This window comes from Canis aureus, chromosome 14, assembly GCF_053574225.1.
Source record: "Canis aureus isolate CA01 chromosome 14, VMU_Caureus_v.1.0, whole genome shotgun sequence".
Classification (NCBI taxonomy): domain Eukaryota; kingdom Metazoa; phylum Chordata; class Mammalia; order Carnivora; family Canidae; genus Canis; species Canis aureus.
This window is the reverse complement of record NC_135624.1, coordinates 36,047,504-36,191,682: the sequence shown is the minus strand read 5'-3', so window position 1 is coordinate 36,191,682 and position 144,179 is coordinate 36,047,504. Positions and strand designations below refer to the sequence as shown.

Sequence of the window (144,179 nt, the reverse complement as noted above, 5' to 3'; positions counted from 1 at the left end):
ATATCTGAACCTGAACTTTCAGGTCTTTATTTAGATATATCTGTCAAGATAGGAGTAAAAAAATACATATTTCATTGCCAACTTGTTACTTTGATTTATTACTCTTAGATACTTAGATATACAGTTAATGGGCTTCTATTTGTGTTTTAGGCACCGTACAAATGCTGTGAGCACTCCAAGATGATAACATCCATTTAACTTCTGTGAAAGTAAGGTTCTTTCTCTTTCTTTCCCTCCCTTCCTTCCTGTATCCTTCCTTCCTTCCATTTCTAAATCCATGTTCTTAATCTCCAGGAAATTTTTATTATGTTTATGGCTAAACAACAGCAAAATAAATTTTAAAATATTATGCAGTAGTCAACAGATAAGATACAAAATAAATTCTAAGATAGACCTGCCAATGAGAGACTCCCCCATAAATATTTGGCTCCAGAAAATGTCTATAAAACAGCCTGGGAAAAAAAACAAAAACAATGCCAAGACCACAGGTGGTAAGTGTCGCTATTAAGAAAAAGTAACTCTCCTTGCATGGTGATTTTCACTTTAAACCCAAAATACAAATCCCACAGCAACAAAAGACATGGAATAAAATGAATTAAATCAATATATACACAAATATTGCTGTGGAGGCTTGATTAGAAAGCTTTTTCAAGGTTCCTTCTCAAATAAATATGATTGACAGGGAAACGTTCACAATAGTAATGAGCATAAGGAAGTAACAAGACCCCCAATTTTCAAGGTCAGGGATCTATTAATGCTGGAATGGTGCTAAGGGAATAGAAAATATAATAGCTTCAATTTACTTATCCCAACACCACGTTTTATCGCGTCTCATCTTTTCTCTTTCAGCCAAATGAATTTCTCCAATAAAAGCGTTCTAAGAAATTCACACAGGCATGAAGCTAGACATGAAAGCGTTTTCCATTTTCTTAGAATTGCTGTCTTGCTCCTGATTAAGGCAGGGGAGATACACTTTGAAGTAAATGAGGTGACATTTTGGGGGGTGGTCCAGGAAGTAGCACAGAGGAAGGCCAGTGAATGGATGGACTGGATCACTGTCCATTGACCAAGAGTTTAGCAAGCTCTGCTGGAAGAATGTCAGTGGGATAATGTTGCATTGAAGCAATCTGGTTTCCTTGTCTTCGAGTACAAAGATAGCTCAGTGCAATTTCCAAATTTTGAAATTGTATATATTTGGGTCCTAATAAAACTTCACTGCATTTTTTCCCTTAGTGCAGTGCAGATTCTTCTCCAATAGATCTTCCTAAAACCCTGTTATGATCTCTTTCCTGCTTAGTATTTTCTGCTTACTTACTTTTAGATATCAAGAAATACGGTTATCTCAGCCGAATCTTGTCTTCAAACTGAATGGAGAATATTTTTGTAACGGTTTTTCTTTTGCCTTTTGACAGTGCTTTTGACACTTTTTCCTCATTTTGCTTTTAGCATTTTTTAGACCAGTGGACTTAAATTTATCACTTTTAATAACTTTTATATTTTAACTTAGTATAAAAGTCTTCCTTACTCCAGTTGTATAAGGGAGTTCACCATGTTTTATTCTAGTGGTTGCATGACCTTATAGTTATTTCGTATTTAGATCCATTTGAAGTTTTACTGGACATATCACATGAAGTTTCGTCAAAATCTGTTCAGTTGTCCAAATTAAATCATTAAGAATTCTATCCCTTTCACTTCAATTTGAGAAATCAAATTTATCAGATACTGAAACTTTATATTTATTTAGAGGTGTCGTAGACTTCTTGTCTCCTTCCATTTAAAGGAAGAGCTTCTGGTGTTTCGGTAGGAACCATTAGATCTGTGTTCAGTCCCTGAAAAAAAGAATTTCTGTAAAAAGTTTTCAGTACTTGAAGTTTATAGGGCCCCAAAGAATTTCATCTTCTCTGGCTCCAGAGGTTTTTAGGGAAGGCTTGTAAGGGAATGTGTGGAACTACCACAATCTCCTGCAGGATGCCTTGAGAAATGCAGGAAACTTTCTCGTCCAGGCATGGAGAGTATGGGGCTGAGCACCCCACAGTCCAAGGACTCTACTTAGCATGCAGGAGCTGGCTTGCAGCTTCCTGCAGAGTTTTTGTCCTAAGAACTGCTTTAAAGTGATGACTGCAAGAAAGAGAACATGGGGTTAATCTCTTCTCTGTCCTCTCTTAGGTGAGTTGTCCAAGGCAAATGTTATCACTCCCACTGAAATTGAATTTATTCCTTTGTGAAAAGAGGACAATTCACACCTTTTATCTAACACTCTTACCATGAAGATAAAAAGCATTCAGTGGGACAGTGCTTTGAAACCCCGCAGCTCTGTACAGATCCAAGGCTTCAAATATACAGCTCAGGCCAACAGAACAAGAATTCCATTATTCCTCATTTATGTTTCTCTGTAGTGTCCATCCCATACCACCTCATTTTATTTTTTTCCCAATCTACTTTCTGTGTTGTCATCAGATCAGCCTTCTGTAAATGCAAATATGATCCTACCATTCCTTTACTTAAAATTTTTTATTCTGTCTTCAATGCCTGCATAACAAAATCTAAAGTTCATTTACAAAGCCAACATCCATGTCATTTTCCAGAACCTGATTACCTCCTTATCTATGTCACCACTCTTTGTTGATCATGTGCTGCACTCCTCTCCTCTGTGCTTTTGCAAACCCTGCCTCCTCTCTTTATACTCTCTCATCCTACTTGGAAGTGCTAATGGTGCTTCCCAAGAACTAGTACCCCTTCCTTTCCTTGACTCCCTACCAAACTATAATCCCTTGCCTTTGTTTCTACATATGCCACAGGAGGAAGTTTGAGTCAATTAGAAGCAAGGGATGCCACTGCCAGGCCCACCCCTCCAAATCACTGGTCAACAGGGAGGACCCAGGGGAGCAGTCACAGGACCCCAAGGCAAAGTCAATAGCTGGAGCTCCTAGGACCCTAGCATGAAACTTGAGCACAAGCTTCCACTTGACCTGTGAGTGCAGTGGGACATGGAACATGAAGTGGGCAAGAAACAAACCTTTATTGTGCTAAGCCTCAAGGACTCTACAGTAGGTATAGAGAAGCTACAATTACTTATCTGAAGACTGTGTCCACCCTCTCCTTTTCAGCAAATGTCTATAAGGCATCATCTATGCAGTGCCTCTTGCAGGAAGCTTTCCATGATACTTCCAGATTTAGAGACCACATGCTCTATCATTCATTATATTCACCGTAGCAGTTGATACCTTTCTTATAGCAGTCTTCTTAGAGGGAGTCTTTACAAATGTTCTGTAGCTCCCCTGAAGACAGAAATTGTCTTTGTATATTTATACCCTCAGCAACATGGTGGAGAAACTAAAAGACCTTCAGTTAATGTTGTATAGATAAATGAATGAGTGAAATGAATTGAACGCATTTATTAAAGTTTACAAACATAAAAGTGGTATTTGATTAGTATATTCATCAAAAGTCGAGAACAATGGTATATTTTTAAATCTATTCCTTAAGTCACAGGGTGTGTTGTTAATCATTTCTTGAGGAACCAGCCTTGCAGCCTTAATATAGATAATTCCAAATTTAAACTCTGCTTTAATCATGTTCTTTTTCCAGTGCTTTAGTCAGATATAACATCTCCTTGCCGTGTAACAGGTTTATAACTCAATTGTATCTAATAAAATGAGGAAAACCACAGGATTCGATTACTTTTGATCACTTATATAAAAGATAAACTGTTCTAAGAATAGCTATTTGGAAATCTCAATATTTTTTGCACTGGTCTTTTGTTTATGTGAGTAAATTTTAATTTCAAAATTGTTGCTGTTTATGACAGCGATGGGGTTTATTAAATGGCCTCAGTTCTTAGAAGCGCACAAAGGATGAGGCTATTTTGATAGATGTCCTGACTGTTGTAGAAAGACACATAGAACCAGATGGACTCTGGGCATTTTGTGGCATTTACTGTTGTATAAATATACTTAACTACAAAAAGGGGGGATCAATGACTCTTTTAAGTTTTCTCATGGCTACCTTTAAAACTACAGAGTTAGATTAAAAAAGAGTGGAGGACAAATCAGGGAAGCTTGCTACAATTAGGTGTTAAGGCTTAAGGAAATAAAATAAATGATTTAAAATTTATTTCGCCCTGCATTTCATAGCCTGAATACCAACTAGCCCATTCTTACTGAAACCTGGGGACAAAAAGGTAGAGGGAAAACAAGCAATTGAACAACATGTGGTCTCCAGTAGAATTCAAACTACCTACGATCCTTTGCACAAGTGTCTCACCATAATTATTTCTCAAGGGAAAACAAAGAGACATTACTGTAAACTTATGCCAAAACCAGAACGTGGGCGATATTTGTTTTGCACCTTTACAAAAGCAGAATTTAAGTTACCTCTTTTATTTCATGGACTCATGTGAGTGCTATCAATTAACATATGGCTTCTTTACAGGTAAAAGTTACCTTATAAGTAGCAATGGACTTGACATTGTACCATCCTCAAAATTGGCTATCCATGTTATTGAGACTTAGTCTCAAATGGAAAATGGTGTCACTGCACTAACATTTAGGAAACATGTCAAGTTGACCTTTCCATTCACTTTTATTTTTTTAAATTTTTTTAAAGATTTTATTTATTTATTCATGAGAGACACAGAGAGAGAGGCAGAGACACAGGCAGAGGGAGAAGCAGGCTCCACACAGGGAGCCCGACGTGGGACTCGATCCCCGGTCTCCAGGATGAGGCCCTGGGCCGAAGGCAGCGCTAAACCGCTGAGCCACCTGGCCTGCCCCTCCATTCACTCATTCACTTTTAGTAGATGATGAGAGTTTATGACATCTTGGGGTTTTCAGATAATTTTATATATATATATATATATATATATATATATATATATATATATATGACTATAATCAGGATTCATTATAGCTATCATCATTATAACTAACTTATTACCTAAATATCATCCATATTTCTCAAAAAGGAAACTGTAACATAATTAAAGAAATTGTCCGATGTCACATGAGGAGTCAAAATCCCAGCTGGATTTCAAAATCATTTTTCTTCAGATATTGTCCTTTTTCTGACAGTTGCATAGTATTTTTTAAACAAAGAGCCAAACACAGAGCACCCAGATGGCTCAGTGGGTCAAGTGTTACTCTTGGTTTGGCTCAGGTCATGATCTAGGGGTCCTGAAATTGAGCCCCACGTTGTCTTCCACATTCAGGGAAGAGTCCACTTGTCCTTTTCTTTCTGCTCCTACCCTGTGCTCACTTGATTTCTCTCTCTCTCTGGAATAAATAGATAAAGTCTTAAAACAACACAAAACAAACAAACAACAAAGAGACAAACAAGAAACAACTTTATTGCAAACTTTTGTTGTTCTAAACTCCTCAGAATATCCAAATTACACTTCCTGCTTTCCTTGGCAAAGTCTACTTATAACTGAGTTGTTCCTAGAGTGTTGAGTATCTCATTCAAGGTCTGTTAAACACTGCAAACTGTAATTCTGATTTTATGGGTAGTTATTATAGGAAATCCCTAGGACTTTTCCTTTTAGAATAAATCAATAATGACCTTATGCTAGTTTGCGGTTTGGTTCTTTCTCTTGCGTGTTCTAAGTATATGAGAAATCCTGTAAATGCATGTCTGAAATGGTCAGTATGGGGTCTACTAGGGAAAATTTAGATGAATGCCTTGGCTCCAGAGATTGGTAGTCACTGGCTCTACTATATTAGCTGAGCTCCCGACAGAGCAAGATGTGTGTTGAGGCCACATCAAGGCCAGAGGCTGGCTGTGAACAAGTAAGGATAAAGGGAAAAAGAGACGGAGGGCTAATCTTCAAATCCCAGGTGCTTGCAACTTTCTGAGAGGCATGCCAGGCAGCACAGGACGTTCATCAGGAGACTGAATTAAGCAGATTCTGCTTTGTCTAGGCTGGGGCACATAGAAGGTAGGAGTCCCCTTGTTGCCTGCATGTGGACAACTGCAAGCAGGCTCAACCTAGCTCCATCTTGACTCCATCCTTGACTCCATCCAAGTGTAAGGGATGTCTGGAAAAGCAAAGAGCAACTTAGGAACATCTTTTTGCATCAGCCTCCTAGAGTTTCTAAAGATAATAATTCCACACCAAAAATTCAAATAGTAAGTTTTTGTTTGTTTGTTTTTGTTTTTGTTTTTGTTTTGAGAAGACCCACTTTCCCAGACTGGATGCTAAAATCTTCAAACTGTGTGGGGTACCTGAGTGGTGCAGTTGGTTAAGTGATGGACTCCTGGTTTTGGCTCAAGTCCTAATTTCAGAGTCCTGGGACTGACTCCTGCGTCAGACGCTGGGCTCAGCACAGAGTCTGCTTGAGATTCTCTCTCCCTCTGCCCCTCTCACTCATGTGCTCTCTCTCTCTCTCTAAAATAAACAAATAAATAAATAAATAAATAAATAAATAAATAAATAAATATTTTTTTAGAAATGAAATCTTTGAACTCTATCCTTCAACCTGCCGGCTGTGTAGACAGGCTTGTCCTAGCCTTATAATTATTAAAACTCTCATCCTTGGGGGACCAAGTGAAAGGCCTCCTAGCCACTGCTCAATCCTCCATGAAGGCCATGTGTGCACCAGGAATATACAAATATATGCAATTTTGTGTGTATGTATGTAGAAAAATGTCTGGGCAGATAATTGAGTGTTTATTTTATTTATTTATTTATTTATTTTTTTAAATGAGTTCCTTTTTTTTTTTTTTTTCTTTTTATTTATGATAGTCACACAGAGAGAGAGAGAGGCAGAGACACAGGCAGAGGGAGAAGCAGGCTCCATGCACTGGGAGCCCGACGTGGGATTCGATCCCGGGTCTCCAGGATCGCGCCCTGGGCCAAAGGCAGGCGCTAAACCGCTGCGCCACCCAGGGATCCCTAATTGAGTGTTTATATTTATGGATGGAATGCCTCCATATGCCATGTATCTGGATGAATTTGTGTGTGAGGAATTCTTTTCCCTGAAATAGCATTTTTACAGCCTTCTGATTTCATCCATCTCTAAAAATAACATGGTCGGCACCTAGGTTGAGTAACAACAAGATAGAGGTAATATCATGCAATAATAGATCCATCAGCTCCCAGATGGTATCACCTGTAATCTTAGAGAACTTCCTTCCATGACTCCTCTTATGGTTTTGGGTTGTAAACCCTTTTGTTCTTATTAAATAAAAGATCCAGTCATTAATAGTATAAATGCCAAGAATTAATTAGACCTTGGTTACCAGAAGGTGGAAAGGGGACTAAGAGAGTTGGAGTGAGTAGGTTAGGACCCATTTAATAGAGGAAGAGCTCTCTATTGCCAAGGCCTTGTTATAAGTTCCCATCTTCTTGAGTCTACATGGATTCAGTGACCATCAAGCTGGCCCTATTCTTGCACTAGCTGAATTCCCTCCAGGTCCTTCCCATTGTGTTTTGAAAGTGACCTTCCATGATGCAAATCTGCTTATTGTGCTACTTTGAAAGTCTCTCAATCACTTTTAGGGAGAAAATTCAGCTCCTTATCTTAACACAAAAGCACTTGGATCCAATTCAGAGCACTTCACTTCAGAAAGGGTTTTGACAAAAGTGCGTCCAGAGGACAGTGATAAGGTTGATAGGGGATCTGGAAATCCTGACAGGATACCTGTCATAAGGAACTTAGGGTCTGTAAATTGGATGAGAGAACATTACAGTAAAAACCTTTGAACACAGGGAGAGGGAATGTGCTAGAACCAGTTAAGTAGAGGATACAGGATACAGGTAGGGAATGTGCTAGAACCAGTTAAGTAGAGGATACAGGATACAGGTGCTTACTCAAACCCAAGAAGAAGCAAGTTCTGTGATTCTGATGGATATGTCATCATCTGCTTTCATTTTAGTTTGCACATCTGTACAGCAAGGTAGTGGCCATCTCTGCCTGGCAGGGCTGTCATGAGGTTCAAGTTGGCACAATTCCTGGGCCAGTAGTTAGCAATTGATAAAAGCTGTTTATATGATTACTACTTCCATTATTTCCAACAAGACCATTTAAAAAATGTAATTAACCACCTTGTAAGGTAGTGAGTTGCCTGTTGTGAAAAAATAAATCCTTTTTGGGTGTCCTGGTATTTTTATAAAAAACCCTCATCTACTGATGCACATGTGATGTAAAGAGAGCATGATTTACTTCCTCTAGAAGAATTTTCCTCCCCCTTACAATGAGGATGAGCTCTGTAGCCAGTTCTCTGGTTTACTGCTGGGGTGGCAGCGGGTTATATAGTTAGGATTCTTATTAGGTATACAGAGTAAGCCCCGAGGTGCCAGAAAGACTGGGATGCTATCTTCCCAGCTTCCGTCTAAGAAACTTGTTTAGGTCTTAAATGACAGAGACCCCCTGGTTTACCTGGTCGTTGGAAAAATAGATTCAAATTCCAAAATGATTGCATAGAGTAAGAGCCCAGGGTTCTTTCCATTTCCTGAATGGGGCAACAGGGTTTTGTTGTTGCTTCTGTCCTTTCTAGAAGACAACTATCTCTCTCCTGTGAAGTAAGGGGGAAATGCATTGTTCTTCACCTCTACCTGAGGAGTATCCAGCCACTATTGTGGAAGACATTTCCACATGGCTTTCATCCCCTTGTCTCAAGTATAAGGTTTGGGAGGAGGGGGCCAATGTGCTTATAATTTATTGTAAAGTGATTAATAAGAAATCTATCTGTAATCCAGAGCACCTTGTATGTACATGCAGGATAAAATTAACAAAGAATATTTTAAAAGCTTGCTTATGTGACCATTGAAGAAAAAGATCAACTGTTACTAATCATGGAGATGTAGAAAAGACTCATTAACTTAACAGAAGTATGGACTTAGCAGAGCCATGTGTGGACTTGTGCTATGTTCATTTTCTACAGACATCATCTTCTGGAGGGAAGGGGAATTTTATTCCCGGTGCAGTGAGGTTATTAGTTAATGTCATAATGTGGCAAAATATATAAGACTGGCAGAGGATTATAAAGAATAATATGTGGCTCTGGCTCTTGGTCTGGACATCGTATTTTTATTAATGTGAGCTGTGATTCTTTATAACATTTTGGAGACCACATCATACCCTCTGGCTATTCTGATTATGTGAAGGTCTCAGTGGAGCAAGCAGAGCAGGAATTTGGGCCAGTGAAAGATTTTGGAAATAATATACTGGTAAAGCTGGCTTTCTGTGTTGTGTACAGTACGTGAAAACTCATTTCCATCTCAAGGACTTTCACATTGCTGGTTTTTCCATTTGGAATATTTTTTTTTCTCTCTGATATTTGTGGTCTTCTTATTACTCAGATCTTATCCTCACATTGTTTACTTTAGGAGGTTTTTCTTTTGGTCCTAACTAAAATATCGCTAGTACTCTAAAATGTCCAGAGACCATTTATCAGGACCCAAATTTATATCTATCTGCATCTATACACCACTATCCATCCATCCATCATCATCATCCATCCATCTGTCATTTGCTGTCTTCCTACTAGATGTCAGGCTGTTTGACATCAGAGATTCTGTCTTGTCTTCGAGTTTATGCCCACAACAAGAACAGTGCCTGGGGAAGTGTGGGGACCTAGTAGCTATTTGAGGATGAATGCACAAGTTTTTTATCTTGTGAACAAGCCCTCAACTTTTTTTAAAAGATTTTATTTATTTATTCATGAGAGACACAGAGAGAGAGACAGACACACAGGCAGAGGGAGAAGCAGGCTCCATGCAGGGAGCCTGATGTGGGACTTGATCCCAGGACTCCAAGATCACACTCCAGGCTAGAGGCAGGCACTAAATCGCTGAGCCACCCAGGGATCCCCAACAAGCCCTCAACTTAAAAGATTTTGCAAACTTCTGTGTGCCATTATGCTGTAATTGCTTAAATAATGATCTCTCTACTTTCCACTGCAAGGGAGATATTTAATGGAGTCATGAAGAATCTACTATACCTTCTGTTTTCTGATTGTGTCCTGGTTGGAAAGTGACACTTCTGTCTAAATAACTTTAAAAGCCACACTCTATAAATCCCAGTGTAAGAGAATACCATTGAAATTAATATTTACTCTTACCTCTACCAGTATTGGACCATTATCTATCCCTCCCTTCCTCCCATTGAAACTGAACATGTAATCTTGTTTCTACCTATGGATGGCCCCTTGTTTGCTCTGTGGCTTTCAGTTCCTCTTATCTCAGTGGCTTAGCTTCTGGAATTATCTCTTCTTTTTTGAATAATTCATCTTTTTCTTCCCCTTGGGTCAGCTTGCAAACATGCAAACATTATATTCTGTCTGTTAGCATGTGATAGCTGTTGTTCTTTCTCTCCTTCTATTTCCTTTGTGCAAAGACTCCCAGAGAAGTCATCCGCTGTCCTATTTGCGCTTACCTTCTGCACACTCCCTCTTTGACCCTTCCCAGGTAGATTTTAAGCCACCCTTATTAGGAATACCATCATATATGTTTTGCAAAACCTAGTCAAAATTTGAACTTCTCATTTTATTTTATTTTTTTTATTTTATTTTTTTAAATTTTTATTTATTTATGATAGTCACAGAGAGAGAGAGAGGCACAGAGACACAGGCAGAGGGAGAAGCAGGCTCCATGCACCGGGAGCCCGATGTGGGATTCGATCCCGGGTCTCCAGGATCGCGCCCTGGGCCAAAGGCAGGCGCCAAACCGCTGCGCCACCCAGGGATCCCTGAACTTCTCATTTTAATTAAATTCTAGGAAGCATTTTATACAAATAATGGCCAGTTCTCCATAAAATTTTGTCTTCTTTTGTCTGGGATGCTCTCAATATCTTCTTATAACTCCCTGGTGATTTCTTCTCAGTCACATTAACTAATTATCTTCCATAACCCAAGCTATAAATATTTTTTAATTTAGGATTTTAAAGCCAGCCAGATTAAAAATATAGCATAATCATCAAAAAAGATAGAGGCAGGAGACAGAGGACTCAAGGCAATGAGTAGAGAAACAAAACAAATTAATTCTCAGAATGATATTGAAAAAGAAAATCCCTTAATTATAACTGCAAAACAGATTTCAAGATCAACTGGTCTAGACAGGTTAGAAGACTCTGGAAATTATGTTTTGAGGGGGGTAGGAATTAAACCTTAAATTATTAGACAGTTTAGACAGATGAGAAGTAGTTCAGAGGGATGTTTTATGAATTTTCAGAAGCTGTAGAAGGATTTAGATGTCAGATAAATCAAGATAAAAAAGTAATTATTATCTTTACAGATAATGCAAAAGTTGTACAAAAATAGGAATTTAGCAATAGTACCCTACCTGACTCAGCAGAGCATATTTTCATAGTCAGAATACTGAAGTCAGGGGTGCCTCTGTGGCACAGTCTGCTAAGTGTCTGATTCTTGGTTTTGGTTCAGGTCATGATCTCAGGATTGTGAGATGGAGCCCTGTATCAGGCTGCCTGCTTAGTGAGAGAGATTCTCTCTCTCTTTCTCTCTCTCTACCCCTTCACATGCATATACTTTCTCTCTGTCTCTCTCACTGAAATAAATAAAATAATTAATTAATTAGTTATTTAATTATTATTATTATTTTTTTAAAGAATACTGAAGTCAGCAAGCATGCATTTAAGGCTGCTGAAATATGTTTATATTGGAGTCCTGGGAGTGGGCAAGAAGTGGTAGAAATGAACCAGGGTTCTAAAGTGGTAGATAATAGACAAATTGAAGCAGGAATAAGAGGCTAGTGTAGGAAAAGTACTAAGGGCAGAGGGGAGTTAGCTGCTGGGAGGAAGAGGGAGAGCAGAGAAGCACCATTTCTTGAATATGTTGTGTTTTCAGCTCTTAGCACTAATGGCATATTTATTATCACATTTAATAGTTTGGCAATAAATAAAAATTAAATGGTAAATTGAATAAATCCAGCTATTATCTCACCCCAATCAAGCCCATAATTTTCCTTCCTTCTGGGTCCCACATTTGTTTTCTCTTTGTTTCAAGTACTGTGAATACCTCCCAGGCAAAGGGTGCCATCAGCCTATGGAGGGGGGCGAGGGCAGGGGCAGGTCAGAGGGGGCAGTGGCAGAAAGATGTTCCTCATTCAGGTGGATTATTCCATCACTTTCATCACCAGAGTTGCATCCCGAGATCCTCAAAGGCCTACAGAGCAGGGATCTCTTGAGGTTCTTCCACTCTGTTCTTAACACATCTGTATGTCTTACAGAGAAGGCTATGGCCAGGGACCCTTATGGCAGCTATGGTCTTGGCATCCTTTTTTGGAGAAAATTGGGAGTGAAGTCAGCCTTAAAGAATAGGCTACTAGAGCCCACAGATCACAGTATTCCCCCTTTCTTGGAAATTTCACATTGCATACAGGAGTAGTAATTGACTACATTTTTAAACTCCAGATACTATCATACTAATCATTTATTAAATGATTCAGTGAGTGAATTAGTGAATAGAGTAACCAAGTAATGCCTGAATGAAATAATTTCCCCACCACAGGAGTGAAACATGATTTGCTACTTCCTTCAGGTGGACTCCAAACTGGTGAGCCAGCACATCCTTCCCTAACCACATCTTGATGCCAGAGGTCTGACTAAGCAGAAAGCAAATAGTCCATCCAGATGCCAAATTATGCCTGAGGAGGATGGAGGCTTTTGCTTAATTTAGTTTCTAAGTGAAGCTGCCATCCAAAATCTCATCACTATGAAGATAATCTAATGGGTCAAACACTGAAGTATCCAATTCATAGACACAGTGAGGTAATCCATACCACCCATCACCCTGTGCATTTCTGAGATGTCTGTCCCTGCAGTCCTTGATGAGAAATTATAGATCCTTGTCTTGGAGGGAGGGAGCTTATGAACCCTTGTTTTTTCAAGTTGCAGTGTCCAGTTGGAAGAGAAATTCAGGAAGAGAGAGTTATATATATCTTTTGTTTTATTTAACTAAGCTGTCATGCAATGGGGAGCAACTGGGAGTGATGGACAAAGTACAGGACATGGAGTCGTAAGGGATGATTTCCAATTCGGTGTTTTTGTTACCTCTGTAAGTTTCTGTTTCCAAATCTATAAAAAGATGAGGATAATCCTTGCCTCAAAGACTGATTGTGAAGGTTATTGAGGCATGCAATCTCTGGATGATCAATTCAGTGACTATTTTTATGTACCAGGCACTGGACCACTTATTGCAGTGACCTGGTGCTCATCAGAGGACCTGGGGAGGTCAGGACCTATCACAAGTCTGAGGTACACCATGGAGTTGCCCATCAGCATTAGTTTGGTGGGAGTGTCGGGGAGGGACAAGAAATGAATCTTTCTAGGCACAGAGATGCCTTTTCCAGGAGTATCCTGTTAGAAGAGAATTATTACTTTATTTCTCTACTTTGTGATTCAGAATCCCCATAGATTGAAGGGAAATGTTTCTGATTTATGGGGAGTCAAGTAGAAAGAGGAGGGAGAGACAGAGACAGGGAGAAAGGGAGCTGAGCTGGGATGATGAGGCCAGGGCTCTAAATTTAATCTATCTTCATTTATAAATCAATCTGGGAAGGAAGTCATAGCGATAACAGAAAAGTAAGGGAACACATGAGATGTTGTGAATGAAAATGTTCAGTCCTGTATTTGCCTTGACTAAATATGGCAAAGAATCTGCTGTCTTCCCAGCACTGACTGAATACGTCTGCTCCTTTGACCTACTGTCTCCCACGCTGCTGGATCTTTAGGCAGAAATGCCCTGGAGCTTGCTTGCACTCTAAAATTTCTCCACTCTGGCCTCTGCCTTTTCATCCTTCCCTGTATGCAGAGGAGTGGCCATCAGGTGGCTTCTCTAATAACATATTTGCATTTCAAATTGACCTTCAAAGCTTTATCCACTAAATGACTATTGGAAGGAATCTCAGCCATTAGTGGAAAAAAGCTGAGGCTGAGGGCTACAGGTTTTATCCAGTTGAGCATTCCCCAAAGGTGAAGTTACACAAATTGGTCAGTAGTTTACTGAGCCAGTGTGTAATTAGAGTTAATTTCATGAACCTTAAAGTTTGCCAAATATTGTGTGTATAATTTTGTGTACTCTTCCCAGGGGTCCTATGAGAAGGGTTGTTGTAGCACAGTGGGCAGTCAGTTTTGTTCAAACTTAGGCACTGCAGTCAGAATACCTGGGCCCCAATTCCAGTTCCCCTATGCTCTGTGTTCCAGCCCCCGAGCCTCTCTCATCTGAGCCTGAGTATCCTCTTGTCAAAAATGGGGTTACCCACATGAACCTCACAGGCTTTACTAAAGAATTAAATGCAGTAATGTACAAAAGCACTCAGCATAGTGCGTGGAATATGGTAAGTGCTCAATGATGAAAACTATTTTGTATTTATTGTTACTCAAGTTTTCATGGAATTGCTCTTAGCCCTGAGCCAGAGGGGTCTCTACTCTGTGCCTATGCTTTAGAGCCCCCTCCCACATTACAATCTTCAAAAGTAATAAATATATTACAAGAACACATGGGTACATTTATCGGGGAGCTGGCACTCAGCAGTAACACCTGCTACATAACCCATAGCCTTAAATATCTGTTCTTGTAACTGTCATGATTCAGGTCCCAAAGAAAAATGGCATCAAATCTCTTGCTTCCAAAGACTGCATCCAGGTGCCCTGGAGGTCTGTGGATGGTGTCAGGGAAATAAAGAGAATGGACATTAGGGAGGATTAAGCAGCAGGAACACTTCAGTAAACTATAGTATCAGATGTAAGAGATTCTTCTGTATGAAATCACCACTTCCCGGAAGTGCCGTGGACCCAGTTCCTTCTCCTATTCCTGCTTTGATGTGGTTCTAGAAAACTCATAAGTTGCTACTCGCAGCAGAGGACAATTTTATAACATTCATTTGCTTGCATGTTATAAAATGAATGCAAAATGAATGTTATAAAATTAGACACAGACATGTGTAGACCCGAGACATAGATTGTGGTATTGATTCTCTTCTTTGCTGGGCATTGAACATTATTAATGGATTAGTTTATTTACTTATTAATTTAATTTATTTTTTTAAGTTTGTATTTATTTATTCATGAGAAACACTCAGAGAGAGGCTAAAACATAGGTAGAGGGTGAAGCAGGCTGCCCATGGAGAGCCTGATTCAGGACTGGATCCCAGGACCCTGGGATCACACCCTGAGCCAAAGGAAGATACTCAACCAATGGGCCACCCAGGCACCCCTATTACTGGATTTTTTTTAAAGCAACAAACAAACATTAACTGACCTGTAAGTACTTTTTTGAAAAACTCAACTTTGATTGTTTCTGTATACAATAGTATGTTTGTTCTTTTTCTCCTTTCCCATTACTTCCCCTAGTCCTAAAGCTATTAGCTGGGGCTAAGCATGAAAAGCATCCCTGGCAGACAGGGTTGGGGAAGTAACCCAAAACAAAGTGTTAGAGTTGGTGCAGTGTGAGAAAGGCATCACACGGGGCATCTTGGAGCTGGGTTTCCAAGTCCAAGTGGGATGAGGAGGACATCCACAAGGCAGGACTTCCCAGTATGGAGTGTTGGAGCTTAATCCAGGAAAGCAGGGCATCTGCATAGCCGAGCTGTTTAATATGGGGTGCTCGAACTCGGTGGGAGTGTGGAGAGTGCTATGGGAGTGTGTGGTCTGGCACAGAGTGTCAGAGAAAGCGGGCTGAGGAGGGCATCTCTGTGAAGGTGGGAGATGCCATGGGATGTAGAGGCCAATTAGGGTGGGAAAGTCTTTCACGTGGGAACTCTGCCCAATTAGTGATATAAGAGCACAAGTCAGGTGAGGAGGGCTTTTGTTTGGGGTTATAACCCCAAAGGGACACCACCATCAACATGACGTGTTGGAAGAGAGCAGGGGCCTGAGATAGTTTCCATTGGCCAAACTGGGACAATTAACCATCAAAATAAGTAACAACAATCCTAGATAATAGATACCCTACTGTATAGAATAGGAAGCCATAGGTCCATACCGTTGGAAATAAGTAAATGAATACAATTGCAGTTTGGTGAAGAAGGGGGTTTGAACATAGTAGTAATGCACGTTCCCACAAAATATTTATTAACTAGGAGAAATGTGTAACTGTGCAGTGCGGAAGCCTGCCAGATGCCATGCTAATCAAGTGATCAGTGTGAAAGCCTTCTGTAACGGAAGTGCCCAAAATCAAAAGCCATCTGATGGGCCACACAGAGCACTACCTGGCTTCACTTCATTGTCTCCAGAAAATGATATGTAAACTGAATCTGTGCACAAGAAAACCGCAAACAGCAAAATATTCTTCTTAATAACTGATTTATAATCTTCAAAAACGTCAGCCATAAAAGTCAAAGAAAGACCGAGCAACTGTTTCAGATGGGAGGAAGCTGGAGACATGACAAGTAAATGGAATCTGTGATTCTTAACTAGAAATGTTTACTCTAAAGGGCATTATTGGGAGGCTTGGCAAACATCAACAGGGTCTGAAGATTAGATGTGGCAATGAGATGTGTAATGGGCCAGTGTTAATTTTCTGATTTTGATCTTTGTGTTGTAGGTATGCAAGAGAATGTCCTCCTTTGTAGAAAATGCATCCTAAGGAGTTTGGAATGAGGAGACATTAGGTTTAAGAAAATGAACATTATGTGTACTGCACTTGCAACTGTCATGTACACTTGATATTGCTTTGAAACTTAAAAACACATTAAAAGTATAACATTTTATTTTTATCTGGTATAATTTGCATTTTGCTTGTAATATTAGTCGATAATCTTGAAGATTTTTAAAACATATTATGAAAAATTACATTTCAAATTCTTCTATTTAACTTAATTTTAATGCAAATATGTTCAAATCTATACTCTTTCAAGGTAATTACACTTTTCTTGATACATAATTAATGAGGAGCACCAGTTTGGATCCTGATAAAAACAGAAAAAAACAAGTGTTCTGAGAAAAAAAAAAAAGATGCTTATAAAAAAATAAAATCCTCAGAGAAATCTCGTTACATGTTTAAGAAATTCAGAACAATGAAAATGAGCAGACTTACTATTAAGTATGAGCCACATTATACCCACCTACAGGATATTACAGATTCTTAATGAAGATTTAATTACTGATTAAAGCCATGAGACTGTAAAAGAGAATTATTCCTATCGTAAGTCTGGCTTTCCTATTATGAGATGCAGAAAATTATGCTCAGATTGGACAAGAAAAATAAAACAACTTGAAATTTTCTATTTTAATGGATGATGGGTCTGGAAAACAGTTGCCACATGCTTCTAACAGTATAGGGACGCTTCTACAAAAACACAATCTGACTCTGATTTAAATGAGTGATAGAAATTTTCCATTTGATGATCATGCCCAAAAGTCTAGTGTTTACTTTTTATAAAAGAAACATTTTTTTTTTCAAATGTAGAAAGGGAGTGGCTTTCATTCAGTAAGTTTAAAGAAAACATATTTTTGTTAGCACTCTTACATGTTTCACATAAATCTTCAAGGTCAACTTTCATTAATCAGACGTAGTAACTGGAAATTCTTAGGTATTTGTATGGAATAAAGTAATGATGTGATTGTTGGAATAGAAAAACAACTGACAAATAAATAGCAAACAATAGTATTCAACCAAGACAAGTAAACACTGATACAGAACATGGAATAATTCAAAGGATCATAGTCTCTCCTGAAGCACAATGAGGCTTTGGATGGCACTGACAGCCCAGAATCCACAGAAAACAGCGTGAATATCTAGGTTCAGTGGAACTGATTTTGAAATCCACTATCAATGGCCACATCTATGAATGGAGGCCAATGAAAGAAGGAAGGAAGGAAGGAGGGAAAGAGGAGGGAAGGAGGAAGGGAGGGAGGGAAGACAGAAGAAAAACAGGCAAGCCATGAAAGACCTGGATTCTTTTTTTGTCCTGTAAAAATATATTCCAAATGTCTCTGGTGCTGGAGAGCTTCCCCTGAACTCTGCATCCTCAGATAAGGGGACTTGCTCAGTTCTCTGCTCCTAAGGGTTACATAAGCCCCCCAAACCATTATCCTGCCTCATCTATGCATTGTTTTTAGGCTTTACAGAACTGTACTCCACAGGGTGGCACTGTTTATTGAATGATTGTATGAAGGAATCCTTAGGCTACCAGATTTCCTCCAAATTCATACAACAAAACTTATTTCTTCCTATTCCTTTAACTTTGCATTCTCTTCTGTCTCCCTCCCTACTCCCCTCACCCCTTTTCTTTCTCTTTTCCTTTCTTTCCCCTCCTTCTCTCTCTATATTTCTCTTTCTCCTCCCTTCCTACCCCAAAGGTATAATAATAAAATGAGGCAATGTGTCAAAATGATTTTACGTAATGGGTTCTGATTGCTTTACCCCAAGGGCTGCCTGCCCATTAGGTGTGATTCATCAACAGAGTATGACTGCCAGAAGAATGTAGCTGCTGCCAAAACACTCTTCAGCTGAGCTGAACCACAAGCAAACAACCAGAAGTCTGCAATGCTCATTTGCATCGTAAAGAGCTATGTTGGGGTGAGTGGAAAAATGCATCTATTAGAGAAAGTTACCAGGAGGCCTCCAGTCATGCAGACACTGGCCCAGTTTTGACACAGCAGGGAAATGGGATTAAATACTCTATGGGGCCCTTGTGATAACTGGGAGCTGGATTCCCCTCTGTCAACTCAGTGTACCCCCCCCCCCAGTGTCCTGGGGAGCCCTTATCATGGAAGGACATTCAATTCATGAGGGCAGGGAGTAGAGATTGATACCAGAACAGGTATCTTCTACAAAGCCAATCATTGGACTATTTTAAGAAGATGCATTTTCTTTTAACTTTTGAAATTTTCTATTCTTTTTTTGGGGAGGGGATTAAGAAGATGAATTTTTAATATAAAGACCAGCTGTGCAATAGTTTTGCATGGGACAAGGAGCCTGAGATGGGTTCTTCATGCAAGAGAAAACAAAAAAAAAGAAGAAGGAACATCTTTTAAAAGTTATCTTCCATGGCAAAAAGTATCATGGGTGTCATTGGAGCCATTTGAAATAATGTTGTGGATTGAATTGTGTCCCACCCTCCAAAAAACATGTGTTGAAATCCTAACCTCGGGCACCTGTGGATGTGACTTTATTTGGAAGTCAAGTCTTTGCTGACAAGTCAAGAAAAGCCATACTCGGTTGCAGGGGTGGAGCTAATACAATGACTGGTGTTCTTATAAGAGGAAACATGGACACACGGAAACTGAGGCAAAGACCAGACTGAAGAACTCACAGCCCAAGAAACAGCAAAGATCACCAGAAACCATCAGAAAAAAATTCCACCTCAGAGCCTCTAGTAGAAACCAGCCTGGTTGCCACCCTCATGTCTGACTTCTGGCCTCCAGAGCTTTGAAAGAATAAAAGTGTGTCAGTTAAGGTCACCAGATTGTGGTTATTTGTTATGGCAGCCTTAGAAAATGAATACAGATGAGTAGCTTTGGACACTCAGCTTAATTCAATAAATGATTTTTGGAGGGTATATAGTTTCACAAAATTATGAATATATTCAAATAAGCTTGAGAACAGCCTTCTTGTTTGTCTGGTACCAACACCTTTGTTTGATACTACATTTGAATCAGAGTTCTGGAGAGATCATATTCACTTAACATCCATGTTTTGCATGTGTTTGCTGGGCACTTATTCTGTGTCAGACCCTTGCTATGAGCAGGGGAGGCAGCAATGAAAATTTCATCATACGGAGAATGTCATACTCAGGGGAAACAAGTGGTGGTGGTGGTGGGGGATGTGGAAATACATAGCAGTGCTTGTATTCCAGGAGGGCCTACCTGAAAAACTCACTTCTGCAACTCAGTGTGACTTTTAGGATCCAGACCAGAGCTCAGTGATGTCCAGCTGGATGCAGATGCTCATGCTCCAGGGAGGATCACTGAGTAATGGGTCCCCTGAGGCACAGATTTCTGCCCATGTGCCATATTCCCAAGGAGAGCAAGCTACTTTGGTTCTAGTCCCTCTGTCTTGCTGTTTGCAAGTGAATGACTGAATCCCTGGCCCAAGTCTCAGCCTGTTGACTGGGGCCATATTGCTCTTGGGTAGATTTCCTGGTTTTATTTCTGCCTGGACAGCACTGGACTATAGCTCTTAGGTGCCTCCCACTGTGGTCCACCCAGTTGATCAAAAGCCATTGCCTTCAAAGCCATTATCCCCATAGTATGGATATGTGTGTGGGGGGGGGGTGGGGGGGGGTGGGGCAGGATGGAGTTGAGACTGCTGCCTTTTGAGGCTTTATGCCCCACTGTGCCCAGGTATAGCCCTATCCATTTACCATCTACCTTGGCTTCTGCCTCTGTCCTACATAGGATGGTGTTTTGATTGCTCAACCATCATGCTTCAAATCACAGCATAAAAAATAATAGGTCTAACCCGGAACTCCTGGTTTCCTTAGTCTCCCAATTTGTTTTTACCCTAGTATTCTCCAACTCAGGAAATGGATCTTTCCATTTGATTACTTAAGTAAGAAATATTCAAGTTATCCTCGATTTCTCCCACTCTCCCCCACATTTGATGCCTTAAAAAATATTGTTAATTTCATCTCAAAAATACATTTCAAATTCATCCTCTCCTCTCCATCTTACTTACCAAAGTCCTAGTATAAGCTATCCTGTTGTTTTTCATGGATTATTGTCATTAGTCATTCTTCACACTCCCTGCTTGACTGTCTCTGATATTTTACGACATGGAAGTCAGAAATGTTTTTTTATTAAAAAAACAAGTCAAATTAGATTCATCTTATATAAAACACTCTGTTGACTCCTTGCTACCATCCATGTGATCTTGGGCCAATTATTCCATGCCACCATGCCTCATTTTGTGTATTTCTGAAAAGAATGCAATGGTAGTATTCCTCCCATTGGATATTTGTGACAAACAACTTAACAAACACAAATGCCTCAGGCACAAAGTAAATGCTCAATAAATTTTATCTTTAAAATTTATTTTTATCAACATTATTGTCAGTACTACTCATTATTTAGAATAAAATTCAAGCCTAGAATTGTGGCCCTCTATAACCTACCTGTTTCTGTCCTGGTATCTTGTGCACTCTGTCACTAAATCCAACCATCGGCAGTCCTTTAATCTTGTTTTTACCCCAGGATCTTTGCATGCACTGCTCCTTCTACCTGCTAGCCTTTTCTCTCAATTTTTCTCATGGCTGACATTTCCATCTCAGAGATCATGGGTCAGATATAGCCACTCTCAGAAACATCTCCAAACCTTCCATTGTACTCTACCTTAGCTCTAGCTGTTTTCTTCATAGAAAAATTAGAATTATAATTATAGCTCTTTACCTGTTTGTTGTTGGTCACGATGCTTCTTATCATCCCCGTAAGGTCAGGGATCATGTTTATCTCATCAATGTTACATCTCTAGCACCTAACTTGACTTCCAAGAGTTACACAATACTTGATACTTATGGAATGTCCTCAATCTACCTTCCCAACAATCCCCACTTCACTTCCCACAGGCAATGCTGTATTCTTTAGCCATGTGATTTTTCTCCCCAGTTCCTTAATTTACCCTCCTTTTTTGCTCCATGCTGTTTCTTCTGCAAAGGATTCCTTTCCATTCATCCATACCTCTACTCCCATCCTCTGACCCCAAGGTCAATCAATCCTCAGTCCTGTTGCCCTCACTATATTTTGTCTCCATTGTGCCATTTATCCCGCATCAATATTTCCCACTTATAAATCTTTCTTTTTCCTGTTAATATCTAAGACAAGCATTAGTCATTGTGTAGAACATATAAAAAGATTGCTTAAGGAAGTTTTGTTAGGATTATATCACCTTTGAATAAAGAGAGAATGAGGGTAACTTTATTCTCAAAATATCAAAAACAACTTTATTCTCAAAATCTCAAAAGCACTTCTAACAGTGTCTGACACCAAAGATATTCAATAAATATTTGGTGAGTGAATAAATGAATGCATAAATATTGAAAATCTTTACTTATGAAATGTATGTCAGTCAGAGTCCTGGCAAGAAACAGATGTCACCCTCAATCAAGTTAATTGAGGAAAGTTTAAGAAAAAGGCCCTTGACAAAGGTGTGGGTCAAGGTTAGAGAAAACCAACACAGGTTAGTTGTGGGAGTGTCACATCAGAATCTCTTACCTCTCTTAAACCCAAAAAGGCCAGGGGAAAGTCACAAGAACCTGTAAGAGAGGCATGCCTGATAGGAGCTTTGCCTAAGGCAGGGACACAACCCGAAGATAGCAAGATACTGGCCAATAGGATCCAACAGTACATTAAAAAAATTATTCACCATGACCAAGTAGGATTTATCCCTGGGACACAAGGCTGGTTCAACACCCGTAAAACAATCAATGTGATTCATCATATCAGCAAGAGAAAAACCAAGAACCATATGATCCTCTCATTGGATGCAGAGAAAGCATTTGACAAAATACAGCATCCATTCCTGATCAAAACTCTTCAGAGTGTAGGGATAGAGGGAACTTTCCTCGACATCTTAAAAGCCATCTATGAAAAGCCCACAGCAAATATCATTCTCAATGGGGAAGCACTGGGAGCCTTTCCCCTAAGATCAGGAACAAGACAGGGATGTCCACTCTCACCACTGCTGTTCAACATAGTACTGGAAGTCCTAGCCTCAGCAATCAGACAACAAAAAGACATTAAAGGCATTCAAATTGGCAAAGAAGAAGTCAAACTCTCCCTCTCCGCCGATAGCTTCTGAAGGAGAGAACGGGTGTCCACCCCTCCCTCTTTGACACTTGGATTTTACTTTGCTGTTTCTGAATGACATAGCAAGAGAGCCCATGACTGTGTTCCTAAAGTCACTCAGGAAACAGGACAGAGGGTGGATCTGGAAGGGCAGATGGGAAATATGGGAGAGAATACAAGGGAGCAAAACAGTAACACCATGAAACATAAAGCACCGTTTTCTGGTCCCTACACGTAATGTCAATACCAGCAAATAGCAACAAAAACTAGTCAGTGCCTGTTACTCTCATTTCAGAGATGAGACAACTGAGACTTTTAAAACTTCAGAAACTGGCTCAACGTTTCAGGCAGAGTTAGTAAGTCTGAGTCTGGACATCACACAGATAATTCTTAGTTCTGCTCATCAATAGATGGTTTCGGTTTGTTTTTTAATTGTTGTTGTTTGTTTTTGAATGTTTATTCAACAAGAGAGGAGAGCTGACCCAATTTGCAGTAGACCCAGTTTTTAGACCCATGTCTCTAACCAATTAGTTGTAAGTCGATCGGGTGAGTCAGTGTCCAGTGTAGCAGGATGGCAGAGCTGAATCAAATATACATAAAAGTACAACTATCAAAATCAGGAAATTTAATAATTTAATATTGACATTGTGCTACTGTCTAACCCAAGATCCAGATTAAAAATTCATCAATTATCCTAATCATGTAATATATAGATTTTCATGTACACATAATTTTTTTCTAAATATTGGAAGGTCGGGGTGTCAGGGGGGCTCAGTGGTTAAGCATCTGTCTGCCTTTGGCTCAGCTCATGATCCTGGGGTCCTGGGATTGAGTTCCATAACAGAGTCTCCTCAGGGAGCCTGCTTCTCCCTCTGCCTATGTCTCTGCCTTTCTCTGTGTGTATTTCTCATGAATAAATAAATAAAATCTTTAAAAAAATAAATATTTGAAGTTAATTTGAAGACTGTTCCTTTATTACTAATTTATTCTCTATTTTTTAGGGGAGTAGGGCAGAGGGAAAGAAAGAGACACAATTTTAAGCAAGCTTCAGGCCCAGCCTGGAGCCCTAGTTGGGGCTCAATCTCACAATCCTGAGATCATCATGACATGAGTGGAAATCAAGAATTGGACACTTAACAGACTAGCCACCCAGATTTCCCTATTCTGTATTTTTAAAGAACAAGAGCCTTCTCTTTTTTGACCAAATTATGGTGATTAAAATCAGATAACTTTTTATTGATGCAATGCTATTATGAAATTTAACTTTTAGCTGTGCTTCCTGGTCCAGGATCCAATCCAGGACCACATGATGCATTTAGGTGTGAATTCCACTTCATCTTCTTTGATTTGGAACTATTCTTACCCTTTACTGTTCCTCTCTTGACCTTGATTTTTTTTTTAGAAGTTAATAGCAATGACTTTGTAGAATGCCCCTCAATTTTAGGTTTTTACTATTTCTGTATGATAGATTTGGTTTACGTAGATTGAGACAATATACAATGGACCAGGAGCTGCATGTCTCCCCCTTCCAGAGGCACATCATATAGGTCTCTCCAGCATCGGTGATGTAGAGTGGGTCCATTAGCTAAGGTGACACTTTCCAGCTTACTCCAATGTCAAGATCCTACTTCCCCTTTGTGATTAATTAGAGTTAAGTGCAGAGATATCTTGAGGTTATTGTGAATGCCTCATTGGTTAGCAACCCCATCTCTTAATTGGATAGTCCAATCACAAGATCAGAGATCATATCAGTTTTAAAAATTATATATTTAATGCTTATGGAAAAAGGAGGAAATAGAGGTAGGGAGGAGGGACGTTGATGGGCAATGCCAGAGTACTTGGAGATAGTCAACTCTGTGATGGCCACAAGGAGGTGTACATCCTGTTTAAGCAGACGCAGTGGGTTATGGCACAAGGTGTTGAAACCATCTGACGTTTGCTTTCCCATATACAGAGACCACTCTGGTGTAGACATAGAGGCACTGGCAGCCTGTTGAGCTTGTCTGATTGGTTCATATTTCAAAGACTGGAAGTCTGTTGTACACTTAGTGTCTGCCTCTGGCATTGTCCTATGTTGTCATATTTCCAGTCAGAAGTAGGCTCCGGTTCTATGCCCCTGGGATGCCAAGATCCCTCTGCTCTGCTGAGAGTTTACGAGTTGCTATAAGGAAATCCTTACATGGATTTCTGAAGCTTGTAGGAAGACTAAAACAACAGAGACAAAAGTTATTTTATTGGTAGGAACAGAGGTCCTTACAGGCTCCCTGCCAGCTATCTTAACTCCTTGTCATAGCACTTTCCAAAACACCAGACCACACCAGTCCCCATGACTGATAAGGCACATTTAGAAATATATAAGACCCTCATCCAAATATCTCAAGCAAAAGAGAATCTTAACAGTATGTAAGCATTCAGTCCATGTGTAAGGGAAGTATTCACCTTAAAAAATTATCCTCCAGTAATTAAGATCTACAATGTCAACATTCCTGTTCTCTATTTATAAATCTGTGAACAACAGTTGTTGGAAAGGAGTCTAATTTCAAGTATTGTCTTTCTGTCATTCAACCCATCCTCTTCACAAACACAGTCAGTAGTATTTAGAAAAATCTTGGAACAGGGCATACTATTTACAAAATAAGCCCTCCCCTGAAGCTTTGGGAGACTTCTATCATACAGATAGGCTCCTCCTGCTGGGGAACAGGACTCCAGTCACAAGAAGATCCCACAGAACAGATTCTGAGCCTTTTCTTGAAGCATTGTGTGCAAGAGATAGTAAGGTGGTAAATGTACTTTAAAATAGTACAAGTAGATATATAAATAATTATAAAGCAAAAGTAAAATTAATTATTAAGATTAAAGTTATTTCCAAACAAAACAAAACAGAAAGGCTTGCCATATGCTGCTTCAGGACACATGAGAACCCCACAGCCCAAGAGACTTTGTGAACACATTATGAATCAGAGAAACACCAGGAAAGCACATTATGGATTATGTAACATACTCTTAAAAATAATGTTGCTAACTCCTCTTCCAATCTTTCTCTCAATTTTGTTTTCTTTCTTCCTTTCTTCCCCCACCCCTCCACACCTCATTTATTTACCAAATATTTACTGAGCATCTGTTTGGTGCCAGGCACTATACTGAGTTTAGTGGATACAGGTTGGGTTCCCTGCTCTCACAGAGCACTTGATCCAGTGGACAGAGAAAGAAGAAATAAACAAATCAGAAAAACACATATACCACATATTTAGAGTCATAAGCTATTTTTTTCAACAGTAGTATACACAAGATGAAAAATTTTAACGACATGAGAAAGGGGCACCTGGATGATTCAGTGGTTGAGTGTCTGCCTTTGGCTCAGGTCGTGATCCCGGGGTCCTGGGATCGAGTCCCGCATCAGACTCCCACAGGGAACCTGCTTCCCCCTCTGCCTGTGTCTCTGCCCTTCTCCCTGTGTCTTTTATAAATAAATAAATAAATAAATAAATAAATAAATAAATAAATAAATAAACAAACCAACCAACCAACCAACCAAGAACAAATCATGAGAAAGAGAATGATTTAAGATGTTTTGGGGCTGGGGTAAAGCCGTTAGGGAGAGTTTCTGAGGACATGACAATAGAGTAAGGATTTGAAGGTAAGAAGTACCTTAATAAAGACCTGGAGAAAGACCAGCCCTGCCAACTGGCAGAAGGAATGACAAACCAGGGATGGATGAGGAGCACATGGAGGAAGGCCAGTGTAGCTGAAGAGAATGAGGCATGGGGAGAGGGTGGAGGATGAGTCAGAGAGGTAGTGGGACACCACGAGAAGCCCGGAAGATCACTCGAGGAACACAGACAGCATTAGAAAAATAAGAGTAGTTTATTTAGTACATGTTTCATCATAATACAATATGTTATGATTTGGCTCAGAGATGTAAAGTGAATTTCTCAAACTCACATAGTACTGGTATTTACTCAACATCAAACTTGTGCTTTACCCCAGAAGGATGCTGCTCCTCAGGAAGCTGAATGACTAGGTCAAAAACACAAAGACTTTAGCAGAAAAAGCATCCTTAAGTTTGGTATTTGGGCTGTGCATCCCTTCTCTTTGTGTCTTTATACATCCTTGAAAAAGGTCATTTATTATCCCAGCTGACCAAGTGAAATTGTTTTTCTCTTTATAAGATTTTAGAAAGATAGCCAGAGGCACTTCAAAAATAAAGGCAAAAAAAAAAAATTTGAAAGGTCATGAAATCTATGAATAACCATTCTTCTGGGGAAAATATTCACTTGTTGCTAAGGATTGGATAACTTATGGCCAATTGGAAGAGTTCAACTCCAGTGGGAAAGCTCATGGACACTCCATGTTGGTGAGGCTGACCAGATTATGGGGAGGCACAGAGCAGAAACAAAGTTCTGGCAGTAGACCTACTGGTGTTGCTCATCTTCTGCACTTTTAAACATCACCGGGATGTATAGTCTTGCTCTTCTCCACAGGCTCTCAGCCTCCACTATGGCACCGATGAAAGGGTTTGCACTTATGGAGAGTTAGAAAATTCTAGAATACTAGCACTTGAAAGTACAACCTCTTTTTATGCAGAGGATGAGACAGATATCTAAAGAGATGAAGAGATTTGCCGAGGGCAACCACATACTCGTGGACTTGGGACCAAGGCATGAGTTTCCAGAACTGAAGACCAGAGCCCTTTAAAGCCAGCTTATTGCAACAAAGGGAACAGTAGTATAAAGTTTCATTGCATATATATATTTTTTAAATTCAGGGTATATAGTACTTGGTAGGAAAGGCTGGTTTAGAAGTAGTACGGAATGTGACACTAACTTTGTAAAATATGATAATATAAGCAGAACCCTTCTCTGCACAGAGAAGAGACAGAAAGACAGAGACCAGGTCACTACCTGTAGTTATTTTTATTCTCTAAGTGTAAAGGAAATTCTGTTTCCTTCTTTGTGCTTTTCTGATTTTCCCTAGATTTCTAAAAATTACATGTAATATTATTTGTGGTAGGAAAACAAAACCAAATAAATGAATAAATAGTTTTTGTTTAAAAAAAAAAAAAACCAACTAACAGAGGACTGATGTAGTCTGTTCATACCAGCTTGTTTTTTCATACAACAAAGTAAAAATGCAAGAACTTCCGTATCATTGCTTATTATTTTCAAAATGGGATGCAACACAGTGCAAGCTATTTTGCCAGGAGCATCTTCTATTATGCACTAACATTTTGAATGAAAGCATTTTTAAATCATTTTTCCCCCAAACAGCTACTTTATATTCTCTATTTTTTTTCAATATTCTGGGAGATAAATGGCTGTAACTTTTTCTGAATTTGTGTCAAATTTTTTAGGTATACAGTTTATGGCCAGCACTACTACTAATTCTCAACAACTGCGGAGTCATTAAATGATGATGGATGTCTAACCAGGTCCTAGAACACAGTAGATGCTCAGAAAATACTCTTGAAAGGGAGGAAGGATGGGAGGGAAGGAAAGAGAGAGGAGGGGTGAAAAAAGTGGTTGGACAGCAGGAGATATTGAGACATTTTGCAAAGGAATCACAGAAGCACCCAACAAACAAACAAATAGCAAAACCTAAAAACCAGAATTGTGCTTTGTGAGATTTGAGTTTGAGTCCTAGCTCTGACACAAACAAACAACACAATGATGGGAAATTCATTTAGTTTTATGAGTCTGTTTTCTCCTTAATAATGTGCAGATGATAATAGAAATAACAAATTTATAGATGCACTATGGTTATTACATGAGATAAACCATGAAAATGCTGATTTTATAAATTATGATATGTTACTGTTATAAAAGTCATTAATCAAAATCCCGTTATTGGTATTATCCCAGCCCAATGCCTAGCATATCATGGACATATACTCAATAGCTGTATGCCTAATAAATGATTGCGTGAACAAAAGCTAGAGAGATGAAATGCTTGGTTGAAATTATAAAAACAGAGACATTCAAATCAAAATCTCCTGGCTAGAGGTTCAATATTACCCTTCTGTGTTTGAAGTCTATGATCTATTTTTATATCTGGATCCTCTTCTATTTGAGTTGTTCTTCCATGCAAATGTTTAGTAGAGTCTGAAATTCAAATTTGAATATACAATTTTGATCTTTAATGCAGTCTTGATTAATCACAGTTCTTATTAATTTCAAATCAGGGAAGATCAAAGGATATTGTTCAATTAGGTTTGTTTTTCTACGCAATGCTAGCGATCTGGTGTTTTGTTAATGCAGATAATAAACCGTTATTAACATGACAGGCTTTCCTATAACCTATTGGCCTTATGCCAAATTTATTATTTCTTAATTTTTTGTATTTGTTGACTAGTTTTTATGGGCTATCACCAGGAAAAATGCTTTAAGAACATTTATCCATATTTCAAATAGTGTTAGGGTCTGAGGAAGAAAAACGGGAAGAAGGATATTTAACAGATTTCCATCCACTGAGAGAATTGACATGCAAGTAAACTTTTAATAAAGTGTTGTAGACGGTGTCACAGAAGTAATTATAGAGCAGGAATAGTAAGGACCATTGTATATTAGGCACCATGCCTGGAGATTTCTAGTGAAGGTTTCTTGCCTTTGATGGAAAGACAGACCAAGAAAAATTTCTGGGGTGATGTTTTCAAAGTTCCGTCTTACAGGATATGCAGGGGGGATGAGGTCAAGTAATGATGGAGAAATCATTCTATTTTCCTTTGGTTTTATTTTATTTCAAGTTATTTAACATATAGTGTATTATTATTTTAAAGTAGAATTTAGTGATGTATCAATTGCATTTAAACCCAGTGCTCATTCCATCAGGTATCCTCCTTAATGCCCATCACCCAGTTACCCCATCCCCCCACCTACTTCCCTTCCAGCGACCCTCATTTTGTTCCCTATAGTCAAGAGTCTCTTATGGTTTGTGATACCAAACTTGAACCCAAGCTCAGAGACAAGGAACTGCCGAAAGTCCAGTGGTTGGTGGTGGCAGGAGATTAAAGCATTAAAGATTAAAGACCAAAGTGGTAGAAGGGGTTAGAGACCAAATCAGGAAAATTCCTGTGTTCCATGAAGAGAAAACTGAATTTCCTTCCCAAGCAGAGAAATTTTGAAGGCATTTAAGCTGAGCATTGGACCATGTGATATGTTTGCAGATATGATGGACATAGCAAAATCTCCAATTTCATAGTTTTTTTCCAATTAGGTGTTATGCGTATATTCCCTCCAATTTCAAGAAGTATGAAAATTTTAGATATCAGCTAAGGTTTGAATTTTTCTAAATGGATCTACTGATAATTAGAAGGCAATACATAATTGTTGTAAGGGAGGATCAATGTAGTCAGATGCAGAGAACAAAAACTGGAATATTGACTGTAAAGCTTCTATAATTCTGGACTTTGGGCTTCCAATGGTCTGGTTTACTGGAATAAACAATAGGCTCATAAAAATCTTTTTCTCCCCTGAATTTTCCCTTTTTCTTTTTTTCTCCTGGTGAAAGGATAAAAAAGTCACTGATGCTAATGCAGCAGCTGAAAATGTTTAAAACACAAGAGATTTAGATGTAGCATCAGGGATCTCCTCCCATCTCACTTACAGTGAGGAAGTGACAGAAAGTAAACAGATGGGGGGGACCAAGTGTATATTAGACTTGTCTTTGCTTTTTGAATAAAACTAAAATATATGGCAATTTCCATATGGAAGTCCCCCTATTGTGGCAAATATAGAATAGGAATGGTGGTGATTCTTATTTATTCTGGCATGTATGATCAAGAAAGACTGGATACAGCCCCGGGCATTTTCCATAGACTCAGAATGGGAGGGGAGAGAACCCACATGGTCCTAATGCTCAGAGATAGGGAGAGAGCATTGCTGAGCTCAAAATTAGTTAAGAGAGCTAACAGATAGGATGGGAAAATGTAAATTATCAGCATGAATATATGTGTCAGAGGAAGCAGGTAAACCATACCTCCAGGGTTCTGATGCAAGTACAGTCACGTCTTGGCAGGTGGAACTCCTCATCATAGACATACTTAAGGGCTTCTCCAAACATTAGAATCAACCACTGGGATCAGAAAGGGGCTATAGGTTGACAAAATTTTTACTTTATTCGATTGAATCTATGTGGAACTTCCAAGATAAAGTTCTCTGCTATAGGTGGAAAGAGGCTCAAGATAAAAATACAGGAAGACAAAGAAACTTCTAGAAAGACAAGGAAAATCTAACGATAGGATGACATTCAATAAATAAAGATTGAAGTATTTCTGAATCTACTTGGACCAGTTATAAAGCCACGTTCTCCAATGAGAATTTATTTGTAATAAAGTTGGTATGTTCATCTTTATCCATCTACTTTTTAATTTTTAGTTTCTCAATTGTTTTTGAACTTCCTCGCAAAACAGGATACTGCTAATTGCTCTTTCCAGCTCCTGTATCTAGTGATGGTAATGGAAAGTTACAAATAATTCAGTGGGAAGCAGGGCTTTAATGTTTTGATGGGTGAATACCCAGCAAATGTAGACCACTACAGAAGAGGTCAGCGTGGTCTGGGTGGAAGAGTGTGTGTAGGAAGAACACAGTACTTATACTTAGTCTTGGAAGATGAAGAGATGAGCCAGTCAACATGGAAAGAGAATTCCAGGGAAAGGTTCATGCTATCAAAGCAGGGAAGCTGAAAAAGCAGTCTCTTTTTCAAAACAGAGACTGTTTGTGAAACTCAGAGCCAATTTCAATGACCAGAGTGTGTAGCATTCAAGGAGAGACACAGCAAGTGAGATCACCAACATTCTTGTTAACCGTGCTCAATGGGTGGATAGATTAATCGCTACCAATTTATTTTTTTAAAGATTTTATTTATTTATTCATGAGAGACGCAGAGAGAGAGAGAGGCAGAGACACAGGTAGAGGGAGAAGCAGGCTCCATGCAGGGAGCCTGATGAGGGACCCGATCCCAGGACTCTGGGATCACGCCCTGAGCCAAAGGCAGCCACTCAACCACTGAGCCACCTGGGCATCGCAATAGCTACCAATAGCAAATGCAGGTGATTTTCATAATAGTTGTAAAGGCTTGGCCAGAGAAATACTCAAAACTGTAGCAACAGAAAATGATCTGTAGAGATGGCTTGTGACTGGTTTTATAGGGATAATCACAGTAAGTACTTTTAAAAAAATTTGTCTTAATACTAGCAAAGAAAGCCGTATAAATCAATAATGAGAACTAATATTAAATGGACTCTCTAAATGATCTAAATGAAGTATTCTTGCCCACAGCCACAACTGCGACAGATTTCTACAAAGACCTGACTCTAAGGTGCTCATGTACCGTCAGAAAACAGCGTAGCTAAATAGACATATTTCAGAGCATATTACAATAGCAAAGGGGAAAGTTACACCGAAGGGACAACTTGGTTGAGAATATACAACGAAAAATTATTTAAAATATCTATTTTCATCCTGAAAATGAGTGTTGTGGGAGTAGCTCTCTAGACAAGGGGCCAGTTAAGAGAGCTAAATCTTCCCACATTTTTTACAATTAATGGCATTACCATGTTTAGGTACCTGCCTCTCATGAAACTTTTCACACATATATTGGAGTCAGAAATGTTTAGTGCTGTATAGTTCATCACATGTATGATTTTTTAAAGAATCTGACACTCTTTATTTTTTGCTGAAACTCAGAACCATATTAATCAAGTTCTGGGTTGTGGCACTCCATTGGTTCAAGCATAGCCCTCTTTGCTGCTGTTCAATCTTCAGGCCTTCCTCCCTTTCTAAAATGATATAAGTTTATACTGTCATTTATTATATGATTATACATAATGTAGACACATATGTGATTTTTATAAATAAGAAAATGAACACCTCTATATCTGCCAATATATGGACCAAGTTCTAGAAGATATCCAATAACTTTGATCTCTCCTTAAGTGCCACCTTCATCTCATACACTACCTCCCCACTGGTGTAGATAAGATTATCAATTCAAATTAATGTTTATTTATTTGGCACTGACATTGAGCAATCCATTTACGATTTATTAATTTCACACATTTACAGAACACCTACTATATGCTGGCAGCCTGGTGGCAAAATCAGGCTTGGTTGTGACTTTTATCCGATTTATAGTCTAGCAACAACAAAACACTAAATGCATAACTACTGGAAAAATATTTGTGATCCCTGTCCTACCATGGTGTACAGTCCAGACACATCTAAAGTCTGATTAAAATGTTGCTTGTTATTTTCAAAACATCATAGTCATCTCTTCTTCTGTAGGTTTGTTTTTGTTTTGTTCTGTTGTGTTGTGTTTTTAATTCAAAGCACAGGATTCATGTTGGCATGGCCTGGCAAACAGTTTTGTTTGGGATCTGGACATGCTTGAATTCTGGTTCCACACTGATGAGTTTTTCAAACTGGGGCAAGTTTATTCACTTCTCCGTCTGTTTTTGTTTTCTTTTGAAAAAAATTCCTGCTTGCTAACTTTGGAAGGATGGATTGTTTTGTGAGCTATACTTAAATAGTTGTGCAAGTCTCTTGGAAAATGTAAAACAGCCACGCATGAGTATCATTTAATATATTTGGCATGCAGTTTTGTAAGACTCTTATCTTCTCTCATGCACTGATCATCTCAGGAAATTGTGACCTTCATTTCCAACAGGCATCCCCACATCTTTCTACCTTTTGTTTGCTGCTGGAATGTCCTTTCTTTTTGCCTCCTCCAGAGATCATATTCATCCTAAGGTTGTTTTCCAGAATCTGAAGCACTCAGATCCAGATTATACACAAGACATAAAAAGGCCTCTTTTTTTCTGTGAAACCTACCTTCCTCTTCCCCAACTCTTTCACTAGTCAAACTGAGGTAATAATTAGCTCAGTTAAATCACCTACAGCCTATTCCAGGGAGGATACATAATGCATAATAGAAGTGCCTCTAACTAAGTGACTTTAAGATATAGCTGCTAGGATGTGGGCATCAGTTCAGTTCAAAAACAAGTCTGAGAGTTCCAGCTGAAATCCAGTCCCATCCAGGTGAGATCAGATCAGATGAAGAAGGGTATGATAGAGATGTACCGTTTGCTCTAAAACCATGAGTTGAACAGTAGGAGCATAAATGATGTTGTGAGTGTCCACTGTAGATGATAAGATTCTATGCATTGCCAATAATCCAAACATATGTGCCTTATTTGTGTCCCTTAAAGAAAGCAGCACACAGTTCCAACAACTAATATTTTAATGTGCTTATGGTCAATTTCCTTACAAACTTCCGAAATTAGTTTTGAAGTGACTAATATTTGATATTTTTAAACTAGAATTAGTGCATAAGTAGAATTTCCTGAAGATTCTAATTTAGTATTCTAACCAAAAAATATGGTTGCCACGCAACACTTTGTCTGCAATATTGCAAAATTCCTACTGTGCATACGTAATCAGAGATAATTGGGATTCTCATAATTTTGTTCTGAAGTATGTCATCTGTACTGTCTTGGGTTGGTTGAGAATTTTGATTGCTGCTATTTTGGTCATCATTAATATATATGATGGATGGATTATACAGTTCAGTTTAATTTTGCTGATCATTTGGTTCTTGTATAATTACTGTGTTTTTAAGACTCTGATTCTTATTTGTTTTTTTTGTTTGTTTGTTTTGTTTTCCCAATGTCTTTATCATCAATGAATTACTTCTCTCTCTCTCTCTCTCTCTCTTTTTGCACATCAGAATTGGGAAAGAGTAGAAAAGATCTTCATGGTCATGGTCATGTAAGAGATTCTATGGCCCCTAATAGGTCCGTAAGATCCCGTAGTGCCAAGATGCTCTGTTCTCAGGGATGCCGACTGCTTCTGAGGTGGGCACGTGAGGTCCCTACACGTGGAGCCACATATGATGTGATTATGAGCCTCTCTATATCTCAGTTTATAAACTGTAAACATCAAATGAGCATAAGACAGATCAGGGCCACCTTGGTCACCACATGGTAGCCAGACTCAAAGATGTTAAAGAAGTCAGAGAGAAAAGAATTCATGAGAACTTTTGGGCACTGTATCTAGTTATGAGCAGAGGAATTTCTACAGATACACTCATCATGGTGTTTATATTTATTTTTGCTTATTTGTTTTATACATTAGTTGAATTTCTGCTACTTGAAAGTAAAAGAGTCTCTATTAAATCTGATCTGTCTGGTTGCACAGTCCTTCTTATCAGGGCAGAAATTCCACTCCGTATCCTCTCTGGCTTCACTGACCATAATGTAATGAAAGAGAAGTAAAGATCGTTGTCAATCACGAATAACCCTACTTTGGATTAGTATACCTCTTCATCCTCCTCATTGCTTTTGAGATGCCTTCTTTTCTTATTCCAAGTATGAAATTCCACTGTTAGTAGAACAGGTGACAGTTCTTAGAGATGCAAGTCTGGAGGGCCCAATGGAGACAGGTGGGTGGAGGGAAATGCAGTGGAGATGGTAAGAGAAGCAGAGCTACAGAGGAAAAAGTGAGACCTTCCAGAGGCCTGCCGCCATACCTGAACGTCACTCCTGAACCTCTGCCCCTCTGAGTAACAAGAGAAAAGTCTCCTTTTTGCCTATATTATTTTTTTTAAGATTTTATTTATTTATTCATGAGAGACAGAGAGAGGGAGGCAGAGACACAGGCAGAAGGAGAAGCAGGCTCCGTGCCGGTACCTGACGTGGGACTTGATCCCAGGTCCCCAGGATCACGCCCTGGGCTAAAGGCGATGCAAAACTGCTGAGTCGCCCAGGCTGCCTCCCTATACTAGTTTGACTTGGTTGTGCATCATTTGTATCTAAAAAATAGCTGAAACTGATATGAGTATTGCTTATGATATGAGGGGAACAGAAATGGCCCCCCAAAACATGCTACTTTGGCATATTGATTATTTTGAATTAAAGTTATTTAAGAAACAGCTGGTGCAAAGACACTCTGACCTCCTCTGGCCCCCTGAAAGTAGGAAATAAATCTCTCTTGTGAAAGGTCCTTTCTCTGTACGGGGGGTAGAAGTCTTCCTTACCACTAGACAGAGGGAGTTTACATAGCTGAGAAGGCAAATAAACTTGGTTACTTCTTCACTAATTTACTACCCTAAGCCTGAACACCTTCGTCTTATTTGTTTCTTTGTCTAACAACACTTGCTGCTTTGTCTAACCATATCTGCCTGCTTTGCTCACTTCTTTGAATCTCATAGTTTTATGGACCCTGATACATATGAAATTAAAATTAAAAATTTTCTCCTATTAGTCTGTCTTACATCAATCTAATTGCTAGGCCAGCCAAAGAACCCAGAAGGAAAGAAGAGAACATATTTCTTACACTGCAGTTCACATGGTAGAGACAACAAAAGCTGTTGGTGTTGACTTCGGGTTGCTCTATTACTCTATCAAACTTCTATCCACTTCTAAGGTTCTCCCCATACATTTGTTTGACTGTAATCCTGCCTCTGGCTGGTTGTAGACCACCCTGGTAGCAGGCTGATGAGTTTAGAGAATGGAGTATCCATTCCCCCACTGGGAGGGACCCGACAATCTGGCATCTTCATTCTAAGAACACATCACTTTGAGAAATAACTTGCTTATGATCATCTCTTAAAACTTTATTTTGGTGGTTTAGAATCATTCCTTTTTACAAGTTATTTATTTATTTACTTGAGAGAGAGTAGAGTGAGAGAGCACGAATGGGGATGAGGGGCAGTGGGAGAAGCAGACTCCCAGCAGGGAGCCCAAGACAGGACTCAATCCCAGGACCCTGGGATCATGACCTGAGCTGAAGGGAGTCACTTAACCAACTGAGCCACCCAGGCACCCTGAATCATTTTTTTTTTTAAAGGAGGCTAAACACAGAATAAACTACTCAAGACATTAAAAAAAAAAATCCATCAGGCTCAGGAAACATGTGTGAAGAATGTGATGATGTTCTGTAGCAATCCTAGCACATTATGGGCTTTCTCAACAAGAAGGCATCTGCTCAGCCATCCTTTCTGACCTCCACACCTGATGCTTTCTGCAGAAATTTCTCCACTGTGTTCCCAGAATGTGTTTTCCTTGCCTTTGTACGGTTGACACAAAATATGTCATTATTTCAGAAAGCAGTACATTCCCTTGTGAGACTTCTCAGATGTGTATATAACCTCCCCTTCTTTAGCCTACACTCACTGGCCCTGACTCTTCTGGGACCACAGAGAACAAGTCTACATGCTTCTCACCTTGAACTTCTCCATGTAGCAGAAGCCACTTTCTATGCTCAACCCCCTACCACCTGCCTACATGCTCCCATGATCTTATTTCATCCAATGTGGACATTTCCTTCATTATTCACTTTATCAATGGATCTCATATAAAGGCGACCAGTGAACACCAAAGTCCCAGGGATTTATAAACATAAACAGCACATGCATCCTCCCAGCATAACAAATCTGGTTCTTTGTCTGCTGATTTACCTGTATTTAAAAAAAATCCTTTGTGATTCTGATGAGCACTTTATTTAGAATGAACCACTGATTTGTATAACATACATTAGAGACACAGATATGCTTATTTTCCTCTGACCTTATTTATTTGGGTTGATGTGCCTGCCTGTTGATTATTGATGCCCAGACAAGGTGATTTCTCTTTCTCCTTATCTGTACTAGTGACTGAATCGCAAAGCTGTTGTGCAGATTGAGCACTTAAGATGGCACCTGGCATATGAGAAGCTTTCAATTAACACACCCTCTTACTCTCTAGCACTGAGTGATCATTGGGGATTCTTTCTGAAAAGAGAGCGTGTGTAAGACAGCTTTACCCTTGTATTTCTACTGATCGTCAAAGGGACCACATCCAAGGGCTCTCTGTTCCTTCTTCGGATGCCACATTTTTAACTATTTGAAGAAAGAAATCAATCCCCTCCTTTCCCCAAGACACTGCTGTTGTTTCAAAAAGGAAGTCAATCTGTGGGAACAAGGAGGGTAGAAGCATACATTTATTGAGCTCCTGCCATGTGTCAGATACTGTACCATTTTTTAAATCTTTCTAGTGTATTTATTTTTTCATTTAGTTCTCACCACAACCAAATGAAGTAACTGCTGCAACAGCTCAGAAAAAAAAAAAAAAAAAAAAAAAAAGACCCAAAGAGAAGTGAATGTGGAGGATATGGCTACAGGTCTGCCTGCCTCTACTGTCTCCGATCTTCCTTTCCCAAAGTGACAGCAATCTACAGGAGAGAAGCATCCTCATGGGCAGTGTCCCATTCATCACAGACACATGCACTGAGCGACAGCATGTGCGAGGCCATTTAAAAACTCATTTCAACCGAGGAGAAGCCTAATGGGTATGGAAGAGGTCAATTCAGGCGAACAGATGAGGCAAGCATTGCCTAGGATATTTTAAGATGATAATTAATCACCCTTAATATTGCAACCATCTAAATACTGCAGGCATTTGCTCTCAATCCTTATCTAATTCTGATTACTTCTCATAAAGAGATCCATTTTGAAAATGACCATTTTCTTAATGTAGTGGAAATACATTTTCAATTTTCTATCTGCGTAAAACATATCCCCAATGACTCTGAGATTTAACTTAATAAGTTGCTGAATGGGGCAACAGTGATGAATGGGTTGAAAAACTAAAACGGTCCCCTTATCATCCCCTTCCTTTTGCTTTAATTACTAGAATTATTCATGAGATACCTGCACACATAAAAAAAAATAAAATGTGCAAATTCACTCCAGGCCAGAAAGAAGTGAAGAAAGGTAAACATGGAATAGGACAGTGGCTTGAAAGCCTCTCCTATGCCCACAGATTCCACTGAGGCCCTAAAAGCAGCTCTGAGAGGCAGGAATGTGTGCTTCTAGTTGTCTGTCCTCAGAGCCTTTATCCACATCCTCTCCTGTCGAAACCCTACTAATCCTTCCATCCTCAGCTCCAACGCCGCCTCCTCCAAGAAGCTTGCTCAGATACTCAGCCTGATGTGGTCTCATAGCCTTCTAGAAGCACACACAGGATGCTTTGGACTGTGGTTGTCTGTGTTGCATTCTCTCCTTACTAGTTCTGCTCATAGGCATTATTGTTGTTCCTCTCCCTATGTTGTCCTTAGGATAATTCACTTTGGTCCCCCTCAGTCTAGGAAGGTAAAATTGCTCTTTCAGGCATAGTAGAATTGATTTATTTGTATCTGTCTTTCAAAGCCAGTCTGCAGATTGTTACACGATCAGTCCTCCTAAAACTCAAACCAAAGAGTCACCACACAAAACCCAGTAAGGTCAACAACAACAACAACCAATAAGCACATGTGATCAGAAATCTTCACTAGATGTCCAGGACAACAGAATCAAATGCCAATACAGGGGTCAGGAAGTAATTATTTGTGGCTCTGTGGGTCTTATGGTGTCAGTTACAAGGACTTGGTTCTGCTGCTGCAACATGACAGGGGCCAGCGGTCACCCATAATCAGTGGGTGTGGCTGGATTCCAACAAAACTTTCTTCACGAAAGCAGGGAGTGGATAGAATTTCACCCACAGACTGTAGTTTTAAAATACCTGCTTTTTGTTTAGTCCACTGAAGTTTAAGCATTTTGGAGCCATGGAGCTTTCTCTCCCAATAAAATCTTAAATGCTCTTCAGCACATCCACGGGATAAATGATGCATCCAATGAAGCATCCTTTTGTCAGTTTCAAGTTACCCATCTCCAAAATGCAGTCTTTCCTGTGCCTTCTCCTTGCAGAGCCAGCACCTTCCTCTTTACATGCAAAGAAGGCCATTTCTGAAAGTCTTTCCTGATTCTCTTCAATCCATTTAAGGGTGTTTTTTTCTTTCTCCTCTAGTGTCTCATTCTGACTTCTCCCAATTCTCAGCAAGCAGTTATGTGTACATTTCTCTCTATTCTGTTGCCTACCACCCAGTTTTAGCCTCCAGACGAGATGTCCATGACTACCTTTGGTAGACTATAGTATTTCTTAAATTCAAATTTAATTTCATTATTCCTCCTGTAAGCATAGCTGAAGAATCCCTGCCGCCCTTTCACAAAAACATGTGTATATATTACTTGGAGGGAAGAGAGAGTGTCCAACATATAGGGGCTAACTTTGGTCACTGGGCAGCCTCAGGAAAGTTCTTGAAGTTCTCATTTCTTTATGATGTTCCACCATATAAACAAGCACACCTAGTACACTGCAGGCACAGAGTAATATGTGCTCTATGAACCATTAAATGCTGCTTTTATTATAAGACTGCCAGGCATATGAAATGGAACCACTTACATAAAGCACTAGGCCTACAGGAAAGCAAATAATACATTAAAAAAAAACTAGTAGTTGTTATTAATCATGTGATCTTCCCACCTGCAATACGTCTTGCTGTCCTCTAACTATCAGATCACTTTGTGTCTTGGTGCTTATCACTTCATATTTGGCATTACAATTTTTGAATGAATAACTTCATGATCCCTCAAAGCTTGAAGGCACGTGAAAGTAGAATCTCTATGTTGACATCACCCAGCACAACCCCGGGCACAGATGGAGAGGTCAATAAATGTGTTTTGTAGGAATAGATCAGCCAGTGAACCTGTGATCACTTAAATCCATCAGGCAAGAGACTGTTAGGACTCCTTACTCGAGTGACTGGGGAGGGGAGCTTTTCAGGGCCTGAATGGAGCCTCTGAGCACAAGTGTGTGATGTCATATGTGTGGTTACTCCGGGGTGTGCACGCTATGGGGATGGAAACTCTGCAACTGGACAATTAGGTGAAGTTAGGCACCTGCAAATGCAAGCAGTTCAAAGGTGATTTCACATGTACCATCACACCTGGACTTAGGGGTGTGAAGAATACTCTTAGATTGTTGAATTAAGTAATCCTTGAAATATTAACTAGCACACAGGAGACCTTGAGTATTAGATAGATCCCTGGAATAGGAATTCCAACAACTGGACCCCGGTCAAATACTAACCAAAGGTGTATCAAATTAATTGGATGATGTTGGATTAACTAAATATCAATTCAGCTATATTACTCACTGGCTGTTTGACTATATAAAATTTGGTTACCACTCCAGCCTTAAGATTTATAACATGGGTCAAATATTACCTATTTTGTCCATTTGTTGAAACTGAAGAAAAAGGAAAGAACACCAAACTCTAAAATCGCCTCAGTGTCTCACTAACACATCGATAATCTTGCTATTTCTCTCCCAACATTGCTTCTTTACCTGTTGGCACTCAGCTTAGCCCTCCTAAATTTAGAGGTCTGCAGATAGCTGTCATGGAGGGTTGATGATCCTGTACGATGGTCTACAATCATGTGGTGTATTAAAGACAAGTGTCATTATGAGAAATTTTCAGAAAAGAGCAAGGCCCCAGTTTAGCGGGCCAGAGATGGAAGATCATACGGGCTGGTGTGATATAGCCCCAGGTACCACAGCCCAGTAAGGAAGCAGAGGCCCAGAGAAATGACAAGCAACGTCATCTCAGTGCTGGGTGTGATGCCAGGTATGTAAGTTTTTTTTTTTTTTTTTTTTTTTTTTTTTTTGTGTGTGTGTGTGTGTGTGTTTTAATGAATAGGAGAAAAATGGAAGAAATGAATAATTGAATCCCCCAAGAAATGAATAATTGAATCCCCCACACAAAGAGGAAATGCAAGAGCACAAGAATGAGTGTGGGCCTGCATTTTGCTGTAGACAGAATGTCAGTTTGGGAGTGAGGAGACTTGATAGGAATGTCCTTCTGCTACCATCAATCTGATCAAACTTGGCTGAGGAGAACCTCAGTGAATGTAACTAGAGAAATACACCAGGAAATATCTGCTACAGAGTTCGACCACAGTGAACCAAAACAAATTTTGACTAGATGCTGTGTAAAGCACAGTTTGTAAATTGTTAACTTCCTCAAATAGTAGGTTTTATTTGTAAATAACAGAGGAGAGAGTCCATTTCTACAACAGCATTCTCTAGATTCTTTTCTTCTTTTGACTATAACATTGAGTGTATCAGGAAGGAGACTTTGGATGAGGCTGAGTTGTGACAGCTGTCCTCAATGGCGAGAGTGTCCGGAGAGCTGGCCACTCTTGAGGGTTGGCACTGGGTTTATTTAACTATCATCTCAATGCTGGGCATGATGCCAGCACATACCAGGTGCTTTTTCTTCTTTTTTTAATGAATAAGGGAGAAAATGAATAATTAAATTCTCCTGCACGTAAAAGAAAATACAGGAGCAGAGGCATGAGTTTGGTCCTACACAAAGAAGTGCTCACTCTCTCTTACACCCTCAGACCTTCACATGTGCTGCGCTCAGATGGTCTGTGGTAGGAAGGGGCTTCAGACCACCTCAACCAGGCTGTCGGCATCCAAGGAAGACTTGGTTCCACATCCCAGATCAATGGGCCCTTCTCTGCTTTCCTCTCACAGAAAATGTCATGAGCCAAGCTCAGTCATTCAAAGCCCTCTGCTCTATTCACTCCTCACCTGCTCCATCTCTAGGCATTAGCCTTGAGCATCAGCTCTGAGAGCCACATCGAAGAGAGATTAATCTAATGAGACTGACAGGGAAAGAGAAGAGAATATGCAGATCTTGGAATAAAATACAGTGAGAAGCCTGTTCCTAGAAGGAGTAATGTATCTGAACACTTGATAGGTAGGTGCCTTTCTCTTCTGACAGAAGCAACCAATAGCCTTGCCAAAGAGGAAACCTCCCTCCGATGGTCTTGATACCAGGCTGGAACATGAGATGAGAAAGGGAGGATGGTTATCTGCCTTTTCCTGCCTTCATTTGTGAGCCCCTCTTCATTCCCCTTGATTCCCATGCCCTGTCTCTTCACTCTCCTGTGTGCACCTAGCCCTAGCCCGACAGCCTAGACCTGCAACTGGCTCCTTTCTCTTCCTTCTACATCTCTTCTTCCTGGGCAATTGCATCCCTGAGATCCTCATATCTGTCACTGAGCCCAAATGACTCCTCCTCCTGAACTCCAGACATCTCCATGAAAGATAGGGGTGAAAGGAGAGGGTACCAAGTCCAGGAACTTAACAGTAACATACCCAAAAAGAGAAACCAGTGGAGCTTTAGCTGAAGATTGCTAACATTAAGTTGAAACCAGAGGGATGGGCAATAAGGTAAAGAGATGATATGCAGTGCAGGAAAGCAGAAGTGGTTTGGAATGTAGACCACAGATGTCAAGAGTGCACAGGGCCTTCCTCTTTCAAAAAATTCCCCTTCATGTCATGCATGCAAATTCTTCTGTTAATGAGCCTCTCAGTGCTTACTGCTTGGTAGATAGTGAGCTTCAGGAATCCGGGGACATTGTTAAGTAGTCATTTCTCATCTAAGTGGTCAGTACAATGCTAAACACATACAACGATTGATACACAGAATGTTTAAAACAAACATGCATTATCAAGCAATCACAAAGACAGTCATACAGCTTGGAAAATATCCCAGCTCTATTTTTTAGGTGCTCTGGTAGCACTTTGTATGAAAAAATCTTTTTGTCAAAAACACAGCAGTATTTTAGAGGAGGATCCGGTTAGCCTAGTTATTGTCAGCAACAAAACCTTCAGAATCTAGGGTTGACCCAGAACCTTTTGCCAAACCATGCCTCTGATGCCAAACCTAAAGGTGCTGATCAGAGAAGTGCTTCTAGATGCATATAACCTTTCTGTGGCATGTAGGGAATTGCTCTAGAATTTTTCAGCCAGTTCCTATATTTTGAATGTTATTAATGATACCAAGAGTCTATTTCTAGAATGTCTTATGTTATTTATAAAGTCTATAATTTCACCAATGACTACTTACATCTCCTTTTATTATGCTAATTGGCAAAACATCTGGTGTTGACCAGAGTTAAAGATAACTGAAACCCCTAGCTGTCATCTATGGAGTGTATATTTTTTATTAAGACAAGTAATAGCTTCTACAGTTTAAACTATCACCTACTAATATCATAACACCCATGCCAAATGATTCTAAAGATGACTGATATATCAATACCTCTTATCCTATCCTTTCTTGGGGCTTTTGGAACTCTTTCTTTGGGCACTTTATTTTTCTGTGCAGCTGACTAAAGATATATACATATGGTAGTCATCATTTTCATCTGTAAAGATTTTAAAATATAGTTGTTCTGGATTTCCTCCCTAAGATGAGAAATAACAATGTAGACATTTAGAAGTATAGTACTGAGTTTTCTTTCCTAGGGCAGTGATGGGGGGAAAAAGATGCTAAAGGTTCTAGACCCAATCCCAATGTGTAGGGGAGGTAGGGGTGGGGCTCCTACAATTCAACTCCATCCTGACTGTCTATCTGGAGACAGCATCAGATCCCATGGTTAAGGGTCTGTCCTAAAGGACTGCTTCCTAGCCTCTTCAGGTATCATCAAAAGTCTAGGTTGTCACCTGTGTTTCTGACCAACTGGCTTTAGATTGGGGATTCCAGTAACCCTTTCTTGGATTTGATTAATTTGCTGGACTGCCTTATAGACAAACATTTTACTTACTAGATATTTGTTATAAAAGGATGTAATTGAGGAACAGACAGACCAAAGAGAGGCACAAGGCCAGGCATGGGGGAAAAAAAACCTCTGTCCTGACAGATAGGTATAAAAGTGATTGGTGCTTTGGAGTGGAAGAGAAGGATTCAGTTTAGTGGAAAAACTAGAACTTTTAGGTGACACTTGTCAGTGGGCACAGTGATGTGGACAAGAAGGCAGAGGGAGAAGAAATGCATCAAGGTAGTTAAGGAAGTCAGAAGGGGGTGTTTGTAACCTCACCTCCATTTGTATTAAGATGCATTCTGATGGAAACGTCAATTTTTAAAAAAATATTTACTTATGTATTTTAGAGAGAGAGAGAGTGAGAGAAAGAGAGAGACAGTGCTAGTGGGGGGAGGGGCAGAGGGAGAGAGAGAGAGAGAGAGAATCTTAAGCAGGCTCCACTCACAGCATGGAGCCTGACGTGGGGCTGGATCTCATGACCCTGAGATCATGACCTGAGCCAAAATCAAGTCAGATGCTTAACCACCTGAGTCACCCAGATACCCCAGAAATATCAATTTTTAAGAAAATAAAAGTGGAGCTGCCCTGCTTACAATAGCAGTGGAGGTCCCAAGCTGTGCTTGTTTGACCCCTACCCCATAATTCCTTCCTTCTGCCCTAGGGATGGCTGAGGAGCCTCCAAGGCATCCCACAGCTCTTGAGAATCTCATTGTAAAGCCTTCACTTTAGAGTTAGTTGTATCAACAAGACGGTGCAGTTCCTTGAAAGCAAGAGAAGCCCATGTCACTGCCCAGAAGTCCTCCAGCCCAATGACTGCCTTTCTAACAAGGACAGAGAGCAGCAATATTGATCACAGTCAGCTGTGCTAACGATGTTTGAGCACCTACTGTATGCTCCAAACTGGCTAGACCTTGACACGTATTGTTCCATTTAATCCTTTCCACAGGCTTATAATAAAGACTTTGTTAGCATTTCCAGCATAGACACCCGAAAACAAGCTCAGAAAGAATTAGTCACTTGTTGGAGTTTGTACCCACGATGTGCCTGGAGCCATGGAGATGGCCACCAGTGCCTCCCTTTCTGGACAGTCTGCCTCTTACTCTCATGTGCAAGACTTCATCACTTAACTCCTTGCCAACCCCCTACCCACCCCAGGTCCCTGAGCTGTTGCTCACAAAGGTGGCCTGCACTAGGGTAGACAGCTAAGATGGGAAAGGCTAAATGTGTTCTTAACCTTTGCTGTTTGACCCTGGGAAAAGTACATAAGCTCTCTGAGTTCCCATCTTCATCTCTTTCTCAGGGTGATAACCCCCTCCAACTGACTGCTGGGAGCATTAAATGGGTGGCTCCTGCAGCTCACTGCAGCCTATCTCAGCAGATAAGAGACCCCCACCCTCTGCTTCTCTGCCTGGGTGCCTCTCTCCAGGCTCAGCCCATTAAAATGTGCTCAGCAAGCAGCTCATTTGGAGGCCGCCACCTCAAATCAGATAATAAGCTGCACAACACTGTCTCCATCACCACCTGTGCTTCGCGGAAATCACATTCCGTTCAATTAAGTTAAGTGGACTCTGAAGTAGAGTCACATGGTTCTGCCATTTGCCTGATTTGGACAGAAAGACAGGAGGGGGTGGGAGGATTGGTATGTGCATACTGCCCTGCCAGTGTCCTGATACGAGGACATCAACAGGATGCCGTTTCAGAGAGGAGACAGTGCGCCCTCCTGCAGCCTTCACGTCCAAGGCCTTGTGCTCCTTCTAGGCACCAGCCCTGATTACAAACATTTGGAAAACTGGGGTTATGACAAGAGCCACCCAAGGTGACCCTGCGGGGCCACAGCATTCTGCAGGAGTGTCACTGTGTAAGGTTTCTCCTGGAAGGCAGGTCTGCCTGGGAAATCCCCCTGCAGCATCCAGGGCGGTCTGTGTTAGACGTCTTTGTCACCGAACATGGATTATGTCCTTTTGGGGGGGCATGGAACTCAGCTGCCCTGTGGAGACATAAACTGCTCCCCAGGACCTCCTCCAGCATTTGCACTGGACGATCTGAGGTTGCCATGCTCCTCTGGATATCAGTATTCTGTCTCACAAAATGGGCACCACGGTTGTAAATCTTCACCTTGCCGTAGGTGATGGTCAACTTACATAGCGTGTGTTAAACCAGTTTGCAAACTGGGAAGCAGTCATGCATTCTTTTCTAAAATATGAGGCTTGAATCAGTAAAGAGTATATTCATGTCCCATTGCTGCTGTAGCAGATTGTCATCAACTGAGTGGCTCAAGGCAACATAGACTTATTATCTTAGAAGTTGGAAGGTCAGGAGTCGAAAATTGGTGAAGGTCACATTGGGCTATAACCAAGGTCACATAGGGCTATAATCACTTGTATTCCTTTCTGGAGGTGCTGGGGAATAATCTGTTTTATCACCTCTGTCAGCTTTTAGAAGCTGCCTGCATTCCTTGACTTCTAGCCCGATTCTTTGTCTTCAAAACCAGCAACACGCAGCCAATCCTTCTCATGCTGCCATCTCTCTGGTTCCCTATTGCCTGCTTTCCTCTCCCACTTAGAAGGAGACTTGGGATTACATTTGGCTACCCAGATGATCTCAAAGTCAGCTGATTGGTGACCTTAACCCATCTGCAATCTTTGCTTTGTAAATTAACATATTCATATGCTTTGGGAAGGAAAACACGTATGTCTTTTTATTTTTTTATTTTTTTATTTTTTTATTTTTTTAACACCTAGAACTTTATATTTTTTTCTATTTTCTATTCATTTTTTTAAATTTATTTGTTATTGGTGTTCAATTTACCAACATACAGAATAACCCCCAGTGCCCGTCACTCCCACCCCCCGCCCTCCTCCCCTTCTACCACCCCTAGTTCGTTTCCCAGAGTTAGCAGTCTTTACGTTCTGTCTCCCTTTCTGATATTTCCCACACATTTCTTCTCCCTTCCCTAATATTCCCTTTCACTATTATTTATATTCCCCACATGAATGTGAACATATAATGTTTGTCCTTCTCCGACTGACTTACTTCACTCAGCATAATACCCTCCAGTTCCATCCACGTTGAAGCAAATGGTGGGTATTTGTCATTTCTAATAGCTGAGGAATATTCCATTGTACATATGTCTTTATAGGGGGTCTTAGACTTCCCCTAACAAGGGGTTGCTGAGCTGGGGTGGATAAAAGAGGTGATAAACAATAGACAGAACTGCTTCAATTCTTAAGAAACTTACACTCAATTGAATCCTGGTTCACTATTTCTCACTGCGTGGCCTTGGGCAGGTGACTTAACCTCACTGGGCCTTTGGTGTCTCTCATCTGTTCAATGTGGGTAATATCAATAATGACTATTTCCTGGGATTGTGGCTGAGTTTAAATAAGTTAATGCACAGAGAGTGTTGAGTACTGAGAATAGTAGGCCCATAGTAGATAGTGGGTAGCCATCATTAATGTGATAGAAGGGATCTGCTGAATGAATGAATATAGAAAGAAGCAAGAGGAGTCTTACCTGAGACAGACTCTGGATATCATATAAACAAATTTCAAACTACATTCTACTGGGGAACAAGAGGTAGAGTCTGTTTGGGCAGGATGTGGAAAGGAGTCTCTGAGAAGAGGATGTAGATGGGGCTTGCAATCCCTGTGCACACACTTCTGAGGATGTCATGAGCATTGTCTCAGGTAATCTACATGGTAACCCATCTGACCAATAAGAACCCTGAAGTTCAGAGGAGTTAAGGATGTCTGAAGTCATGAATCTGTACTGAATTCGAGCCTGCAACCCAGCTTTGTCAGAGTCAAGAGTTCCTGGCACCCAATCATTACTCTGGAGAAATTCAATAGGGTCACCATGCTAGTTAATTTTACAGGTTGACGTGGATAGGCTATGGTGTCTAGTCGTGTGGTTAAACACAGGTCTGGATGTTGTTGTGAAGGTATTTTTTTGGATGCAATTGACCTTTACATCAATAGACTTTGAGTCTACTGTCTAAGTCAGGTTACCCTTCATCCACAATGTGGGTGGTCTTCATTTAATCCCTTGACAGCCTCAAGAGCAGAGGCCCAAATTTCCTGAAGAGGAATTCTCAAGAATAGACATAGACAACACAGACACCCTGCCTGAGTTTCCAAACTGTTGCCCTGTGAAATCTGGACTCAAGACCACGACATCACCACCTCCTTGGATCTCCAGGCTGCCAGATTTCAGACTTGTCAGCCCTCACATTGTTATCTTTGTCAGTTTCCCCTATTTTCTCTCTCTCTCTCTCTCTCTCTCTCTCACCATGGGCAGAGCAGTCATCATATTCTATGTATAAATATACCAAGGCAGAATCATATGATTCAGAGAAGCTTAAATAAGTGAAGGAGAATCCACCGCATTCGCATGGTTTGGTGTGAAGTGAATTGGACTATAGCGGAAATGCTGGCTGTTAACTAATGCTTTCAGTTGGTTAACATCCTCTGCCTTTGGGCAAACCACCCAGCCTCTGGAGGCCCCAGCACCACGCAATCCATTTACCCTAGCTCACTTTACAAAGCAATTGACCTGGCTGTTGAGAGACCGATCATGTTTGCTCTGGCAAGAAATAGCATACAAACTCAGGGTGCTTTAGGTTGTGGGGCTACCCTTGATGCAACAAAACTTTGTCAACAAAAGTGTCTGTGGATACTGAAGTTTGGTGCTGGAAGGTTATCAGTGATCCTCACCATCCCTATCCTTTCCATTATGAATATGAGCAACTGTGACCAGACCAGGGTCACCAAGAGTGGGGAGTGAGTCAGAGCAGATTCCGCTCACATTTCCAGTGCATGCCCTCAGGAGTTCAGCTGTGATAAATGATGCCCCTTCTCCCACCTGACAAGAAGAGTAACATTTTATGTCAGGGCTCAAGACTGGAAGTTTTCCAGAAAGGGCGATCAGGGGCCTTTTTAACAGAAGCAGGACATTCACAGGAAATGCCAAATGCTGACTAGTCTCCACGCAGAGCCCTGACCAGAGCCTTCCAAATGTCAGCAGCTCAGGGAAAGACAATATCCAGCTGTGTGAATTCAAGACCCACCTCCCCCAAATAGTAATTATGCAAAAGTATCTCTCAGTGAAAATGGAATGCAAAGCTGATTTTCTTTCTTTTTTTGTTGAATTCCTCTTTGCCACAGATGCTTACTGTGTTTTTCAGGGTCTGGCTCCTTGGACACTGTAGCATCAGGGTACTGGCCATTATAAGCCCCTGTGGATCTTTGGGCTCCATTACAGTTTACAGGGTGCTGATGCTGGTTGGTTGGTTTAGGAACTGCTCCAGGATATGCCCAACTTTGGGACTTGATGGTAAGATACAGTTTCCCTCAGTCAGGCTTAGGAGAATCTAAGATGTCGATAGATGATTCAGATATGGAGACAGTGGTACAAGGGACATTCGGCTGTATCTGAGCTCCACTTCCCTTTGTTAGCTGCCTGGTCTGAGTTGGAGTTTCTCCTTTACATGAGAAGCCGACCTCTACTGCCAAGAGCTTCGTGCATATCTGTAGAATGCCCAGGGCATGTTCAGCATCCCTTAAGGACTTCTTAGCTGTGAAATTAACATTCCTCTCTACGATCTGTTTTGAAGTCCTCATGAGAGAGAGAAGTTCCTGAGACAAGTCCTGCTAGCTGACCAGGTTGGGTTGTCTGAACCTATTATCTTGCCTTATGGCAGGAGCATTTTGACCATTAAGACCCACAATATGGTAGGATCACGGTAGTAACATGACTAAGATCTACTGACAGTATGTCTCAGGTTACTTTGAAACACAAACATGCATCAGGTATGCAAGGGCCTATGTGATGTGTATTTAGTTACTGGTTAGTTTATATTCAACATAGGTAGTGACCATGTGCCATGGGGTTTTCCTCCCCTTCCTTCCTTCCTTCCTTCCTTCCTTCCTTCCTTCCTTCCTTCCTTCCTTCCTCCTTCCTTCCTTCTCTCTCTCTCTCTTCCTTCCTCCCTCCCTCCCTCCTCCTTTCCTTTCCTTTCCTTTCCTTTCCTTTCCTTTCCTTTCCTTTCCTTTCCTTTCCTTTCCTTTCCTTTCCTTTCCCTTCCCTTCCCTTCCCTTCCCTTCCCTTCCCTTCCCTTCCCTTCCCTTCCCTTCCCTTCCCTTCCCTTCCCTTCCCTTCCCTTCCCTTCCCTTCCCTTCCCTTCCTTTCCTTTCCTTTCCTTTCCTTTCCTTTCCTTTCCTTTCCTTTTTTTCTTTCCTTACCTTCCCTTTTCTTTTTTCCTTTTTTGTATTTTGCTAAGCTGTTTCATATGTATAACACAGACTGAGAGACTCCTCCTGTTCCAGAAAAGTTTAGGTAAATGTGAGCAACTTACCTGTCAGGGCACCTTCATTTGGGATAAAAACAAAACAAAACAACAGCTGCTAAATGATCCTTCAGACACATAACCTCGAACCATAGTTGTCAGAAGAAAAAACTGGAAGGTTGATTTCTACTTTTTAAAAATGGTTTGAAGGAAACATTTTTTAAGGTTTTCTTTTTCAAGACAAATATGATCTGATTTGGGATCTTTGCTATAATTCCTCCAAAAATAGGCTGAGATAAAATATTGGAAGTAGTTTTTCCATGTCAAAATCAAGTGATTTAAAAAATAAATAAGTAGTTGAAACCAATTTATACTAAATGCAAATATTAAATCTCCAAGATGTGTCTCGTTCATTAGAAGTCAGATAATCAATGTGAAATGCTGCCTAATAAAGTGTTGGAGTTTCTTTCATTCATTAGCTGGATGACTTTGGGAAACTTGTTTAATCTTTCTGAGCCATTTTCTTTAACTGTGATATAAGGGTTGTTAACACCTCCCAGAGGGCTCTGTGAAGATTAAATACCACTCCTCATGTGACTGTGCTTGGTGCTGTGCCTGGAGTGCCATATGCCAGCCTGATAACCCCCTGCCACTAGCTGTGCCTTCCTGATGTGGATCCTTGTGATGCAGCAATATCCCATGATCCTTTCTTCTAGATCCCAGTACCTCTTTCATCTCTGAAAGTTCATGATTTTAAGTCAGAGCAAGCCTGTGGACAATCAGAGGGTAGGTCTGGTGCACTGTCTATCGTGATGGGTGTGCATATCCATGCACTTCTAGAATAGTGTCCAATGGAACTTTCCTTTCTTCAATGATGTAAAGATTCTATGTCTGCACTATCCAGTTTGCTAGCAGCTGACCACATGTGGGTAGGATGACCAAAGGACTGAGTTTGAGATTTCATTTAATTGTAATTAATTCAATTATAAAAAAGACACAGTGTCTAGGGACTTCCTGTTGTATTACTCAACTGCAAAACCCACCCCAGAGTCATCCTAGATCTGTATAATTCTCTTACAGCTGATCACTCCCTGATCTAACATTTTATTCTACAAAAGGGTCAGAATGATGACAAGCATATAGAAGACACCAACTTGATATTTATTAGGAAGAAGGAGATGAGGAAAGAGAATAGAAAAGCAATTTGAAAGGGTAATAATAGCCTTAATCTAGAGCTTTCTGAAGGGTTTATAGTGTTGATGATACAGATGCTGATCTTACTGATGTAGAGTTCCAGCCACTAACTCTCTGCTATTCCTGTTACCGTATCATGTAAGTGTTTACTAATGTTTTTTATCCATCAGTCATTGCTTTAAGAATTCAATCATGTGTTACCACAAATTGCCTCTTCAATGGTGCTATCAGGTAGGTATTCTTTCTGTCTTGGCTTTTCAAGCATCTAAGAGGAGCACAGAGGTCCTGCCTCTCTCTGTCTGGCGTAGGCATCCATGGTCCATCAGTGACAGCTGTCCATTCTTTATCAGAAACAAGTTAAGGATGAAAATCTCCCTGCTTTCTGTGGTCACTAATTCTATGTTTGAGTGTCACTGGCAGGTTCCTTCTTTGTAGCAAAATATGCCTTCTTCTTATTCCATCCAGAATCTTGCCCTCAAAGCAAAGCAGAACATGGTAGACCTGAATGGAAAAGTCACCCAGTGGCTTGGGCAGATAAAAGACCACACTTTTGGAGCAGAGGTTAAGTTTTCATAGAATTGTGGACTCCAGCTTCATCATGGCCAGGGTGACAGGCCTTTTGAAGGTTTCCAAATGGTCCCCTGCCTCTAAATACTGTATTAAACCCCACAGGAGGCAGTGAGCGCCTAAACATGCCCAGGTCAGGAAGAGGGCAGCAAGTCCCTCCTCAAACTCCCCAATTTCTTTACATGTTGCCTTCTCTGAGCACTCCCTGTCCATCCCACCTCCACTGTCACTGCCCCGGCAGGGTGACTCCAACCATTTATTCATTTGCACTTCTTCCTTTGACTATTGTGTCCAGCACCATTAACTCTAGCACCTGGAATAGTGCATAGCTCAGAGCAAGTTCTACATATTTGTTAAATAAACAAGTCAAGAGCAATGGTTCTGCTTTGTAAATACTTGTCTGTAGGTCTGTCTCCCACCCAAGCATGAAAGCACCTGCATTCAGGGCTGTGGTGAATGGCTGGCTGGTAATGTATGTGCATGTGGGGGCGGGGAATGCAGACCTTCATGTATTCAGAGTGTGCTGAGCATGATGCTGGGCACTTTATTTGAGCAGTTCTCATTAATTTTTCCACAAACCTGTGGGGAGATATTTTAAAGGGAAGAACACCGTGACCCAGAGAGCTTTTATAGTTTGTCCACCTTAGTCACTGCACTTTGGGATAGCCATAGCAATAGGCAAATCTAGTTCTCAAAATCCTGCCTTGCCTCTGCTCCACATATATCCCCAAACCCACCCAAGCATTATCTTGTTTCTCTTTCTAACGTAAACTTATTTCTACTTACTTTTTCTACTTACTTTTAGTGTTTTCAGGTTGGGAAAATGTGTGATGTTCTGTATTTCTGTAGCTGGACATTTTAATTTCTTATCTCTTTTATCACTTACACAAAGCAGTTTATTTGCTCTCAGAAATCTACAAAGTGAGAGGAAGGACAAGTGGTTCATAGGGTGATTGAGGCCTTAGCACGTCTAGTTGGAGCAATACCTATCATAGACAGTAAGGTTCAGAAAGAAGGAGGGAGGGAAAGAAGGAAGAAAAGCATATGTAGGTGAAAGACAGATTTTGGTGTGGGAAGATCTGGTCGCTCACAATGTGTGAGCTTGGAAGTGACCTCACTCTCTGGGCCACCTTTTCCTGCATCTGTGCAGTGGGGAGTACGACACTCATTTGTAAGACTTGTTTTTAGAATAATCTAAAATCAAGGATAACCATAGCTCAATCACTAGAAGGCACACTACAAGGGTTCCTGTGTTCCTCTTCACTCTGTAACATTTTGTCATTTGAAGGGGTTCTCCTTGGGTTGAATATTAAGTAATATCCACAGTGGGGTGGGAGCCACAGCACATTGAATCTGTCCATTACACTGATGCCCACTGAAGTCTCCAGGATGAAACAGTTGCAAATTATTACTCCAGATGCTCTGTTGGCTGGATTTGTCCTGATAGGTAAGGACGGATAATGATGATGATATTTTTCTTAAAAAATAATAAAAGCAAGACATGTTTATGGTGGGAATTTGGAAAATAAAAATAGTAAGAATGCCAAGAAGATATCAACAATGGTTTCATGATTCAGAGAAGTCATCCTCACATTCCAGTGTGTTCCCTACAGATGCATTTTCTTTGCATCTCTATCTACCCGGACATACTAATCATGTATGACTGGTTGTACATCTAGATTTTAAGTTCCTTGAGGGCAAAGCTCTTCACAAAGAGTTTTGTTGTTTGACTTTATCTTTGATCCCTAAAGTAATGCCTGGCACATGAAGCAGGTTCTCAAAACATGAACATTTATTGGATGAATGGTGATTTACATGACTAGAATTGTATTTTCTATAAATCTGAACATTTTACACTTTCACTTTAGAGTGTTTTTATACAGCATTCAACATTCTTTGACACACTATGTAAATAAGTGCATAACACTAAACCTTTGGACCTGCTGTGGTGTATGCAACTGATTCTCAATGTAGAAGACTTTACATATCTTAAATATTTAAAAAATTACAAGTGATACTGTCATAAATATCTTCATACAGAAATATAGAGAGATAATCGAGGCACAGCGTTCAGGACCTTCGGAGACATAAAAATCATATTAGACTATTTCTTTCAGGATGACTCCTTAATATAGATACATCTCAGTTTGTTTTGAGGCTGTTGATGTACATTGTGAAATTGCATCTAGAAGGATTCGATATTTTCCAGTTCTACCAGTAGCATCTGAGAGTAGTCCTCTCAACCTTTGTTCATTACCAATATATATTTTCATTTTTGCTAGTTTGTGGTTGACACATGGTACCAAACTGTTATGTTAATAAGCATTTCAGTAAGGCAAGGCTATTTATTTTCGTTAAAATTATTCGATTGTGTCAAGATGCTTTGTGAAAAGGCAAGCCAGCACTGGCATCCAGAGCTTACATATGCCTTCAGAAGAAAGACTAACACAACTGGAAAGTAAAACAGTAAACCCTCAGGCTTGCAGTCACAGAGCCAAAGTGGCAGAGGATGTGTGGCCGTGAGGAGCAGAGAGTATTATTTATTAATAGCCCATAACACAGATAAACCAAATTAATCATCTCTGCTAAAAACACAAATTTCATTAGATATCTTTGATGTATAGTCAATACTAAGTAAATATTTGTTGGGTTAATTTAATAAATATGCTAGGTACTTGGACAAATAATATTTGTCTTATTTATCTCCTAGCTAAATTGAGGCTTCTTGTCGTGGTAGGTGCACTATAAGAGATACTTAGAATTCTAAGTCTTAGATGGTACTGTTAAAAAAATAGTGCACCGTAATAAGAGGGATATGGCTAAGAATGCCTGAAAAAAACGCATGAAAGTTGGGCCTCCAAGCAGGGGGGTGTTTTACTAGGTAGTACAGAGTTTTTAAATAATGGACTTGTAAATGTTTGCTCAGTTTTTGCATAGCCAGTGCAAGCCATGCTTACCCATACATCGCCCCAGCCAACTAACCACACTGGGAAGGGCAGCTTTAAATAATAGAGCTAGACACTAGGATTTATGAAGCCAGTATTCTGTGGAATTGCATAAAATGCTTAAGCATACAATTTCCCAGATCCACTTTTGCATTTTGAATTCTGTTGTATTCCTATTGCTATTTTGTCAATAAAGTTTCTCCAGTGGATGCACTTTTATTTTCCCCAGGTCACTGCTCTATAACATTGAATAAAACCCGTGCCAGAATTAATCTCTGCGGAGCTTAATCTCGGCCGTTTGTGCTTTTAATTATTCCACTTGCCATTTTATTTTGCTGAGCCTACATGGTAGGAGAAACGGAAAAAATTGATGAACAGCAGAATGAAGCATAAACTCATAGTCATATGTACACATTTTGCACAAGCTCCCATACAGATGTGCACAAAAGTCTCACATTATAGTTGATCTATATATCCAAATTATTCAGTCTCATGTTAGTCCTTCCTGGATTGGAAACTGGTGCAAACCTGTGATTGAGAAAAATATGACCATCCTAAACCTTTCCAGACCCCTTCTTTCAGCACCTTCGTCTGTTCCACATGGCTACTTTTAATCTGTTCCATGCCATTTATATGTCTTAAATTATCTCTACTAGAAATACACCTCTTTCTCTCCCTGGCATCACATGCTTTTTCTACGAGTACCGTTAGAAAACTTGACCCTCCAAGTCTTAGAATGAGCTGTCAACATTCTCCATGACTCTTGCTCATTTCTCTGGATGGATATCAGTAACCTGAACCAGGGAGATGCAATTCAGTGATTGGACTGGAAAAATTTTGATTTTTCCTCAGAAATTCAGAACTGGGATATTAAAACAGATTTAATTAATCATAGGCTCCAGACTAGATGAAAAGATTCATGTAATTCAATGCTGCAGGCTAAATTGGGGTTTCCAAGATGGACTACATGCAAAAAAAAAAAAAAAAAAAAAAAAGGAAATTTGTTTGCAGAGAGAAAAAATATATAGATGAGGAAAGATGCAAAATTAAGAGAGCATAAGTATACTGGTCTTCTGTTGTTGCTGTAACAAATTACCACACATTTAGCAGCTTAACAGAGCATAGCATTATTATCTCACGGTTCAGTCAGAAGTTGGACGTGGGTCTCACTAGGCTAAAATTAAGGTCTGTATTCCTTTCTGGAGGCTCTGGGGACCATCCACGTTCAAGCTCATTCAGGCTGTTGGCAGAATTTAGGTCCCTGAGAATGTAGGACTGACATCCCTGTGTACTTGCTGCCTATCAGCAGCAAGGAGAGGTCCCAGCTTCTCAAGGTCACCCAACTTCTCTGGCTTGTTGCCTTCTTCCTCCATCCCCGGAGGCAGCAATGGTGGTGATTCAAGTCCTTGTCACTGCAAATCTCACCTCACTGCCGCCTTGCTTCTCCTCTGTTTTCTCTTACTGCTGTATCTCTCTCATGCCAGCCCCCACATTCCCTGTTTTTGAGGTTTCATGCAATTAGATTGGCTTCACCAAATGATCCAGGGCCATCTTCTGGTCCCTGCCCTCAGTAATTGATGCAGAGTCCCTTTCCAGCAGGACTTAGGTGGGTGTTTGATTGAGTCACCAGGATTTGGGGTGCTGGAGGAACATGTGTAGAGCCTGCTGCCACAGGGAGAGACAGACAGAGGGTGGACGCAGGGAGCCAGATGCTTGGAGGAGTAGACTGCATACCTGATACCACTTGAACCTCTGGTTCAAATCCTTCCTGAGGCTTCAAACCATCTCTTTCCCTGAGTTTCCATGAGCTGTCCCTACATCCTTGCATCAGCACCCCTGTTTGCTTACCCTGGCTCAACAGGGTTCTGTTAACAAAAAGAAAAATAAACAATGCCCTCCATCTAAGACTTTTTGTCACAGTGAAAAGTTCTAGACATTAAATAACAATATAGTGTTTAAGAAAGTGTACTCAGGGTTCATTCTATACGGATTCAACCAAGCTTCCTATTCTCTACAAGTTTAAGTTCTCAGAGCCTCAGTTTTCTTATCTGCACAAGTGAGATTATGTAGAAGTTAACTCATTGACTGCTGGTAAGGATTAAGCAGAGAATGTGAGCAAAAATTATCTCTGCCAGCAACATATAATAAAAGCAGATGTGAAGAAGTGACCCATTCAAACTTTTATGTTCATTTTTAAGTTTTCTTCACCCTTAGTTAGTAAGGAATACAATAGGCAAACTCAGTTTCTCTAGATTCTCCAAATATGCACCAAAACTCTCATGTATTTTTTTTCTTTTTTTTCTCTGTCCTTTCAAAGCCATCCAGACTTCATCCAGATTTTACCCTTCTCCCCCCAGTAGTATTTACTGGGCTTGGGTCTACTAAGCAAAATGTGGCTTGTCTTACTATGCTGTGTGCCAGTCTCAGCCTATTGATAACCAGTGTTGTGGCTGGACCAGCCCTTTTTGTTTTGATTGTGATTGTAAGATATCACCAGTGATAACAGGCAAGAAACTTTAAAAAGACCCAGCAATTGTACTGCTGGGGATTTACCACAAAGATACAGATGCAGTGAAATGCCAGGACACCTGTACCCCGATGTTTCTAGCAGCAATGTCCACAATAGCCAAACTGTGGAAGGAGCCTCGGTGTCCATCAAAAGATGAATGGATAAAGATGATGTGGTCTATGTATGCAATGGAATATTACTCAGCCATCAGAAACGACGAATACCCACCATTTGCTTTGACGTGGATAGAACTAGAGGGTATTATGCTGAGTGAGGTAAGTCAATTGGAGAAGGACAAACATTATATGATCTCATTCATTTGGGGAATATAAAAAATAGTGAAAGGGAAAAAGGGGAAAGGAGAGAAAATGAGTGGAAAATATCAGTGAGGGTGACAAAACATGAGAGACTCCTTTCTGGGAAACGAACAAGGGGTGGTGGAAGGGGAGGAGGGCAGTGGTTGTGGTGACTGGGTGATGGGCACTGAGGGGGCATTTGATGGGAAGAGCACTGGGTGTTATACTATATGTTGGCAAATTGAACTCCAATAAAAAATATACAATAAAAGGAAAAGAAAGAAAAGAAAAGAGCAAAAACAAAAACAAAAAACGTTGTTACTTACAAGTCCTGAAAATTTCATAGCACACTTAGAGCCACACAGTGAGTTTAGAGAGAGAAAGAGAGTGGGAAAGCCTGAAGTTCTGTATTTATTGGGGTAGATGGTGGGGGCCTAGAGATTTATGGGCTCAATCTCTCTCTCTTTTTTTTTAAATTTATTCAGAGGCAGAGAGAGAGAGGCAGGCAGAGAGGCAGAGACACAAGCAGAGGGAGAAGCAGGCTCCATGCAGGGAGCCCAATGTGGGACTCCATCCCGGGTCTCCAGGATCACACCCCAGGCTGCAGGCGGCGCTAAACCGCTGCGCCACCGGGGCTGCCCTATGGGCTCAATCTCAATTGGTGAATTAAAAATAGGAGACTAGGAATTTAAAATATGAGAGTCTAAAGTGTGGGGAGAGAAAAGTACAAGTAGTCCAAAAGGTCAATTATCCAGATGAACTAAGGTATCTAAAACAAAGGGGCCTGGATGGGGAGGGGAGGATTGGCTCTTCATCTAGTCTTGTGGCTGGAAATGTATTTATTGGAGATAGCCATCTCTGCAGTGGGTGCCTTGGCAATCAAAGCTTAAGACATATACTTCCGTTATGAAAGAAAAAACAACTCTCAGCCTATACTACATTTTATAATCCTATTAACATTATGAGTAATACTTTTACTTTAAAGAAAACGGAGAATTATGAGTTTTGAGCACTAGGATCACATATTTTTTTTTCCTTAAAATATTCATTTGTTTAGTGTAGAGAGCAGCTTTGAGAATCCATACTAGATAGGAGCCAGGAGACCAGCTGGATAAACAGAGGGATGGAACAAATGTCTACAGGTGTGGACACGGATGGGGCAAGAGCCAGAAGTTCCTTTCTGATGGAGGCTATTTTGCCTGGGACGGCTGTGGCAAGGTTGTCAGGTGAAAATAAATGAAACATTTAAGGTGTCACCAGACTGCAGAGTTTGAAGTAGTCCTTGTGGGAACAGCAGGATGATTGGGAATCATATAAGAACTTATGGGCAGTGCTGAATCACAGACAGCATGGGATTTGCTGTGATAGAATCATAGTTAGCAAACTCTCAGGGCTGTAAGGATGAAATGGATGATGGTATTCAGAAAACTAAATGCAGTGATTTTAATAATAGTCATTAATAGTTAACAATGCCTGAGAGCCAGCTTAGTGCTGGTATTGGATAAATTCTCTTGTAAGTAATACCAGCCATTCAAAAGAATGAAATCTTGCCAACATGGATGGAACTAGAGGGTATTATGCTAAGTGAGATAAGTTAGAGAAAGACAAATACCATATGATTTCAACTCATAAAATTTAAGAAAAAAACAGATGAGCATAGGGAAAGGGAAAGAAAAAAAAAAGTAAGATAAAAATTGAGAAGGAGGCAAACCATAAGAGATGCTGAACTCTAGGAAACACACTGATTGTCACTGGAGGGGAGGTGGGCAGGGGGATGGGGTAACTGGGGGATGTGCATGAAGGAGGGCATGTGATGTAATGAGCACTGGGTGGCCTAAGCACCTGATGAGCCACTAAATTCTACCTCTAAAAACAAACAAATAAAAGTAACACCACAAAGCAAGAAGGAAAGCCAATAGTCAACCTTTTAAACAAGTAAACAGAGAAACAGAGAGGTTAATGAACCAACCTCCAACCACATCAATGTAAATGGAGGATGCAGAATTTGAACACAGGTCACCTGAGGTCAGAACTGAAAATCTTAGTAGCTGTCTATCTGGGAGAAGGCGCGAGGGAGAAACATAGGCAGGGAGGGAGCTCTCCTAAGAGTAATTGCTCTAGCCTTTAATCTGTTATTTTTTTTTTTATTTTTTATTTTTTTTATTTTTATTTTTTGTGGTAAGAGGAAAGCAGAAGAGAAATAGAGTGGTGAGAAAACTCTTTGCCATGACCACCACTGGTATGTTTTAAGAATACTTCTCTTTGATGGTATAGGTGGTTTCCACCTGGAGATGATTCAGTTCTCTCAGTGGAAAACTACATTCCTACACACACAGCTGTTGCAGTGAGCCTGCAGAGCTGATGGAGTGTTGCACATGGAACATTTTCTCATCGCCTGTGGTCTCACACCCGTCATTAAATTAAGACTTCCAAAAGAGAGAGGCTATCAAGTTTATACCAACAGATGAATTGAGATTGTACTTAGAGTTTACAAGAGCTAGGAAAGCTGGTTCAGAAGCTGGTTATATGTGTGTTCTTGTAACTGGAGCTAATAAAATTGACATAAATCAAGACTAATGGGTGTTCTCTAGTGAGCACTTCCACAGATTAAATTAATGCTTAAGCAATATTTATAGTCATTTATAAAAGCCTTTGAAGATGAAAACCATTCTAACTTTTAAGTTTTATTGTTATGTAAATGAGGAAGATCAATCTCTTACAAACTCTTTAAGATAACTTAAAAATGAAGAGGTGGCACAATTATTTTAAAATTCTTCAAATTGGATCAATGATATGATTCTCTTTATTGTGTTATTTCATGATGTTCGGGGTTTTTTCATCAAATATTTAAACTTCACGAAATGCAAACAAAATATTCCTTTTACTGTCCCATCCTTCTTTCTCTTTGTATGCATATATAGAGAGAAGAATATATAGATACCAATAATATGGATAAGTCAAGGAACACTTATTAACATAAATATCTTCTTATATATTTGATTCTTGTGTAGTTCATTTATCTACCTATTTGTCCAAATATCCAACTCCTACATTCCATTTCTTTTTTTTTAATAAATTAATTTTTTATTGGTGTTCAATTTACCAACATACAGAATAACACCGAGTGCTCATCCTGTCAAGCGTCCCCCTAGGTGCCCGTCACGTAGTCACCCCCACCCCCCGCCCTCCTCCCCTTCTACCACCTCTAGTTCATTTCCCAGAGTTAGGAGTCTTTATGTTCTGTCTCCCTTCTGATATTTCCCACACATTTCTTCTCCCTTCCCTTATATTCCCTTTCACTATTATTTATATTCCCCAAATAAATGAGAACATACACTGTTTGTCCTTCTCCGATTGACTTACTTCACTCAGCATAATACCCTCCAGTTCCATCCACGTCGAAGCAAATGGTGGGTATTTGTCGTTTCTCCTGGCTGAGGAATATTCCATTGTATACATAAACCACATCTCCTTTATCCATTCATCTTTCGATGGACACCGAGGCTCCTTCCACAGTTTGGCTATTGTGGACATTGCTGCTAGAAACATCGGGGTACAGGTGTCCCGGCGTTTCATTGCATCTGAATCTTTGGGGTAAATCCCCAGCACTGCAATTGCTGGGTCGTAGGGCAGGTCTATTTTTAACTCTTTGAGGAACCCCCACACAGTTTTCCAGAGTGGCTGCACCAGTTCACATTCCCACCAACAGTGTAAGAGTGTTCCCTTTTCTCCGCATCCTCTCCAACATTTGTTGTTTTCTGCCTTGTTAATTTTCCCCATTCTCAGTGGTGTGAGGTGGTATCTCGTTGTGGTTTTGATTTGTATTTCCCTGATGGCAAGTGATGCAGAGCATTTTCTCAAGTGCATGTTGGCCATGTCTATGTCTTCCTCTGTGAGATTTCTCTTCATGTCTTTTGCCCATTTCATGATTGGATTGTTTGTTTCTTTGGTGTTGAGTTTAATAAGTTCTTTATAGATCTTGGAAACTAGCCCTTTATCTGATATGTCATTTGCAAATATCTTCTCCCATTCTGTAGGTTGTCTTTGAGTTTTGTTGACTGTGTCCTTTGCTGTGCAAAAGCTTCTCATCTTGATGAAGTCCCAATAGTTCATTTTTGCTTTTGTTTCTTTTGTCTTCGTGGATGTATCTTGCAAGAAGTTACTGTGGCCGAGTTCAAAAAGGATGTTGCCTGTGTTCTCCTCTAGGATTTTGATGGAATCTTGTCTCACATTTAGATCTTTCATCCATTTTGAGTTTATCTTTGTGTATGGTGCAAGGGAGTGGTCTAGTTGCATTCTTCTGGGTGTGGATATCCAATTTTCCCAGCACCATTTATTGAAGAGACTGTCTTTCTTCCAATGGATAGTCTTTCCTCCTTTATTGAATATTAGTTGACCATAAAGTTCAGGGTCCACTTCTGGGTTCTCTATTCTGTTCCATTGATCTATGTGTCTGTTTTTGTGCCAGTACCACACTGTCTTGATGACCACAGCTTTGTAGTACAACCTGAAAGCTGGCATTGTGATGCCCCCAGCTATGGTTTTCTTTTTTAAAATTCCCCTGGCTATTCAGGGTCTTTTCTGATTCCACACAAATCTTAAAATAATTTGTTCTAACTCTCTGAAGAAAGTCCATGGTATTTTGATAGGGATTGCATTAAATGTGTAAATTGACCTGGGTAACATTGACATTTTCACAATATTAATTCTGCCAATCCATGAGCATGGAATATTTTTCCATCTCTTTGTGTCTTCCTCAATTTCTTTCAGAAGTGTTCTATAGTTTTTAGGGTATAGGTCTTTTACCTCTTTGGATAGGTTTATTCCTAGGTATCTTATGCTTGTGGGTGCAATTGTAAATGGGATTGACTCCTTAATTTCTCTTTTTTCAGTCTCATTGTTAGTGTATATAAATGCCATTGATTTCTGGGCACGCTACCTGCCATGCTACCAAATTGCTGTATGAGTTCTAGCAATCTTGGGGTGGAGGCTTCTGGGTTTTCTTTTTTTTATTTTTTTATTTATTTATCATAGTCACAGAGAGAGAGAGAGGTGCAGAGACACAGGCAGAGGGAGAAGCAGGCTCCATGCACCGGGAGCCCGATGTGGGATTTGATCCTGGGTCTCCAGGATCGTGCCCTGGGCCAAAAGCAGGCGCCAAACCGCTGCACCACCCAGGGATCCCGCTTTTGGGTTTTCTATGTAGAGTATCATGTCATCGGCGAAGAGGGAGAGTTTGACTTCTTTGCCAATTTGAATCCCTTTAATGTCTTTTTGTTGTCTGATTGCTGAGGCTAGGACTTCCAATACTTTGTTGAATAGCAGTGGTGAGAGTGGACATCCCTGTGTTTTCCTGATCTTAGGAGAAAGGCTCCCAGTGCTTCCCCATTGAGAATGATATTTGCTGTGGGCTTTTCGTAGATGGCTTTTAAGTTGTCGAGGAAAGTTCCCTCTATCCCTACACTCTGAAGAGTTTTGATCAGGAATGGATGCTGTATTTTGTCAAATGCTTTCTCTGCATCTAATGAGAGGATCATATGGTTCTTGGTTTTTCTCTTGCTGATATGATGAATCACATTGATTGTTTTACGAGTGTTGAACCAGCCTTGTGTCCCGGGGATAAATCCTACTTGGTCATGGTGAATAATTTTCTTAATGTGTTGCTGGATCCTATTGGCTAGTATCTCGTTGAGAATTTTTGCATCCATGTTCATCAGGAATATTGGTCTGTAATTCTCCTTTTTGGTGGGGTCTGTGTCTGGTTTTGGAATTAAGGTGATGCTGGCCTCATAGAACGAATTTGGAAGTACTCCATCTCTTTCTATCTTTCCAAACAGCTTTAGTAGTATAGGTATGGTTTCTTCTTTAAATGTTTGATAGAATTCCCCTGGGAAGCCATCTGGCCCTGGACTCTTGTGTCTTGGGAGGTTTTTGATGACTGCTTCAATTTCCTCCCTGGTTATTGGCCTGTTCAGGTTTTCTATTTCTTCCTGTTCCAGTTTTGGTAGTTTGTGGCTTTCCAGGAATGCATCCATTTCTTCTAGATTGCCTAATTTATTGGCGTATAGCTGTTCATAATATGTTTTTAAAATCGTTTGTATTTCCTTGGTGTTAGTAGTGATCTCTCCTTTCTCATTCATGATTTTATTAATTTGAGTCTTCTCTCTCTTCTTTTTAATAAGGTTGGCTAATGGTTTATCTATCTTATTAATTCTTTCAAAGAACCAACTCCTGGTTCTGTCGATCTGTTCCACAGTTCTTCTGGTCTCGATTTCGTTGAGTTCTGCTCAAATTTTAATTAACTCTCTTCTTCTGCTGGGCGTAGGGTCCATCTGCTGTTTTTTTTCTCTAGCTCCTTTATGTGTCAAGTTAGCTTTTGTATTCTTTCTTTTGAGTTCTTTCCAGTTTTTGAATGGATGCTTGTATTGCGATGTTATTTCCCCCTTAGGACTGCTTTTGCTGCATCCCAAAGATTTTGAACGGTTGTATCTTCATTCTCATTAGTTTCCATGAATCTTTTTAATTCTTCCTTAATTTCCTGGTTGACCCTTTCATCTTTTAGCAGGATGGTCCTTAACCTCCACGTGTTTGAGGTCCTTCCAAACTTCTTGTTGTGATTTAGTTCTAATTTCAAGGCATTATGGTCTGAGAATATGCAGGGGACGATCCCAATCTTTTGGTATCAGTTCAGACCCGATTTGTGACCCAGTATGTGGTCTATTCTGGAGAAAGTTCCATGTGCACATGAGAAGAATGTGTATTCAGTTGAGTTTGGATGTAAAGTTCTGTAGATATCTGTGAAATCCATCTGGGCCAGTGTATCATTTAAAGCTCTCATTTCTTTGGAGATGTTGTGCTTAGAAGACCTATCGAGGGTAGAAAGAGCTAGATTGAAGTCACCAAGTATAAGTGTATTATTATCTAAGTATTTCTTCACTTTGGTTATTAATTGGTTTAAATATTTGGCAGCTCCCACATTCGGGGCATATATACTGAGGATTGTTAAGTCCTCTTGTTGGATAGATCCTTTAAGTATGATCTAGTGTCCCTCTTCATCTCTCACTACAGTCTTCGGGGTAAATTTTAGTTTATCTGATATAAGGATGGCTACCCCTGCTTTCTTTTGAGGACTGTTTGAATGGTAAATGGTTCTCCAACCTTTTATTTTCAGGTTGTAGGTGTCCTTCTGTCTAAAATGAATCTCTTGTAGACAGCAAATAGATGGGTCCTGCTTTTTTATCCAGTCTGAAACCCTGCGCCTTTTGATGGGGTCATTAAGCCCGTTCACGTTCAGAGTTACTATTGAAAGATATGAGTTTAGTGTCATCATGATATCTATTCAGTCCTTGTTTTTGTGGATTGTTCCACTGAACTTCTTCTTAAAGGGGAATTTTAAGAGTCCCCCTTAAAATTTCTTGCAGAGCTGGTTTGGAGATCACATATTCTTTCAGTTCCTGCCTGTCTTGTAAGCTCTTTATCTCTCCTTCCATTTTGAATGAGAGCCTTGCTGGATAAAGGATTCTTGGTTGCATGTTCTTCTCATTTAGGACCCTGAATATATCCTGCCAGCCCTTTCTGGCCTGCCAGGTCTCTGTGGAGAGGTCTGCTGTTACCCTAATATTCCTCCCCATAAAAGTCAGGGATTTCTTGTCTCTTGCTGCTTTAAGGATCTTCTCCTTATCTTTGGAATTTGCAAGCTTCACTATTAAATGTCGAGGTGTTGAATGGTTTTTATTGATTTTAGGGGGGGGGGGATCTCTATATTTCCTGTATCTGAATGCCTGTTTCCCTTCCCAGATTAGGAAAGTTTTCAGCTAGGATTTGTTCAAATACATATTCTGGCCCTCTGGCCCTTTCGGCACCCTGGGGAACCCCAATTACACGTAGGTTTTTCTTCCTCAGGCCGTCGTTTATTTCCCTTAATCTGTCTTCATGGTCTTTTAATTGTCTGTCTCTTTTTTCCTCAGTTTCCCTCTTTGCCATCAACTTGTCTTCTATGTCACTCACTCGTTCTTCCATCTCATTAACCCTCGTCGTTAGGACTTCTAGTTTGGATTGCATCTCATTCAATTGATTTTAATTTCTGCCTGATTGGATCTAAATTCTGCAGTCATGAAATCTCTTGAGTCCTTTATGCTTTTTTCTAGAGCCACCAGTAGCTGTATAATAGTGCTTCTGAATTGGCTTTCTGACATTGAATTGTAATCCAGATTTTGTAACTCTGTGGGAGAGAGGACTGTTTCTGATTCTTTCTTTTGAGGTGAGGTTTTCCTTCTAGTCATTTTGCTCAGTGCAGAGTGGCCAAAAACAAGTTGTATTGGGAAAAGGAGAAAAAGAGAGAGAAGGAAAGAAAAGAGAAAAAGAAAAAAGAAAAAAGGAAGAAAAAAAGGAAAAAAGAGATGAAAAAGAGAAAGAAAAATAAAGAAAGGGGGAAAAAGTGTGGGGGAATCAATCAGAAATAAAAAAAAAAAAAAGAACATGGGGAGTATCTTCTGATTGTGTATACTTTAAGTCCCTTGACTTCCCCTGGAACTTGTCCGTCTAGCTGGTCTTCTGGGGGAGGGGCCTGTTGTGTTGAGTTTCAGGTGTTAGCACTTGGGGGAGCTGCTCTGCCCCCTGCCTGGTGCAGGGCTCAGTGGGGGTTGTTTATCCCTTGAGGCCCCAGGAGGAACAACCCCAGTGGCTGGGCAGCTCTGGAGCCCTGGAGTCAGCTACTGCAGTAACTATGGAGCTCTCCCTCTGCAGGGGCCTGGATGCGCTGGGGGCGGGGCTGCTGTTCTGCTCAGCTCGGGGCAGGAGCGTCCTCGCTGTCCTTGGCCCTCCCGGCCTCTGCCTGTCCCAGGGGGAGGCCGGATCCTGGGGTGTGTCCCGGCGCTCTGGGCTCCCGGTCTGCGCTGTTGGATTCGTGCTCCCTTCCACGCAGCCCCCTTGGCGGAGCCGCCACCCGAGCCCCTCCGAGCTGCTCCAGGTCCCGCCGTGCGCGCTGCAGCCCTTAGGGACCTCGGCGCACTCTCCTGGGCGCAGGTGTCTGTTAGTGTCCCAGGGAGCCCGAGGGCATCCCTGCCCTCCTGGGTCCTGCTCCGACTCCCTGCGAGCCCCTTTCTGCCAGGGAAGGTTGGTGCAGCTCCTGCGTCTCCGGGACGGGGCTCTCCTGTCCTGGGGACACTCGCCTCGGCCTCAGCCCGGCTCCTCGCGGGGCCCCTCCCCCTTGGAGGCCTCTCGTTTCTTTATTTCTTTTTCCCCGTCTTCCTACCTCGATAGAAGCGTGAACTCTTCTCACTGTAGCATTCCAGCTGGTCTCTCTTTAAATATCAGGCCGAATTCGTAGATTTTCAGGATGATTTGAAGGTTATCTAGGTAATTTGGTGGGGACAGGTGACTTGGGGACCCTACTCTTCCGCCATCCTGCCCCTCCTCCTCTACATTCCATTTCTTATCTAACTCCTAGTTAATCTGTCACATCCATTGCAGTAATCACTTTTCCAAGAAAATCTCTTGGATTCTTGTGAGGTGTGAAGAGGAAACCTATTTTTACATTAATATTCACATTTGTATTCAAAATGTTTATGTACCTGGGAAAATCCCCGGTATGCTGCCCCAGGCACATCCCCCAGCAGTGTCTTGCACACAGCAGATGTTTGTAGTTTTTGTGCTATTACCACGGCGCTGAAATTAACTGATAGAGTGGTCAACGAAGTGAGCCCACAAATGTCAAAATTATAATTAAAATCCCAGTGTTCTGTCTTTAAATCCTCTAGCATGAAGCAAAAATGTCAACTTTATTGCTCAGTGTACTTTATTAATTAGCTAGCAAATATTTATGTAATGTCTGCTGTGGATTTGGGTACTGTTCTTTGTGGGGAGAGTATGAAATAAGGTCACTAAGCTACTGCTCTTCATGGAGCTTAAATTCTCAACTCAGCTAAGTTTGTTTTGGTGTGTTAATGGACAAGAAAGAATATTATGCATTTGAGAATGATTTTCAAAGTTGAAGAAAGAGGGAAGCCCGGGTGGCTCAGCGGTTTAGTGCCGCCTTCAGCCCAGGGAGTGATCCCGGAGACCCAGGATCGAGTTCCACATTGGGCTCCCGGCATGGAGCCTGCTTCTCCCTCTGCCTGTGTCTTTGCCTCTGTCTCCCTCTCTGTGACTCTCATGAATAAATAAATAAAATCCAAAAACAAACAAACAAACAAAAACAAAGTTGAAGAAAGAAACACAAGTACCTGCTCAAAACTTACTTCCTACTCGGTAAATTTATACCATCAATTTCAGGTACAACCCATTCCATCCTACTATCTAAGAGATGCTTTTTAAAGCTCAAAGCAGTTCCTTCTTATAATTAGGAGCTTGTTTGTATTAAATATGGATCCCTTATGTCTTTTTAGGACCTACTTTTATGTTCCACTGCAAATGCTGTTTTTTTTTTTTCCCCAAAAAGAATATTAGTTAATGAATGTCCTTTTGGGATTAGATTCTCTGGTTTAATCACAGACAATCCTTGACTTAATGATGGTTCAATTAGATTTTCATACTTCACGATGCTACCCTAGTGATCTGCATTCAGTAGAATCCATACTAGAGATTTGGAACGTGGATCGTTTTACAGGGTAGGGATCCAGGGTGTGCTACTCTCACAATCCTCTCAGATGATGTCATAGGGTGGCAGCACTCAGTCAGCCAGCGATCACGAAGGCCAACAACTGACACACTGATGACCATTCTGTACCCATATAGACTTTCCATGTGTCACTTTCAGCACAGTATTCAATAAATTACATGAGGTAGTCAACACTTTATTATAAAATACGCTTTGTGTTAGATGATGCTGCCCAACTTTAGGCTCAAGTAAGTGTTCTCAATGCATCTGAGGTAAGCTAATATAAGGTGTGATGATGTTCGGTAGGTTTGGTGTATTACATGCATTTTGACTTACAATATTTCCAATTTACCATCGGTTTATTGGGACAAAACTTCATCATAAGTCAAGGAAGATCTGTATTATTCTTCCAAGATCCTGGATCTGTAAATTAATCTATTTGTTTTTATTTTTTTATTATAGCATGATACTACTAAATTACTTAAACTCTATCAGATTATCAGGAGATAAATGTTAATAATACATTGATTGAGGGGCACCTGGGTTGTTCAGTTGGTTAAACATCTGCCTTCCAGCTCAGGTCATGATCTCAGGGTCCTGGGATCGAGCCCCACATTAGGCTCCATGCTCAGCAGGGAGTCAGCCTCTCCCTCCTGCTCTCCATCTGCCTCTCTCCCAGCTTGATCTCTTTCTGTCTCTCAAATAAATAAATAAAATCTTTAAAAATACTAATACATTGATATAGCCATATATTTTACAGAGCACTTTCACTTTCTTTATCTCACTTGATGGCATTGCTTGAAACATATTTTCATGGGTTGTAATTTAGACACTTTTAGAAATTCTATAAGTATGGGATCCCTGGGTGGCGCAGTGGTTTAGTGCCTGCCTTTGGCCCAGGGCGCGATCCTGGAGACCCAGGATCGAATCCCACGTCGGGCTCCCAGTGCATGGAGCCTGCTTCTCCCTCTGCCTGTGTCTCTGCCTCTCTCTCTCTCTCTCTGTGACTATCATAAATAAATTAAAAAAAAAGAAATTCTATAAGTAAAATTAAAATCATTTAATACCAAGATATTCAAGAAAAGGGCTCATGTATACTATATAAATATAAAACACAAATCAGTGAAGAAAACAAAAATACAAAATTAATTCTACCAGATAGATAATTTATAAATTGGATTTGCACCCAATCAGAATGCTATTTGGAAAGATAGTCAAAACTTAACAACAATCAAAGGAAGTAAAATTTACAGCAATGGACATTTCAAAACCTAAAACTAACCTAGTTCAAAAATTTGATTGTGCTATTAATTATTAATGAGTGTAATGTAACATCAAACAAATGTGCTGAATAAAAGCAAGGATGAATGACCCGAGAAAAATTGCCCTCAGGATTGTCACACTTGATAACAGAAGTGTGGTAAGAAGATGTGAAATAGGAAATGCAGTGTAAGATAATAATGGAAATATGCATACCTTTTATCTATGTTTCTTCCAGTTTAACCTAAGAGAATATTATAGACGCATGAAACGGTGCATGTATTAACATGCTGGAGGGAAAGCAAAATTTTACTTCTGCCCTCTCAGTCTTTTTCTGCTATCCCAGAGAGTTCAAGGGACATGAGACATTTCTAGGAGTTGTGCATGGCACAGGAGTCCTCTTAAGGAATGAAGACCCAAAGAAATGGTGCAACTTATGGCTTTTCTATCAGGTTGAACAAAGGCCATTGTGAGAAATCAACTAACCTCTGTGGGGAGTCCTAAGGGAGATAAGAATTATTTCAACAAGGTCTGTTTGTAGAATTCTCTTGGTCTCAACTTCTCATCCTTGATGACAGAAGTGTGACTTTCCTTCTAGTGTAGGGAGAGTATCATTTATGAGCGTTTTCATCTCCTATTTCCTGGAAGAATAAGGAGATTAGAATGCTCTTTTCAGATCTGTTGTTTTTCAAGTGCCTTTAGCTCAAAATAGTCCATATGCAGACGTGGCATATTCTGGGATGGCATATTCTGTTACCCTTCAATACTTACCACAGCACTATCTATACACAGGAAAAAGAAAACAGTGTGAGATTATAGTATTATATGGGTTGTTTTGATACATTATCCCAGTAAAATATTATAAAAACATTAGAAAATCATAATTACACAAGATAATGAAGGAATACTATGAACAACTCCATGCCCACAAAATTGATGAATTAGACAAAATGAGCTAATACCTTGAAAGACATGAACTACCCAAACTTAAACAAAAAGAAAAACTTCTGAATCACCTGTGCCTATTAAATTGGACAAAGAATTAAAAAATTTAAGGAAGAAATGATACCAGCTCTCATCAAACTATTCCAGAAAACAAAGGTAGAAGAAACACTTCTTAATTCATTTTATGTGAACGTAATTATCTGAATACTAAGTACTACAACCAGATAAGGACTTTACAAAGGAAGAAAATTATAGACCAATATCTCTCATGGATATAAATGAAAAGATCCTCAACAAAATATTAGCAATATTGATCCAACAAAGTTTTAGGACTCACACCACCCTATTTCAAGAATTATTACAAATTCACAGTATTCAAGACAATGTAGTATTGGTAGAAGAATGGATGCATAGATCAATGGAACAAAATAAAGAACTCAGAAGTACATCTACTGAATATTAGTGATAACACAGCCCAAATATAGCCCACTAAAATTCAGCAAAGGCACAAAGGCAACTCGATGGAAAAGGATCGGCTCTTCAGCAAAGACACTAGACCAACTGGACACCCATTTACAAACAGAAAGAAAAAACAAACCAAGACCTTGCATCTTATGTAAGAGTTAACTTAAATGCATCTCAAAGATAAAATGAAACTATTCAGTGTGCCAACTTATATCTAGAGACTGCCATGACTGTGTAGACAGAACTACAGAAAGAATGGTGCTTAGCTAGGGATAATAGTTAACTATCCAGAATAATTGTTTTATTCTTTTCCAAATTTGTGCATCTTGCAGATTTTCTGTAATGAGTGTCTATTATTTTTATAAGGGGAGAATTACACGAGACCTTTAAAGGCATAGAGTAAAATCCATTAATTGAAACCAGAATGAAGACTGTTGGCACAGCCAGTTTACTGCTGCCTGAGGGAACAGAGGGTCAATGTCCTGTCAGCCCCGCTGGTGTGAGTCTTCATCTCTTCTATGGCTCTTTGGCAAGACATGGCTGCCAGAGGATGCCAGTGAACATGGTGCTCTGAGGAGCTGCACATCCTTCACTTTCATAAAAGCAATGATAAGATAAGGGGAAAAATAGTCAGAATTCACCTTTTTTTTTTTGTACTTTGGAAATGAATCAAAGGCTTTCACCCCCCCCCCCCCCCCCCAAGGACCCTCTGTTCCACAACATCAAAAAGGCTGGCTCTTGGAACAGTGAGCTTTGTGGCATCTTAACATACTTCAGTCCTATCTTGCATAATCTCATTCAGGACAGTCAGAAAGGTACCCTTGAATTCCTTGTGCTGTAGGGAGGACAACAGGCCTCACTCACAAAGAATGGCAGTTTATCATTTATTCTCAGGGTCTGGTGGCTCTTTGTTAGACTGGCTCCAATGAATTGTCATTATTTTGACTAACTTGATACTAGCTTCCTGCTCAAGGTTCTGGGAAGTGGAAGGGGACATTTGTGGAAGTGGAAGACACAGGCATTGTCTTGGCTGCCATTGCCTGGAGGACAAATCCCAGCTGCTCCAACAATGGAACTAAAATGCTTGGGAGGAAAGGCTAGGGAATTAGGTGTCTCTAAAGACTTTGAGAAACTCTACCACATTCCAGAAATCTAGGAAGTCAGCTCCTGCTCAGCAAAGACCTGAGAAGACCAGAGACTAAAATCTCCTGATAGTGTTGAGGCTCTGTGGAAGCTGAACCTGATAGCTCAAGTGTTGCAGGAGGTTAGGGAGAGACCTCAGGTTGACTACAGAGTTGCTGTTGGCAATGGGAGTCTCCCCTGTCCTTGGAACATACACTCTGCCCCCATCATATTCACACAGTGGGGGCCATTTCTAAGGGCGCAGCCCTGAGAGAGCCTCATGGAAGTGATTGTTTCCTCTGAGGCCTCTCTGTAATCTCAGAAGATCCCATGGCCAGGAGGGATACACCTGGTCCTGCAGCTAAGACCAGCCTCCTAAGTAAGTCCCCCTGCTTCTCCCATCTATCTCCCCTCCTAGAGTGCCTTCCCTTTCCTTCTTCACTCCCTGTCCTCCCTGCACAGCACAGCTGGTTGGGATTTCCCAGAAAGCTACCAAGAATCCTTGGGACAACATTGGGCAGTCAGTTAGTGGTTGGGTCCTAGGACCTGGGCCCTGGGAAAGGGGCATCCTGGGGACCCCAGCTTGGTCACAGCTCTGTGGGAAGAGTGGTGGCTAGTGTGTTTGGCACTTGGGTACATAGAACATGCCCTGGCAGCCCTGGGCCTAACAAGTTGCAAAGCAAGGGTGTGGCACATAGAGTGGGAGTGGGGGGGAGTGTTAGGAGGGTGGGAGGTAGAGGTAGGGGGCTGGGGTGAACCTGCTGTGGGGCAAGCTCATGGGCCACCAGCACCCAAGCAGAGGTTGGGACTGGGGGCTGGTGGGCATTTGGAGGAAGAGCCACTGCCCTGCTGGCTCCACGGCTGGCAGACCAGGCAGGAGAGAAGGACAGGCAGGTGGGGACCTTGGCTGCCCTTTGGCAAAACCAAGAGAGTGCAGGCTTCCTGGCTTATGGCCCAGACACTGTGACATGGTCTGATGGCAGTGCTATGGGGTGGAATCCCAGGGAAAGTAAGAGAAGAGGAGGAGGGCATACTGGGTTGGGGAATAAAGCGAGCAAAGCACCTCTACCACTGAACCTCTAATACAAAGGAAAGCAGCCAGTGGGATCGCCTCCCACTTCTGGAAATGTTTATCATGAGAGAATCTACACCTGCTGAGCTAATTGATTAAACTGGCAAATTCAGGGATTATCCAGGCATGGTTGGCAGAGATGGGATCGGGGTGATGGCATTTTCCTGACTGGGCAGGAGGCAGAGAAAATGAGCGATGTCGCCCCACACCCTGCCCTTTGGCAGTGCCTGCAGGAAGCACAGATTTAAAATAATCCACTGTCTTACTAAATGGATTATTCTAGCCTGTGGGGGAAGCTGAGGCCAATGAGGCAGACCTCCTTGAGCTCATGGAACCCTGGAAATCTAGAGAGGAGTTACAGCAAATCCTTAGCAATTTGGGAATAAGACAGGCCATCTATGCCCCTGTTTTTTAGGTCCCTGATTGGGCCACATTCACTTCAGGAATGAAAGCTAAGATGCTCCTTTTTTGCCCCCAGTACCAGATATATGGAACGTGAATAATTATGTTAAGCACAGTTGTCAGGCAAAACATTTATGATGTTGGGCAATCCACTGCTGATCTGGGGAAACTGACAAATCCAAGGTATGAACTATGGGTCAGACCAGAGAGAGAGAGCTGGAGTTTGAAAACTTAAAAGGCTATTCCAATCTGTGGTAAAGAAGGTGGTAAAAGTGACCTGGAAGCAAATGCAGTTTGTTCTCACTGATGTGGGGAATCCCACTAGAAAAGTTAGACCAGCCACCCCATGCTGTGTGTGTTGGTCAGCCTGTGGAGGGCCTTAAAGCCTGAGCAGGGTTCAGATCTGCCCCACATGCAAGTTTTTTTAATTTAAATTCTAGTTAGCTAACATATAGTGTAATATTGGTTTCAGGAGTAGAATTTAGTGATTCATCACTTACATACAACACCCAGTGCTCAACACAACAAGTGCCCTCCTTAATACCCATCACTCATGGAGCCCGTCCCCCCACCCCTCTCCCTCCATCATCCCTCAGTTTGTTCTCTATCATTGAGTCTCTTATGATGTGTTTCCCTCTCTCCTTCTCTTTTTTCTTTCACACATTTCATCCGTTTTATATCCTAAATTCCACATACGAATGAAATCATATGGTATTTGTCTTTCTCTAACTTATTTCACTTAGCATAAAACACTCTAGCTCTAACCACGTCATTGCAAATGGCAAGATTTCATACTTTTTGATGGCTGAGCAATATTCATCAGTTGATGGACATTTGGACTCTTTTTATAGTTTGGCTATTGTTGATAATACTGCTAAAAACATTGAGGTGCATGTGCCCTTTGAATCTGTATATTTGTATCCTTTAAATACCTAGTAGTGCAATTGTTGGATTGTAGGGTAGTTCTCTTTGTAACTTTTTGAGAAAACTCCATACTGTTTTCCAGAGTGGCTGCACCAGTTTGCATTCCCAAGTTATGGTCCCTTTGACACTGCAAATTGTGTACCCCCTCAACCCCAACCAAGAATGGGAGGATTTTATCCCCCCAATACCAGAGAGCATACTGGGCGATGATATCCTACAAGGTAAGACTTTGTAAGCCTCTATTGGTGAATTCTGTCTCTGGTTAGAGTAATCAGACCAATGCTGAGTGGGAATACCAATTGATAACAAAAATGTCTACAATTCCTACAAGGGGTGGTGACTTCTCAGTGGTACAAACTGCCTGGGAAACATAGGGAATAAGAGGAACTATTCAAGAACTGCACCCAAGGGGTACTGCATACCATGTCATGGTGCTTTTAACAGTCCTATGTGAAGTAAAGAAAAGTAAACCTAAAAGATGTGTAGGATGCCATCAAATGTCAACACTCATGGAGTAAGTTCCAGAAAAGACAAAATGGATGAGAAAAAAAAATATTTGAAGATACAATTGGTAAACCTTTCTCAAATTAGATGAAAACATTAGTCTACTTATACAATAAGCTGAACAAATTCCAAGTAGGATAAATTTAAAGAGATTCACAGCAAACCACATAATAATTAAATTCCACATAATGAATGTAAAGACAAAGACCTTTGAAAACAGCAAGAAAGAAGCAACTCATAAGGAACAAGGAATCTTCAAAAAGATGAACAAGCAGGTTCTCATCAGAAATCACAAGGGCTGGAAGGGAGTTGGAAGACTTACTCAAATCGCTGAAAGAAAAATTGCTGACAGCCAAAGAATTCTGTATTTGGCAAAACTGTCTTCAAAATAGGAGAAATTCAGAAATTCTCAGAGAAAAAGTGAGATTTTGTTGCTATCAGATCTGCCCTACAACAAATGCTAGAGGGAGTTTTGCAGCCTGGAAAGAAAAGACACTAAGCAGTAACTCAAACCCACATGAAAAAAATAACAGTGAGAAATATAACTATGTAGGCAAATATTGAGGAAAAAACGATACAAATGTATTTTTTAAATCCTCTCAAAACTTCAAGATTTCAACTCTTTGTGCTCATTTTATTTCCAATTCATTACAAGTTCCAACTATTATGGATCCTCATGTTAATCCTAAAGAGCCCTCCTATGAATCCTGTGTTCCAGGTAATTTAAATGATCCATTTCCTTTATAAAAATTTGACAGTCGTGTTTCTCATTGTTCATGACTCTGCTATAGCTAGGGCGAATCTAATAGGCTCATTTGGGAAGTATTACTGCATTGTTAGCTCAAGGATAAAGCTGAGGTCCTTGGTACTTCCCAATTTTATCTGGATATTTAGGAATATCTCCAGTGGTTTTATGTGTGGATGTGATGCTAGAAAGTGGATTAGAAAATAAATACTTTAGGTGATTTTTTATTAAAGTATAATTGGCATGCAATATCCTGTTAGTTTCAGGTGTAGATCAGAATGATTTCATATTTTATGTTATAAAATGATCCCTGTGATAAATCTACTTAACATCTGTCATCAGGGATGCCTGGGTGGCACAGTGGTTAAGCATCTGCCTTTGGCTTAGGGTGTGATCCCAGTCCCGGGATCGAGTCCCACATCGGGCTCCCTGTGAGGGTCCTGCTTCTCCCTCTGCCTGTGTCTTTGCCTCTCTTTGTGTGTCTCTCATGAATAAATAAATAAAATCTTTAAATAAATCTGTCATCGTATAAAGTTATTACAGTATTATTGACCATATATCCTACACTGTGCATTACATCATCATGACTTATTTATAATTGGAAATTTGTATCCCTTTATCCCCTTCACCTGTTTCACCCATCCCACAACCCTTCCACAACCTTCTGGTAAATCAGTTTATTTTCTGTATCTATATATCTGCTTCTGTTTTGTTTTTTCATTTGTCTTGTTTATTTAGATTCCACATATACGTGAAATCATACAATATTTGTCTTACTTTCTCTGACTTATTTCACTTAGTATAGTAACCTCTAGTCCCATCCATGTTGTTGCAAATAGCAAGATTTCATTATTTTCATAGCTGAAAAATTTCCATTTATGTCTCTTCTTTATCCATTCATATATTGATGGACACTTAGGTTGTTTCCATATTTTGGCTATTATAAAAAGTTCTACAACAAAACAGGAATGCATATATCTCTTTGAATTTGTGCTTCCATATTCTTTGGATAAATACTTAGAAGGAGAATTGCTGGATTTTATGGTATTCTATTTTTAAATTTTTTGAAGAACCTCCATACTAGCTGTACCAGTTTGCAATCCCACCACCAACAGTACACAAGGGTACATTTTTCCTCTCGTCCTCACCAACTATTATTTTTTTTTGTCTTTTGGATAATAGTCAGTTTGACAGGTATAAGGTAACATCTCCTTGTAGTTTTGATTTATATTTCTCTGATGATTAGTGCTGCTGAGCATTTTTTCAGGTGCCTGTTGATCATTTGTACATCTTTTTTGGAAAAATGTTTATTCAAGTTATCTGTCCATTTTTGTTTGTTTGTTTGGAGGGGGTGCAGAGGGAGAATCTTAAACAGACTCCACACCCAGCGTGGAGCCCACTGCATGGCTCAGTTTCACAACCCTGAGATCATGACCCTAGCTGAAATCAAGAGTCAGACACTTAACTAACTGAGCCACCAAGGCAATAGATAACTGGCTTTTGATTTGTGGTGCCAATTAGGTTTATACATAGTAACTTTTGCATACTGAAGTCTATATTAAGTTGATTATCACTTAAGTTTGAACCCACTCTTTACTCTTCTCCCTTCGATATTTTAAGTATATGTTTTTATACTTCAAATCCTTTTATTTTGTGCATCCTTTGACTGATTTTTACAGACACACTTGATTGTACTGCTTTTTACCTTCCTACTGTTTTTAATCCTTCTTATGGTCTTTCTTTCCATTCAAAAATCTCCCGTTAAGGGCAGCCCCCGTGGCACAGTGGTTTAATGCCTCCTGCAGCCCAGGGTGTGATCCTGGGGACCCGGGATCGAGTCCCATGTTGGGCTCCCTACGTGGAGCCTGCTTCTCCCTCTGCCTGTGTCTCTTCCTCTGTGTGTGTGTGTGTATGTGTGTGTGTCTAGGAATAAATAATAAAATATTTTTTTAAAAAAATCCCCCTTTAAAATATCTTGTAGGGCTTGTTTAGTGGTCGTGAATTACTTTAACTTATCTGGGAAACTGTGTCTCCTTGTAGCATGAATGATAGCCCTGCTAAGTGGAAATTTTTTGGTTGCAGCCTTTTTTCTTTCAGGACTATGAACATATCATGCCACTCTCTTGTGGCCTGCAAAGTTTCTGCTGAAAAATCCACTGATAGCTTTAAAGGGTTTCCCTTGTATGTAACTGTTTTATTTTTCTGCTTTTCAAATTCTCTCTTTATCACCACTTTTTCTATTTTATTACTATGTGTCTAGGTGTGGAACAATTTGGGCTTGAGTTGGTATCTGCCAGAGATGCAGTAGCACCAAACTTCAGGAAGATTTCCCTATGTTGTTCCCTGGGAAGCTTTGGTTGGTAAATGGAGCCTGCAGGAAGGCCAGATGTCTGCCCCTCGTCCACTGCTGGGGCCCTAGTCAGATTTAGTGTCAAAACTTGGAGCACAGCTTTGAATAGGATCCAGCTAAGGGTATATGAGAAGGGGCAGATCTGCAGGAGAACACGGGGGCAGGATTTGCAGTAGCAGTAAGGTTTGTACAGGTCTGCTCTTTGAGGAGACATAGATCCAAGGGCTGGCTCTAGGGGGTGTGTCCTCAGGGGAATATAAAGACATGTTGTTACTAAGTTAGGTGGTGAGTATTGGCACTGTGCTGGTTCCCACAGGTGTCCATGTATTTAGGCTGGTGGGGAGGGGAGGGGAAATGGTGTCTACCAGCTCTTTTTTTCTTAGAGAATTCTCCAAAATATTCCTGCCCCTCCAGCACAGGCTCTGAGATTATTAAATATATCTCCTTTCCATATGTCCCACGTGTTTTTCAAGCCGTTTTTCTCTGCTGTATCTCAGTAGGGCTGTTGGTTCTGTGTCTCTTTAATGGTGGGCCTCAGTTTCCTATCACCTTCCACCTTTCCCAGAGCTGAGCCTCCTGATTTTTATTTTTTTATTTATTTTTTATTTATTTTTTATTTATTTTTTATTTTTTTATGATAGTCACAGAGAGAGAGAGAGAGAGAGAGAGAGAGAAGCAAAGACATAGGCAGAGGGAGAAGCAGGCTCCATGCACCGGGAGCCTGATGTGGGATTTGATCCTGGGTCGCCAGGATCGCACCCTGGGCCAAAGGCAGTCACCAAACCGCTGCGCCACCCAGGGATCCCTATTTTTATTTTTTAAAATTCCAGGTGGTAAGCCCTATTGATTGTGAGAACTCATGAAATTAGGTCCCTCTGGTTTTTAAACCTGAATGTTATAGGAATTTGTTTTCCCTATGCAGGTCTCCTTGTGCCTGGGGGGCCTGGTGTGGGATCTGTTTCTCTCCCTTCTTTGCAACTGTAGCATCTCTCCCTCCCATAGATGGTTGCACTGGTCAGTTTAGCTTCCTACCCTCTTCTATATGGATTTGTCTCTACATTTTACTCTGGAGAGTTTGTTTTTCCCGTCTTTGGGTCATTTTCTGGGTTGTTTATACTGATGTGGGTGTTATCTAGTTGTATCCATGAGATAAGGTGAGCTTAGGTGAGTGTAGATCTACTCTATCATCTTCCCCAGAGGTCTTCTCTGCCCATTTTTAAAATTAAGTTGTTTATTGTTTTGGTATTAAGCTGTGTAAGTTCTTTATATATGTAGGATATTAAACCTTTACCAGATGTATGATTTGCAATTATCTTCTGCCATTTAGTAGGTTTCCTTTTTATTTTGTTGATAGTTTCCTTCACTTTAAAAAAGGTTTTTAATGTAATATAAACCAACCTGTTTATTTTAGTTTTTGTTGCCCGTACCTGAAGAGCCCTGTCTGAAAAAAATGTCACTAAGATAGATGTCAAGGAGATAACTGCTTATGTTTTCTTCTAGGAATTTTATGATTTCAGATCTTACATTCAAGTCTTTGATCTATTTTGAATTTATTTTTGTATGAGGTGTAAAATAGTGGTTGAGTTTCCTTCTTTTACCTATTTTAGGTGAATTTTTAGTCAATCATTGAGAACTTCTTCTAATCCCTGCCACACTGACACATAAAATGTGCAGGCTAATAATTGGGAAATCTCCATTTACAGTAGGATATTGACAGGCTGGATTACAGGCTGAGAAAGGTTAATAGAGTGGAGTGTGTTTAGAAACTATCTCTCAAGAGGAACAGAAGAGACTGATAACATGAATCTTAGAAAAGAAGTGATTAAAATAGTGCTTTTCAAAAATGCTTTTAAATTACTAGAAGACTTTGATTTTGTGACAATTAAAATCCTAAGTCACAAAGCTGATAAAAAGGAGAGCTGCTGTGGTTGAAACAAGGTCAAAACCTTGAGACCAGTCTCTGAAACTTAATTCAGCCCTTTTATCTTGGAATCCTTCCTGGAGTTACAGAAAAGCACTTTTCTAAGAAGATAGTCTAGGTGCTGTACTATATGATACTTCAAATTTCATCATAAGGAATAAATAAAAATAAATTATATTGACATAAAAGAGAGCCTCAATATTATCTTTAATATGGGCAACTGGCTTATAATAGAACACATGGCTTTATGTCTGATGATTGTTTTGATAATAATAATTATTTTTACCAATTATTGGCTGATTACCATGGTTATGAATCAGGAGTTAAAACCAGAATTTTAACATTCCCACATACTAATTGTTTTACTTTGAGCAAATAACTTAAGCTATCTATGATTGAATTTCCTCATCTGTAAAATGGGCATATAATATGTCTTTCTCATAAGTTTTATGTTAAATGTTTAAATAATCTGTGATGCAGTTAGAATGGTGTCTGGTACCTAGGTGCTATTAATTATGTGCTTGATGTATATACATATATAACAAGTCAATGCCCAAACAAATCTATGAACAAAAATTTACAGATGTGTAAACATTAATTATTTATAAAATTAAAACAACAGAGGTTTAATGACAAAGGAGAGTTTGTTTAGAACATCCCTGTTTTAGCTAAGGAAGAGAAGTTCAACATTGTATCTGATAATGAATTCATGATTAAAAAAAAGATTTTTAATTTATTCATTTGAGAGAGAGACAGACAGACAGACAGACAGACAAAAGGGAGGAGAAGAGAGAAGGGGACAAGCAGACTCTGTGCTGAGCACAGAGCCTGATGTGGGGTCTAATCCAGGACCCAAAGGTCATGACCTGAGCCTGATCAAGACTCAGACACTTAACTGACTGAGCCAGCCAGGCACCCTGATTTTGTGATATTTTTAAAATCAACGTGCTGTATTCATCTCAATCACTTCAGAACAAATAAGCTCAAATGAACATCTAGCATTAGATTCCTGATATATCTGGATTTGTTTCTAATATACAAACTTCTAAGGGGATCTGTTGTGGTGAGTTCTGAATACTGGCACTAGCCCTAATATTAGGCTGATTGACAAAAAATGTGCAAGGGTCTGAGTAGAAAGGAGTAATTAAACTACCAAAACTAGAGAGGATGCAGAACAAACCAGAAGATGCTCCTGGGTCCATGGTAGCAGTCAGATAAATCATTTAAGTTATAGCAACAACCTGGTGTAATTAGTGAAATAGGAAGTGAGTTTAGGGTTGAAACACCTAGTGTCAGCTTTAGTGACTCTTCTGTCTTCCTTCTCCTGATGGTAACAGAGCCAGGGTGTGGCTGACAAGGCAATAAGCTGGGGGTCCTGGTAGACATTTTCCTGGGAGTCTGCTCAACCTAAATCTCATACTAACATGACAAGGAATTTGCAGTAAAGTTGAAATGATTCATCATTAATGGGTAAATTCCCCTGAGACATTGCAACTCGGGATGTTAATCCATTAGAAAGATTCCAGTATTCTCAAGGATGTTATTTCTTTTTCAGAGGCCATTTTGAAAAGTTTCTCTAAACAAATAGTTTCTCTGTCATAGGACTTCTTTGCCTGCATCTTCTCCTCACATAAAATATTGATATAAAAGAGAGCAAAAATGCTAGGTATTATATTTTCTTCATAATATTTTTTTCTGCCGAATGGCTTCAGAGTAGGAATCTCTGATTGCACAGCTTCATTGTGGGAACTGGTACTTCCCCCTCTCCCCCAGCTGGGATGAAAAAGCAGAAAGTCCTTATACTAGGCTTCTAGGATCCTCCTGCTTTTGAGTGTCAGGACAAACTAGGCCATCTGGTTTTCACAGTACTGTCTTTCGTGCCTCCATTCAAACAGATGGATTCTTGGATTAATACAAGAAATGGACCAGCTGATGGCTCTATTTATCAAATATAAAGTGTAAAGGGTTGGAAATAAGTGTAACAGTATTTCTGACTCAATTATTATCACCTTCAAGAACATAAAAGCTGTCAGATGGTTTAAAAGAAATAGAGAAGAACCTTAATTCTGTATCAAAAAGAATTACCCCTTTGAAGGGGTAAAACAATTATTCTGACTTCTTTTTAAAATGTTATGGTAAGAAGAATAAAAATGAGGTATTGATTAGCAAAAACGAAACAAAAGACACGATGTCTATAAAGGAGAATGTACCCAGGAGAATGGCAAAAGAGAAAGTGTTTATTCATTGATTTATTGCTTGATGGAATGATTAGTTAGTTCATATATTTGTTCTCTCAGCAAATGGTTATTGAGTACGTAGCCCTGGGATTTCCCATAGTGCCTTTTTTTGCACTTGTCTCCTACCATTGATATTTGTGTTTCCTATGCTCTAACTGTACTGAACTAATTACAGTTCTTAGAAGTCACTGTGCCATGTTATGTTCCCAAATAGTTAAGTTTGTATTAATTTGAAATACTCACTTTCCTGCCAAGGACTTTCCTATCATTTTTAAAAGACCTTATTCAAATTTTACATCTGTGACATCACCTAAGACCTCTTAAGGCAGTTTGCATACCTGTTGCCATGTCCCTACAACCTACAACTTTGCAAATGCCATGATTCTAGAGAACTTAGGAGGAATGTCATGTGAGGTACCAAAGTGTGCCAACCTCATTCTCATACGTTGACATTTGAAGAAGAGAGAAAAATCCGTGGTGAAAAACTAATCCTGAAGAGGAAAAATGAGGAAATAGGAAATCACTTCAAAATTTCATTTAGTGTCCTCTGTGATTTGTAGGTGGAGATTGCCTCCATCAGAAAGAGAACTGGAATGCCCAATAGTACATGTGGTGAAAGTTTGGAGAAAAGGAACTGCTGAGTTAAGATGAACACTCTAGGGCCTGGTAGGAGGGGACGCTGGTAGAAGGCAGAGCTGAGTGTGAAGCATGTGAGCTAATAAAGCTGCTAACTATCTGCATCATGAGCAGGTGATTCACAGCCACTCTACCTTTCAAGGCCATTAATGCCCCGTTTAGAATATCCAGGAGATGGATTAACGTACTAACTACTTTGCACACTGGATTTACAAGGAGGATTTACTGGAATATTTCCTCCTCCAATAAATCACAGTATGAATATTGATTGTGGTGCCCTCTACTTATCTAAAAGTTTTATGTGAATTATAAAAAAAAAAGCAGCGACTCTTTCAGTGGAAGGATTTGAAGGGGACGGATCTTGTCGAGAAAACAAATCTATGGATGTGTTCTAAAATATGCCAGGCCAATGTTATACAGTGAGGGATGAGTATATAACACAGCACAGCCAATTGGGACCAATTTATTAGATGCTATACAAGTGCTAAACTGCCTTAAATCAATAGTTTGCAAGGCAGCAGAAGGTTGGGCGTAATAAGTCATCATCTTAATGAAATATAGATTATTCCAAAACTATTAAACAAGCAGTTGGTGTCAGGAAAATTGTTCACTTTTTCAGAGCTAAACAAAACCATCTATTTCAGAAGAGGGAAATCAATAGACGTCTGCAGGCTGGCATGGAGCTTGAATATATAAATAAACGTATAGCTCAAATTATTCATTGGCATCTAGTTGGATTATACTATCTTCATCATTACTTAATTTCTAAAAAAATAATTTTATTGAATTATACTGAATTAGAGAATAAAAGCAAATATTTCTCTTTCACTTCTGTTCATTTTCCTTCCCCTATTGTTTCTCCTCTCTTTGCTGCCATTTAGAGTATCTATTATCTGATAATAGATAATGTCCTGGGTGATTGGTGGGGATTAATTTAGTTAGTGTTTAAAACAGTTTTGAGAAATAGGTATTACTACTTGGTGCCACTGTGTAGGTAATAGGTGTTCAGAATAATTTTTATAACTTCCCAATGTTGAACATTCAGTCATATAGAATTGAGCATGTAATGTAGGCATTTGAATGGACTCTGCTTTACATCTGGACACCTCAAGGACTTTCAAATCAATCTCTCCATATGGACACCAGATGGACACATGCTGCCCACATTCCCATTTGCAGACACCCACCTCATCTAGGTGGCTACAGGGCTCAGTCCTATCCCAAGACAATCATCTTCCAAACAGGCATTTTCCAAGATGGCCCATCATCAAAGTAACCTTGGGCCAAGGTCAATAATACAGATTCCCTAGATCATGCTGAAATTGCAAGTGAGATATCTAAGAGGAAATCTGGAAACTTTTCTTTCTCTCCATTAAGATTTCAAGTTTGGGAAACATCCCAATCACATATATTTTAAGCTCCTTGCTGAGATTCTTGGGTTCTGAAGTCTGCCATTAAAGTCCATATCCTCTAATAAAGGAATAAGGAAACACTGCAGTGTTTTCTCTGTTAATATGATCTTTCTTCCCTCTCCATTTCATTTTTTGTTTTCTTCCTCTACCATGTTCCATTAGCATCATCAGTATATCCCTGACCCTCATCTTTTATTATAGATATTTTAGTAGATTTTCATACATTCATTCACTTAGCATTCAATGAATGTTTATTGAATGCCTATGTGTGAAAGGAGTGGTGCTATTTAATGATCCTGACATTTTAACATAGACTTTAAGATGATGGCATGGGAGTATTCACTTATTTAAATTAGTGAAAGATCCAAGGCCACCTGGGTGGCTTAGTCTGTTAAGGGTCTGTCTTCAGCTCAGGTCATGATCTTGGGGTCCTTGTATGGAGCCCTGTGTTGGGCACCCTGCTTAGTGGGGAGTCTGCTTCTCCCTCTCCCTCTGACTCTCCTCTCGGCTTGTGCTCTTGCTCTCCCGCAAATAAATAAATAAATAAACATATAAATAAATAATCTTTAAAAAATGAATTAATTAATCAATTAAGGGGAAGATCCAGAACTTGATTTAAGTTATTATGATTGGGATTTTGCATCTTTCCAAGGGGTTTCCACATGTGTCAGTTCACCTGAACCCTTAATAACTTCTAATATTGTCCTCTTAGGAGTGACTTCACTTATTCATTTATTTATTTTAATTATTTATTTTTATTTATTTATTTGACAGAGATAGAGAGCATAAGCAGGGTGAGCGGCAGAGGGAGAGGGAGAAGCAGGCTTCCAGGATGACCAGGAAGCCCAATAGGGCTTGATCCCATGATCCTGGGATCATGACCTTAACCAACTGAACCACACAAGCACCTCTATCATTTATTAAACAACAACAACAACAACAACAACAACAACAACAAAACATTTTTAAGTGTCTTTTTTATACTAGTTTCCAGGGATAAAATGTTAAGTTTAAAAGAAACATAAACTCTAGCTTCCTGAAGTTTGGAGTGCTGGGGAAAGCAGTAACTGAAAAACAGCTATCCAAATAATATATGATTATAATTGATGATGAATGCTACAAAGATACAGAATGCTAAGAGAGAATGTAAGGTGAGGCAGGACCTTGTTGGGTTGGCACAATTTCCTTAAAGAAGTGATGCTGGAGGTGATTCTTGAGACCTGAAACCTGGATGAAATAGAGAATCTCACCAAGGACTCAGAGCAGCAGCAGCTTGTGCAAAGCCCCTGAGGCAGCAGGATGCATTGCATTTTGAAGGAAAATAAAATAGAGCTACTGTGGCTGAGCAGAAAGGGAGAAGGGGGAACATAGGGCTATAAAGGAAGAGAGTGCAAGTTATGCTAGAGTTTCCATGTTGTGTGAGCATTTTGGTGTTTACCCTTAGAGAAAGGGACATACAAGCATATTGAACAAGAGACTGATATAACCAGCCAAGTTGAAAGGTAGGAGGCTTGCTCTCCACTCTAAGACACCTCCTCCTCTAGGAGGAAATGTGACCTCTTGTAACCGTCAGAGTCCTGTCTGCTTGACTTCACACCCGCACCCACCTACTCACTGCTGGCCTCCACTGACATCACACTCATGGGTGGCATTACTGGGAAAAGTTCAAAAAAAGTATTAGCTCCATGCGCTGTTCTGTGAAACGTACACCCAAATCTGGTGAGACCTACCAGGATATGGGCAGGTGGCTATCATCCAACACAATCATTAGAAGTTTTGACTTTGGAAGGAGGGTGATTGATTCCTTTTGGTCCCATCATAAACTAACCAGACTTGAAGTCATGTCAGGCTTATACTGAGAAAAGGTAGGAGAGAAATCATAAAAGCAGGCAAAGAGGCGAATCTTAACAGCATCATGGCAGATGTGTGCAGAGGAAATGTAGGACAAGCGTGATAGCATACACCAGAGGACCTGGTGGTGGAGGTGAGGCTGTGTCAGGGGAGATGGCTGCAAATTCATCTGAAGTGACTGTTAGAAACAAGGGTGGAGAGATTTGTTTGGCCTTCAAACAGAGCTTCCTCCAATCAGATAGCACAATTGGGAGGCTATCATAATGCAACTGGAGGTAATGCATGTGATTTGTAAATGCTGGGAATCACTGCTGCTCCCAGCAGCACACGATGGATTGCATAATAATCTTGTACAAATCCACACCAAATGTTATAAAGTAGGAACTCCAAACGCATTCATCTTTCCTGGCAAACCGATGCTCAATTTTTTATTAAATAATGAGTGGTAAAATGCAATTTGCTTCTGTTTTTACTCTGAATACCAGAATGCTCTCAAATAAAGTTAATGCGTTTTAGTCATTTCCCATGTACTAGAGTTTTTGAATAATTGATTTCCTTGCCCCAGCTACCATTATTTAAACAATAGATTTTAGCCTTTATATTTTTCTCTTTTCCTTCAAAAATGCGTGCAATTTTTAATGCGTGCTATTCCAGATTCTGTTATGCATGATGGTGTAATGTGTACCAAAAAAAAAACCCCAAAAAACAAAACAAAACAAAACAAAACAAAACAAAAAACCAAACAATGAATGAGCTTCTATTTTTTTTTTTTAATCTATCAATGCATTTGTCTGTATGTGTGTTGGATAGAATTTGTTAGAAATAAAGACCACATATTTAATGATCTAACTGGAGCCAATCTATGATGACTTGTTTTGAAACTGGGCTTTAATTTTTAGGGAAAGCTAGTATTCAGTCATGGTAACTTTTTAGCTGTGTGCCTTCAGGCAAGCTGCTTCACCTCTATGTGCTTTCAATCTCTTTGCAAACAGGGACAGCAGTAACTCTTGCTTTCACCACCGGGAGGATGAGCAATATGGTGATGCCCATGAGGCTGTCTGCAAAAGTTACTCCTTTTCCTTTTTAATAATTTCACCCATATGAAAGTGGTTAATGATTCTAACAAAGATAAAAGCTGGCAAGATTTAAATTTCATTCCTACCAAATGGTGCTGGTGAACATAGAGGAATAAAATGCTAATGAAATCTCCTCTAATTTCTCAAGGCTGCTAAATTCAGCTGGAAATAGCAAAGCACCAGGATTCTTCACAGACGCTTTCAATACTTCAGCTGGCACTCCTTTCTGGAAATACCACCCAACCCAGCTTCTGTATGGTAGCTTCATGCTTAGGGCTCTGGGCCCAGCTGGATCTCTAAATACTGAGAAAGGAAGAATGCAATTGTTAGCATTCAGCATTCAGTGAATATCATAATCTTGAAAACTCCCTGCCTAGGAGGACTTACACTCTGGACAATAAATGTAGGAAGACATTTTGGCACTTAGAAAAAAATAGCCAAAAATAAATCTTTCCAAGCCCAGTTGGTTTAGAAAATGAAGTAAGCAAGGATTCGAGGAGATCCTTTTCCTTCTTTTCTGGGCGTGTTTTCATTATAATCCTTGTCATCATGAACACTGTTTCGGGAGGACCATCTGAATCTCTGTAAGTGAAAACAGTGTTCCTGGGCCCACACGTTGCTGTAAGGAAATGTAGAGGAACTGAATGTCAATATGCAGTTTTCAGATAATGAGTTTATGCCCTGTCTTTGTGCACAGCATTCCCTCTACCAGAATATTTTTACCATCTGTCCTTCAAATCCCAGCTCATCTGTCACTTCTTCTAAGAGGTTACCCAGACCCCTTCTCTGTATGCAGGCCATTGATTCCTTGCCCGGGGTCACTTGACCCCCTACATTTGAACCATCACCCTCTGTGGAGTGCAGTGCTCAGTGATATGCTAGCATTGTGTCACTTAATCCTGAGAATTAATGTGCTATTATCTCCGTGATGGAGGTGTTGAAACCCAAGTGACTTTGGGTTATTTGCTTAAGGTTATATACCCAGCCAATACCTGGATCTGAATTTGAATCCAGGTATAATTGGCCCCATTAATGGGGTCTCTAACCTACCCTACCTCACTAACTTTGATCAAAAGTCTTATCCCAATCTTGAAGGGGTGTAGAGATTACTCACACCTGCTATTCTCCATGGTATTTAGACCGACACAACGGTGGATCACATAAGAGCACTCCAGATGTAGATTCTTGACTTGCAGAAGGATGGGCCTGCATTCAGTTTCAAGTCCTGTCCCATGGCTTAGTAGCTTTAGCTAATTCAATTAAACTTTAAGCTGCAGTTTCCTGACGTGGAAAAAGAAAAACTTAATGCTTCACACACACAAATTATTACTTTATGATTTTGTGAAAGTTAATTGAGATACTGATATAACGTGATTGATCTAGTACCTGTTCTACAGTGTTGGTACATGATAGCTATAAAGATAATAGGAGTCTATCATTATCATCTTAATTATATTTCAAAACTAGAAAGGAGAGTGAATTAAAAAAATATCTGAGCCCAGATATTTTGAAATGGTCTGGGCACTTAGATCCCCCTCTTCTTAAATGTTCTTCTCTGTAACATTCATATTAATGTACTCATTCATTCAACACATATTCTTAAATAGCTACTATATGTTGGGTGCTATCCTAGTGCTGGGCTTGTCATTCTTTAAGTTGTGGGTTAACTCATTCTACAGGGAAGCAGCTCCTGCTCACCTTATCTAAAATACCTCAGAGAATTCTCTACTCAGTTCTCTCCTTAGTCCGTTGTTTGCTTCCTTCATATGTACTTGTATTAAATTTGTTTTTCTGTTTACTTGTTTACTGTTCTTCCCCATGGAGAACAGGAAACAGGACTTAGAGCACAGTGCTCAGTTCATTAGAGTTATCCAGTCGATATTAAAGAATGAATGGCATAAGCTAAAGAGAAATCTATAAACTGCCAAGTAAAAGGAGCCACATCAATTAACCCAAACTGGAAGGCGTACATGATATGTATATGAAGAGAGAGAAAGAGAAATATTACATAGATAAAAGCCAGGAAAATCAGGTAAAGGACAAATGAAGTAGAAAACTGAAAATATATAACAAATCTCCTACAAAATTCCTGAGGGAGTAAACAAAATACAGACCAGTTATTTCTAAATTATTTAGAAACAAAAATAAGACAAGGAAAGGAACGTGAATTAATTGGTGACTGAGGGACACAAACAAGGTAGTATGGAGTAGAATAATCCCAACTTTATAAAATATTGCTCTCTTTCATCATACTCACACATGTGCCTCCATATTGGTGTGGACTTACTGAAAGGCGATAACCATGCTGGCGCCTGGTGCTTCTGATGGTTACCTTCAGGTAGTGAGGCTGGCAGTGATATTTTGTTGCCTTTGTTCTTATGCATGTAAACTTTTTTATAATCATGCATCATTTTTATGAAACTTACTTTTCTTTAACATAAAAATAGACAATGACTAGATTCTAACAGTGATTGATTTTTGGAGATGTAGACAAGGACTAGTGTCATATTATTCTCTGTAATTTTACGTGTATTTTTCAATTGAAATTGAATTTTTTTCAATGAAAACTATAGAGCAAATGCTGAATGATCTGAGGCAATCATACAAAACAGTTCCTGTTGTCCTCTGGTGGTATTTATATGCCAGCACAGTGGGACAGTTTTGGGAAATGTGTAGGTCAAGTTTGAACAATTGGAGCAAAGTTATACACCTTGTGCATTGATTCATTCGCGAGTTTACGACAGCATTATGAATGTATCTGTTTATATGTCTGTTCTACTAGAATATGAGGCCCTCAGGGCAGGATATTTGTCAAATAAGAAATAACTTTACTTTCTACAGAGGCTGACACATTATAAGTGCTTAGTAGCAGTTTCTTGAAAGAAAGTGCATTGACTTGGCTCTAACCAGCTGTGAAGGCTTAGCCTTGCCAGGGGACTTCACTTTGTCCCTCTTGAAAGGAACATTTCCTGTTATTTTCCCCATCAGCAATATAACGCAATCTGCCCTGTGCTGAGACTCAGGTCTTCAGATGATGAAAATCCTTAGACACTTGACTCAGGTAAGACACTTGGGTTTCCTCCAAATAGAAGCAGGGCTTCAGAAGCTCATCATATGCTCCATTTAATTACTTGCCAATTCACAGCGTTGAGTTTCTCATGGTGCTAATGGAGCCCCCAAGAAAGCTGAGAGAATGGCATAAAATGTGCTGGTATTTTAATGGGGTTGGGGGTGGTGAGTGTTAGATACAATTTAATCTATAGGAACTAATAGCTTTTGAAATAATGATGCCTCTTGACTATTGATTTGAAAGCTACTCAAAGTAATTGAACATTTATTCCAACTCAGAGAAGTGTTGCTTTTATTTTTGTGTTCTTGATTTAAGGCTGTAGCAATTGGTTCACACTTTGAGACACCATAGGGCATGCAATTATGGCTTAATTCAGTTACCATTAAAAAAATTTAAATACATGCAAGCTTAAAACGATGAACATGCATCATGCTGGAGGTATATGTATTTAAATTAAAATTACATATATCTTAAGGTATTGCTATATGTATTCACATATATGAACGTATTAAATATTTTAATTTTTAAAACTGAGAAAAATATAAATGAAAATTTTAATATTTTCTTCTGACATCCAGCAGACCAATTTGGGCATCCATAGAGTGATAGTACTCTACAGTAGGGATTACTCACTCATGAATGGCTTGAATCATACTATCTGGGTTAATCCTGAGTCCCCCAGAATCAGCTGGTTCTGAGACACAGGGGAAATTTTGTCTTTTCTTTGCTTCATTTGTCCTTTATAAAATGGTCTTCCCTGGCAACCACAGGTAGGTGTCTCCCTGTCACTTCTCTCTACTATGAAATTTTGTACATGCCTCTATTCAGCCTCTTTTATATTTCCTTGTGGAGGCTGTCTATCTCCCACACAGAATTGCTCCGAGAGCTCCGTTCTTTGCTTTTAACCCAGTCTGATGAGGCTCCAGGAAGTTCCAGGAAGGTCAAAGGAAGATGGCACTGTTTATTTTATTTGCTTTGTCTTGTGTTTCTTTTTATTCAAAAAATATCTGTTGAGTTCTTCCTATGTACAAATGACTGCCTTATAGGAAGTACTCAACAAATATTAGTTGCTATATTATGTATGATGGCCTCTTGATAGGAAGGTAACATCCTACAAACAGCAGTCTTTTGAGTGTGTTCTATGTGTATCCCATTGTTTTTGTTATTCTGCTGGCATCTAAGGATTAGTCCTTGCAAGGGTTCTAAAATGGAGACCATTCTGTTAAAATACCCATCTTAAGATTACTTATGTTTGAGTTAGGCATACATTGTCCTACATTTTCAAGTTTTCAATTAACAAGTGTACTAAATGGTGCCACGATATAATCTCCTAATATTTATTTGCTTTCTTCTTTGTAACATGACCCCTCAATTATCTTAGTAGTAGGACTCCTGCACATACTGCTAGAGGGACACACATTTTCTAACACAGCAAAACCCTACCTATACAGATGATTGCCAAAAGGTATACAAATTAAAAATCATACAATGAAAGAATAGGTTCTGAGGCTCTGTTCAAACAAAGACCATGCAAAGATACACAGAAGTGGTATGACTCATAGAATCTTGGGCAGCCCAGGTGGCTCAGCGGTTTAGTGCTGCCTTCAGCCCAGGGCCTGATCTGGAGACCTGGGATCGAGTCCCATGTGGGGCTCCTGCATGAGGCCAGCTTCTCCCTCTGCCTGTGTCTCTGCCTCTCTCTCTGTGTCTCTAATGAATAAATAGATGAAATTAAAAAAAAAATCTTAACATATTAAGATTCAAGGTGTGGTGGTTTTATTTTTTTTAATCTTTTATTTTTTAAAGATTTTATTTATTTATTCATGAGAGACACACACAGAGAAAAGCAGAGACACAGGCAGAGGGAGAAGCAGGCTCCAGGCAGGGAGCCCGATGTGGGACTTGATCCCAGGACCCCAGGATGACTCCCTGGACTCAAGGCAGGTGCTAAACCACTAAGCCACCCATGTGTCCTGGTGTGGTGGTTTTAAAATGCACCTCTAAATTCTCTGATGGTTTGCCTATAAAAAGTGAAGGGTATTTCCTTTACTCATGAATATGGGCTGGTCTTTGTGACTCTTAATAACGAATAAAATGGGCGAAAGCAATGCAGTGTGACTTCCAAGGCTAGATTAGAAAGGGGATATATTTTCTACTTGTCTCTCCCTGTCTTTCTTACTCTCCTTTGCCATGTGGTTTAGAGCTCCAAGCTGCCATGTTAAAAGGCCACCTGTCCTGAAACCACCATGCTAGAGAACCCACTTGAAGAGCCAGTCTGGAGGAGTCTCATCTCTTCTAGAGCTACGCCTGCCCAGCTGAAGCTTACCCCTGCCAATCCTTGTTTAAACTGTAGTTTCATGAGAGAAAATGAATGTCGCTATAGTTTTATGTGAGTAAATATCAAGGTGGCTTGTTATGCCAATAAATAGAAGGGATTTTCAGGGAAGCAGGGCAATATATGCTGAAAAGCACAAAGAATTTCAAAGTCCCATAATTAGGCTTTTTCCCCAAAATTGTTTGGCTCCACCTACCTTCTGGATTTTAGACATTGGCTCATTGGTGGACCCAGAAGTTCTGTCCCACCATCTTCTAGCTCTACTATCTTTTTCAGCATCCATTTTGGTAAGGATCGGGCTTCAGGAGGAGCTCCACTGTGCTGGAAAGAGCCACCGGTATCAGCTCCGGTGCCTGGTGTGATCTGATGGGATCTGTAGAATCTCTGGCTTCTTCTGGCAATAGGTCAGCCAGGAGAGAGTCCTAGTTTTCACAGGATTTAGTAGATATGAAAATTCAGAAGGAGGGATGTTAACCATACTAGCTAACATTATTTTTGCTGCTTGGCATGTATTAATTCATTCTCTGGTGATCTTAATTGAATTTTTTAAATTATTTTACTACTTGAAACATAGGGTTTATTATATGTGGGCTCTTCTCTGATCTATGAATTTTAGCTGTAAAGAAAAACGGTAGAGATATCTTAGGTGAGAGAAGAGATGAAAAAACCCCAAAGCATGGGTCCTCAAAATCTCCTTCTAAGGCTTGTGGGTAAATGTTTAATGTTAGAAAAACCCATAGGTTACATGAAGACTAAATGGTAGCCTACACATTTTTTCCTTGTTATGTGTCTACTGCTTTGTCATGAGGGGTGGAGTCATTGTGCGGGGAATGGTTGATCCTGGGGGTGTATTGTGACAAGTTCCATTGGAGGAAAGTAGAAATATTTTTATACTCCTTAATCAGAATCTTCCCCTTGTGACTGGTCTTGTTCTAGTGAAGCAACAGAAGGCTGCCATTAATAACAATTCTTTAAAAATATTTATGTGTCTTTGTCTGGTTGTTCTAATTAGTTTTTACACTATATAAAAGTTCAAAAAAGCCATAGCAGAGTGTGGGAGGGAGGGATTCCAGGATCTAATGGATGTTGTTCAGTAGCAGTGGGATACATTCAAAGCTTTGGATAAGTCTAGAAAGAGAAATAAATCTTTAAAGCAACCAAGATTATGGCTTTGGGTGCTGAGGTTAAATGGAATCAAATTCATAGAGAGTCCATAAAATAGTGAGATTTTTACTTCATGTACATCTATGACAGCTTCCTCAAGTTCCAATTGGAATTTGGGCTTAAAACCTACCTAAAAATGAATCATCATTTGGGCTTTGACTTGCAGGTGTCTCAATGTGTTTGAGTCACATGTGGAGCCAAGTTGGGCCAAAGAGCTGACTTAGGCAGCATGCTTAGGTCATTGGCTGCTGCATCGCACAAATGCACCATGCCACCATCAAGATAGGCAGCCAACTTCATGGAGCTCTTCTGAAATGTAAGTCATTGTACATAAACCTGCAGAAATTGCTTCTACCAGCAAACAGTGGTATAGCAGGAGGAAGATCAGGGGTTACTTAATGACCATCCTTACCTTCATTGGCATTCCAAACCGAAATTTGTTCCAAAAAGTAACCAGCAAATCAATACCAAACAACCAGCAAGCAACAAACATGGTAGTACTTTCCATCCAGTGGAGATCAGAAGCTCAAAGCTACAGGTGGCTGTTCCCCACACAGAGGCCAGACCCAGACTGGTTCTGACCAAGTAGCAGTGAGAGAAAGGATGAAGTGTTCAGAAAATGAGAGAAACCAACAGACAGCTGAGTGATTTGATTGCAGCTCAGGGGCAATATTCTTTATGTAATAATATTCTGGTCTGTTAAATTTAATAAATCTCCTTTTGATATAGTGCCAGGCACTTGCTGTGGTGAGAGAGCCAATCCACATGGCCTCAAAGGAAGAGTTTATCTTTGAAGAGGGTTCTCAAATGGCAAAGAACCTCGACACTCATGACTCCCACTAAATGGTCCATCAGATGCTTGTCCCACTTCAGTTGTTTTATTCTCTCCCAAACCAATTCAAGTCCCCTTCCTTCCAAGTACCACTCAGGGGTGCTAGCTCTGCATTTCGGAAAGCAAATATATGTATTTCCTCACCCCAAAGCCCTTCAATATTTCCATTTGTTTATATAATAGATTTATGGTGCATCTACCATTTGCAGGACACTTCGGGACTCTGGAGACTTAATAATTTAAAAGAAGATGGAAAGCTCTGCCCCCAGGGAGTGCATGGTCCAGTCAAAAATATAGTGCATGAAATTAGAAAAAAATATAATAGGATTCTCAGTTATGAAATAATGCATTATGGAATTATTATGTTAACAAGTAGTTTAACTTTTCTAAGTCAACAGTCTTCCATTCTTTAACCATCTCTATCTGAGGATTCTGAATATATGTATTGTGTATCTAATATATATATATATATATATATATATATATATATATATATATATGAGATAAAAAGAGCAAGTATATGTGAAAGCACCACAGTTGTATTGGTAACAACCACTCCTGTTTTTAGATGTACTCTAATAAGAGCCATGATGGAAATAGGAATGTTTCTTAGTGGGACTTCATAACAAGAGCACCCAGTTCATATTAAGGGTGGAAAGGGAAGGCTTCCTGGAAGAGGGGAATGGAGACTTAGTGTTAGGCACACAATTTCACTAACAATAGCAGTTGGGATGTTAAGAAGGTATATGAAGCAGAAATAGTGCCTGTCACAGCCACTCTTCTACCTTTGGTGGAACTGCACAGACCATACAAAACTAACACTTATGTGCAATTTAAATAAAAAACAAAGACAAAACAAAAAAATGTGGGCCAGATCAAATCCAGGTGACACAGGGATCTGGCCCTGGAGAAGGAGGCCCAGAGGTTCATAGGGAAGCCTGGGGGTGAGGAAGCTGGCAGGGCTCAGGACAGCCTGCTGTATCTCCACTAGAATTCAAGGGATGGGTTTTCACCCACACATGCTCTTCAGGGAGATCAGCCCCTCCCCTGGTACATGCGGACCCAGGAATACTTCTCTGATATGGTGAGTTTGGGCCCCGCTTCCCAAGTGATATGCCGTGACTATCCTCTAAGACTTGACTTTCCCTTTAGCTTAGAAGTTGGCAAAGTGGCTCCTTGGTTCCTTACCTACTAGTTTTTTTTTGGAAACTTGACTTTTGCTGTGTGAAAAGAAACATCAAAGACAGGTGGTGATATTCAGCTCATTCAGTACCCTCTTCAATCCCTGCTGGCACTCAAGAAGCCTCATCTGTGAACTTGCAGTGAACACGGGCACACTTGATTTATGGATGCCTGCATCCTGAGGAAGACAGGAGTCCTTTGGTGAGTCCCTACCTCCTCTAAATGGGAGACGCTGGCACTGCATGACATGGGTACTCAAGGAAGATGACACCTGCTCCCACTCCAAACTGTCCTTTTCTTCAACATTTGAATTCTCCATGACTTGGCTCTCTGCTATACTGAGAGCATCACAAAACATATTCTGGCACTTTCTCACCAGTGGCAATTTCGTTGGATGTCTTAAGCTAGGTCCCCAGCCCAGGCTGACTATAGAGGAAGACCAGCATTGGGAGGGAGCAGTGGCTCTCATGCTATCCACCAAAGACTGCACATCTGTGCCCTCTCCATTTGGATATGATACTTCCTTGCTTCAGGAAATGATTTGATTCCCCGCAGCAAGCCCAGATCCTGGCTCCATGGCCAATGCCCGTCCCTGCCTACTTCCCATGAACTGTTTTGTCTGCAGGAAAGCCAGGTGCTTTGTCATTTCAGTTTTCTTAGCCGATCCTTCTTCCAGTCCATCTTTGCCTTTATTTGCAGATCACTGCTGGCTCTCACGGTGACTATGCCAGGGAAACGCCAGAGATATTCGCAGGCCCGACCTTGGGGTCCTAGACTAGTTTTGAGTTGCCATCCTAAGTTTCCAATAGTACATGAAAAGGACAAACTCAGAGGAAATGAGTACTTAATTCTCTTCCTGCTTTCAGTATTTGACACCCAAATCTCTCCGAAGATTATAGCCTGGTGAGCTACGCATGACCGCAAATGAACTTCCAGGACTCGTTCTGTTTCCTGATTCAAAGCCTCGAGAAAGACCACTCAGACGATTTCACTGTATGTCACACCTGAAGAAATGATGAGAGTATGTCTCGCACACCTGTCACTTGGTGCACTGTAGGTTTTAAAGGATGTGACATAGAGAAGAGAGGTTGGACACACTTTTTAGCACAGTCTGTAATGATCGTGACAAATGGCTGGCCTGATAGAGCAGCGGGAAGCCTTAGTTTGTACTGGCTAAGCTCATGTACTGCTGGCAGATGTAGAAGCTATACTATTTTGGTAGGGGTATCAGGCATAGGAAATTGAACACAAGGAAGAGCTCTTATGATAGGCAACTGACTCTCTATATGTTTATTTAAAAAAGTCCTCGGTTGCCTATTTCATGGAGGAGAAATAAGGTCAATGTTAAGATAGGTGTGCTCACATTTGTGTGCTGGGACAGTCTCTCAAAGTCATGGATTGATGATGACAATTGGGTTGGCATGCAGGCACATTGGGCATTGATCAAAAAGACATAGGAGAGGTAGAGATAAAACCTACATGAGGAGCAGCCCATGTTTGTCGGGAAAGTGAGCCTGACCATCTTTTCTAAGATGACAGAGCCAGGGAAGGATAAGAGAAAGGAGGGATACCTGAGGCTTCTATTTCCCTCTTAAGCTGTATTATGAAAGATTTAACACAGGAACGGAGAGATGGTCTGAGCATTGAGGAGTAAAATATTAAATATATCTCTTGTCCTGGATTCTTACCCCCAAATACATTAATCACTGACATAACTGTACCACTGCTCTAAGAAGACGGTGTCCCTGCCTCCTGGCTCAGGAATCCCTGGTGCTATTTCCTGCCACCCTGGAGCTGCCTCAGGTTGCCTTGGTAGCCTGGAAGCATATCTAGAGGAGGTGACATGTGTGCCTCTGGCAGGAACTAGCCTCACAATAGCCTCAGGCTTACAACTATCAGGACCCAGAAACAGGTTACTTAGAATCCAGTGGGGAAAAAGGATGAGGCTCTTCTTAGCAGTCAGGAAGATTAAGGCCAGTTTCTAACAAAAGACCACAAAAAACTCTGTTTACTTGGCATTATTTAAACTTTTCTAATCTCCCATAAGAATATCATTTTTTTTTTACTGTGGTTATGTTTGCAATCTGTTACAGACCTAGAGGAAGGATGGAAGGGGATGGTACATTCCTCTGTACCTGGGATGGCTTTCCATCTCTCCTCCCCTAATGATAATGGTGGCTGCCCTTTATGGAGCCATACCTTGCATATAGATTGCCGGTACTTCTCATAAAACCTTGCCAAGTATTGCCATCATGGAAATGAAGGAACTTCAGGTTAAATCCAATGATAAACACGTAAATGTTTACAAATGGCCATTGATTATTGAATCTATACCATTAATAATATATTGTGCTAGAAGCCTTGCATGCATTCTTAGTTTCTCCTTCACAGTTAACCTACAAAGTAGGTTCAATTACTTCTATTTTACAGGTGTCAAACAGAAATCCATAAAGGTAGAGTAACTAAGGTTTTATACAATTAGCAATTAAGTCCAGGATACAAATACATGTTCTTCTGGCTGCAAAATCCATTTTCTGACCATCGAGGCAATGCAATATTTAGAAAACATTCTACATAACTCCTGTCATTACTAAATAAATCTGATATTTCAGGCTTCTAATAACCGACTGAGTTCATATTAGTACTATAAATACTCTAGAGAAAAAGAGTACATTTGCTTAAATTCAAAATGATATATAAATTGATGCCCCAAATATTGGTAAAAATAATTTAGGGGCTTTTGAGGGGCACAGCCAATTAATTGTCTGACTCTTGGCTTTGGCTCAAGTCATGATCTTCCAGTCATGAGATCAAATCCCTCTTTGGGCTCCAAGCTCAACGAGGAATTGATAAAGTTTCATTAACCCTCTCCCTCTGTTCCTCCCCATGCATTCTCACTCGCACTATCTGTCTCTCTCTCTCGCTAAAATAAATAGATAATTCTTAAAAAAATCATCATAATAAGGTGAGACTAATTCATAATACTCTGTAGGTGGTTTGTTTGTTGTTAATACTTGTATTTGTGTTAGTTGGAGTCCCCACAGGACACATGGAAAAGAGTGACTGAAGAAGGAGCCTTTCTAAGGCTGTGGCAAGGTTAAAGCCACCTAGTATGAAGCTTCCTTGGGCTAGGCTAGGCACAAGAAGCCAATGACCCCTGGGCTTGATGTTTCAAGAGGAGGGAGTAGTCACTCAAACAGTAGCTGTAGGACAAGGCCCCTCGACAAGAGCTGAGGCAGAAGCAGGGGAGTGTAGGCATTCACAACTCATGGAAAGAATCAGAAACATGAACATGGGGACCTCTATCTCCTGCCATACTCAGGGTTCCTCATTGTTCTCACCTTTCCACCCCCAAGAGATCGTAATGCAAGTAAAGCTACTCAGGGCATAGGGAAGGGAGTAGGAGGGTATAAAATGGATCTAGGGGGATCAACACAGAATATTCAACACAATATCTACTTTCATGGTAGGTGGTTATAGCAGAGTAAAGGTTAGATATCCTTACTATTAACTCTAGAATCAGATTACATCTGCCTCAATCTGTTCACTGGTTGTAAACAGGAGACACTGACCTTAGCTCTGTTTTAGAAGAGATTCTCCCAGGATAGACCCTGAGTAAAGAATGTGGGTGCTGGTGATTTTTTATAAAAGAATTTCAGGTTGGGTTGTCAGATAAAATAGAGGATATGCAGTTAAGTTTGAATTTGAGACAAATAACAAAGAAGTTTTTGGTATAACTATATCTCAAATATCCTATCAGACATAGATATACAAAACACAAAACAAAACAAATTTTATTTTTCTAAGACAAGGAAAAAAAAAAAAACAATAAGGGGATAGTTGAAACATGGAGGGGCATGGGAAGGAATCCAACAAGGCCGCACTTCCCTAAGTCCTAGACTCAGCTTGGTCAGGAAGGGAGCTCTGGAGTATGGGTTATACCTCAGAATCAATCTCTCATCCTTGCAAAGGGACTGGGTCCCTGCTGTCTCACATCTCACCAGTTGGTCATGGAGAATGAGCTCTGCGTGTGGCGCAGGGCAGTGGAAGATGTACAGTTCCATTCTCAGGCATTCTGGATCTTCCTAACAGCTGCCAGTGTGGCTGTAGTGTCCAAAGCATTCCTCGGAACGTCACACAGGCAATCAGTTAGTGTTGGTCACACAGAAATTGAGGGATGAATACACGGATCTGGTAAAAGAAATAGGAAGGGAAATGGCTAGGGCCATACAGTGTCTACTACAATATCTTAAGCAAAATGCAAATTTGTTAAAATGTTTCAGGGAATGCATAGTAAGACCTGGAAATGGAGGCCACCACCAGTTGTTTCTAGAGGCTATGCTTTTGGAATGTTGGCCATCCCTTTGGAATGGCCTGGACTAGCTGCCTCTGCCACTGTGGCTCTTAACTTGCAGAACCAGGTGAGGGCTCTGACTGCCCCCCCTAAGCTGCAGTCTGCCCTCCTTCCCTCTGAATGACTGCCCTCAAAAAGAGCATCAGGTGCTAATATCAAGCGATGGCTAGGGACAGGCAGCCAAACAATGACAAATGCTGGAAATCCATTCACACACATGCGGCAAGTAGGCATCATTTATTTCACACTATAAGTGACAAAAATCAGAGAAAGGAATAAATAATTTGAGTTTTTTTTAAATGAAATTTTCATTGAGCACCTACCATGTATTTTTCAGAATTATCTATTTCTATCTTTGTGATTATTGTCCACAGAGCATTTCAGATGAAAATCGTATCACACTTCTGTTCAGTCTTCTCCAAAGTCTTCTCACACTTGGAACACATGATAAACTCTACACGCTCTTGTCGCACCTCTCCCACCCTTATTTCTATGACATCCTTGCTTGTTCGGCTGCAGGTGTCCTGACTTTTTACTCTTGTTTGAACCTAAAGACCATTCCCACTTTACTCCTTGATATTTTCTCTGCCTGAAACATTCTTCCCCGGAATATCTACACGATTGTTATTTTATTGCTTCATTTAGGTATCTGTTCATCTCTCATCTCCACAGAGGCATCCTTCCCTAATTTCTCATTATGCACATTTTGCAAGAGCAGCTTCTAGCCCCATCATCTCTATCCCTATATCTTGGTTTATTTTTTCTCACAATTAGTATCATGCAGACTATAACATATAGTTATTTGCTTATGCTCTATTTCATTCCCTATCTCAAATATATATATATATTTATATATATTTATAAATATTATAAAAATATTTATATATATAAAATATATAAAATATATAAAATATATTTATATTTATATATATAATATATATTTACTATATATATATATATATATATATATATATATATATATATATATATAGTAACATTTCCAAGAGGGCGGTTGCTTAGTTTGTTGTGTTCAGTGCTGGTCCCCAGGCCCTAAAACAGAGTCTGGCACATAGAGGATGTTTGAAGTGTTAGTAGAAATGAGGAAGAGAAGAAAGGAGGGAGGAAGGAAGGAAGGAAGGAAGGAAGGAAGGAAGGAAGGAAGGAAGGAAGGAAGGAAGGAAGGAAGGAAGGAAATTCAAGATCAACAGATGCAGAGAGTGGTAATCAAGAACCTTGCACACATCTTCCTGTTCTTTTCCCTTTTTTTTTTTAGATTTTATTTATTTATTCATGAGACACACACAGAGAGAGAGAAAGAGAGAGAGAGAGAGAGAGAGAGAGAGAGGCAGAGACACAAGCAGAGGAAGAAGCAGGCTCCATGCAGGGAGCTTGACATGGGACTCCAGGATCACACCCTGGGCTGAAGGTGGCGTTAAACCGCCGAGCCACCCAGGCTGCCTTTCCTGTTCTTTTCTAAATGATTTCCTCACCTCCCTGCTTAAGCAAAAACGTGTCTGACTTCAGAAAAAGCTGCAGCCCTCAGAAGGGGAAGCGCCCCCTTACCTTATAGCCAAGTGTACATGGGCATGTCCGTGTTATGATTATTGCTCTCTCTGGAAACACCTACTCTAGATTTCTGGGGGTCATACCATCCAGGCAGGTCCACCCTTACCTCTGCTTTTGTACATGTGATCTTGAACCCTGAGCCTCTATTTCGGGTTCACGGTCTTTCTCCCCTTATAAGACCCTGTTTTTATTCCATCAGTAGCAGTTTCTTAACTCAGCAACACAGTGTCAGCAGATTCTCAAACTTAAGATTCCATGGACTGATGGTGCTTTAATAGAGCAAGAAATAGAAACCTTAATTAAAGAGAATGCAGATACTACATCTGATTTACTAAGCAGCCTGGGCCCTGTAGAGGCAATTGTGACTACCAGTAAGATGTGTTATGAGCCATATAATATTGGCATCAAAGAGCAGAAGTCTAAAAATTTGGGGAGCAGGTAAAACATTAGATACTTTTAAAGTATTATTATAATTCTTAGGATATTAAATAGGCTATGAAAACCACCATTCAGAGACGGTTTGCTACATTGGGATGTAATATTAAAGAAAGAACTTGGATGTGTATTGCATGCGCTGAAGAATATTTTTCTAATTTTTTTCCTGTGAAATTAGATTGCTGAAAGTCATGAAAATAAGTGAAAAGTTGAATGATGTGTCACTCCCTTTCCTGACCATTGGTTTGCAGCTGTGATCACGCTTGAGGGAGGCCAGGCCATTCTTTTAGAAATGAGGGCTGCTCATAGTGGCATACGATAGGATTGTTCTTTCCCATTCCTATTGAAACTAGACACTGTAACATGACTTGACCAAAAAGAATAAAAAAGGAGTTCTATGAGTCACTTCAACAATGATGCTCTGCAAGTCAGTGGATAATTTGCTTCCTTCCCTTCATCTTGTTTGCTTCTCATGTTTTTTAGATGGGGTCTCCATCTTCTTGGGTCATAGTGACAATAATAAGATAAAGCACCTGTTGACCATGGTGTAACTAAAAACTTGGCTTTCTTAAGTCACTTGTTTGGGGGTTGTTACTGCAGCACAAACCTGCTTATTCTGACAGCTACAGAAATTGGCAGCCAAAATTGGGAGAAAGAATCATGGCAAATACTATGTTTGTGGGAGTTTTAGCATAGAACGATGGGATGATAAATGTGGCTGTTAGACCATGATTGGGAGAAAGGGATCAAACCTAAACAACCAAGTCCAGGAAAGAAAATGCTATAAAAATAAAGAAAGCCTTGAGGCATGGGATCAAATCCAGGAATTGACACTTATTTATGAGAATATGGAAGGTAATGAAAACCAGATATCTGTTTTGGCAAGTTCATGGGATTGCTTGCAAAATTCTCCTGGGTTGGAGAATGCACTAGGCTGTTATCTGCCTTGGTTAGTCTCATATTAGGTAGGAAATAAAGCAAACAAGACAACAATAGAACAGTGATACTTAAATGCCTGTTGAGTGTTTTCTTTATTTCCAGTCCACAGGAGACCATAACTGCTAAGTGAAGTGACATGAATTTTAAATTATCAATTAGTCCTAGTGATCTGTATAGTGTAGGAATACTGCAGAGTCACACACAATAGTACTGGAGACACAGCATGATCCCACACCAGCCAAATAACACTGGAGACAGATGCACCAACATAGTGTTGGTAAAGACACTGCAGGTTCATTATGAGGATATAAATCTTGTACAGGAAAGCCATCATGGCATATTTTTAGAAAGCAGCACTTGATGGTAGTCAAGAGGATGACTTGGTGGAGGGAACAGATTGCTGAGTGGCTGAGTGTTGAACTACAACCCTACGACAGTCACTAAGCTCTTGAAATTCTTTGCTCTTTGGGTTCTTTTTCTTTAAGATTAGAAGAGTGCCCACCTGGAATATAGCATTTCCCAGTAAATGTTAACTATATGTACTGAAGTAAACTATTTTAAGGCCATGCATGGTAACAGGAACAGAAAACATGTTGGAGCCTGATCCATCTGTGGGAAGCACCAATGAGATAGTATCTATGCAGATAATAGAAGGAGGAAGTAATCAATACATTTGCTAGTTACTGTTTTTATAGATGGGAAGATTTCTGGTACTACGCCTACTGCCCCCATCTCAACAGCATGGCATCACTGGATGAGCAAACCTTCAGGCTCTTCTTGAAGAGCTCTGGAGTATGGATTATACCTCAGAATCAATCTCTCATCCTTGCAACGGGACTGGGTCCCTGCTCTCTCACATCTCACCAGTTGGTCATGGAGAATGAGCTCTGTGTGTGACGCAGGGCAGTGAGAGATGTACAGTTCCATTCTCAGGCATTCTGGATCTTCCTAACAGCTTCCAATGTGGCTCTAGTGTCCAAAGCATTCAAGGCTGCCATCTTGCACTCACCACCCACTTCTTCGCTCCTGCCCATTTCCCCCTGTAGTCCACTCCCAGGTTGTTTGGACAAGACTCAGGCTTCTGGCCCATCTGGACAATTTATGGTTGGAGCCATTGAACCAGTTCAGAATGCTCTCAAGCCATGGGGTTTGGAAGGCTTTTGCCATTTCCTCTTCTTCTTGAAAAAAAAAATCATAATAATGATCCTTATTTTATGTATTACTTAGTTCTAAACAATTAATTGAAAAGAAGACTGACATTCAGTTTTAAAACATTATTAAATTTGATAAAAGCTTCCAGTAGAATCTGGACTAGACTCTGTACTCACTGAGCAGAAACCTCACATCTCCTAATCCAGACACTGCTTCACTGCTTTACACATTAAATCCAAATAAAAACTGCAAGTGGTCACCAAGGAGGACAGAGCTGTGCACAAACACACGTGCTTTTCTATGTCTTTGCAATCTCTGTGCCATCACTGTTCACCATGAATCTGCCGCTCTAACGTGAAGACATGTGGTGGGCACCACAAGGGATGGGACCGTGGACTGCTCCCAAAGCAGGCTCGGATGATTCGAAACTTCATCAACTTATTCTTGAAGCAAATCTGTGTGCTGAGCCCAGGTGCGTGTCAGAGTCTGGTTCAATAGCTGAGCATCCCGAGGACTGACCTTTATATAGAATTACGTGTTTATTTAAAGAGAAGTCATGAGAATCTGCTCATTCGAAGCAAATATACATGCATGAGAACATGTGTGATGTGTGGTCCTGTGTTGTGTGCTTGGGATTCTAGCAGGTGTAGCAGTTCTATAAAACTCAAATGAAGAGTTTTTGTTCATTTGTTTCAGGGAAGAATATCTCATCATTGATGTTGTTAAGAATTTCTGTTCATGTGATTCTAAGGCAGGCATTTGGTCAGCCTCATTGTGTTTTGTTTTTTTCCTACATTTTCCAAGACAATAAAGCTCCTTATGGCCTACCTTCAGGACAAGCACCCCAGAGCCCAGCATTCAGAGCCAGTGTGTCGAGTTTCCTTTCTGCAGGGCCCTGGCCCCCATCTCAACTTCTTGCTGCTGGATGAAGAACCATGTTCACCTCTCAATGAAGCGCGGGCCTGATGAAGATGGACAAATGCCCAGAGACTCCAAAAATCTCCCTAGAATATTTGCAGTGGTTTCTACCTGTGTGGCCAGTGCTATCCAGGTCACTGAGAAGGGGCAGAGGTCGGAGGCCATGCTTTTCCATGTTCCTCCTGTTCTATTTCTGGCTCCTCATGCTTCTGAAATCTGCCTGTTGTGCAGTTAAGGACACACAGTTAAGTCTTCATGCACCCAGTGGAGATCTGTGCTGATTCATGTGTGTGGAGTGCGTTGGGTAGGGGGGTGAGGTGGGGGTAGAGAGAGGATCCCAATGCAGCAGAAACAGCCCTCAAACATGTACAGTGTCTTGAGCCTCTGTGACATCAGCATTATTGTGCCACTCTTCCCCCAACCCGGTGTGGATAAAGCAGAGAGAAATCTATGAGATGCATACATGTGTGCATTTTCTATATCTATGTGTGCATAGACACATGCATACATAAGGACTTAATGTGTTTGCTTTCTCTCCAAACAACTGATTATATAAAAAAGAATGATAAGAAAAAATTACAGAGAAAACAATGAGTTTAATCATGGCTTTGTTGTCACACATGCACGAAGCACAGCAGCTGTCAGAACTGTGATAAGAAGGTGACTTTGCTACCAAGACAGAAGTGTTGTCCTCCTCCTCCTTCTTCACCCCATACCTACCTTTCTCTGGTTGTTATTCAGCTTCAAAACCCCCAAATTCCATGCATAATTGACTGCAGTTTTAGAGGTTTCAAAGAAAAGCCTTCTGGACAAAATTTTTCATTAATTTATTTTTAGCCAGAGAGAAACAGGTGATAACCTTTAAAAATAAGTAAATGGAACAACTGAAAAAAACACACACATGCAAGGGAAATGAATTATTTTCCTTTTGTTACCATTTTCCTGAAAGTTTAGCATTTTTTTCTGTGATTTTTTTTTTTTAGTCTTGTTAAACTTCCTGAAAAGACATTGTGCCATAAAATGCAAGAAGGGAATAAAGTCTCTCATTAGACTTGGCACCTGAGATAAGGTCTTAGGGGAGCTCAGGAGACAAAAGTACTGTCTACCTGAGACATGCTGTAAAAGACTAATAGTTTGAACCGTGGTTCAAAACATATCTTAGTAGAGACATTTTAATTAAATTCCTTAATATAACACTATCAAGAGCTAATATGTGCTGTGCCTCTTAAAACAAAATCAGACACATTTCCCATCCTAAGAGATCTTTTCATCTGGGAAAGCAGTAGGATGGGATGGATGGGTAGATGGTAGGAGGTTGAAGGATATTTACATGATTATTTCATTTAATTCTCACTGCATTCCCGTGATGGCCATGTCCTTGTTTTGTAGTTGGGAAACTGGTGTTCAGGAACATCAGTGAGGGAAGTAGGTGTAAACCACACAGCTGTTTGGTACCTCAGGTTGGATTCAACGAGCCATAAAAAGAGACACAAAAAATGTCGTGGGCTTCCAGAGGAAGGGCAGATACCATTTTCCTGTTGTGGGGATGGTAGGAATAGGAGCAATCCATGGAAGTTTGTTTAGACGGACCTCAAATATGGCAGTTTCTCAGGAAGCTGGGGAAGGGGTGTTTTGGGTGGGAAAGGTAGCATAAGGAGAACAGGGGAAGGAGGAGCATGGTGTCTGTGGAAGAAGTGACCTGAGAGCAGGGATGGGCTGTGTAGGGTCCATGGTGTGCAAGGGGATAGGAAGACCAGAGAATGGAGAAGTTGTTCTGGTTAAGATTATGTAGGACAAAAGTTACAGTCTGAAAAAGTTAGTTATTTCAGGTAATAACAAACCACTGGAGTTTATGAACTAAACAGTGGTGTGGTCAGTATTGGCTTGGAATATCAATCTGTCGCAATGCATAAAACGCTCTGATGTGAGAAATCCCTTACACAGCTCCATGGGAAATATAGTGGAGATGGAATGCTCTGGAAGCAGAAGACATGGGTTGCATTCTTTCTCCGGGAAACAAAAATAACTGATGTTTGTTGAGTACTTATCATATTCTTGCTTTTAATAGTCCTTCCAAAATTTTCCAAATCCCGTGGAACTGTAATCCTAGGAAATGCCTTCTTCCTGTCTGTTGAGGACAAATATAAAGTAATTTGCTGAACACACATTATTGGTTTTGCCATCAGAGCAGTGGAGGGTGACATGGTGCTTCAGCGGGAGGGGCTGGGTGTAGCAGAGGCTGCTGGCACTTCTCAATACCTGAGCTTACCCCTCCTTAGCACGTAGGGGAAATGATGTTTATCCACCCCTTGATGCTGACCTTGAAATGGGGTCAACTACTCGGTAAAGCAGCCGGCCAGGGTAACGTGAGAGTCATACCACAAGAACTGTTGAGCTTCTGTTTGCAAGGAAATGCATCACTGACCTCCACAGAAACACAAATAGATAAATAAAAATAAATAAAACAGTAAAACAAGCCCTGTCATATCAAACCACTGAGATCCACTGAGATTTTAATATGCTGGCAAACAGCTCCATGGTAGGCATTAGGATGGCCCTGTTGAGAATGATGGAGACACCGCATGCAGCAAGTGATAGTCCGTCCTAGTTAGAAGCCTGAATTCTGGATTAAAGCAGAGCTTTTCTTCTCAGCCCTAGGTCTGGAAACTGACAGCTATTAAGCTACTGCTATGTGTCAGGTGCTTTAAATGCTAAACATAATATTTGAAAGAGCAGATTATTAGATATTTTTGTTTAGATGGGGACAAAGGTTAAATATGTTTCCTGAGGACACAGAAATGGTAATGGGAGACACCAGGTTTCCATCCTCCAGTCCCAGGGATGTGTGAGCATTCTGTTTTTGGCTTTTGCAGGTGAAGTGTTAAGGTGATTATTGAAGTTTAAATCTCATTTCAAAAGAAGACCGATAACACATTTTTTTTTTTTAAACAAGGGCACAATCTCTTTATGTAAACTGTTTCCATGGGCTAAAGGAGTCAATCTAGAAAGTGCTTTAAAAAAAAAAATCTGTGATTTTTTTTTTGCCAACTTATTTCTAGATATCTTCCCCTTGTAGATATTTTAGTTTATGAATTAAGTTCCTGACAAATATTGTCATGATTCTTTACTCCTTGGTAATAGAGCAGGATTACACGTCCATACCCTGGAGGAGCCTGGTGGTGATAGAATATATTTTTCTTATCCCTTGACTTTGTGCTGAGCCACTAGCTCATGTGGCCAATGCCTGGTGCAGACACAAGGCATGTTAAAGCTTCACATGTGCCTATGTACTCACGCCAGCCTTTTCGTCCTCCTGTCATTACCGTGGAAAGATTATGTCACGTTTTGTCAGTGATCTTATAAGAACAAGACATATGGGCAGACCTGGACTCAGTTTACAGTGTGGACACATGTGAAACCCCAGCTGAGTCACCAACACTCAAGACAGGCTTCACCTTTATGGTGCTTAGCACCATATGCTATGGTGCTTAGCATCTCTTGGAAATAGCTAGCCAACGCAATAAGCTATCCCGCTCTGAGGTCTTTGCTATTGCAGGGATTGTATCTGTGCACTTCCCAAAATAGCATCTACTCGAAGCAGGGAACTTTTGTGTCTTCCTAAAATATTACCTCTTTCTTTTACCAATATTTACCCAGTGGCTGAAAGGTGTCACAGATCAGATTAGCTACAGTGGACACAAGGATGAATTAGCGTCTGTTTGATTTTCTAGAATCTTGTGATATAGTAAACCTTTATGTCAGCAGATCTGTATTAAGCAAGGTTTTCCCTTTCTCTGCCTTTGATACCAACTCTATTTACCAGAAGGGCCCAAACATGGTATTTTTAAAACTTAGCCAGCTTCTACTGGCCTGAATCCTCAGATTGCTATTATCATAACTTAAGACAGGACAAAGACACAGGTCTTGGTGAGGAGCCTTGGATCCTACCCCCACCCCAGAGCAGTGACAAAGCAGTGGGAATACTGGGTAAATGAGAACACAGAATCCGTGCACATCTAGCTCCGAGTGTGAAGAGCACAGTTGGGATGCAGGGGGGCATGATGCTTAGATCTTAATGTACCTCGAAATATATACCTACCAAATATATCCTCTTGGGGAAACTGCTTAATCAGAATCTCTTTGTTTCCACTTCTGAGTTGATATATTTAAGCTGCTACCTGGTTCCTACCACCAACTCTGCTCTCCCATAGCAGAACAAGTTCGTATTCCATACTCCTGACGCTTTGCTCCAAGCTCAGCAAAAACCCACCAAATAATTAAGCAGCTCCATTAAGCCATTCACCTCATTGTGTTTTATTTTGATTAGTTTAAAAATCCAGCGCTTTCCTCCATGGGTGGGTGTGGTGGGGGAAATGATAGATAGATGATAGATAGATAGATAGATAGATAGATACCTATAGAAATACATGTCTTTTGTTTTGTCTAAAAAAGAATAACGATGCCCTATTTCTGATTGTTTCACCACCAAGTAGCATTATGATTGTTTTGTGAAAGCTTGAAACAAATGGGTTTAAAATAAATGTAGGAGTGGGTCACACGGGTGGCTCAGCTAGCTGGTTGAGCATCTGACTCCTGATTTCAGCTCAGGTCGTGATCTCAGGGTCCTGAGATCGACCCCACATTAGGCTCCCCATTCAACAGGGAGTCTGCTGGAAGATTCCCTTTCCTTCTCCCTCTGCTTCTCCCCTACACTCACACATGCTCCTGCATGCTCTCTCTCTCTCACTCTCAAATACATACATACATACATATATACATACATAAAATATTTAAGAAATAAATATAGGAATGAAAAAAAGAGGTTTGAAAGATGTATTAAATTTGAAGGGAAAACACATTTATTTCTGAAAGAAATTTTTATTTTTAAGTCCCGCTGCAGTTCATTTTCTGTCCAGAGCATTGCATGATGAGTAAAACTAATAGGGAAATGAGTAAGTAAGAAAGTAAATAAATAAACAGTGTTTTCAAACATAATTATGAAGTAAGACATTAATACTAAAATAAACTGGAACTAATATAAGCTGTGTTTCTCCTCTTCCCATTATGCCCTCAAACTAGAAACTAAATTACACTGTACTCTTTAATCTCTGGCACTGTCCAAATTGAGGGAAGCAATTTACAAAGGCTCATGCATAATTTATTAAAGGTTCCCTGTGTAGTGTATTTGCCCTAATTCAATAACATCACACTATTATAATTTGACTTTTAATATATTATGGTTATTTATTAAATTTTTAATTAGTCTCAGAATTGCTTTTAGCAGACTCTAAAATCCATTTTAATAACAGAACTGGACAAAATGAACTACTTTAAGTCTCTGAGTCTCTATGAAAATCTTTGGAAATTGCACTCCATACACGAGTGTGAATGCGCGCGCACACACACACACACACACACACACTCCTAAATGGCCATGGCCAAAGGTGGAAGGGAGGCTAGCATCCACAGGGAAGGCAGACTGATGCCAAATGTGTGGAAAGCTATAACTAAGGTTCAATTCCAGGACCAGTTGTGCACTCACTATGAAATGCTCAGGCCTGCCTGGAACACATCGATATTCTTGGAGGAAAATTATTTTCTTTATTTTTCTTCTCCGCAAGTAAGTTTGAATTTCACAGCAGGAAGCAATACTACGCCAGAGCATTGTTTCATAAACATATAATATCAACAAATAGGATAGGTCCAAAGCATATCATGATGATACACATTAGAAGCTCTGCTTTATGAATTCAACATTTTCCTTCCTCACTTTGTATATCAGTGGTGTCAGGGTATAAACCACAGTGTGTTTGTTAGGAGCCTATGGAACACATAGAAGGAAGCTGGTACAGATTTCTTGAATGACTCTAGGAAAAATTCCTATGCTAAATGCTTAGCAAAATTTTGGAAATGTATTATAGGTTTCATCTCAAAAAGTCTATTCCTTTAACTCTTCAAGAACACAGTGTCACTCACCGCTGATTATAAAATGAAATTCAAACTCCTTTTCAGCATAATATGGGTTCTATTTTCTTTCTTGCCACCTCCTGCCCACCCAGGTGATTATGTAACTGTGTGGATAAACTCCTCACCTGCCTTTCATGCTTCCTGAGTTTTTCTCAATTTTTCTGCCTAACAAATCGGGAAAACAAAGTTCTTTGGAGCTGAACTGAAATTTGGACCACTGTTCAATTCCAAATTGACTCCAGAAATATACATGCATGGAAAAGATCCAGACCAATGTTATCACAGGCTTAGAGAACTGAACTGGTATCAAAACTGGACACTTGACAAACAGATAACCCCTCCATTATAGGTATGTATGAATAAGCCCCACACCTGCAGAAGAAACTTTGGGACCTGAACTGAGATTTGAACTACCATAGATGGAAGATGAGACGGCCTCTGTGCTCTGAGCCTGTCTGGGTTGATTGCCTGCCAACACAAAAACAACATTTCCCATGGGATGACAACAGAAACCAGTATCCAAGTGACAAAAAATTCACAATGTCCACACTAGATTCCAATTTACTTAATATATAAAAAGAAAGAAAGAGAAAAAGAAAGAAGAAAGAAAGAAAGAAAGAAAGAAAGAAAGAAAGAAAGAATAACCAGTTTTCAAATGAAAAAAGCAACTGATAAATGCTAATCCCAATAGGATTCAGGTAATGAAATTATCAAAAACAACAAAGCACCCTCCAAAAAACCTTTAAGCTAATTATTAATAGCATGCTCCATGAGGTAGAGAGATACACACTCAAATTTAATGGAGAAAGGGAAGTTCTCAGGTCAGGAACAAAAACTATTTTTAAAGGAATCAAGTGAAAATATTGAGCTAAAAAAATACAGAATCTGAAATAAAATTTCCGTAGATGGGTTCAATAAGAGAATGGCTATAATAGAGGGAAAAGTCAGTGAAATTGAAGATAGAACAACAGGTGTATCAAACCATTTAGAGAAAAATATAGGACAAAAATAACAGGTGGAGGGGGACTTACGGGAGCTTTTCAAAATATGCCAATGAGATCATTGAAACAGAAGATAAATACATCAATGTTGAAAAAATTTGAAAAAAATTGTAGCTGAAAAAGTTCCAAATTTGCTGAAAGATTTAAACTTATAGTAAAATAAATAAATAAATAAATAAATAAATAAATAAATAATGCAGTAAACCTCAAACACAACACAATCAAAGTTAATCATGTTTAGACATATTCTATTAAAGTCCTAACCATTAACTATAAGGTCAATCTTGAAAGTAGCTAGAGTAAAGGATATATTACCGGAAGGAGACCTGGAGCCGAATGATTGTGAATTTCTCATCAGAAAGCATGGAGGCTAAAAAGATAGTGAAAAAAACACATATTGCCATTACTCAAAGGAAGCGATGTCATACCAAAATTCTGTATCAAGCAAAAATATTCTTCTAGACTGAAAGTAAGAAAAAAAAAGAAGTTTTCAGATAAAGGAAAACTAAAGAATATATCACCTACAAACCTTTTCAAAAAGAGATTCTAAAAGGAGTTCTTCAAGCTGAAGAGAAATAACCAAGGGTAACATAAGTCTTTGAGAATGGAAGAACAGGAGAAATGGGTAAACATCTGGGTAAATATAAAAAACTGCATGTCCCCTCTTACATTCTTTAAACTTATGTATGCATCTTAAAACAAATATTGTAACATTTTCAGGTGATTTTTTTAATGCCTGCAAGTATAACACATTTATGTGAAGGGGGTAAAAAGGTCCTATATCACTTCAAGTTTTCAACATTTTATTTCAATATTTTCTGTAAGTAGAATGTGAAAGGTTAAATATGCAAAGCATATAGTCTCTAGAGCAACCAATAAAAAATACAGAAATGACCAAAATATCAATAGAAAAATTGAAATGGAATACTAAAAATGATTCAAATAATCCAATGCAGGGAAGACAATGGGGAATAAAGAGAAAAACAAAACAAAACAAAACAGGGCAAAGTGAAAACAAATAATAAAATGACAGACTGAAATCCAAGCATATCAACATTTACACGGTATTTTAATTCTCTAAAAATTCTAAATATAATCCTAAATACAATGGAGAACAGAGGAGATCCTATTATAAGCTGCCTACAAGAGAGATTTTTATTACAAAGACACAGATACGTTGAAAGAAGATGTACAGAAAAAGGTACATCATGAGTAGTAAGCATAGAAGTACAGAGTGGCTGGCTATTTTAGTTATCAGGTAACATAGACACCGAGAAACTGTTTTCCGGAGATAAAGAGGTACATATCATGATGATAAAAGGAACAATTAATCAGAAATTTATATGCATTATAATTATCCATGCACCTAATAAAAAAGCCTCAAATTGGATAAAGCACACTTGATAGAATTAAAGGCAGACAGAGAAGGATCCCACAGTTACTGTAGTTGACCGTAATACCACTCTGTCAGTGATGGATATGGCAAGAACAAAAAATCAGTAGTGACATATAAAATCCAAGGAACACTATCCACTGCTTGAAATTTATGGATCACTACCTTCAACCCATATCAAATGCATACCTTTCTAACCAGCCCACGGCACATTTTCCAAGATGGTTGCATTCATGGGCCACAAAACAAGTATCGACATCTTTTTTAATCACACAAATATATTCTCATCACAATAGAGTTAATTTAGAAACTGGAAACAAGATATCTAGAGAATTCTCAAACATCTGGAAATTAAGCAGCACATCTATAAATAATTTATTGACTGAAAATAAAATCACAAAAGAGAATTGGAAAATGCTTTGAACTGAAGGACAATACACCTAACTTGGAGGAAACAGAGCTTTAAAATGCTTAAAAAGAGAAAATAATGACATAAAATCCCTAAGGATCTATGCTAGCAAAAGAAAAAAATAAATGAAATAAAACTGAGGCAGAAGACGAGAAATAATAAAAATAATAATTTGATGATATAGAGAACAAACAGGACCAACAGTCAACAGTAGCCTGGAAACATCAAGAATTACTAGACTAAGCTGACCACAGAAGGAGGAACACAGATCATCTATAGCAAGAGTCAGAAAGAAGCAATTACTACATGTTTTATGAATAGGAAAAGGGTAATAAGACAATATACCAACAATTTTATATCAGCACATCTGATGATTTAGATCATATGGACAAATTTCTTTAAAAAAATTGGCATAAGACATTTGCTCTCTTATTGAAGAAGTTGAATTTGTTAGCGAAACCTTCCTAAAATGACAACTCTAGACCAATTTTCTTTTTCTGGTAAGTACACCAGACAATCAAGGATAGAGAGATAATAGAGAAACAAAGAATTTACATGTGTATGAGGAGACTGGGTATGTTTTAAGATGTTTTGTGGATTGAAAGATCTATAACATTCCCAAAATTATTTTTCCAATATAATCCATATATCTTTGTAAAAATTCAGGGATTACAGAATTGAAAACTATGAAATGTGAAGGTGTACCATTTCTTTTCATTTTTTGACTATACCAATCCCCTTCCTCTCTATCTTCATTTTAAGACTTTTTTTTAATATTCCCTCAATAATTTCTCTACACTCCTATACACACATGCTTCTAAATAAGCCCATCCTAAAATCCTTCAAAATGCCATATATCTTGTATTTCTCAGGGGACACCTAGACTTGGTTGTTTCTGATAATGATAAATGTACCAAAAATGACTCATTTAAACTAATCAATTAGTGGCCTTGAATATTTCCACTCAAGTTCTGTCTATCCTTTACCACCTAACTCAGATAAGGAAGCATATAGGTGAACTTATGAATAAATCAGTGGCTTAATATCCTATTCAATCCAGACCCTAACTCATAATTTTGCCAGGGTTTCCTGGTACTTCTATCCCAACACAGTGGCCGGGTTAGCTATGAATCTTTTGTTGAAAATACTAGATATCTGGAAATAATTTATTTAAATAAAGCCAGCAGTTAGGCATTATGTGTCTTTCTCTCCTTGTATCTGTACCCATATTCAACCCTCTAGCTTATGAGCCCTTTTCTTTTATAAAAAAACAAACAAAATTCATATTCTAGTTTTGCTTTGTTTTAATTTTTGTTTCCTGGGGTTTTGTTGTATCTGAAAGTAACTTGCTGCTTTTCTGATATGTGGTAGAAACAAAGAAAATGTGGAATGAATTTGATTTTTTTTTTAAAGATTTTATTTATTCATGAAAGACACACAGAGAGAAAGGCAGAGACATAGGCAGAGGGAGAAGCAGGCTCCATGCAGGGAGCCAAGGATCACACCCTGAGCCAGGGACAGGTGCTCAACCGCTGAGTCACCCAGGTGTCCCTGAATTTGAAATTTAAAACAAGGGCCATTTGGGATCCCTCCCTAGGTGGTTCAGTGGTTTGGTGCCTGCCTTCGGCTGGGGGTGTGATCCTGGAGACCTGGAGTGGAGTCCTGCACTGGGCTCCCTGCAGGGAGCCTGCTTCTCCCTCTGCCTGTGTCTGTGTCTCTGTGTGTGTGTGTGTCTCTCATGAATGAATAAATAAAATCTTAAAAAAAAATAAAAATAAAATAAAACAAGGGCTAACTTTTAGGAAAGATACCTGCATTTCAGGTAAGCAGGGATAATTGAGAGCTGGTATCCTCTAGACATTTCAGTATGTTTCTTGAAAATTAAGCCCTCACTCTATTCCTTAATATACTCTTGTAAAGCAGATTTTCATAATATATTTGCAAAGCACCTTTAATGTCAAATGAGTTCCTGTACTCAACTTCATTATCATAAAAATGCCAGTTCTTCTGTAGTGAGGAAATCCAATTACTTATGACTAAGGTGTTTGGATGAAAATGACAAAACCAACAACTGTTAGTGGAAAAAAAGGCCAGCGTTCTCTATAATCTCACTGGGGTTCCAGTAAGGCTCTATGAATATGGAAACAGGGAACCAAAAGAGGAGGCTTTGCAAAGCTTAGACCACATTCAGTTCTTTCTTCAATTCAATTTTGTTGGCTTTCAAGAACAGTATCAGAGGGAGATTATTCCTCATTACATTTTCTTTTTCACTAATTTGTCAGATTTGAAGGAAATGAGGGAAATTCACAGAGACCAAGATGAACAGTCAGGAACAGAAGAGAACAGGTTTATATACTGTTTATTTATCAGAAGGGGCTTTAGTGAACAGAGCACAGGGTTTTAAAATGAGAAGCATTGTTATTGAATCAGGGCTTGACCACAGGGTGCATTCCTTGGGCAGCCTGCTTAGATGCTCTGACCCTCATATCCCATCCTTACAACGAGGGGGAACATGGCCACCTCAGGGTGACATTGTTAGGGCAATATAGTTGAATATGGTTGAAATTCATTATTATGTGCAAAGTTGCAACACAGAGTACATGCACATTGCAGGAGTTCATAGTCAGTTTCTGACATCAAACAGTATCTAATATTTAATAAAGGTGAGAGTGCTCTAGGTGAAGATCCTGGATCTGCGTTTGCTATCTCCTTGATCTAGGGCAACATACTTAATTATTCTTCATCTCAGTTTTCCATCCTGAAAACCAGAGATGATAAGTCTCACTTGCGAGGTTGTCAGGAGTCCAATGAGATGGGAATGACATGCGTGGTGCATGGTCAACGTCAACGTCGAGACCTTAACCCATTCCCTAGTTCCTCGAATGCTTTTCCTCATTTCTTCAGCCTGTGCAGAGAATGAGTGGAGGGTGATGCTCACAGTAAAGGGTAAGTGCAGTGAGGAATAACCAGGAAGCTTTTCTTTTGAAGATAGATCTTATTACTGCAAATGTGAATGCCGACTCACTTTTTCTGAGGGGGTTCCTAATTCAAGTACCCCTTTTCCCAACCCAGATGAAATAACTCCGACAGCACTGACCTTCCTATGTTCTCATAACTCGAGGAACCGATTGCTCCCCAAATCTGGCTTTCTCTTTTTGAAATTATCCCTAGACAACCCTTAATGGTAATGGCTTCATCCGATAGGGAGCGTTGCAAGGATGTGATCCAGGAAGAACAGAGTCCTCCTAAGAAAATGACAGAGTTATTTATTTGTGAAAGTCCCTGGGGGAAATATGTCCCTGAACTCTGTCCCTGAAGCTGACACTAGGAAAAATGATTATCTGCTTTCCAGAGCTTTCTAAAACTAGCTTTACAGCTAAATGATTTTAAGATTCTGACAGCCTATAATTTTATGGCCCTTGGGTTCTAACTCTGTGATCATAAAGATTAAAATTTGTAAAGTGTGTTAATCTAAAATTTAACATGCTGAAGGTCTATGATTTCAGCTCTTCTTTGAATGTTTCCATAAAATACGTAGACTCTACATATTGCATCTGACTGGTCAGAGACCACTCTGGTCTTCCTAGCTAGTCTCTTTCTCTTCCACTCTAGACCCTAAAAATAATAAATCCCTCATACTTTCATGTAGCATCGAATGAATGAGTTGAACACCTATGCACCATGTTTTTTTTTAAATCATGCTGGTTATTAATCCCTTTAACCAAATCCAATTTTGATATGTAGTACAGCATAAGGGGGTAAATGCCTCATCCAGAAATAACTGGGCTTTTAAACTGATGCAAAGGCAATGCCTCCTTCATCAATAACTACTTCCATGCCCTCATTTTAAAAATCACAAATCTAGGATACCATCCTCTTGGAAGCCTGCCTAGATTAACCAGAGATAATTTCCAAACATATGAAATCTCAATAAAAATTTTTCCTGTAATAAAACCATAATATTCCATCTCTTTAATCTTTTTGAATACATGCTGTAGTCTTTAATTAGTCTGTTTAGATGCAGATTCCCTGTTGGCAAGATCACATCTGGAATATAAGTAATGGCCAGGGACAAGTGTGCAAAGTTGTGCACACTCAGGGCTGCTTAGTCTGTCAGACTGTGCACAACTTGATGTAGTGACCACTAGGTGGGGGTGTTGCCTTGCATTCTAGGGCAAGGGCGGGGTCCATGCTCACCAGATCCACCATTGTTAGTGCAAAATCCATCGATAAAGCCCTTCCAAGTAAGTGCATTACTTCTTGTCCAAACAGGTGAATCAATCAGCAGTTTCCACTCTTATAAGGATGGCACATTTTTTTTTTTTAGGATGGCACATTTTTACAGAGGATTTTGGACACAGAAATACCAGTCCTTGCCACATGAAGTGTAGGGATATTCCCAAGGGAAACACATCCCCCCACACACACCTCCCCCAAAATCAGTAGTTCATTTTGATGTGAAATTTTAATCTATTTTGTGAAGGGTGGCATATGACACAAATGCCTTGGTGTTTAGATTGCCATTAACTTTTCCTCTCCTATTAAATAGGGTATTTGATAAGTCTGGGTTCTGGCTGTCTCTGTGTAAAGATGAGTTTGGTTTATATAAGGTGACAGGCATCTTCACTGAAGGTCATGCACTTCTTAGGTATAATCTGTGGACCTACAATCAAGTTCCAGGCTTTGCCTCTGGCCTCGTGTACCAGGAATTCTGAGATATGTGATGTGTGGAAATCTTGCTGGTAGGCCAAGATGGGTTTGTCTGGTTGTGATCCATCATAGGGAAGGAGATGTATGATGTTCACTGACATGTATGATCCCACACCACCCTAATGCAAGCCACATAAACTTTTCTAATAGTTGTATTTAAAAAAATGAAAGAAAAGGGTAAATTAAATTGAATTATGCATTCAGGTAACCCAGTGTATCTAATATGTCATTTCAACATGCAATCAACATAAAACATTTATTAATGAGATAGCTTACCTTCTGTTTCCTTTGTGCTAAATTGTAGAAATGAGTGTGTATTTTATACTTTTAGCCCATCTCAATCCAGTTACTATGCTCTTATAGGAAATACGTGATCCATATGTAGGATTTCATACTCCTTGCAGTTGCAAAAGTAGATCTACATACCCAAGTTGTTGCAAACATAAAGATTTTCCAGTAACTGATTGAGTACCAGATTCTCTAAATTTTAAAATAATTACAATGACATAAAACAAAACACTTCAGTCTTTCGAATGCACATGCCATATATCAAGCGCTCAATAACTATGAGAGGCTAAAATGTAAGGTATCATGCTACACTGAAAATGATCTCTGTGGATCTTGCTATGAAAAAAAAAAAAAAAAGAGGGCAGCCCAGGTGGCTCAGCAGTTTAGTGCCACCTTCACCCCAGGGCATGATCCTAGAGACCTGGGATCGAGTCCCACATCAGGCTCCCTGCATGGAGCCTGCTTCTCCCTCTGCCTCTGCCTGTGTCTCTGCCTCTTCCTCTCTGTGTGTCTCTCATGAATAAATAAATAAAATCTTAAAAAAAAAAAGAGAGAGAGAGAGACAATCACTGTATAACCCTCCAGGAATTTCCTGAGCTGAGAACAACTGTATCATTGGCGTAACTCATCTCTCCAACATGATCAGACATCTTTCCAACGCAGGACCCTACATTTATGAATGCTTTGTTTTTACTGAGTCTAGTACAGTATTTGTCAGAGTTTAGGAATTTGATAAATACTTGTTGATTTAAATTGAATAATGAGGGACTCCTGGGTGGCTCAGTGGTTGAGCATCTGCCTTTGGCTCAGGGTTTGAGAGGTCCTGGGATCCAGTCCCACAGCAGGCTCTCTGTGGGGACTCGATCCCATCACACGCTGAAAAGTCTCATCACGTGATGAACCTCAGCAGCCAGGAAGTGATGGCACGTATCACATATGATCCTGCAGGAAGAACAGTGGCACAAAAGTAGCTTTGGGAGGGCCTGCATGGTCCCAACTCTGCCTCCTTGAGTTACCAGCACCCCCTATCTAATTGCTGTCCTAGCACTTGCACACACTGCTGCATTTTTCTGCAATCGTATGTCATCATTAACCATATGTCTTCTTTCCACCACTTTTTTCCTAGCAATTCACCATCATTAATTTTTAGTACTCTTTCCTGAGGACAGTTGGCTCCCATCCAAATGTAATGAGGTTGAGATTCGTAAAGTTCGATAATTGTCAGGGGCAGAGTATAAATGTGATAAAAGGCAAGTTTCCTTCTTTCTTTTTTTCTTTTCTTTCTTTCTTTCTTTCTTTCTTTCTTTCTTTCTTTCTTTCTTCTTTCTTTCTTTCTTCTTTCTTTCTTTCTTTCTTTCTTTCTTTCTTTCTTTCTTTCTTTCTTCCTTTCTTCTTTCTTTTTGGTCTCTCAGTCAAATAGATTGACAATGGTCATCTCTGTGAGCTTCATTTGAGTTGGGATTATCAGGGTCATGAGGAAAATTTAGCTCAATACCAGGCAACTAGCAGTCATATTTGATGAATGTTGCAAACATATTAATAATAATTAATGAATTTCATCAATTTTTGTGGGTTAAATTATATCTACAAAGAGATGCATTATTCAATTTATTTATTTTTTTAAGATTTATTTATTTATTCATGAGAGACACAAAGAGGCAGAGACATAGGCAGAGGGAGAAGCAAGCTCCCTGCAGGGACCCCGATGTGGGACTCAATTCCAGGACCCTGGGATCATGCTCCAAGCCAAAGGCAGATGCTCAAACCCTGAGCCTCCCACATATCCCTACAGAATGATTACTAACATTGAAGTAGCATTAGAGAATAGATTGCAGAAAAGCCTTGATCCTGCCCAAACCCACAGTCCATCCTGTCAGCAAGCTCCTGAAAGCAAATGCATAAAGCAGAAAGAATGACCAACATACATCAAAGAATATTTATTCTTAGCAGGCTTGGCAACAAAACTCTGAAACACAGGTTTGAGCCTCATTTTATTCTTCTTTATAATGGAGGGAACAAAAAGGTCAACTTCATTATTTTTATAAAGGGTTGAACACTTGTCAGTATCTTAGGACCTGAAAAATAGCAAGTTAGGGCTGCATGTTTGTTAATTGACTAAACTAGTGAATGTATAAACACTTTATGGGGCCACATGACAGTGCCTATAACTTCTATGCAGGTGTGTATATTTATTTTAATTTTTTAAAAATTTAAGATAATAGGAGATTTGCATACGGTCATAAGAAACAATCCAGAAAGATCTTGGATACCCTTCCCTCCGTTTTTCCCTAATTTTAACATCTCTGTCATGACTTTAAGAATCTATGTCTCCCCTACTCTCTTTTGTGTGAGGTGCTGAAGATAGTAGCAGCTGAAGTTCAGTGGAATTTAAAATGAAGTAGCATAAATCAGGATTCGGAGTGAAGATGTTGTTGGCATCTCTGTGACTGCCCCTCGCCAAGTGAGCAATGAAACTCCCAAAGAGAAGGATAAGTGTTTTCTTCAGACTGCCTTGTTTCTGCGCCACCTGCATGCGCTGCTTTAGCTGTCTGGGGGTTTAGAGCCAAGACTATAAACTGGGGTTTATAGACTTGGGTTGACCTGGTGCCCGGCTGGGGAGGAGCGTGGTTTTTCTGCCCTGGGGAGCCTGACCAAGTGTCACTCCTCTGGCAGTGTCAAAGGAGTGCAGTTCTCTCTCCCTGGGGAAGTCCAGCTTTGCAGTCACAGCTGGAAAACTGGTCGACCAGGTGGACCGGGCCTGCACCCAGGGAAGGCGGTGGGTGATCCTTGTGCTTTCATAGCCCTGCTACTGCTCTGCCAGGGAGGAGGCAGCAGGCACCCCAGAAGATAGTAGCAGGGGAGCCCAGTGTTTGGGTTGGTGAGTGAGAAACACATAGGGGTTCTGGTTCAGACTGTTGGTTTTAACCGAGATGCCAGTTGGAGTGCATTGAGTGGGCAACCAACTAAGCTCTCCAGTACCACGCAGGGCCCTCAGTTCTCTATCCAAGGCTTCCCTGAGGCATGTTTCAAACCTACACCCCACTCCCCAGTCCCAGAGCCTTCCTCATCTTTCTCAGGAAATAGAAGGCTCAGTTGAGGCTGCCTCTACATCCTACTGCTTCCTATTAATGCATATCTTCTGGTGGATTAGGACAATCCATGTCAGCCCCATCCAACTGTTGGTTGTGAGAGGCAGTTGTGTGCACTGTGGGATGTTTAGCAGCATCCTGGCCTCTCCTCACTAGATGCAGATAACAGCTTTTGTTTTAAGATTTGATTTATTTATTCATGAAAGACAGAGAGAGAGGCAAACACAGGCAGAGGGAGAAGCAGGCTCCTCGCAGGGAGCCCGATGCAGGCCTCGCTTCCAGGACCCCGGGATCACGCCCTGGGCTGAAGGCAGATGCTCAACTGCTGAGCCACCCAGGGGTCCCAACACAGCTCTGAGAACCAGGAGTGACTCCTGACCTGGCCCCACGTCCCCTGGGGAAGGGGGGCGAGGTGGAAATCTCCCCTTGCTTGAGAAGTACTGCAAAAGACTTCTCTCTTTCATAACTGTCCTCTCTTGCTGTCTCAAGCATCTTATTTCATTACATATTTATGATTTGTTTTCCCATTCTACATCCTTATGTCCACTGCCTCCTTTCATGGTGTACACAAAGCCACACCTGTTACTCCTAGTGAAAAATAAATCAATAGCAAAACTATACAAAAGAAACCCAAATCAAATGGCCTTGACTTTGTGATCCCCCTAGCCACCGGACCATCTCTCTTGGATCCTTCTACTTCCAAGAAAGAGCTACGCTTAATGCCCATGTGTGCACCCTGTGTCCTGTCTATCCTGGTTTCTGATCCCACAACTCCTGGGATTATTTTGCCAACATTTCCAATAGCCTCCCCTTGCTAAATCCTGTGGAGACTTCTAATTTCTCAGGTTTTACAAAGCCTCTGCGAATTATACAACTTTTGACCAGTTCTCTACCCACACACATTTTATACAATTCCCTATTCCTTTAACTTCTAAGTTAATATATTTTCTGGCATTGAATCTTGTGCCAGGCTGGTGTATAATTCATTGGATCCTGTACGTGCATCTAATTTCTCCCTCATTGTTGTTTTAAGTGATTGCTTCTTATGACAGCTGTTGGGGCTCTTCAGTGACCCCCAGTCCATGCCTGTTCACTTGCACAGCATCCGCCGAGTGTGGTGTCTAACATAGAGTCTGTAGTTGACATGATGGCCATTGACAGTCCACTCAGCTGTCTTCCCTCTGTTGATGGCACCCTTTCTGTCTTTTCCACTGGCTACTCTTCATCTTTACCACTACAACCTGGAAACATAGGTGTTTTTCTTTCATCCAAACATCTTCCTGTTCACTAACAACCTCCCAAGGTGAACACAACAAATTCTGTAACTTCAACAGCCTTAAAATTGTATCAAAAACATCTCTGGTCAAGACGTCTGCCCTCGACTCCATGCTCATATTTTCAGAAGCTCTCTAGACAGATATCACCAAGACGTTACCAAGACACCTCAAGCAAAGAATGTACAAAACTGAACTAATTACATTCGAACCCTCAGTGCCTAACTCATGGAAGAAGAAAAATAAAGAGAAAAAAGAGAAAAATATATTTTAAAAGAAGAAAAGGAGAAGGGGAAAAAAACCCCACATTTTCCCTGTATGTTCCTTTCCTACATCCTGTATCTGGAATCAATTTGACAAAACTAGCAAATGGTGTCTTTCCTATAGCTGCCTCCCTAAAATCCCCACAAATGTCACCAGATCTTTAACTCCTACCTTCTGTATCTCTTCTTAATTAGTAACCGCACTCCCTTTCCTCCATTCCTGTTGCTATTACCTAAACTCAAATATGTTTCATCTCCGTCTCAGTTCTCTTCCTGTTCTGATGTCCATGCTAGAACACAACAGTGCGCACATCAGTTGCTGAGCTACCTCTTTCCCCGCAAGAGAAATGCAATAAGCCTGTACCATACAGCTCAGCATCTTCCTCCACTCCCAAGCAGCTTTGTCCCTGCAGCTTCAGCCTCTCTCCTGATACACTCCAGACTACTTACTGAGGTACAGGGGAGCTGCTCCCCATGTCACCAGGCCTTGGCTCCATTCCCATATCTCATGCAGCCAGCAAGCCTTTACTCTACCTTTAAAAATAACTGGAGAATTGCATTCCACTGGAAAGTCTTTCTCAGGACACGTTCTTCACATTCTGACTCTTCCCCTGAGCTTCCAGAAAGCTCGCTATGTCATAGCTATTTACATACATGGTGCCCTGTTTCCCACCAGCAACTCTGTCTTAATGGGGACCATAGGTTGTGCACATCTTTATCTACAGAGCTTAGCGAATATCCAGCACTTAGTAGATCAGTAAATGTTTATTGATGCAAGGAAACAAAATGATAACATTCTTGTTCCCCTTTTCCTTTCTTTGTGAACTAAGTAGTACTGTGTCTCCATTCTCAGTGGAATACATGGTGAATTTATACTAAAAGGTAACATTTAAATGAATATAATTAAGTCCACAGCTTAGAACAGTCATGTGGCTTGCCAGTCTTAGGAAAACAGAGAGAGTCACCTGCTAAAATTGAAATTTCCACTCTGAATGGCTCACTCAATGATGCTTAGGGTGTGCAGTTTGCAGACAGACTTGTGTACCAGTGCTGGATTTGGTTGGCTTCATATGACTTTTCTACATTTGCAAACTCCTGGTATTTGGGCTTGATATCACATACATAGTCCATGGATACTGCCATGAAGGATGAAAAAGAGATTTTTGCTACCTCTATAAATATTATTTCCACTTAAAATATTTGAATTAATGGGATTTCATAGCTCACCTCATTCCTTATGATACAGACTTCAGTGTCTTCAAATTGACTTCTAGTTCAAGGCTTATTTTATTATTTTATTACGACAAGGGCAAGCATTAAATCCTGCTTCTCCAAGCAGTTACATGTGCCTTGTCACAGAACATGTTCGACTCAGGTAGGCGTTATTGTCTCCATTTTCTGGGTAGAATGGCTGAGCCTGTTGAGATGGCAAATATAGGATTTGAAGTTAGGTCTCCCAGCTGTAAATATATAGCTCAGTTCTGTGCATCCAAACTTCTTCTCAAGTCAACAAATGCAAGTAAGGGGAACACTGGGCCAAAATTTCACCCAAATTCTGGGATGGGGTTAGAGAGAAGAAGGAAATGAAAAACAAGGACTTCTTTGAGGCAGAGTCCCCCTCAGATTAATTTCTAATAGAAACTGCTTACCAGGCAAAATCTCCAGTATGTTCAATTCTGTCGCCAGCTTCATGCTGCATTTAAGGTATTATTGAAAGAAACAGACAGTGACAAGTATGACATTGGGGATTCTCTGGGAGCAATTTATATGGCCAAAAGATGTAGTTGGTTTTCTTCGTCTGATGTGACTTTTGGCTTCCTTTTCCATCAAGATAAGATGATACACCTTAAATACATCAAGCTCGAGGGAACTCAAGGTTTCCACTTGCCTGTCTAGTATAGCAGTCGTTAATCATATCTGACTATTCACAATAAAATTTAAATGAATGGAAATGAAATAAAATTTAAAATTCTATCCCTCCATTGCACTATCCACATTTCAGTGGTTCCATAGCTAAGAGTCCCAAATGAACATCTCCATCATCACAGAAGATTCTATGGGGCAGTCCTATCAGACCCAATACCATTTGCTGCTCTCTGCAGAATCCAGGGTAAGGTACATACCAAGAATTCAGTTCCACGTTTATAAAAATTTCTTATTTGCCCTCCAAAAAATACATGGGGAAAAAACTCTCACTAGCTTTGGAGATCTTGGGATTGTAAATCTCATTTTATTTATGTTTTTGTTTGCTGAGACCTGAACAGGCATGATGATGTACAATAGCTATCCTATATAAGCTTGCTGAAAGAATAAACAAATGTATGAATTTATTTGTTTTTCCTTCAATGCTAGGATTTGTGATATTCCTGCAGTCAATTCTACTCATTTTCTAGAAAATATATTCAACTGCTCAGGAAAGTGACCAAAACGTATTGGATAGCCATTGCTTAACCACGCACTAGACTCATACATTTATTATTTAATCTTGTTTCCTACAGAGACACCTGGGTGGCTCAGTGGTTGAGCATCTGCCTTTGGCTCAGATCCTGATCCCAGGATCCTGGGATCAAGTCCCACATCGGGCTCCCCACAAGGAGCCTGCTTTTCCCTCTGCCTATGTCTCTGCCTCTATGTCTCTCATGAAGAAATAGATAATCTTGTTTCCAACAAGAAACTCACTGAAGAAAATATTACAATATGCAGATATTTGCCCAGAAATAACTGCAGAATTGGCTGCATCAGGATTTGCACTCAAGTCTATCAGGAGGCGAACCCATGTTTGCCCTACACCCCAGTCTTCTTGTGCGAGACAGCACCACATCTGGGGAAGGCTAAGAAAAATGAGTTCCTATTTAACATCATGGCTTAATTAAAATGTTTAACATTTATACTCTCCTTCCATTTCTGGAAATGAAGCCCTTCCTTGACTTTCAGGATATCACATTACCTCCCCATTCTTTGACTCTTCCAGTTGTTTCTTTCAAGTCCTCTTACATATCTAAGCATGTTGGCCCCCAAGGTGGAGAGAAGGTTAAGTCTTTGTATTCTTGGACATCGACAAAAATGTGAGTACATAGGGGGACTTTTCAAATATTGGCTGAATGTTAAAGAAAACTGAATGAAATAGTGGACAAGAAACACAAACACACAAAACTACAGGTTCAAGGTTACCCTAAATGTAATTAATCCCTGCCTATCACCCTGATACTATCATATTCTTGATAGCAGTCACTTGGTCACTGGAAACTTCCAATGAGGGGGGAAAACTAATTGTCTCAATCAGCTTTTGCTTTTAGAAGAGGATTCCCTGTGATGAGAGTGACCCTCTCCCTCCAAATACTTGTGCACTCTACCTCCCTGTGCTCCCTTGGGTCTCACTCAAGGAGCCTGTCACCTTTTCCATGTGGTAGCTTTTCTGATGTAAGAAGGCACAAAGGTCACTTAACAACCTAAAATTGGCCTGGGACCACAGATATCAGGCTCCAGGTCACTTGAGTCCTCTCCTATAAGGTGAAAATAGGATTTCCTTGATGCCACCACACTGGCCTTTCCTTGCTTCATTACAATTCTTCTTTCAACTTTTGATAAGTGCCTGCAGACACAGTGCCACGCATCTTAACACATGCTCTCTCTTAGCTTAAATTCATAGAGGCACGCCATGTTTCAATACAAAGGACTGCAAACATTATGTATTTTACTCCTTCACACCTCCTTTCTTGTGTCCAGATGAACAAAGAGAAGTCCAAGAGGGTATAGTGACTCAGTCAATGTTACATAACTGGTGACTAATAAAGAGCCAGGATTGTTTTGTTTTGTTTTCTTACTGGTGGAATGCTATCTTCTTGAGTAAGGATTTTTCTTTTTTAAAATAGGCCCCATGCCCAGTGTGGAGCCCAATGCAGGGCTTGAACTCAGGACACAAGATCTGAGCTGAGGTCAAGAGTCCAGCCCTTAACTGGCTGAGCCACCCAGGTACTCCTTCTTGAGTGTACTTCTTAATACAATTTATCTTTCACTTTTGGAAAGTATTATTCTACCTCAAAGACATGAGGAACGCTGATGGCCAACTGAAGAGCTTGAGAAGTAGCAATCATTTATCCCATTTGATCTAGCAAGTGACATAGTGAACTGCTATTTTCCCCATTGGCCAAAGATTACAAACTTTAAGAGTGGAAGGAAAGAATAGTAGACTGAGTTGAAATACTCTAGGTTGTCATCTTACCCTTGTCAAGAACTGTCAATTTCCATAACTGGTAAATGTGGTAATGATCTCTACCCCACAGTCACTTACCTCTGTGACTCTCTGTTTAAAACCCATTAACTCCAGGAAATTGTGACATCACACAGTGGTAACCATGTCCATTGTATTCAGCCCCATATTCTGGGGGACTTGTTCATGTGAACCAAACCCCATTCGTTGACTTTGCTGAAATGATGGATGGGAAAGTACAGTGAAGTATCTCAGAGCCATGTGCCCCAACTTAGGCTTTAAGGCCAGAATAAAATCTCCACTTGCCATGTCACAGTTATTGATTACAGAGCATTTTGAGTACTCTAATGCTGTACAAAGCCCAAATTGTGTCTCAAGTGGACTTTTTCTTTGTTGTCACTCTCTTCCTGTGGTAATGCTCTCCTGCTGTATTTTTGGCTCTGTCATTCCAGGACCCACAGACACCCTTAAGGAGCACTAACTATTCCTGGGTGACCAGTGGCAGGCACACTGTTTTAGAAATGAGTTGCATTTTTATCTTCTTTCATTTAATTATATACTTCTGTCTTCTTTCACTTTTGGCTGGATTGCTGTCCAAATTGATCAAGCCTTGGCCAAGAGGCCAGATTCTGGCACTAATATTTGGAATGTGTCCCTTATGGAATTCCCTTAGCCCTTCAAGGAGATAAATACAAATTAGTCTAAATTAGGCTTAGAGGAAGTTCTGGAGTTTTCATCATCTATTTTTTTCCTAGCTTATTCCAGCTGCCATATACCATGGACACAGTAGACATTCATCTCAGCTCACGGTACTCATTTGTTTAACTAGAACTGGTTCTGCCTGTCAGCATCTGGACTTGAGGTAGAATCAGCTAAGTGTCAAGATGGTTAAATTTTCCCGTTTCCCAGGGCTTGCCAAACATGGTCTTTGCTTTTATTGTTGTACCTTCCAACCCATTCTCTACCTTGTAACCAGCACAATCTGTTAACAATATAAATCAGATTATGTCTTTCCTCTGTCTAAATACCCTTCAATAAATTCTCATTGCACTCATAATAAAGTTCAGATGCTTCTCCATGATGAATGAGGGCCCGTTTAAATTACACCCGCCTCCTCTTCAGCTCCATCCCCATTTTGTCCTTGCTGCTTCCTCTCCTGGGATGCTGCTCTCACAGCTCAGCTCACTGTATTTCTGGTGCCGTTGTGGCCTTCCACACTTGGCATTAAAGTATTTATCTAAAATAGATCACTTAAGTATCATGCATCAGGACGTTCTGTTTGTTTTATAGTTTGCTTTCCAATTTGCATCTACTTAATTCATGTGTTTAGTAGTTACCTGTGTTCTGTCCTCTACTCTCTTGGCATGTAAACTCCATCCAGGCACCACTCTTTTTGAGCTTGTTTTCCATTATCACGTCAGCACCTCACGTGGGGCCCAAGCATGAAAGGCCACGAATAACTTATGATTGAAGATTTATTTGGGGTAATATCATTAGAAGAATTTTTATACTATTAGGAGCCATGTCTGTTACTTACCACATGCCTTTGCATCCAGTAACAGGTGTTTTCTAGTACCTAATCAAAGCATCTTTGATATAAATAAATCTTTGATGTCATTAAGATGATTTTATCACCAGAGGACCTGAGGATGACTAAATTCATCTCTGCCAATCACTTAGCTTTTCCCCAGAGGCCTCCAAAACAGATGTATGTATAAGCCACATGGAAAGGAAAAGATGTAGCAATTGAATGCTTCCTGCCCTATTCATATAGTCCCAGGGTAACGTTTGATATTTGGGGCTATAGCACCTCATCCAGAATGTGGTCACTGTTCCTATTTTACTCGTCTAAGCTTAAAAAATGTGCCATAGGAAGGGAGAGATGAATGAGAAAAAGGAGGAAGACCAAAAGACAGGGAAAGGTCGAGATGCCCCTGTCTCCCTATGCTACTGTGGTCCTGTTTCTTTCATATGGAAGAATGGGAGAAAAGAGAAACCATGCCCAAACTCAGGACCTTTAAGTCACCATGATCCCATTCACCATTCACCATACAATGTAGTGACAGTGGCACAGACTCCTTTTTGCTATGCTCACAGGAAGGGGAAGCCAAAGTGCAAAGCATTAGGAACATCTGCTGTCTGCATGGTCCCTGCTGTCATGGTCTTGCACCCACATGTTTTCAGATGGTAAAGACTGCTAGATTGGGGAATGGGACATTTGGAAGGGGTGGAGGAGGAGGGCCTTTCCGACAATATGGCATTTGAACAGATACCTTGTGAAATGATGGAGGAAACTATATGAATGCTGGGGGGAAGAGAACTCTGGGCAGAAGGGCATTAAGTGCAAAGGCCCTAAGGTTGAGTGTGCTTAGCACGCTCTAGAAGAAGCAGGGAGGTCAGCACATTGCCAGAGCAGAAAAGAAGAGTCAGGCTGAGGTCAAATGACAACACCATAGATCCTACAATAATTTTAAAATTTGGAACACTTGGATTTTCTTTTGAATGAGATAGGAAGTGTTGAGCAGAAGAATCATCAATTGACTTAAACATCCAATTTTGATTTAAAAATGAGAGAATATGGGATGCCTGGGTGGCTCAATGGTTAAGCATCTGCCTTTGGCTCAGGACATGATCCTGGAGTCCCGGGATCAAGTCCCACATCGGGCTCCCTGCGTGGAGCCTGCTTCTCCCTCTGTCTGTGTCTCTGCCTCTCTGTCTGTGTCTCTCCTAAATAAATAAATAAAATCTTTAAAAAAATAAATAATAACAAACCGTAAATGAGAGAATATGTGTCCAGGAAGTTGGATGAATAGACTGGGTTCACTCGGTGAGTAGCACAGGGCCAGCACTGGAATGCTGGTCTTCTGGAATGTCAGACAGCCCTATTTCAATAACCACATCACATGGAATACAGTAGATTGGACAGAGACAACACAGGTAACTGAGAGAAGATGAGTTCAAGCTTGGCAAGAAAGAGGAGCCACTGGTCACAACCGATCTCATGATGTCATATTAGTGGGTTTTAGAATTTTTTTTGTATGCAATTTTGTGGTTATCCTGGTCCTTAGAGGATAAACTGTTGTAAGGAGTCTCCTCACGGCTATTTGGTGTGGTAGTGGGGGGGTGGTAAAGAAACACTTAACAGCTCCATCTATTATCTGACTTTCTTCAGACCTGAAACACACTGGTTTCCCTCTACCCTCAATGTTCTGGAAAGAGGGGCCAAGTTAGGACTGCCTACTTTGTCAATCAGGGTTGCAGGACCACTAGCATGTCCAAAATATTTGTCTTTGTTGTGAGTAGCTATTTCATGGCTTCACTAGCTGAAGATTTTATTTTACAGTCTTGAGAAGAGAAAATAAATAAGGAGACTAAAAGCAACCACGTCAGATACATCTTTCAAAGATCCTGCCAAGATCTGTCAACCTGAGCGTCTCTAAATAACCAGTGACAAATGTTGTGTTGACATATTTCTCCATTTCCCAGTGAATAATTAACAGCAAATGTCAGGGAAGGCTGGTGAAATAATTTCAAACAAATAAAAACCCACTTCCAACTCATTTCAAGCATCCATAACCCTCTCTGCGACAGACACAGTTAGGAAACAAAGCAAACTATTCCCCCAAATTATCAGAAAACTGGGAACCTTCTAAGCAGAATTCTTTCTTTCTTTCATGTCAAAGTGAAAACACGTGGAGAGCTAAAAGTGTGGAAAGCACTTGGAGACACCTAACGAAGGGAGTCTGTTATTTCCATGGCCGTGGAGGCAGTGTGGTGTTAAATGAGCAGAACCTCTTATGTCAAATAAATGCAAGTTCATATCTTGGTACCAACACCTTCTCCTTCTCGATCTTAAGCTCCTGAATTCTTGTTTTAGACTTTTCATTCCTTAAACAGTAGTAATAACTTCCAGTTTGCAAGGTTGTTGGAAGTTTGAGGTAATACACTTACTTTATAAGGGTCACACCAGGTTTGATGGCACTGGCACTTGAGAGATCATCCATGAGTCCATGAGATTGATGAATGGATATGCTTTGTACCTCCCATAATGCCCTGCACATAGTAGACACCCACAGATTGTGCCCCCTCCACTTACTCTCCCATTGAATACCTCTTCTTTAATAACTGTCTTCATGTGTATTCACTCCCACAGTTGTGGGAATATTGAGGTAGGAATGACAAGTTAACAAAATTCTCTAGGTTTCTTCATGTATCAAGCTGAAATTGTATAATCTGCCACAAAGTTCTTTTATGTATTATAGAATTGAAGTTAGAATACTATATTTATATGTTACATTAGCTGGATAAGAGAAGGCACTCAACACATAAAAATGAAATTTGAATAATCTGGGTTTTTTTTTGTTTTGTTTTTTGGCCTTTTTTAAGCTGATAGCCAAACTTAGACTTTGTTCTTCCTAATATTTAGAAGGAAAAATTCTTCTCTGAGTATAGCTAAGCACTTTTCATAGCAGAAACATTGAAAAAAAATACATCTCACCTTGGTAGAGATTAATTAATTTACATCTACTCTTCAATTACACAGTTTACACAAACTTTGTATCAAAAGAGAATTAGCAATGAAGACTGAAATGGGAATATCATGCTTATTTCCTGATGCGTACTCCATAATGATCTATGGCTATTTCTTGCCTTATAAGATTAAGAAACTCATATTTTTAATTAAAAAAGATGATTTTAAGTTTTATTTCCACTGCTGTCTTCCTGATGAAAGTGGAATAGTTTCTGCATCTAGATGAAATATCAGATTTTCTAGAGCAGTACTAATCAGTATGTTTGTCTATTTTTTTTAATTTTATTTTTATTTGATATTATGAAAATATCATCTTAAAGTACTTTTTTGTATTTTCAATTTTGTTATATTTTTTACATACCTCTAAGATTAAAGTAGTACCGTTTTACAACAGAAGTCAGCAAACAATGGCTCACTGGTTAAATATGATCCACCACCTGTCTCCATATGGCCCTCAAACCTAAGAAAGGTTCTTAGCTTTAGAATTATTTAAGAAAAAAAAAAGAAGAGCAATTTTTGTGACATATGAAAATTATAAAACATTCAAATTTCAGTGTCCCATAAGTAAAGTTTTGTGGGGACACAGTCAAGATCGTTTGTTTACTCCTTGCCCACACTGCTTTGATGCTACAGTAGCCAAGTTGAGTAGTTGTGTTAAAGATTGCAAGGCCTGCAAAGCCCTAAATATTTGCTATCTTGCCCTTTACAGGAAAAGTTTGCCAAATTCCACTTTGCAGTATATTAAGAGATTTCCATATATCCAAACATAAATTTTGAACCAATAGGACAGCAGAGACCCTGAGAACTTGTGCTTTATGCCTTTAGGCATATCGCTAATCAGAGATGCAGCTTACATTAGAAAGTAAATCTTCTTGTGAAGGAATTTGGTGAATAAAGATGTAAAGAAGTGATGATATTATTATATGAAAAATGCTCCATAAATTGCATGAAGGATTTATGAAAATTCAAACTTGCTAACTATGAATTTTTCCATGAATGTCTAAAACTGCTGTGCTTCACAAAAAATATTCCTTCCCAATTGAAATCAAATTTGTTTTCTTTTTTTGTGGATTAAACATTTATGAGTTACATTTATTGGATCCTGAATAGAATTTTCATTTGCTGATACAAATACTTTGCTGGCCAAGGGCTCTGTCTGATTGATGCATGGTCTTCTTTCTTCTCCATCCAAATTTTTAGGTTTCCTATTTCCACCTTTTCTTTGTTGGCATCCAGGCAGTTTGATCTTCTCAGAGAAAAAAAAAATAAGTGGGAGCACAGGGGACACAAGAATTGTTTGATTCAAAAAGCTGATGAAGTTTACAAAACTCTGACCTAAAATAAGATGGTCAGTGGATTTTAATCAGACTTTCTTTTTATTAGAAATCCAATTTTTTTTCTAATACAATTCAACCCTGAGACTGGAGTTATTTTTCTCAGTGATTTCACCAGCAAAAAATGGGGAAAATAGGTGTTCTGCTCTTTCTCTTTGTGGTATAATGGCTCAACAAAAAAACAGTCTATCTCGAAATGTAGTTAGTTGTACTGCTTTTCTTTCCAGTAGGCAAGAAAAGACCAGCTGTGAACATGAAAAGAGGTTAACTGTAGGCAAAGCAACCCAGTCGGATGGTCTGGAACATCCAGACAACTTTGCTGCTTATTTGGTCTGTGATTAAATCTGATTTATAGGGAAAGTTATAGCTCATCCAAGCAAAAGATTGACAGAGCTTTGGAAGCTGAGGTTATTACAGATAAACCATATTGGCCTATAAGCATGGGTTTGAGATTCAGATGAGTCTGAGTTGAAATACAGCTTTATCACATAAATGTTATATCTGTAAGAATATTTTTTGACTTTCTGAATCCCTTACCTAAAAATGATGATGATGATGATGATGATGGTGATGATAATGACAGTGTCCCTAGTTAGTTCCTTCTATGTAAAGTCCTTAGCATAGTTCCTGGTACACATAGGAATAATACCTGCCATTCAGAATAATAAATATGAAATAAGAACACCAACTACTGTTGGTTTTATACCATCACATAGAGGGACATACTCTGACTGTAAGATGGAGTATCGGCATCTCAACTGGAATACCAAATAGCAAAACCTACCTCATCTGTTAGTAGATATATTGGCAAATTACCAGAAGAAATCATTGAGGGTAAAATCCAACACAGCAAATTGGTCAAAATCCAGGCTCCATGGGGGTAGTTGGGACAAAGAGAGGGGGAGGCTCAGTTGTCAGTACTGGGGATCTGGTTTTTGTCAGATAAACATAGATGTCTAGATATGATATGGGCACCACCATCATGAAGGTAGAGATGCTTATTTACCAAGCTCCCCCAACTGGGTGGTTGAGAAGAATGAGTTCAAGTCCCAGAAAGAATCCAACAAAAATCCAACAAAAAAGTCAGCATGCATTGATAAGAAAACTCAGACTTCATTTTTCATCTACTTCCTTAAAATCTCAGAAAATATTGCTAATTACATTATATACATTATAAACATCTCCAAGCTGTACAAAGTGGCTGCAACATCGAAGATACATAGTAAGTGCCAGTTGAATTAATAAACATGTGAAATTTATATGGACCAAAAGGTATTGTTTCTGTATTGAGTATGTGTTGGTGAATAAGCTACCATACCTGAATTTAAGGAGCTCACAGTTTAGTGGTGTGAGGAGACATTTTAGTGAAAATTAACATACCTCTTTGATATAATTAATTTGAGGCCTACATTGTAGAATTTTTGAAGTGCCTTCAAACATATTCCCTCATTTGATTTTCAAAACAGCTATGTGAGAAAGACATTTTATTCCTAAGCTACAGTTCAGAAAACAAAAGTCCAAAGGATTTATATCATTAACCTTAGACTGGATGTTTTTAGACAATGTAATGGTTAATTTTATATGTAAGCTAGACTGAACCATGGTGCCCAAATATGTGAGCAAACATTATTGAGGGCTTTTTGGTGGTGAGATTACAATTTAAATTGGTGGATTTCAAATAAAACAGATTGCCCCCATTTATATGGGTGGGCCTTATCTAATCAGTCGAAGACTTCACTAGCACAAAAGACTGATCTGAAGCAAGAGGGAATAATGTCAGCAGACAGGATTTAGACGTGAACTACAATTTCAACTCTTCCTTGGGTCTCCAGGCTGCCAGCTCACTCTGCAGATTTTGGACTTGCCAGTCTCCATACTTGCATGAGCCAATTCCTTAAAATCTCTCTTTCAACAGATAGATTTTTATATATGCATATATAAAAGATACAGGAGGATAAATGATAAATTCACTCCTACATGCAAACAATCCTTAGTTTGTAATCCCTAGAGAATCAAGATTCAAGTGGAGCCAGGGAGGAGATATTTGCAAGGAGATATTCAAAGGACATCTGGATATAGAGTCTATTATTATTTCTAGGATATAATGGATTGTTCTTGAGACTATGTTTCATCATGAGGCTGAGTCCCAAAGATAGGGTTGACTGACTTGGAACATAGTAACCAATGGCCACATGATTAACCAGTTGAGATTGGCATGTCACCAAGCTGCTGAGTGAGGGCTTTGGCAGCAGGAGTGGCTGTATCAAGATGGTTAAAGTTAGGCCCATAATATCCTCTCTGTTCTACATGGGTAAGTTCATTTAAGTTAACACAAGACCCAGCCAGCCCAGTAGGATCATCCCCTTGGGGGACAACTGACTCCCAAGGCAAGAGTCCTTGGAGCCACTGAAGGAGCCCCAATCACATTGACTAAGACAGAGGACAGAACTTCGGATCCAGTGAAGAATTTGAGTTCACTTTGTGATTCAAAGGAGAGACTAAATCATGTAATCAAGGACAGATTTAGGGTTTATAGAGGAGAATGGTGCTCTAGGGTATGTACATACCTACGATCTCACCATGAGCAAATTTAGTCTGAGACAGGCAAACAAAAACCAGGTCTTACATGAACACATTACAAGGATTAGTTTGAAAGGGTCACAGAACAGAGAAGACTGCATCTTAATGGATGAAGACTTTTATTCCTGGCAGCTTTATTGGACTCCAGCCATCTGAGGCCAGTTGCTGAAGCAGTGACCAGCCTAAAGAACTTCTGTACTATACACAGTAGCATCAATGCAATGGGAAATTGGAAACATAGCTTTGGATCATGCATGTACTGAATTTGGATAAAGGGACGTCAGATTTTACCATTATCAACTGATATTAGTCATTGAGACAGATTTTTTTCCTCTGGTCTCTTTTAAGACAGACAAATAAGAACACAGCCTGGAGAATCATAATCCTGGCTGACCTCACAATCAATACCTATCTGCAGTTGACAGAGCAATCTTCTGGAGATGAGAAATAATAATAAAAAAATCTTAAAATTTAAATTCCATTTGCTCAGTGCTATCCAGGTGTGGTTGTCATTTTGTTTCATTGGTCCAGAGATTTATCAAATCCTAATTTGGCACCATAACTTCTGTCATCCATCCCGCACATCCCTTCTCTGGGGAGACTGCAAATTCTTCCAAACTGGGTCTTCGTGCACCTGTAGAACTGCTAAGCTAGAAAGTAGCTATAAAACCCACTGTGTTTTAAACCTCTCGTTTTGAAGATATGAAAACCCAGGGAATTGCAAGGGTGAAGATGTCTATCATATGCAAATTTCCAAGTGCTCCGAAGAAAAAATCAAAGGAAGAAAGACAGATGTGGTCCTGAGGTTAGGACACTTAGCCACATGCTAGCTTCTGAATGCTCTCAAAGCTCCTGCCAGATTTCTCCCACAAGTGGGGTAAAGAAACACAGATGTTGGTCAAGGCCAAGCTTCTGGGACAATGGAGCTAGACAAAGCTAGATAAAATTTAAAATCACTTGCATTTTTATGGCAGATTATGTAGAATAATGGTGTTGCCTCCTTTTTTCCAAAAGGATGTGGCAATAAGGCTGGAGCCTCCTTCTGGCTGGGAGATGTAGCTTCTTCATCCTTGTAAGTCAAAGCAGGAACAGTTGGGCTTAGAGAGAGGGAAATGGGAATAAAGGTTGGCCTTTTTCTAGTTCAGGCCAAATATATCCCCATAGTTCATTCATAGTTCAGATGACCCCACTGAATTCACAATTGTACGCTATTGAACACTGAGTTGGAAATTACTTATTTTAAAGGGATTTTGTCTGGTCTAGCTGTCTCTAAGCACACATCTGTGTTAGCCAGGCTGGTGGTTGTGACCATGCTAAGTAGGTGGCAGGTTCACTACCAACAAACCCCTTCCTTTCAAGGTTCCGCCTGACCTTTGCTGACCTCCCTATGCCCCAGACACTTTAATCTCATCCCTGTCCTCTCCCCTAGCAAGATGCTAGATCTCCTCCACCCTTTAATAAATATTTGCATCTTCTCATCCTGGCTTATCATTTGGAGGGTAAAACATTATAATATTGTTGCTTATAGTACTGAATAAGTATTTGATCTTTGTTCCAGTTCCTGGCACAGAGTTCCTAAAACCCCTGGAATTTCCTAAGTATGGAAAGCAGTAAAGACATATTATGTTATGTTAATGAAGTGACTTTTGGAAGCACCTAAGGATGGAGAACCGGTTGCCAGTGGAGTCAGTCCTGTGACTAGAGGGTTAGAACTTCCACCCCTTGACCTCCAGGAGGAGAGGAGCTGGGGATTGAGTTAAATCAACAATGGCCAACACCCCATGTATCTCTTCATCTGGCATTATTCATATCTTTTACTATCTTTTATAATAAATCGGGAATCTAGTGACTAAACAGGTTCCATGAGTCTTGTTAGTCACTCTAGCAAATTAACACAACCCAAGAAGGGGGTTATGGGAACTTCCAAACTATAGCCAGTTGGTCAAAAGCCCTGGAAGCAATCTGGTCTTGAAATTGGCATCTCAAGTGAGGGCAGTCTTATAGGACTCAGCCCTGAACCTGTGGAATCCGATGCATCTCTAGGTAGGCACTATCAGAATTGAGTTGAATTGTAGTACACCCAGATGGTGTCAGAGAACTGCTTGGTAGTGTGGGAAACACACCTCTCCACCTCCAACACACACACACACACACACACACACACACATTGGAGATCAGATTCAGAATTTTTCATTCATGGAAACATGCATCCACATTATCGATATGATGGAAATCCCACATCATTTCTCATAGACCCTCATAGCTTTCTTGAGAATATGTCCCATATCAGACTAATAACAGTTCATGGCTCTCCACAGTAAGGAGAATTTAACATGAAGTTATATGAAGAGGTGTAAAGAACAAAATATAAGAAATCTTCAAATGATAAATTCCATCTGTACCTTTCTCCAAAATGAAGAATCAAGCAATCAAAGAAAATCCTTAGAAACCAAAAGTAAAGGAATACATTCAGTCTTTTGAATGGCTCTTCCCCAATCACAGACACAGAGGGCAAGTGAGTCTCCCTGGCTTTGACCTGGAAGGTCCCTCGGAGGTGCAGTCACACATGGTAAGACGTGCATGCAATCTGCTTTCTCATGTATCCCAGAGCTTTGCTCACAGATTGTCACCATCTCTTGCATGCCCAGCTCTCCTTCTCGCAGCTCTGTTCTCTGCTCCATCAATTTCTTTGAAGGTGACATTGATAGCTTCATTTCAATATCCAGGAGACTTTTTACAAAGGGAAAAAATAATAACCAACTTCTATGTCTGTTTCCACGTGATTGCAATGCCTCCCCCTCATTTTTCTTCCTTATACTTTGCTCATTTTTGAAAATGTCTTGCAAGAGATTCAGGAACACATATCTTAAACTCAAGAAAACCAAACCAATGTTCTATTCTGACAATATGAATGAAACTAAGAAGCAGGAACAACCCATATGTACTCAGCAGTCCAGGAGGTAGGTTTGGGAACTATATATTTTTAAGCTCAGATGATGGAAAGGAAATAATCTTGGGAGAGAAAGAAATAAAACACTCACATGTGTGCATCATCTTTTCAATTGCTGAAACCCCGGTTACTCTCAATGTGGCCAGAAAAGTACCTTTAATCTGCCAGGCTGCACTTATATTTGTTTCTTGTGGGAAATACTGAATGAAGAGATGGTAAAGAGTCTGTATCCTCTTAGATTCCTATCCCTGCTATGAACACAAACCCAGGGGTTATGCTATAAAAGACACAAGACCAAGCCTCTTTGGGATGTCCTTCAAACAGAAGAAAGCAAAAAATTTTTCAGCTCACAATCTTTAAATAGTCAAGTAAATATAATGTCTATGCTTAGAAATCTTAGATTTGTTCTTCACTTTGAAAGACATCATTCCATTCTTTTCTGGCTTACATCTTCCTCGTTGCTGCAAGGTCAGCCATCAGCATTACTGTTGCTCTAATAAATATAATGTGTTTTTTTCTCCAGCTGATTTAATGATTTTTCTTATTGTATATAATTTGGTAAGTTTGGATGTGCCTCAATAGGGTTTTTCTTGCTGTTTTCTTTTTAAGATGTGTGTATTGATTTTAGAGGTGAGGGGCAGCAGGAGAGGGAGAGAGAATCTTAAGCAGACTCCTCACTGAGTGAGGAGCCTGACACAGGGCTCAATCTCATGACCCCGAGATCATGACTTTGACTTGAGTCAAAACCAAGAGTCTGATGCTTAAACAACTGATCCACCCTGGGGCCCCTTCTTTATGTTTTTGAGCATGGAGTTTATCAAGCTTCTTAAATTTGTGGGTTGATATTTTTCATCACTTTTGAACATTCCTGGATATTATTTCTGCAAAGTTTACTTCTAACATATATTCCACATCAACATGAGAACTGTGTCCCACATGTCTCTTAAGCTCTTCTGTGTTCTTCCTTTTATTTTTTTCCCCCTTTCTGTGTTTGCTTGGATAGTATCAATGAGTGGGAAATATCAGAAAGGGGGGCAGAACATGAAAGACTCCTAACTCTGGGAAATGAATGGGTGGTGGAAGAGGAGGTGGGTGGGGGGTGGGGGTGACTGGGTGACGGGCACTGAAGTGGGCACTTGATGGGCACTTGATGGGATGAGCACTGGGTGTTATTCTATATGTTGGCAAATTGAACACCAATAATAAATAAATAAATAAATATATATATATATATATATATATATATATATATATATATATAGAATAGGATAGTTTCAATTGATCTTTCTTTGTCTTTCCATTCAATGAGTTTTTTATTTTTGGTTTTGTAGTTTTGGGATCTAGAATACCTATTTGAATTTTCTCTTAAAATATTATTTGTCTGTTATTGTCTCATTTTTCAGAGCTGTTTTAAAACCCTTTTGTGCCATTCAGTGGGCCATAAGTGGATCTGCCTTCGTGTCCTTTTTTCCTTGGTTATCAGTTACATTTTTCTGCTTCCACACAAATATATATACATCTGGCATGGTATATACGAGAAACATATTGGTCAGAATTAATGTTATTTGCAGACATAGTTTGCTCTCTTCCCAGATAAATTAGGGGCTGCTCAGGAACAGAGCTGAGTCAAGATTGATTCTCAATTTTCGGGAGTCTCAAGTGTGTGCCTCTTTTAACCCAGCCCCTTCTTCAAGCACCATCCACTCTGGGTTTTTGTTTGAGAGTACTGCCTGCCTCTATCTTAAATCCTAATAATTCTGTGGTTCAGAGATTTTGATTTCATCTTCTTATTCCTCTACTGCATGCAGGATCCAATTCTGACAAAGTTCCTCAGGGCAGGATCTGCATGAGCTTACTGTGGGTTCCTCCTTCTGGTGGAAGGAGGTAATCTTCTAGGTAATCTGTGATCTCACTCTGAATTCCCAGCCCAGGCCCAAGCTTGCTGGCAGCTGTAAAACATGATGAGGGTGTTTTGGCTCTGCTTGGTCATGGCAGCAATTGCTGTCCTTAGGACCCCCACTGGCTGAGCTCTGTCATGCAGAGTCCCTTACCTCTGTAAGCCCAGAGTCAGAGTCAGCATGTGCCCCCATGAAAGAAAAGCGCAGGAGGTCTTAGCTCTGGAATTTTAGTTCATACAGTCTATTTCCATAAGTATCCAATCATTATAAACATGCACATTTAATCATTTATCCGTCTTCCTATATATTTGTCTCTGGTGGTTGCAGTGTGAGTGACAGCCAGCCACAGTTAGTCTACCCACTCAGAAATAGGGGTGTGAAAACCTGGATCTGAATCCCAACTCATGCACTTGTCAGCACTGTGAACAATTCTGGACAAGCACTTCTCTCTGAGTGTCAGTCTTTTCATACAGAAAGTGAGGCTGGTATTGCATAAAATGTGTGACCTCTGTCTAGAAAGTACACTATCATGTTTCATATTTCCAACCTACAAGTTTTCATCTTTCTCCCACAAGATTTTTGACCTTTTATTATTAATCCAACAATGACATGTGTTTAGGTTTGCTTTCTTTTGTAACAAATTCTCTTTGTGTCACCTGCTACATTGTGGTGAAAGATTGTGAGCTTCTGGGCATGATATTCATAGGGTGTAAAATATGAAACTGCGCCGAGGAGCAATGTTCTGGAGCACAAGTATCAAACCAACAGAGACTTGACTCATTCAAATGGAACAGCCGCCTGTAGACCATCCAAGGGGAAGTCAAGGTCAAAACAAACCAGAGAAATCATCACGTGTCATTCCCTAACAACACAACCCTGGTGTCATTGTATAGATTGAGCATATAGCACATACTAATGGGGAGAGGCTGCATTTGAAGGGAAGGGAAAGGAGGATAGAGGAAGAGGGGCAAATAGTGAGGTGGTGTAACAAACTGAGCAGGAGAGGATAGGAGGCAAAGCCTGAAAGATAGGCTGGGACACAAGGACACCCATGGGAAAAGGCACAGAAAATCAAGGTCAATACATTTGCAGTGAGGGAGAGAATCTGACAAGAGATGGACGGAGAAATAAGGAGACTGAGTGAAAAAGCAGAACAGTTATCAAGTTGTAAAAAGAACAGGAGAGCTGTGCTCTGAGAGAGGGGCAGGGAGAGAACAGGACTAACCGAACATAAAGAGTTTAGCAGGATAAGGGGACAGGAAACAAGGGGAGACAGTCTTGGAGAGCTAAGGTCTCTAGGAAGAGACTGAATGGAAGCCAAATGCAGATGCAGAGAGAACGGAGAGATGGCTGGAGAAAAGGCAGGTGACAAGTGCAGGAAAACCCAGGAAAATATGGTGAAACATAACATTCAATTCAATTAAACAACTGCAGTGGGCTGCACACCTGGCAAACTTGAGCTCAAGTAATTCACCCCAAGAGCGTGCAATGGCATCTACTGTTTTCTCTCGATTTTCTAAAGGTTGAAACTATGCCCAAGGCCGTGGGGTTGGTGGTTAAGCTGGAAATCCATTCCAGGTTGGTGTGTCTCTAAAGATCATGTCTTTTCCACTCTGTCAAGCACAGTGATAGGAGCGGGCACAGTAAAAAGGGGATGGCTGTTCAAAGGGATGAAGGATGGAGACAGAGGGGCTTCTGATAGAGGGCTGTGGCCTCAAGGCTCTCTTTGTCAAGACCGCAAGTTGTCTTGCTGTAAAACAAATTAAGTTTGCCAGGTTGATTTACCCAGTGTGGGACTGTCTCTAAAGCAAATCACGATCTCCTGGTGTTACATCACCCTGATTTAGGAAGGTGGACAACCTAACTTACTTAAGCAAGTTGGAGATATAGTTTCTGTTTTCCAGTGGTAGCTTGATGTCAGAGAGAATCTGAGCCTTTCGAGGAGGCTTCCCTGGCTTCCTGGGCTGCCTCCTAGAGAAAGCCAGGCTGTTTGCCCCAGGGACGTGCATCCATCAAGAAAAAAACAGGGGAACATTACGAAACAGGATTGGAGCAAGTGCAGGTTAAGTGCATATCACAAACACATACAGGGGAAATCAGAGCCACGCTGTGATCCAAGGGGCTCTGAAGAAGTGCTGTGTGCAGAATGGCCCTGTTGGAAAGGGATCTCAGAATAACCAGAGGTGCAAACAATCTTGTCTTTCCTGATCTCTAATTCTGGTCATCTCCATCCTTCTGCAGTTATCACCTAGGGACAGCCTTGTGCTCTTCTGTCTCATCACGCATGTGTCTCCTGGATGCATCCTCTTACAGGCTACTGCGCCACCCCATTCTGTGGCTTGTGAGCCATTTGCTGCCCACTTGCTAGCATGACTGTGAAGACTATTCACGATTAGCCTTGAAGAAAAAAAAATCTACCTTGATCTCCAGTACCTTCCTTTCCTGCATTTTAAGCTTGAAATATGTTTTCATTTTCCCCCGGCCATGAACATGTCTTAGGATAGTTAACTTCACAGATAGGAGGGTTTTGCTGCAGCCTGGAGTTGTCTGGCACTGGGCTTTAGAGATGAACTTGAGTGAGGATAAGAGGCACTGCAGACTGGCCACAGGTAAGGGCTCCGGATAGTAAGCTGTTCTCTGCTAATCTGAAGTCCCTAACTCTCTAGGGGCAAGAAAGGCCAAGCATCTCCAGGGCTTCCTCTGTGGATGCATAGGTACCCCGGTCAAACCTTCACCTGCATGCAGACGTGGCACATGGCTCTTGGGCTCAGGGCCTGAAATACAAAGTGAAATGAACACAGAGCACATTCCAAGGTCTTGACTGTTGATAATCAGGTGTCATTTCCTTGCATGCACGACACATGCAATTAGAAAGCAG

General features: G+C 40.1%; 2 long non-coding RNA genes across 11 annotated transcripts; one reads left to right on the top strand and one right to left on the bottom strand.

Moving 5' to 3' along the window:
• Window positions 1-68,612: 68,612 nt before the first annotated feature.
• Window positions 68,613-105,840, top strand: LOC144283367 (uncharacterized). Its single transcript, XR_013351914.1, has 3 exons — window positions 68,613-68,783; window positions 94,193-94,342; window positions 105,291-105,840. It is a non-coding gene; the product is annotated as an uncharacterized LOC144283367 (long non-coding RNA).
• On the bottom strand, window positions 99,862-128,104 carry LOC144283366 (uncharacterized). 10 transcript variants are annotated; one of them, XR_013351907.1, is made up of 8 exons: window positions 128,021-128,104; window positions 125,026-125,215; window positions 124,764-124,934; window positions 119,161-119,364; window positions 117,272-117,419; window positions 112,688-112,742; window positions 111,744-111,839; window positions 110,241-110,341 (listed from the first exon to the last, which is right to left on the bottom strand). It is a non-coding gene; the product is annotated as an uncharacterized LOC144283366 (long non-coding RNA). The 10 variants fall into 10 exon arrangements; XR_013351908.1 differs by lacking the exons at window positions 110,241-110,341; window positions 111,744-111,839 and adding an exon at window positions 99,862-100,231; XR_013351909.1 differs by lacking the exons at window positions 117,272-117,419; window positions 119,161-119,364.
• Window positions 128,105-144,179: the final 16,075 nt, after the last annotated feature.